The sequence below is a fragment of the Moschus berezovskii genome, chromosome 10 (genome assembly GCF_049115385.1).
Source record: "Moschus berezovskii isolate FMDL1 chromosome 10, NW_MosBer_1.0, whole genome shotgun sequence".
NCBI classification, from domain to species: domain Eukaryota; kingdom Metazoa; phylum Chordata; class Mammalia; order Artiodactyla; family Moschidae; genus Moschus; species Moschus berezovskii.
In genome coordinates, this window is record NC_142469.1 from 77,618,060 (window position 1) to 77,753,305 (window position 135,246).

General features: G+C 40.2%; 4 protein-coding genes and 1 pseudogene across 4 annotated transcripts; 3 read left to right on the plus strand and 2 right to left on the minus strand.

The window, feature by feature from the left end:
- Positions 1 to 8,765: 8,765 nt before the first annotated feature.
- Positions 8,766 to 69,344, minus strand: STX7 (syntaxin 7). The gene is made up of 10 exons (XM_055433073.2): positions 69,226 to 69,344; positions 59,965 to 60,115; positions 27,607 to 27,676; positions 20,518 to 20,611; positions 19,692 to 19,829; positions 18,863 to 18,915; positions 18,222 to 18,318; positions 16,480 to 16,552; positions 12,719 to 12,801; positions 8,766 to 10,123 (listed from the first exon to the last, which is right to left on the minus strand). The coding sequence occupies exons 2-10, from the start codon at positions 60,047 to 60,049 to the stop codon at positions 10,031 to 10,033; spliced, it is 786 nt and encodes a 261-aa protein (XP_055289048.1). The 5' UTR covers positions 60,050 to 60,115; positions 69,226 to 69,344; the 3' UTR covers positions 8,766 to 10,030.
- On the minus strand, positions 47,884 to 47,997 carry LOC129561373 (U6 spliceosomal RNA; annotated as a pseudogene).
- A 27,528-nt stretch (positions 69,345 to 96,872) lies between the features above and the next one.
- On the plus strand, positions 96,873 to 97,919 carry TAAR9 (trace amine associated receptor 9). The gene has a single exon (XM_055433317.2). The coding sequence runs from the start codon at positions 96,873 to 96,875 to the stop codon at positions 97,917 to 97,919; it is 1,047 nt and encodes a 348-aa protein (XP_055289292.2).
- A 15,367-nt stretch (positions 97,920 to 113,286) lies between these two features.
- On the plus strand, positions 113,287 to 114,333 carry LOC129561108 (trace amine-associated receptor 9-like). Its single transcript, XM_055433509.2, has one exon. The coding sequence runs from the start codon at positions 113,287 to 113,289 to the stop codon at positions 114,331 to 114,333; it is 1,047 nt and encodes a 348-aa protein (XP_055289484.2).
- Positions 114,334 to 125,693: 11,360 nt separating this feature from the next.
- Positions 125,694 to 126,719, plus strand: LOC129561111 (trace amine-associated receptor 6-like). Its single transcript, XM_055433511.2, has one exon. The coding sequence runs from the start codon at positions 125,694 to 125,696 to the stop codon at positions 126,717 to 126,719; it is 1,026 nt and encodes a 341-aa protein (XP_055289486.2).
- Positions 126,720 to 135,246: the final 8,527 nt, after the last annotated feature.

Below are 135,246 nucleotides of genomic sequence, written 5' to 3' on the forward strand. Positions count from 1 at the left end.
CCTTCTAGCACGCTGTGACAGAGACACTTTGAGTATCTGTTTGGAAATGTACAAACACACTCTCCAGAGAGATGTCAGCTGTGGTCAGAGGTAGATTTATAGATTTACCAAGTTGTTAATGAATCTTAATGTTAGGGCCTCCCATTGGATCGGTTCTAAGGCCTCCTGTGTTCTCTGGTTAACTGGAGAAGGAGTGGCCCTAGCTAGCCATGAGCAGGAAGCAGGGAGTAGTGCCCAGCTTGGTAGTCACCCTCTGCAACCTGATGGTGGTACTGGGACTCCAAATATAACCTCAGGCCTCCAGATCATATCTGTGAGACGTATTAAGGAGATGTCTCCCTGCTTATGGGCAACTATGACCAGCATTCAGGAATATTTTCTGTCGATCACCTCGGCTCCCACCCACTCAGAAGAGGGAGCAGAAAAGACCTAATCAAAGTGGACCATTCGCTGTGGCAGGAGGTTATCAGGGTCCATACCCAGTGACATCAACAGGCTGGAGTTTTCTTATCATTTTCCTGACCACTGCTTGAGAAAGAAATTCTGATGAGACATTACCAATAATGAAAGAAGAAATTGCAAGAAAGCTTTCTGATCACACAATTTCCATCAATCATGAGAGATGAAAGACTGAATTTCCATTCTTTCTAGAGAAAACACTGCAAGAAGCTTTCATATGAAGAGACACAGTGTATGCAGCCCAAAAATGTCGGAAGAAAATTGTTACAGAACTGTTAGACATATTATCATCTTTTAAAAAAAATTTTGTGGTATTGGTGCTATTCGTCTGTTTTAAATATAGTATTTCTGTGATTCATTTTCTCATTCTAAATACTTCATAGCTTATTTTTGTATTCATGTGTTCTTGTTCTTAAAGAAGGCCCACCCACCTGGCACTAGTCTGTCCAACACAAACTGTTGTCTGGTTCCCATTTGGGCTGTGACTTAGCAAGGACTAACCATGCAGGGACAGATGCAAAAGAAAGAAGTGTTTTTAATTTTGATGCAGTTTAATTAAATCAATTAACCACAGGTGTAATAATTTATATTAGGACTCTCCAAGTTTCTTCCACTGATCTATATGTTCCTTCTTGTGCCAATATCTCATTGTCTTGATTACTCATTTATAGTAAGCTTTGAGGGAAATATTTATTCTTGCTTTAAGATCCTGATATGACAAATGTTTTCCAGTGCACGATTCATACCCCCGCCCCCAAAAAAGGAATCAATTTCTCTTTGCTCTCTTTCATAGAGCTTGAGGAGGTTTTTAGATGAAAAATAAGAATACAAATGTCATACTGAAATTATTAAATGGGAGATTTGGTCTCTTCATTTTCTCTTAATACAATGATTCTTTTTAAAAAAGGTTAAAACATACTACTTTACAAATCATAAATTGCTGTGGGGAATTAGGAAAAAAGTAGACCTTTGAGCATTCTTTAGTTAAAAATTACTGGCTAACCTTACCCTAGTTCTCTGAGATACATTACCACCAAGTCCTAGAAAAGCAAATCAGCAAAAAGCCTGACCTATTAATCTCAGTGACCCTTACACACCTAAGTGTCTCCTCCAATCATGTTTAATTTAAACCAAACTTTGCACAGCACCAAAATAAGACCTGCTTTATCTTAAAAAAAAAAAAAAAGAAAGGATTTTTGTTTTGTCAGTGTGTGATATATTTGGAATTAAAGGTTGTTTCTTACTAGAACTGGAGAAGGCAATGGCAAGCCACTCCAGTACTCGTGCCTAGAAAATCCCATGGATGGAGGAGCCTGGTAGGCTGCAGTCCGTGGGGTCGCTAAGGGTCGGACACGACTGAGCGACTTCACTTACTAGAACTATTTAGGAAAAAAGTAAGTCTAGAGTACCCCAAGGGCTTTCCCTGGTGGCTCAGTGGTAAAGAATCTGACTGCAATGTAGCAGACCCAGGTTCAATCCTCAGGTAGGGAAGATCCCCTGAAGATGTAAATGACACTCCAGTATTCTTGCCTGGGAAATCCCATGGACAGGAAAGCCAGGCAGCAGTCCATGGGATTACAAAATAGTCGGATACAACTTAGCAACTAAAACAACAGAGTACCCCAAATCAAAGCATATTGTTTGCCGTGAGTGATCAAATCCCTATCTGAAATAACTCTTCCCCTTTGTCTATATTTTTAAAATTACAGAAAAATTATGACATTTATAATGTAATTGATGGTGAACTATTACCCAACAGGCTAAGTAGGTGCTTTCCGTTCCGTTCGTTCTGTCGCTCAGTCGTGTACGACTCTATGCGACCCCGTGGACTGTAGCCTACCAGGGTTCTCCGTCCATGGGATTCTCCAGGCAAGAATACTGGAGTGGGTTACCGGTTCCTTCTCCAGGGGATCTTCCCGACCCAGGGATCGAACCCGGGTCTCCCGCATTGGAGGCAGACGCTTTTAACCTCTGAGCCACCAGGGAAGCTTCAGATGCCAAAAAAGCAGATGAACCAGAAAATTACTAACAATGAAATTACTAAAAATGAAATTACTAACAAAGTTTAACTGTGATGAACTTATGCAGCATTTCAAAGTAAGGAAATCTAGAAAAAGCCATTTTAATTTCATTATTTAGGTGAGCTTTATAATCTTTTGAAAAAATAAAATAAAAAAAAATTACATCTGGGGTTGCCATCACAGTCTTTTTGTATCTGGAGCTTCTAAAATTCTCGTTTCAGGCCCGGATTTAAAAAAAAAAACAAAAAACAAAACTCTAAACACAGAGGGTTAAGGCATCAAAGATGAAAGCTAGTACACTCACAACTATTTATATTGCAAAAGCTTTGCCCTTCTGCAAGAACATGCAGTTTCCCAAACACTAACCTCTCTTTACAAGGTTATGCTTATTAGCTGGGATTTGAAGCTCAATAGCAACACTGTTCATCCTTGGTTCAATTCAGATTGTAATTTCTTTTTAAACTACCTGACCCTTATAATCATATGGTGAGTAGGTCTGATCATTCATCTTCCTGAAGCCAAAGTACTTGGTCTGAACACAGAGTCACTTGTGTTTCTGAAGTCTCTCAGCATCATGATGACTGGGGTAAAAACTGTTGATTGAGGAAAGTTTGAAAGAAACCTTTCATAAAACATTTTCATTGTCTTTTTTTTTTTCTTTCTTTCTGGAACTAAAATTCCTGATTGGAAAAGCGAAAGTCTTCCTAGATACAAGGATGATGTTTTAAGAGATGTTTCTAATGAACTGTGGAAGCTATGAACCATTTCATTGTCCCCAGTGCCAGAATTTGCTAATTAAGATTTTGCTTTTTCTAGAGCCCAGTATTTATTAAGCATTCAGCAAATTCTTACTGAATAAATAAATGAGTGATTCTACCCAACTTATGTCTTTGTCTTGAAACTGTGTCATCCCTCAAAGTATTAAAATGTTGCGTTGCTGTCCAATTTCATGTCTGGTGCACCAGAGCCCACATGTTGCCCAGATATGATTACAGTTTGCAGGAGAGTAATCCTGGAGCTGCTTGTTTGGTTTGTGTTTCTGCTCATCCCTGAACCAATCGCCAAGGCAAAAGGAATGGGACAGGCTGACCAATTTATCTAAAGTAGTGCCCACCATCTCTGAAGTCAGATTGGAGTCAATTCCACCCAAAGCATGTGGCTGCTACCCAGGAGAGGAAAAAGAATATTCCAAAGGAAAGTCTGAGATCATTCAGAATGGGCAAGAGTTGCATGGATTCTGGGTAGGCAACCAAGGATTACTGACAATGTAATTTCTACTTTTAGTATGACTCAATGAAAAACTGATAAATATAACTTATGTGTTAGAAATCATTCTTTCTCTCTTAAGAGTTAAGGAAAACCTGCTTTAGATTGGTTGGGAAAATTTTTTTTAGTTCTATTGGACACTATGGTCTTTTTCTTAGGGAAGGGATGCTAAGATAGTGATGCCACACATTGTATAGAGGACTTTTAGACTTTTTAACTAGACATTGTTTAGGTGACTGGTCTTAGGGATTTCTTAAACAGTTAACAGTGCTATTTACAAAGAGGTTCTAAATAAAAAGTGGTTTCTAAGAAAAAGTTCCCTAATTAGAGGTCATAGAAACATTCTTTAATATTTTCCTTCTTAGTATATCACTTCTTTCTGCATCTCAGACCTTTCTTCTAGTCATTTTTCCCTATTCTAAATTCATCCTTATTCTTTAAATGAATATTTATTGGTCATAAATCCTCCTTTTTGAAAAAAAAAAAAAACAAAAACCGTCTTTATTTAACCCTTGTTCTTGAAAGATAATTTCATTGGGCATTCATTTTAGATTGACAGTTATTTTCACTTTGTACCTGGAAGATGTTATTCTACTGTCTTTTGGCTTCAATTGTTGGCACTGAAAAGTTGGCTGTCAATTTATCATTCCTTTGTGATGTTTATTTATTCTGGCTGCTTTTAAGATCGCTTTGTCTTTTTAAGTTTCCATGTAAGGAAACTACATTGGTTTCCTTTTATATATCCTGTTTGATACATTTTTTTTCTTGTATTTGTGGAGTCATGTTTTTGATTAATTCTGGCAATTTCTCAACAGTCATCTCTTCCATGTTTTTCTGTTCTCTTTCAGATTCTGACTAGACACATATTAAATCTTCTCATTCAGTCCTTCAGGTCTCATCACCTGTCATTCATATTTTCAATCTCCTTGTCTGTCCTTGCTGCAGTTATGCCTTACTTTCCAATTAGCTACTCAGGAAAGCTTTTCACGATTAGGACTTCAGCTATGCAAGTTACCCTTACTCTTGGGCTAAATCTCTAGTTTGTGAAGATGTAAATTTGGTTCCTTTTATCCTGGTCTGATTTCAGTATTTCAGATGTACCATTCAACATTGATATGAAACTTTCCAGAAGGCACTAGAAACTGAAACTAGTATCAGTAAATCTTTGTTGAGGCTAAATACTGCATTTCTAAGTTTCCACCAATGCTAAGAGATATTGGAATCAGTAACTACTGTCTAACGGTACTTACAGTAAACACTTAAAAATTTGTACTTTGGGTTTGCCAAAGTGGGAATTAATGCCCTTTCAAGTTTATTTAAAGACTCAGTTGAGTTCTAGCAGACTCTCTCTAAAACAAGTAAGGGTGTTGTGCATGTAACGACTGCACAGGAAATCTGGTTTTGCCTTCTACCACTTACATTTTAAGCAGGAATGCCATCGCTACACAAAACCTACAGGAATCCCACTCCGAGTAATTAAGTGACCAACCTCTTAAAAACCTGCCAGAAGCAACAGGGTCTATAAAAATCTATTTAGTGTGTCAGTTATTTAGCTCTATTTCTGCATTTAAAATTAGATTTGGAGAAAAATAAAATTTCATAATTTTGTTGTTCAGTTGCCAAGTTGTGTCCAACATTCATGATTTTACTGTTAACCAAAGGAATGCCAAGACAAAGGATTAAAACTGACAAATTGAAACTGTTTAATTTAGGAGAAAATGGGTAAATGGGTTAAACATGAGCCACTGAGGCTGTTCTTTATTCCCATTCCCCTCCCACCACCACCCCCCCCCCCCAACCAAAATGCCAAGGGATAGGGCAGGGTTAAATTAAAAATACTTTAAGGGACATTTTACAAGGAGCACGCATAATGCATTGGCTTTGAGTGTATTCTGAAGAAACATAGATTTCAAAATCCCTTTCATTTTCCTTCCTTTCCAATATTGGGAGCAATAATTTTACAGAATTCCTATAAATGTCAGTCCTAACTATCAGGACTCACTAGCTTTAAATTCAGATGCTGCCATCAAAAGATGGAAGTTTCTTCAATAGAGACATTACATACAGATCAATTTTCAAACTAGTAGTTACTCTACAGACACTTTTCTAGTAGTCTGTTAACTAAGAAAAATGAATGAAATTCAGTTACTTGGTAATGAAGGAACATGAAACAATGGAAGGCAGTCCTCAAGAATGAGTGGTCCCCAAGTATAGGTGGTCCAAAGCATGACAAAACCATTCTCATTCCCTTAACTCTTCCCTCTCCCACCCACCATTTTCCCACTAACATCAAGTGCTAAATGTAAGCTCCTTAAAGGCAAGGGCCACATTCTTTTGGTTCACTCTAATAGCCTCTGTGCTCAGGCATGTAGCAGCCTGACACAAAACAAATGCCAAATTAAGTACTCAAATATTTATTGAGCAATGAGACAGCAAGGGAGGGAGGAAACTGCTCAGTGCTCTGGCTCCCAGACCGCTTCAGTAACACCATAAGATTTGAACAGCTTGACCTTATTTCTCAGGAGAAAGTGTACTTAACAAGATTGGCACCCAGTGCCAATCAGTGAAGATTAAACCATTTTCTCCACCTTTTTTTTTAGGAATCTGTGTTTTCAAAAGTACTGTCACATGAGAAATAAAGAAATTGCCTGGATATAAACCTGCAGGTTCATCTTTCTTCGTTTCAGTTGGATTTAACCAAGTCAATAGGCTCAGTGAAGCAGCATGAAGCACTATGACAAGACATGTAGAAAACCTGAATTAAGCTGTTTCAACCCCTACACCTTGGTTCAGTTAGAACCACCACATGATGACGTAAGCCTAAAGGGTTTCAGTGTGGTGAGCTAGAAACATCAGAAGGGCGGGTAGGGAAGGTGTGTCTGCGGCTCCGTCCCGAGCGGGTCTCAGGAGCTCATCCCTGAGACCCTGTGAATCTGGAAGCCTTCCCGAGACTGCTGTCACCGCAGCCTGCACCACTGACGCCAGCTGAGTCCCAAGGGGCTGTCAGTGGCTGTTGACAGCACCAGAGCAGGTGACCTGTGAGACGTCTCGAAGATGCTGTGACACCTGTGTCCGCAGCCTGTACATACTTCTGCCTGGATGGCGTCTGAGGGAGGGTGTCTGAGGGCAGGTGAACTTGCCCTTCTCTGCCTCTCATTGGACCACTCTTAGAACCAGAAAACAAAGGGGGTTCTGGTTCTAGAAAAATGTACCTTCTGGCTTCCCTGCATTGCAAAGGACACGACACAGGAGGAGACGGTGATACTGCGGTGACAGACAACCCAGCGCAATGGTGAAACGCTGACAGATGGAAAGAGTCAACTATGTGGAGGAGAAAGCCTTGGATTTTTCTTCTCTTCTACGAGAGTTGGTGGGAAAAAAAATAAGCAGTTCTGTTTATGGTAAACAAGTCCATTTTCCTAACCAGAACAAAGTGCAGAATGAGAAGCCTTCAAAATAAAAAAAGTCTTTTTTCATTGTAAATCTGTCTAAATCAGTACTCAAAACAAATTTTTTTTTGTGTATAAGACTTTATTTTTTTTAATTTTAATTTTTTTTAATTGAAGCATGTAATTACTTTACAGAATTGGGCTGGTTTCTGCCAACATCCAACACGAATCAGCCATAGGTATACATAGAATCCCCTCCCTCTTGAATTTACTATTTTTTTTACAAAAGCAGTGACGACACCGAAGAAGACCCTGTTTCAAGCCTCTTCAAGGTGCAGTGCTCTCAGTGAACGACACAAAAACAACTGCTGGGCACCCAGTGTGCGCAGGGGGCCTGACTCCAGAGGCTGTCTCTACGGTTTGCTGTCTGAGATCAAGCTCCATCTGTGTCCACATTTGTACTTTTTAGGGTTGATCCCATGCCTACTAAAAACAAGCTGCATTGTGTTGGAACGGCACCAGATAGTCTTCTACCACTAATCACTGTGCAAAACCAAAACATTTCCATAATATTTAATGACTGATACAGTGATCAAACCCTTCCTGCGACACTGTCATTCAATTTAAGAAAAGAGGCTGGTTAATTATAGTCGGCGTCATGCAAGTATGTCTTCAAAGCACACTAAAAGGAATGATGTGTCATTTGATAAGGGCACTTCTTCAGCTTGAGACTCGGTTCGACTCAAACAGATTCAGATATGTTGACAGTCATGAAAGTAAGCATCGCCTTTTAAAGAGATTCTAAAATTCACCCAAAGAAAAACGTTTTTAAGAATTTAAAAAATTTGAATACTGTACCATTTTTCACTTTATTTTTTTTTTTCTCTTTTGTATTCCAAATATTTTGTGTAAAATTTTCTCTTAAGTTAATAAATTTCTCAAAAAGAGTACAAACTACTCGGGTTCCTGTTTTCAATGACCTGTGTCCCAGTCAAAATAATTTATAAAATATTATATTTTAAATTAAGGTGCTTAAACTCATGTCTCCCAAAGTAAGTGCTTTTGCTGTTATTGGGAACTCAGCATGAAATAAACAGAAGTAGATGCATTTGCCTGTATGAGAATAAACACTTCATCCAGTATAATCATGGCAGAAAATTGAGCTGATTTGTGGCAGTCATAAATAGTCCTAAGAGACTGGCTTATCACACTTCTCTGTGCACTTACGGAGAAGGATCACATTCCAGCAGGCCTGATGGGCTTGCACTGCCTTCAGAATAGGCAGAATTTGTAAGAATTTTCCTGTCTGCATCACCCATCCTGTTCAATAAAGCAATCTCATGCAGGTGAACACAGTCCTGACGTTTCTAATCATTCGCTGACACAACAGTTTTCTACAGGCTCTTCTTGTGTTCTGGTAACAAGCAAAAACAGCGTCTACCTATTAGCAGCAAAACATTTTAAGAGGGCTAAAATAAAAACTCTAAGTGAGTTGGTACTCCAGCAAGATGCAAAATGGTAGCCATGTGGTTATACTTCTGCTGAGATTTCAGGTAGTACAGTGGCTAAAGTGTGAGGTAAGTATCAAGTTCCACAGAATTGGAATTCTCTTGAAATAAAACTCTCCAGGCACTTTTAAAATCATCTTTATTTTGGTTGCAAAGATACAATTTACTTAGTTACTTAATATTTTATTTGTTCCCATCTGAAGTCTCATAGCTTGCCATGTAAAACATTGCCTTCACTATCAAACTGCTATGTAAGAACGTTATAAAATACAAACTATAAAGATGATCTTCTTTATAATATTCAGATTAGTGCATTAAAACAACATTGATTTAAAAAGGCAAGTGAGTTAATTGGCAAACATCCAATTCATTTGCGAATGCAGGATCATACAAAATGATATGCAAAGGAAACCCAGAATTTTAAGTGTTAGGTGCCCAAAAACAATAACTGTGGGAAAGTTACTTCCCCAAAGTAATCTTGACCCAAGGACACAAATGTAATCATTATTCTATAGGACAAAAGGGAAGGTAATTAATTTTCCATCATAGCAGCTGTGGAGATCCACAGCAGAATAAGTTTGGGATCTTTAGAATTCTAACCCAATAGGTACTGATTTGTCATACTCTTCCTCCAGATCACATTAAACATTTATACTGACAACACAGTTCCTTGTAAAGGAATGTCAGGCTCAACAGAACCTATAAAAAAAACAACCTATCCTTAGCATTTTACTAGGCAATCTACAACAAATGCTTACTATCTACACATCAGGAGTGAAAGATACGCTAGGAAGTTATTCACTGACTTCACTGAGAATCAACAAGGGTCTTAAGAGAAAAACAAAGATAAAGTTAAATAGACAATTTATGCTACTGTGAACCACAAAAAAAAAAAAACACAAAATACCAAACAAAAACATATATGTTACTTTTTAAAGTTATTGACAATGTTTCCTCTGCTGGCACAAATCAAAATTAAATTGAAGATCTGTAATCAAAGTAACACAAACATGGGTGCATGTTACATTGTGATGGGAAGATGCACACAGGAAACACACACACACCTTTAAATTTACTAATTTCCAAAAGCTAAGTCAACAGGATAAATAAATTATAAATGAAAGGCAAATACAATGTGGGCAGAACAGTTTTTAGATTGAAAAGCATGAATGTTATGCCAGCAGTGATACATAGTAAAACTTTCAGCATTAGAAAATATAAGATTTAATCCAAAGAAAACTTTCTTCCAAATAAAAATAACAGAGTACAAGAACCATCCTTTAGGCAACTGCTTTAAAATAATATAATAAAAAAAACCCACCATGATTAAAGGAATCTTCCTACATAATTTACATAATGTAGTGCAGTAGTGTGCTCCTTTATCATCTTAGCCTTTCACTCCCCATATGATGAGACCAATAATTACAACTCCAATAACAAGGATAAAAATGATGATGCAGAGGGTTTTTCTGGATTTGCGCTGCAGATGCAAAAAAAAAAAACATGTTTATAGATAGAGTGGAGCATCTCGATGGCAAGTGAAAATCATTTGGTTTATTTCTAGAGTAAAATCAATGGTAATTTCTTGCCCTCAAATTTGGGGCTATATTTTTTTGCTTTTCAATACATATAGTACTATGCTTTCAAAATATATTCTTGAATTAATGGTACTAGTCCAGGGGGTAATTATTCAACTTTTGTTGGTGCTTTTTCTAGATGTGTGGTTGGGAAAGATACAGAGAAATAAAAATTAAGTGATAGAGTTTACCTATATGTGAAAAAACAACTTAAAGACATCAATTTTTAAACTTTTATCAAAAAACTGCTCTTCAAAATGAGTTCTCTGACCATATCAGCAAATATTTGACAATGCTTCTTCCTAAAGTTTACTTAAGGTTCCCAAATCATTCTCATCCCTAAAGATGAATGGAAACTGCATTCAGAATTTCAACATACAAATTAATTTTTAAAAAGAGCTAAAAAAAATTAAAAAACATTCATTTAAATTATAAAGGTTGAGCTTTGCTCCATTCTTCATTCCTGGCCCAGCTGTTGATTTCTATGTTTCTCTAATGGTTATCTATCTCACGACAACATCCAGGAATCTTTTTTCTTACAAAGTAGAAAAGTCTGTATATTTGCTTTGGGTCAACCAGAAGTAACGTAAAATTTACGAAAAAGATATGTTTCTAACTCAATTTTTCTCAAAAACTATTAATACTGTTTAGTATTTCACCTGGCCATCTAACTTTTCAACAAAATACTACTCTTCATATATTAAACACAGTTCATTTCAATTTCATCATGCCCACGTATCTTCCCCAACTACCTGGTTACTGCAGACCCATGTGTAATGTGCCTTCATCAACAATGACAACTGTTCCACTAGAGAATTTTATTTTCCCTGGGGCACCATCTCCAGGGGTGGCAAGACTCTGGGGTGCTATGGTGATGAGAGCACCTTGTTTTATGTTCTTAATCCATCCAAACTATTTAGAAGCACCACACTGCATTTTGCAGAGGCATCATTTAATGTCAAGGCTGCCAAGTGGGACTACTGGGAAACTGCTCTCTTCCCAGTCCCTGTGCTGCATGGCTCTTTTCTCATCCCTCCAGGTCCTGTGAGAGCCCCTTAGACAGCAAGAAGATCAAACCAGTGAATCCTAAAGGGAATCAACCCTGAATATTCACTGGGACTGGTGCTGAAGATCCAATACTTTGGCCACCTGATACAAAGAGCCAACTTACTGCAAAAGACCCTGATGCTGGAAAAGATTGAAGGCAGGAGAAAGGGGCGACAGAGGATGACATGGTTGGATGGCATCATTGATTCAAGCAAACTCTGGGAGATGATGAAAGATAGGGAAGCTTGGTGTGCTGCAGTCCATGGGCTTGCAAAGAGTCGGATATGACTGAGCGACTGAACGACATTAACAACCAGGTCCTGTGGGATTAAGGTTTAGCTTGGGAAGATGTGCTCCTTTTTCCCCAGAGCAGCTGTAGGTTTTCCTTCCACAAGGAAGAGGCAAAGAAAAATCTGGGGATATATCTACATCTCCCTAAAATTCAAAAGCAAAATGAAATGACATGGATCCTAGTCACTGATGAAACTTGCTGAACACTCTGTCTGAGCAGATTTAACAGCTGGCGGTTACAGATTACTCTAGGGGTGTGTGTGTGTGCTCAACTATTCATGAATGATACGTTCAGTCTATGATGCGGTGACATTAACTCTGCTGAGCTGCAGGTCTGAATCTCGTGCATGAAGACAGTAAACATGAGTTACTCTGCTGGTGAGCAGAACTGGCTGGATAACTCAGCATCCTCTATCCAGCTTCATTGTTCCTGACATGCTACTGAATGTGTACTGATTCGTCCAGTGAGAAAACGGCAGTAAAACTAAAGGGAACTTCTAAGATCAGTGAGAAAAGTGAAAAGCGATTATTGCCTCTGTTAAACATCAAAGATTTACATACTAAATGATATAGTTCATGGTACTAATATTTGTAGTCTTCTGTATATATTTATATTTGACTCATATGTATGGATTTCCTATACTAACCTGATTCACTTTAGGGATCACTTCTTTCCTGGTGAAGAGTCTGCTGAATGCTGACCAAATACCCATTGGTCAAGGACACTCCAAGCTAATAACATTTCCACAGAACTTGAGACATCTTTCTGGGACAAGGATCTTAGCCTCTTTAGTCCAAAGTATCACAGATCAAAAAGAAAGGTGGAAAGGAACTACAAGAAATGGAGGGAAATCGCTATCAAACAGGTTTCTGGTTTGAAATGTGAAAATGACATTGGAGACCAGAAGCTGCCAGAAAAGACTGGAGTTGTCTACTGCTCCCCTCAAGACACAATGCTAAACTGCCCGTTCCTGTGGGCACAACACTTGTTCAATCCTGAGAACAGACAGGCTAAACCCAGTTTTAATGGACTGGCATATTTCTGGCCTGTCTTCCATGGGATTTTAAATTTTAATATCTCCAGCCACATGATTACACTCACACACACACACACATTTAAGAGTCCAAGTTATAGGACAGTTTAGCACAGTTGATATTACCTGATAGTCTGCTGCCCTTGACAGCTGCTGGTTTGCTTGCTGGACGTGCACCTCAGCATTTTCCACATTGGCTTCTATGCTATCTTTAAAATAAAACACACACACAAAACTGTTAAACAGGTGCTGATGTGCTAGTAATAGAGCTGCACAAATCACCTAATTTTATTCATGGTTAAGATTAAATATTCATTATTCAAAGGTTTATATGCGTATGGCTGAATTTTCTTTTAGCAACTATATTTCTCAGGTGCCTCAAACAATACAGAAACAATGTGAAGAAAATGAACTTGATTATCTTCATTACAGCGTACTCCAATTCTACTTGGTAAACCCCAAAAGTACTGTCACCGAGTTTGCATTCTGTGATGGCCAACTCAGTACCAAGCAAAGCATTCTGAACTTTGGTTCAGGGGAAATAGGGAGACCTGAAAACCGTCATCTGCTCAGTGGCCAGCATCAACCTCCTTCTGTGCTGAAACCTAGGCTCCCTGAGAGTCCCCATAGCCTTCTCAAGTGGTGACAGGTTTCCTTCCTCCTCTCCTCCGAACTGGGGGTAGTTCATCCTACATTTGTAGGATGGATGACCGCTGTCTCCTCCTCCTCCCTGCAGACTTTTAGAGCTCACGCCTACCTCTTTCACTCTGCAGTGCAGCAGGCATCCCGAGATGTCTTTTCTTCTTTTTCCTTGAATGTTTTAGTCCCTGCTCCACTGATGTTCTCTTCAATGCTTCTACTATTATCCATATTGGTGATCTCAATGTCCAACTGCTGACCCTCAAATACCCAGGCCTCTCAATTCTTTGAACACATATTTTTTTCATTGACTTTGCCTGTGACTCTTTCTGAGCCATTTCCATGGTCACATTCCAAACCTGTCATTACCAGCAACTGCAGCTTCTCTATAATTTCCATTCCAGGTCTCACTCTCTGATCACTCCCTGCTGCCGTGAGAGTTCTCTCCTGAGACCCCAACTTTAGTGATCCTACCCATTTTTCATGTCCCCTTACAAACTTCATATCCTCACTTCCTTCTTCCTTACCTTTGACTCCATGGACAGTCATTTGCCACTGCTTTCCTGCACTCATCGTCAGCCGTCTTCCCCCCTACTGCAGTCACACTTAGGTGACAACCCCAACCTATCCTGTGCAGCTGCGTGTGGGTACAAAAAGTCATCGGGGCCGACTTATTTCACTTTAAATTCTTGACTACAGAGCACTCCTGCCCCATCTCCCCAACTCCCGGAAGATAAGTCACACTTTCTCCTCTAACGTCCCATGCCTCCTCACTCACTGTCATTCTCCACCAGGGGCCTTATTTCCAGATCACTGAGACAACTTCCATAATCTCCTCTGACCCTACCCACTACCACCTGCAACCATCTCTGTGCTCAGACTTCTCTCCTATGGTTGTGGGGGACCCATCTGTGCTCAGCGAGAGCCAACCCCTCCGTGCGTGCATTTTATCCCAATTGCTGCTGCCTAGCTCAATGACCTCAGGCCAGCAATTGCTTCCCTCTCACTATCAATACTTCTTTCTCATCAATCCTACTGCTACCATCTTAAACACAAATCAACCCTCAAATCTCTCACTGATGCAACATCCACTGGCAGTTAGGACCACACGTGACTCCTAGAAAAAGCTATCTCCATTTGCTATCTCCGGTCACTCTCCTTCCGGCCTCTCTGGAACATACTTTATCGTGCTTTTACCTGCACTATTTCACCAGCACAGCTCTCATCTGAGGTCATCTATGTCCTACATGTTGTTGAATTCAGCAGTCAGCTCTTAATCCTCAGCTTATCTAACCCAACAGGAGCATCAGAGAGAGTAGATGTGTCATCACGCTGAAATGCTTCCTCCACACTATCCTAAAACTGTACACTTGTGTGGTTTTCTTCTGCATCACTGGCTATTCTTTCTTGGTCATTTTTGTTGGTTCCTCCTTGAATCTCTAGCCTCTAAATCAGAGACTGACAAACCTTTTCTTTGTGTCAGATAATAAATACTTTAAGCTTTGCAGTTCATTCTTACGGTTACTGTCATAAATGCTCAACTATACCTCTGTTGCACAAAACCTGCTGTAGATAACACGTAAATGAATGGATGCAGTTTGCTGACTGTGCTTTAAATATTTACAAGTCCTTAGAACCTCCTCTTGCTCAGTCGTGTCACACTCTTTGTGCTCCCACAGACTGTAGCCCGCCAGGCTCCTCTGTCCATGGAATTCTCTAGGCAAGAATACTGGAGTGGGTTGTCATTCCCTTCTCCAGGGGATCTTCCCAACCCAGGGATCAAACCCAGGTCTCCTACATTGCAGGCAGACTCTTTACTGAGCCACCAGGGAAGCCCCTCTTCTCTATCTAAACTTATTTCCCAGGTGATCTTACCTAATCTCATGGCTTTGATGTGCACATGATACCCAGATTTAAGACCCCAGTCCAGACACTTCCCCTTTACGTCACGTTTGAAACCTCTGTTCTCAACCCAACAGTCCAAGTGTGTCTCTTAAAACCTAAGTCAGATGGTTACGCCCTTCTGTTCACATCTTCCTGTGGCTTCTCCTCTATTAATACAAAAACTGTTCTTATGATGGCTCAGGGGCCTATGTGATCTGGTCCCTTGTGACTTCGGACACTGTCTCCATCCTCCTTGTGTTCACTCCATTCACTTAAAATGTCAGGTATGCTTCTGCCCAAAGGCCAGGGCACCTGCTATTCCCTCTGACTGGAACCTCTTTTCCTGCTGGCTTCCTTACTTCCATGAAGTCCTCACTAAAATGTCACCTGTCCTTACTGACTCCACACTGAAAAGCAGCACCTTCCCCAGTACCTGCAGTCCCACCCCAATCTGGCCTTATTTTCCCCATAAACACTTATCACCACTTACTTTTCTTTCTGTTGTAATTTTCTCTCTCCTCCAATTAGATTATAATATCTTTTATTTGTTGTTTAATTTCAGCTGAATCCTCAATGCCTAGATTTATGCCTGAATGTAGTCGGCACTCAATAAATATTTATTGGATGAATGAATGGTTTCTTAAATTTTACCCTGTGATCTACTGGGACTACAGAAGAGGGTAAGAATAGAAAAATAATAATTAAACTATAGGTCCAAGTATTTAAACTACACCAAATTCAGAAAACATATTAAATGTATCTTTAGTATACTCACAAATATCTTCATACTTAAAAATGATAAAGAAGATCAGAATCTTGATCAACGCTGATAGTTATATCCTATATGAATTATGATTACATTTAAAATTTAAAGGAAGTCTTACAGAGTTTTTAAAAAAGAAAAAAAATTCTCAGTAACTAAGTAATACGACTAAATTAATATGCTAAAAAAGTTATGAGAATGAATGTTTAGGCAAATAGCTACTTATTCCCTCTACTTGAGAAGAGAAGACAGTGTGCACATTACAAAAAGACATTTTCTCCAAAATCTTGGTGTGATGAGAATTAAACTGGGATAAGACAGAAACCAGAGGTCCTGGGAATGAGCTAGGATGATGTTACATGGAACCTTCCATGATCTCAGTAGCAGCAGACCCTGATTAAATCTGGGACATGTAATTGGTCATTTCAACCAGTAGAAGCCAAAAATGAGATCTGTTTTAGATAATGCCAAGGGTGGTGCTTTGTCTGTTGTAGACATGGTAGTTTTGACCCAAAGACAGAAAAGGAGGTTTGAGAAGTTATCACAGGGAAACTGCATGTGGCCTGCTTCCACCTCATGAAATTTCACCTGTAGGGCTTACCTATTACATCTCCTTGCTCATGAATCATCATTCCCAAATCTTTAAATATTTCATTAATATCCATAATATCAGCCTAAGAGAAAAAGAGTACACATTATTGTAATCCGAAATTCAGTCCCCAATCCACAAAGGGGGAAAATTTTTTAAAAACCCAAACCACTACTCATACCTAGGTGAGCATGCATGTGGACTTAACATACATTTTGGGCATATGAGAAAACTACTTGACTATAGGCAACCCCAAGTAAGTAGACTCTGAATAACAGGAACCATTTCTCTAAAACAAGTTTGTAATGTTAAAAATATCAAGTGATTTTTAATGGAAATGAACGATCTATGTAATAGAGAAGGGTGGTGTGTTATTGAATTTACACCATGCAATTTGATTAGTCTTATTATCACAAGCAGTATTTCCTCAAAATTACTGAAAATATTCTAGTAAAAATTTATATGTCAATTTGACACTTAAGACTGTGCTGGGTCTTTGTTGTGGCAAGTGGGCTTAATTTCCTCACAGTATGTGAGATCTTAGTTCTCTGATGAGAGACTGAATGAACCACTTAGTTCTCTGATGAGAGACTGAATCCACTGGAAGGTGGATTTTTAACCAACGGACTACCAGGGAAGTCCCTCAATTTGACATTTTAAAAGAATAAAACATGAGGTGTAAATTCAAATTCTCAAATTAATAAACTTGAATATGCAATGTAATAGTGATGGATAAATAAGTTATAATTTTAATTTTCTTTAATATATAACTATTATTTTGCCTGATTAAAGAGTAATATGTAAATACTTTATTCAGGAAGAGTAGGGCGATTTACACATTCATCCTAGAACTTAGTTTTCTCATCTGTAAAATGGGGAGTGAGAAGTTACTTTTATGAAAACTAAATAAGACAACACAAACAATTTATCACATAGTGCTTGGTGGATGGAATCCATCAATAAATGGTAGCTATTGTTAGCTATTATCAGGCCACTTTCCAGGGAACAGGTAGGTTCCCTATGAACTAAGGCTATAAACCTTTTAGCCCTTTTTGATATCCTACATGTACTAAAGGGAAATGAAATACATTTAAAGCCCTTGCTGCTGCTGCTGCTAAGTCACTTCAGTCGTGTCCAACTCTGTGCAAACCCATAGATGGCAGCCCACCAAGCTCCCCTGTCCCTGGGATTCTCCAGGCAAGAACACTGGAGTGGGTTGCCATTTCCTTATCCAACGCATGAAAGTGAAAAAGTGAAAGTGAAGGCGCTCAGTCGTGTCCAACTCTTAGCAACCCCATGGACTGCAGCCTACCAGGCTCCTCCGTCCATGGGATTTTCCAGGCAAGAGTACTGGAGTGGGGTGCCATTGCCTTCTCCTTAAAGCCCTTGGAAGAAATCTTATTTAAGCAGGTGTGATATGTATTATGTGCCATGGAAGCCATCCAGACTCTCTGAACAGAACTTTATCACTAGACTGATATTTTTCTCAATGCTCAGGTGCCTTGAGATGACTTAACAGAATTTTTAAAAAAAAGGAAAGAAAATTTGGAGTGAAGGGAAGTATATTTTCTCATCCTAGCACAATTTCTAAGGAGATTACTCTTTTTAAAAGCAATGATTCTAACTTATATGAGAAATGCCACCGAATTGATATTTATTCAGTTTTCTTTCTTGACCCTTCTCCCAGTATCACCTAAGCATCTTGAGAACAAGCTCACTAAGTGAGGCAGTTCAGTTCACAATGCAAAGCTTACTTCGAGTTGCCTGATAGAAGACTCTCTCTCCTGAATAAGGCGCAGGTCGTCCTCTGTAATTTCTTCATCCTGCAACTGAGCTTGAGGCTGAGTTTGGCTATTAAAAAGAAAGGAATGTGTAAAAAAAAGAAAAACCGGTATGGAAACAAGGGGGCTTCCTTCTTATCACAGAAATACTTATTGAATAGAACATTTTTGCTTCAAAGTCACAGAATTGCTCACTTAAATTCTAAAAGTATAACAGAAATGTTAACCAAATTTTATTCATTTTCATTTCAATGATTTTTTTTTAGAGTTATTATTTAATTATTGGAAGCTATTACATCTGGCAAGTGAGTATTTCTTCTTGGTTGACTTAAACCTCACACACGGGAATAATCTCTATCAAAAAAGAATCTTCATCAAAAATTAAGTCAATAATATATATTTGGATAAATAACTAAAGAGTATTATTACTACACTGGACTATTTTTATATATTTTATAATAATTATTTAAAAATTTTTTCAAATGGATTGTTTTCTATTTTTAAATAACTTAGGAATCATGATATATTGAAAACTAATTTTGCCCAAGACCATGATATAAAAAACAAATATGAAAAATTATCTTTTACTCTGTATACTGTTTTATACTTCTTACCTTTCCCAGGATACAAGATTCCTTTCTTTTGAGCTCTCCTCAGGAAAACCACCCTGAATAATTTAGTAACAGAATGGATTGAGAAGGCACAAAGGAAAAGCACACAACACTCATATTTTCCTTTATAATAATTTAAACTGAGTATAGGTGTATACTTACACTGGAGTACAGGTGTAAGAAAAAAGAAAGGTTCTTGTTCTAATATTTTAAGTCAATTACTTCAAGTAATAATAAAATTATACCCTAAACTGACATGGAAGGAATTCATTAAATATTCTCAAGAGCCAAATAATGAATATTATTTGATTAAAACAGAATGTAGCCTTGGAACCTCTACATTAAGGAACAAGGAAACACGATAGTTTCCAGGGAAATTTAAAATTAGATTAAATCAAAATTCCACTCTTAACTTATCCTTCCATAGATCTTCTCCAGGTCTACGTTCATTTTCAATATTCACATAATATATTCACTCTGTTCATTTCAAATCACCTTCACATAACCCAGGAGTAAAGAGTCTTCTACTCCAGTAGGAATACAAAGTAACAGCCTCAGGTGCAAATCAGGATTCCTAATCTTCTCTGACAGAATGTTTCCATATTTTTACATAATCTATAATCTTTTGTTCCATGACATGGACAGAATAACCACAATAATACGCAATTATCATCCTTTTTAAAACTGAGCAGAAATTCCTGAAAATAAATATTCAACACCGATTTCCAAGATGTTCACAGGTCTTTAAGACTCAAAAAACATGCCATGTAGTTTTTTATAGGATCCCTGGGGAATACTGTGTTCATTTTTACAAGCTGTTTTAAATACTTACAGATACTCTGGAGCTGGCTCTTACTCGAGCAACAAATTCTTTCTCTCTCTCAGCAGCCTGCCTCTGTACCTTCTGAAAGTTTGTCAGTGATGTTGTGAATTCAGCCACTAAGCGATCCTTCTGTATTTTCCTTTGACGCTAGAGGAGAGGCAGAGAAAAGAAATCTGCTAGAATCAAGCTGTGAAGTTCTATAGAATTTGCAAAAGATGTTTTGCTAGTAGCTGGCTCTTTATTTAATTTTGAAAATTTCACTCATTCTATTACAGAGCCTTACTGATTAACACTCAATAACATTTTGCTCAATTTGATAATATGTTCAAACACTGTGCATATTATCTTGAGGTAAAGGTCCATAATGTTGGATTTTTCACCTCAAGTTTTAATCCTAAAAACTAGGCCACGCTTTTAAAGTAATTCCTCTTCTTCTTTATTTTAATGGAAATAAAACCTTTGATTCACCTAAGTAATAACTTCCACTAAGTAAGCAGGGTAATAAAAATGTGTGCCCCTAGGAAACCTCACATCTTGAATGAGCATGCATGTTGCATGAAGTCAGTCCTGGAAGGCCAGGAAATAATTAGTCAGGAAGCATTTTCTGAGCACTTACTTAATTATGGGTCAGGACAACAGCATGGAAATAATTTTTGCTTTACTAAACCACAGGATACTACCTGCGCAATTAAATACAGTTTTGTGTTCTCTGAACTAATCTCAAATAGATTCTTCCCCCCTGATTTCCTTTCTAGTACAACAGTTCAAAGATCCTGCAATGCATTTGATCCCTTTCAAATTCAGTGAATCAACAGTGTGTCTTAAAGCTTCATACCTGGTCACTGGGGGTGGTGGGCAGAGATCCAAACTCTTTAATGTACTTATCTGTTTCTTTGGCAAGCTGGTTCGTATACTGCTGCTTCTGCTGGCTAAAGTGAGAAAACACACATCACAGTCAAAGAACTAAGGTATTACTTGAAGCTATAACTCTGCCACTTGATTCAATCCTAATGAACAGTTTTAGAAAAATCACTTTTTTCAGAGACTGGCTCAAATTTTCTCTATGAAAACAAACTTCTCAGGTTCTATAAATATTGAGTAAATACTATGTGGAAAGTGCTTTACTCACATATGGAGATAGCCAAGCTTTGAGAAATAAATATCAGCAGCTATTTAGAAAAGAAGACGAGTAAAGCCAACACGAGATTACAAAATGTCTGATGTTTGAGATCTGGGGGATGGGGGAGCCTTAAACTCTGTCCAGTTCTCAGGGTACAGCCAGCCTCTCTTATTTCTCTACCTGAGTATTTATATCCTATAGATACTTTAGTTAAAAAAAAAAAAGAGAAGTCACAATGAATAATAGTACAAATTTACTATTATTTATGTTAAGCATAGGAAAAAAAATGATAGCACTTCTCTGGAAAAAAACCGAACACAGTGAAAGAGGTAAAGTATATAGTTATCTGTTTCTATCTTGCTAACTAGCTTATAAAGTAAAGAGTAAGATCTATAACTAAAGAAGTTGACATTAAAAAAAAGCTTGTATTCATGTGATGTTTTACAGGTCACAACATAAGTGCCTCTCATATATATTCAGTTCAGTTCAGTTCAGTTGCTCAGTCGTGTCCGACTCTTTGCGACCCCATGAATCCCAGCATGCCAGGCCTCCCTGTCCATCACCAACTCCCGGAATTCACTCAAACTCATGTCCATCGAGTCGGTGATGCCATCCAGCCATACATTCTCTGTTGTCCCCGTCTCCTTCCACCCCCAATCCTTCCCAGCATCAGAGTCTTTTCCAGTGAGTCAACTTGTCGCATGAGGTGGCCAAAGTATTGCAGTTTCAGCTTCAGCATCAGTCCTTCCAATGAACACCCAGGACTGATCTCCTTTAGAATGGACTGGTTGGATCTCCTTGCAGTCCAAGGCACTCTCAAGAGTCTTCTCCAGCACCACAGTTCAAAAGCATCAATTCTTCAGCAATCAGCTTTCCTCACAGTCCAACTCTCACATCCATACATGACCACGGGAAAAACCGTAGCCTTGACTAGACAGACCTTTGTTGGCAAAGTAATGTCTCTGCTTTTTAATATGCTATCTAGGTTGGTCAAAACTTTCCTTCCAAGGAGTATGCGTCTTTTAATTTCCTGGCTGCAATCAGCATCTGCAGTGATTTCTCTCATTTATTTTTGCCTTTTGCTATTTTTGTTGTTTTAAAAAAATTAATTTATTTTATAATGAAGAACAATTGCTTTACAGAATTTTGCTGTTTTCTGTCAAACGTCAACATGAATCAGCCATAGGTATACATATATCCCCTGCCTTTTGAAACCCCCTTCCATCTCCCTCCCCATCGCATCCCTCTAGGTTGATACAGAGCCCCTGTTTGAGTTTCCTGTGTATTGGTCACACTTCAGTTCAGTCAGTTCAGTCACTCAGTCGTGTCCGACTCTTTGTGACCCCATGAATCACAGCACGCTAGGCCTCCCTGTCCATCACCAACTCCCGGGGTTCACTCAAACTATATCCATCGAGTCGGTGATGCCATCCAGCCATCTCATTCTCTGTCGTCCCCGTCTCCTCCTGCCCCCAATCCCTCCTAGCATCAGAGTCTTTTCCAGTGAATCAAACTCGCCGCATGAGGTGGCCAAAGTATTGCAGTTTCAGCTTTAGCATCAGTCCTTCCAATGAACACCCAGGATTGATCTCCTTTAGTATGGACCAGTTGGATCTCCATGCAGTTCAAAGGACTCTCAAGAGTCTTCTCCAACACCACAGTTCAAAAGCATCAATTCTTCGGCGATCAGCTTTCTTCACAGTCCAACTCTCACATCCACACATGACCACGGGAAAAACCATAGCCTTGACTAGACGGACCTTGGTTGGCAAAGTAACGTCTCTGCTTTTTAATATACTAACTAGGTTGGTCATAACTTTCCTTCCAAGGAGTAAGCGTCTTTTAATTTCATGGCTGCAATCAGCATCCGCAGTGATTTTGGAGCCCCAAAAATAAAGTCTGACACTGTTTCCACTGTTTCCCCATCTATTTCCCATGAAGTGACGGGACCAGATGCCATGATCTTTGTTTTCTGAATGTTGAGGTTCAAGCCAACCTTTTCACTCTCCTCTTTCACTTTCATCAAGAGGCTTTTGAGTTCCTCTTCACTTTCTGCCATAAGGGTGGTGTCATCTGCATATCTGAGGTGACTGATATTTCTACCCGCAATCTTGATTCCAGCTTGTGCTTCTTCCAGCCCAGTGTTCCTCATGATGTACTCTGCATATAAGTTAAATAAGCAGGGTGACAATATACAACCTTGACGTACTCCTTTTCCTATTTGGAACCAGTCTGTTGTTCCATGTCCAGTTCAAACTCTTGCTTTCTGACCTGCATACAGGTTTCTCAAGAGGCAGGTCAGGTGGTCTGGTATTCCCATCTCTTTCAGAATTTTCCACAGTTTATTGTGATCCACACAGTCAAAGGCTTTGGCATAGAAGCAAGGTCCGATGCTGTAAAGAGTAATATTGCATAGGAACCTGGAATGTTAGGTCCATGAAGCAAGGCAAATTAGAAGTCGTCAAGCAGGAGATGAAAAGAGTGAACGTAGACATTCTAGTAGGAATCAGTGAACTAAAATGGACTGGACTGGGTGAATTTAACTCAGATGACCATTATATCTACTACTGTGGGCAGGAATCCCTTAGAAGAAATGGAGTAGCCATCATGGTCAACAAGAGTCCGAAATGCAGTACTTGGATGCAATCTTAAAAACGACAGAATGATTTCTGTTCGTTTCCAAGGCAAACCATTCAATATTACAGTAATCCAAGCCTATGCCCCAACCAGTAATGCTGAAGAAGCCGAAGTAGAATGGTTCTACGAAAACCTACAAGACCTTTTAGAAGTAATACCCAAAAAAGATGTCCTTTTCGTTACAGGGGACTGGAATGCAACAGTAGGAAGTCAAGAAACACCTGGAGTCACAGGCAAATTTGGCCTTGGAGCACGAAATGAAGCAGGGCAAAGGCTAATAGAGTTTTGCCAAGAGAACACACCGGTCATAGCAAACACCCTCTTCCAACAACACAAGAGAAGACTCTACACATGGACATCACCAGATGGTCAACACCGAAATCAGACTGATTATACTCCTTGCAGCCAAAGATGGAGAAGCTGTATACAGTTAGCAAAAACAAGACCAGGATCTGACTGTGGCTCAGATCATGAACTCCTTATTGCCAAATTCAGACTTAAATTGAAGAAAGTAGGAAAAACCACTAGACCATTCAGATATGACCTAAATCAAATCCCTTATGATTATACAGTGGAAGTAAGAAATAGATTTAAGGGACTAGATCTGATAGATAGAGTGCCTGATGAACTCTGGACGGAGGTTCGTGACATTGTACAGGAACCAGGGACCAAGACCATTCCCATGGAAAAGAAATGCAAAAAAGCAAAATGGCTGTCTGAGGAGGCCTTACAAATAGCTGTGAAAAGAAGAGAAGTGAAAAGCAAAGGAGAAAAGGAAAGATATAAGCATCTGAATGCAGAGTTCCAAAGATTAGCAAGGAGAGATAAATAAGAAAGCCTTCCTCAGCGATCAATGCAAAGAAATAGAGGAAAACAACAGAATAGGAAAAACAAGAGATCTCTTCAAGAAAATTAGAGATATCAAGGGAATATTTCATGCAAAGATGGGCTTGATAAAGGACAGAAATGGTATGGACCTAACAGAAGCAGAAGATATTAAGAAGAGGTGGCAAGAATACACAGAACTGTACAAAAAAGAGCTTCATGACTAAGATAATCACGATGGCGTGATCACTCACCTGGAGCCAGACATCTTGGAATGTGAAGTCAAGTGGGCCTTAGGAAGCATCACTACGAACAAAGCTAGTGGAGGTGATGGAATTCCAGTTGAGCTATTTCAAATCCTGAAAGATGATGCTGTGAAAGTGCTGCACTCAATACGCCAGCAAATTGGGAAAACTCAGCAGTGGCCACAGGACTGGAAAAGGTCAGTTTTCATTCCAATCCCAAAGAAAAGCAATGCCAAAGAATGCTCAAACTACCGCACAATTGCACTCATCTCACACGCTAGTAAAGTCATGCTCAAAATTCTCCAAGCTAGGCTTCAGCAGTATGTGAACCGTGAACTTCCAGATGTTCAAGCAAGTTTTAGAAAAGGCCGAGGAACCAGAGATCATATTGCCAACATCCGCTGGATCATGGAGAAAGCGAGTTCCAGAAAACCATCTATTTCTGCTTCATTGACTATGCCAAAGCCTTTGACTGTGTGGATCACAATAAACTGTGGAAACTGGTCACACTTAGGGTCTTTTAAAATAATGAGAAACTATATGATAATATTCGGAGAAGGCAATGGCAAGCCACTCCAGTACTCTTGCCTAGAAAATCCCATGGATGGAGGAGCCTGGTAGGCTGCAGTCCGTGGGGTCGCTAAGGGTCGGACACGACTGAGCGACTTCACTTTCACTTTTCACTTTCCACTTTCACACATTGGAGAAGGAAATGGCAACCCACTCCAGTGTTCTTGCCTGGAGAATCCCAGGGACGGGGGAGCCTGGTGGGCTTCCGTCTATGGGGTCACACAGAGTCGGACACGACTGAAGTGACTTAGCAGCATATGATAATATTGGAGAAGGAAATGGCCCCCACTCCAGTACTCTTGCCTGGAAAATCCCATGGATGGAGGAGCCTGGTAGGCTGCAGTTCATGGGGTCGCTAAGAGTAGGGCACCACTGAGTGACTTCACTTTCAGTTTCATGCACTGGAGAAGAAAATGGCAACCCACTCCAGTGTACTTGCTGGAGAATCCCAGGGATGGGGGAGCCTGGTGGGCTGCCGTCTATTTGGGTCGCACAGAATCAGACACAACTGAAGTGACTTAGCGGCAGCAGTAGCATATGATAATATCTTTTAGTATATATTTGACTGATGAGGAATTATACCGCACTTATATTTGTTTACCAAATGCCCTATATTTATATGCCTTTTATAAATCTTTATGAAAAGCAATATAATTAATTATAAAAAGAAGACTTTAATGATGTCTATATTAAAAAGCAGAGACATTACTTTGCCAACAAAGGTCCATCTAGTCAAGGCTATGGTTTTTCCCGTGATCATGTATGGATGTGAGAGTTGGACTGTGAAGAAAGCTGATCGCCGAAGAATTGATGCTTTTAAACTGTGGTGTTGGAGAAGACTCTTGAGAGTCCCTTGTACCGCAAGGAGATCCAACCAGTCCATTCTAAGGGAGATCGATCCTGGGTTTCATTGGAAGGACTGATGCTGAAGCTGAAACTGCAATACTTTGGCCACCTTATGCGACAAGTTGACTCACTGGAAAAGACTCTGATGCTGGGAAGGGTTGGGGGCGGGAGGAGAAGGGGACGACCGAGAATGAGATGGCTGGATGGCATCACTGACTCTGTGGACATGAGTTTGAGTGAACTCCGGGAGTTGGTGATGGACAGGGAGGCCTGGTGTGCTGTGATTCATGGGGTCGCGGAGAGTTGGACACGACTGAGCGAATGAACTGAACTGAACTGAACTGAACATATTCAGAATCTCCACTCTTAACCTTAGCAAAATATTGTTAACTATTAAGGACTATGGCTTCTATTCTGTTTTACTTTATTTTAATAAATGATGGTTTATTATGTATATTTGGGACATGTTTATCCCCCTGGTTTCTTCCACTGCAGAAAAATACAATAAAAGACTATATAAATTCCTCAAACTGTACTTCACAAAAAATACGAATTATTATTACCTATCTTTTAATTTCTTCTTTTTTGCAACTTTTCCTTCTGCAGCTAATGTTTGGCATTTCATTTATTACATATATACTACTTGAAATTTGTAGCTGTCAATAGTGCTAAATTAACATTTAAAAATGATTCAGGTTTAGAATATTGTTGGGCAAACCATCAATCCCCAAACAGAAATGTTTTCCTTATAAGTAAAATGGAAATAGTTCTTTTGATCTATCTAGCTCACTATGATTTTATAAGGTTCAGATGAGAAAAGGTGTAAAAACACACTGTAAAATCTGTAAAACCACAAAGTATTGTTGCTGTTGTTCTATAGCATATTCATTTACTCAACTATGTAAGTACATTACTTGATTATATCTTTTATTTTTTAAACAGAGGCTTATAAAGGAGATCAATCCTGGGTGTACATTGGAAGGACTGATGCTAAAGCTGAAACTGCAATACTTTGGCCACCTCATGCGAAGAGTAGACTCACTGGAAAAGACTCTGATGCTGGGAAGGATTGGGGGTGGGAGGAGAAGGGGACGACAGAGAATGAGATGGCTGGATGGCATCACCGACTCGATGGACATGAGTTTGAGTGAACTCTGGGAGTTGGTGATGGACAGGGAGGCCTGGCGTTCTGTGATTCAAGGGGTCACAAAGAGTCGGACAGGACTGAGCGACTGAACTGAACTGAACGCTTTCTGAAATTCAAGGATGTAAAGATAAACTTTTGGGGGGCATAGTTTATACTGGATGTACAATGAAATCTAAGCGAAATAAATAAAAATCATCACAGGATTGTTAGCTATGAGAATTGACTCACACAGGGGGAAGCTTAGAGTACTGTTTTTCTAAAGCCATCAAAAACAACCTATTAAAAAATATTAGGTAACCAAAGAAGTTCTGCTTTGATAGAGAAAGCCAGATCTTTAAAATAAAGAAAAAGAGCTGCCCACTTTGGACAGGGAAAAACTTACACAAAATCTGAGTACAAAAGAGGCAGCAGAAAAACCTCATTAATTTTTCATTGTTTTCTCCAATAAATATAACACTACACACTATCAAATGAACATAACAATAAGTGGTTTTCCCTCTTTATTTACTTTTTGATATTTAACTAAATACTTACAGCTGTTGCCTCAATTCAGGTGAATCTTGAGGTGTTCCAAGTTGACTCAGAGTCCTCTGTATTTCCGCAGCTATTATGATAGAAAGTAAATGGATAGTAATTATTACAAATGTTAGGCCATTAGAAATTAAGTTAGAAATTAACACAATCAATAGGACAGTTAGAAAAATACAGGAAAAACAAAGAGACAAATATAGAAAATATTAGTTGAGAAAAAAATCAATGGTTTATTCAAATCTAATTACTGACAATGTATTGTGTGGGTGCCTTAATATGTGAAACTAACTACGATCTAAAAATATCTTCTTCCCTATTCCATCAGCACATTTGGTACAATGGAACATGGACTGTCATGTAAATTCTACTGGCACAAAAACTGTGAGGAAAATATGATTCACTGGGATATAAAGTGAATGAATTACAGTTAATAAACGAAGGAGGAATAACAAAATTAGAATAACCATTTTTCAACTGTCTATGTAATAAACAATTCAAGCAAGAATCAAAGGATGTTAAAACCATGGGAATACTCGCACAACCTCAAATTATCATCACATACATGTCATTATCTTGGGCTAACTTTATAGAAGATTAATCTGTTGCTTAAAACAAATGACCAAATTTAGGATCACCAATCGTACAAACTAGAATTATCAGCCTCCTGACACGATCCAACAAGAAAGTCACAAAACGACCTATATATTTTTCTTGCCAAAATATTTAACTGGAATCTATGAGCAACTGAGCACACACCACACACAATCATGAGAAAGAAATCACACCAATCTAGATTATGTGAAAATCTACAAAACAACTGATCTGTACTTCTTAAAATATCAATGTCACAAAAGAAAAAAAATATGTAAAAGCAGGAAAGCTTTCTAAATTAAAAACACAAAATACTTTCTAAATTAAAAACATAAAATACTAAAACACCCAGCTGACAATTTTTGACTGGCTTCTGATTCAGGGAAAAAAAAAATACCTACAAAAACTATTTTTAAAAAGTTGTAGAGACAACTAGAGAAACTTGAATTGAATCTGGAGAGAGAAAGACTGAACAAAAATTGAAAAATGTCAACAATTGGTGAACCCAGGTAAAGTGTATATAAAAAGATCACTGTACTATACTTCTATTCTTCTGTAGGTTTTAAATATTTCATGCTAAGTTCACCATTCAGAAGTCTACCACTGTAATAACAGTAATTAAAAAAAAAGCTCTTTACAAAGGGGAAGGTTCTAGTTTTATGCATTTATGTACACAAATAAAATGGCAAGCAGAGGTAAGTTGAAAATCCATCTCAAAGTAAAGAACTTTCACATTTCCAAGAACTAGGGAAAAATGATCCAACCCACCCATTCTTTTTCATTTAAAAGAAGTCGTTTATTTATATAGCTTAAATGCTTTTAAAAAGTCATTGTTTATTTATGGGATCAAGGGAATGACTGTATTCCAAAACACAGGATTACTTTTGTTCACTCAGGATGATGTAATGAATATTGCTTTCAAGTCAAAGATGGAAAATATAAATACTGGAGAGGAAACATATAGCAACTGTTAACCATTCAGCTAGCTACAAAGGAATTTCTTTTTGCTTTTTTTTTTGGTAATAGATGTTTTCTTTTGTGAGGTGAGAAACTTTGTTTGCTGTTTTAAACTTATGGCTGCTTTGTACAATAAGTTATATATTTCCTTCTCAACCTCAGCAGATTCTCCTAGGCTACCTTATAGGGGTTTAAAGCTTTCACTTTAGAAAAAAGTACGCCGGTAAGACAAACTGATGCAGGCATTTGTCATTATTTCAAGAGGATTCTTGTCTTTTAAAAAGGCCATAGTAAGTGAAAAAAAAGACTGCTCAATCAATGACATGAGGAAAACTGACCAACCATTTGGGGGTTAAAGCAGCGAGCTCAATGTTACCTCATGAAGCAAAATAAATCTGTAAAAAATTAATAATTTAAACATTAAAAGTGGAAACTATTAAACTGCTACATAAAAATATAAAAATGTACTTATTACACAATTGGCACAGGTACAAAATATTATCCACGTATAATACAAAACTAAGAACTATGAAGGAAAATATTATAAAACTGGCAACAAATACACAAAAATTTTAAATGCTCTGTGAAAAATATGTATCTTTATTAGAAATCCACACAATAACATGTGTGTGTGTACATGGGAGAAAATGCCTTCCACATATGATGAGTAAAGGGGTTAATATTCTTAATATAGAAAAAAACTGTAAGTTGGAAATATAAAAATAGTCCCATGAAAAAAAGGTAAAAGGTATCATCTTAAAATAATGACAAGCAAATAAACATATGAGAAGTTCAACTTCACTGGCAATCAACTTTTCATATATCAGATTGGAAAAAGTCAAGAAAAATAAGCAGATGATAACATAATCATAAGCAAAAGTCTTCATAAAGGTAAAGACATAGGGAGGAGTACTGCCCATCATGTAGAAAGAATCAGAAGTAACAGGAAAGGTCAGACAAGCCAATGCAAAACTAGGCCAGGACCAGGACCTTTAATAATATTCACTGAAAACATGAATAGCAAAAAACAAAAAAGAAAAAAAGACTGAAAAGTGTCAATCCTAGAAAGGATAAATAATTTTAACGCATGAACGCTATATATAATCGTTTGGCCATTAAAAAGAAATTAAGCAGACATGCTTCTGATAGACCCAGTGGGAGGGAGCCTAAGTCCACCAAATGGTTATTTCCCTGGTTTTTGTAAACAGATACACTCAGCAACCCCAGTTTTCATTCTTTCTCCCTGAGAAAGGACTCATATGCAAAGGAGGACATAACTGGGAGCTCCAGGGCTCTACATTTCAACAAAACGGAAGACTATCAGCCATACCTCTTCTTGTGCACTGCCCAGAAATGTCAGGAAGACCTGACAATCTGAGAGCTGTGAAGCCTCTCCTACTCCGATTTGACTGGCCTGTCCAGAGGATGGGGAAGGCAAACATTAACAGTAATGGTGGCTAGCAGAGGCTTCTTTAAATGGTGACTCCAAATGCGATGCTGCTCAAAATGTGATCTATTTGCTAGAACACATCATTGGCACCTTGTACAAACCTTTTGATACCATAAACACTTTTTGCTCTATTCTAAAAAATAGAAAACAAGAGGAGTATGCTTTCAGCTGGATGGGGTGGGTGGCAAGCCTTCAATGTCTTATCTTAGGGTTATACACCCTCTTTATCACTATACAAGTCAAGTGTCAAGATTATTGATCCTTTCCTCCTACAGGACACTACACAAGTCCAATACACTGCTTACACGTGCTTTTAAAATCTGCAAAATGAGAAGCCACATGTTCTCTTAGGTGCCTTGGAAGGATGGAAGTATGCCAGCAGAAAAGATAAATTAATGTAGAGACCTGTCTCCTTAGTGAAGAATCTTGGCCCATTGATCCATTATGGATCACTGATATACTCCTGCAGAGTAAATGAAAATTTGCTTTTCTTTGCAGTCTCAAATACAAACGGGAAAATACGGCTTAGTCAGACTTTTTATGTGGCTCCAATCGATTTTACTGAATGCCCTAAAAGGTTGCTGGCTTTGGCTTCAACTCCCCAACAGAAAAGACTATCCTGCTAGTTCAAGTGGTGGCACAAGCAGTTCTACAACTTGGCTTCAATGGCCTGCTTGATCCAATGGTAACTCCAGAACCTATGGAATTTCAGGGTTCTGTATAAAACTAGTGGCAAGGTCAACGAGGAAAACAACAACAGAAGTCCCTCAGATTCATTGAGCAAAATGATGCTCTTTGTCAAGCCAATATTACCTTTTGAGGAATAGTTCTAGTCTTACTACTGATTCTTGGATAAAAAGTAAACAGTGATATACTAGGTGACCCAGTGACTTGAGTTGCTGCTACATATTAGGTGTTCTGTTATCTTGTTGACAGGTTCTTCCTTGGTGGCTCAGACAGTAAAGAATCTGCCTGCAATGCAGGACACCTGGGTTCAACTCCTGGGTCGGGAAGATCCCTTGGAGGAAGACATGGCCACCCACTCCCGTATTCTCGCCTAGAGAATTCCAAGGACAGAAGAGCCTGATGGTGGGTTACCGTCTGTGGGGTTGCAAAGAGTCAGGCACGACTGAGTGACAAACACTTTCACTGTCTTGTTGATGTACCTCCTTCTAGATTTTGTATGTTAGGCAACCTGCCTCTCACTCCAACTTCTGCAGTACTTGTTCAATGGAATAAACAACCAGGAATGGTTTAAGAATTAAAAACTACATATAGGCTTGCCAACACAGACTTCCCCTTCCTCAGATTAACATGATTACTGACAATGCCATGCACCAGTTGGCAGCCAACAGCAATCAAAAGTAAATACACAATATGGCACCATTCTTGGGGCTTATGAGCCAGTCACTCAGCGGCAAGACAATTAGAGCCCTTCCATCTTGGCAGAGGTAGAATTTTATATTGACTGAAATAGCAGCATTATGGATTTTGCACTGCTTCTTCTACTGTCCTCCCCCCATGATCCCACCGGCTTCTGAATCCATTTATCAATCACAATCATCCTACCCACCAGTGCTTCTGATCAAGATACTCAATTTAACAGAGAAAAAAAAAATATACATATATATATTAAACAGAGCTTCCAAAGACCAAGAATTCCTTGGTCTGCCAGTACTCCTTTATCTGAAGAGACAATATCTTGGGAAGCTGAAGTGTGATCCCATAGAACCTTTATGCTCGCAAAGACCCACCACTCTCTGGGGCTGCTTCACTCATATCCACGAAGAAAACTCAGATTTAGGACCTAGGGTGCGAAAGTGAAGAGAAATAGTTCACATTTACATCTAATTACCCATTTGCAAACTTTCTTCCATCCCTTGAGATGATTTAGAAACAACATTCAAGTAAGGAGTGTAACCGTGGCTCCACCTGAGTGGAAGCCGAGACTCCATGGGGCCACTTGGGGCCAGGGTAGCACAATGTCCACTGAGGTCATTATCAAGGTGAAGTAAAAGTGTGCCCAGGGCAAAGTCAGAGGGAGAAGTGTAAACAAACCTTGGGAAATGAGCTGGAGGGAACTAGCTAATACTGCCGTCTTCGATCAGAAAAGTTAGTATGATATAACATGTGAGCAGAAGCAACAAGGACCCGGGTTTGAAAGTCCGGGTTACCCCACAGCCGAGGTACAATGAGAAGGTAAAAGGAACACAGGATAGCTATCCAGGAAAAAAGGATTAATGGAAACGACAGTCTTGTTTCCAGGCATTAAGCGGCAGACTACAGTACCTGTCAATATCCTGTTCCTTGCTCTGTAATGTAGATACTTAGATATTTCAACTATTTTTTTCCGTCCCTATCTCTATTCTCCACTGTTTTATAGGTGCACGTTGTTAGCAGTTATACTTAAACTCTGGTCCACAGACTAAGAAAACACTGTAATCTCCCATCTTGCTGAATCAGAGGAGGCATAGATTGGAAATCACCAAACAGACTGGAAGCAGGAAATAAACATGTCTTGGTTCTACCTGTCAGTGGAGATGGGAGAGGAGTTTGGGTTGTATGAGCAAGAGCAGCACCATGCTAAATGGGGCTTTTTAATTTTTTCAAACTTAAATGTGAAAACAAGGAGAAATAAGTTCACTATAGAAAACAAAAAAGAAGAATTATCATGGGTATTATTGGCCATCTGATACCCCAAATTCTTGTGACATTGGATCTTTTTGGTTTATAATATCACCACTGGGAAGTATCATTACAGAACCAGTCCTTAGGGGAAATAAACTGGACAGTATAGTCACAAAACCATTCTGAGTCCTTGAGCTTTGCTGACCTCCATTATGAGTAATGCAGGTGATTAATAATGACAGAGTCCCAGCAACAATCACACACACACAAAAAAAGACCAGATTCATAAAACTAGCTTCAGTTCAGTTCAGTTCAGTCGCTCAGTCGTGTCCGACTCTCTGCAACCCCATGAATCACAGCACGCCAGGCCTCCCTGTCTATCACCAACTCCCGGAGTTCACTCAAACTCATGTGCATCGAGTCGGTGATGCCATCCAGCCATCTCATTCTCTGTCGTCCCCTTCTCCTCCCGCCCTCAACCTTTCCCAGCATCAGAATCTTTTCCAGTGAGTCAACTCGTCGCATGAGGTGGCCAAAGTATTGCAGTTTCAGCTTTAGCATCAGTCCTTCCAATGAACACCCAGGACTGATCTCCTTTAGAATGGACTGGTTGGATCTCCTTGCAGTCCAAGGCACTCTCAAGAGTCTTCTCCAGCACCACAGTTCAAAAGCATCAATTCTTCAGTGATCAGCTTTCTTCACAGTCCAACTCTCAGATCCATACACGACCACGGGAAAAACCATAGCCTTGACTAGACAGATCTTTGTTGGCAAAGTAATGTCTCTGCTTTTTAATATACTATCTAGGTTGGTCATAACTTTCCTTCCAAGGAGTAAGCGTCTTTTAATTTCATGGCTGCAATCAGCATCTGCAGTGATTTTGGAGCCCAAAAAACCAAAGTCTAACACCATCTCCACTGGTTTTCCATCTACTTCCCATGAAGTGATGGGACCAGATGCCATGATTTTTGTTTTCTGAAATTTGAGCTTCAAGCCAACCTTTTCACTCTCCTCTTTCACTTTCATCAAGAGGCTTTTGAGTTCCTCTTCACTTTCTGCCATAAGGGTAGTGTCATCTGCATATCTGAGGTTATTGATATTTCTCCCAGCAATCTTGATTCCAGCTTGTGCTTCTTCCAGCCCAGCATTCCTCATGATGTACTCTGCATATAAGTTAAATAAGGAGGGTGACAATATACAGCCTTGACGTACTCCTTTTCCTATTTGGAACCAGTCTGTTGTCCCATGTACAGTTCTGACTGTTGCTTCCTGACCTGCATACAGGTTTCTCAAGAGGCAGGTCAGGTGGTCTGGGATTCCCATCTCTTTCAGAATTTTCCACAGTTTATTGTGATCCACACAGTCAAAGGCTTTGGCATAGTCAACGAAGCAGAAATAGATGTTCTTCTGGAACTCTCTTGCTTTCTCCATGATCCAGCGGATGTTGGCGATTTGATCTCTGGTTCCTTGGCCTTTTCTAAAACCTGCTTGAACATCTGGGAGTTCACGGTTTACATATTGCTGAAGCCTAGCTTCGAGAATTTTGAGCATGACTTTACTAGCGTGTGAGATGAGTGCAACTGTGTGGTAGTTTGAGCATTCTTTGGCATTGCCTTTCTTTGGGATTGAGATGAAAACTGACCTTTTCCAGTCCTGTGGCCACTGCTGAGTTTTCCAAATTTGCTGGCATATTGAGTGCAGCACTTTCACAGCATCATCTTTCAAGATTTGAAATAGCTCAATTGGAACTGGAATTCCATCACCTCCACTAGCTTTGTTCGTAGTGATGCTTTCTAAGGCCCACTTGACTTCACATTCCAAGATGTCTGGCTCTAGGTCAGTGATCACGTTATCGTGACTATCTTGGTCATGAAGATCTTTTTTGTACAGTTCTTCTGTGTATTCTTGCCACCTCTTCTTAATATCTTCTGCTTCTGTTAGGTCCATACCATTTCTGTCCTTTATCGAGCCCATCTTTGCATGAAATGTTCCCTTGGAATCTCTAATTTTCTTGAAGAGATCTCTTGTTTTTCCTATTCTGTTGTTTTCCTCTATTTCTTTGCATTGATCACTGAGGAAGGCTTTCTTATCTCTGCTTGCTATTCTTTGGAACTCGGCATTCAGATGCTTATATCTTTCCTTATCTCCTTTGCTTTTCGCTTCTCTTCTTTTCACAGCTATTTGTAAGGCCTCCTCAGACAGCCATTTTGCTTTTTTGCATTTCTTTTCCATGGGGATGGTTTTGGTCCCTGTCTCCTCTACAATGTCACGAACCTCCGTCCAGAGTTCATCAGGCACTCTATCTATCAGATCTAGTCCCTTAAATCTATTTCTCACTTCCACTGTATAATCATAAGGGATTTGATTTAGGTCATATCTGAATTGTCTAGTGGTTTTCCCTACTCTCTTCAATTTCAGTCTAGCTTAGCTTAGCTGCTGCTGCTGCTGCTAAGTCACTTCAGTCGTGTCCGACTCTGTGTGATCCCATAGACGGAAGCCCACCAGGCTCCCCCTTCCCTGGGATTCTCCAGGCAAGAACACTGGAGTGGGTTGCCATTTCCTTCTCCTTAGCTTAGCTACTTGTAATCAAATCTAGACTGACTTAATGCTATTGAGGTTCCACAAATACCAAAGTTGCTTACAAGTCAAATGCTTTAGCTGACAACTTTTTTTTCACTCTAAAACAATAATTTGAATAACACAGTATCTCATAAAATGAAGTTTCTTAGAAAGGCAACCATTCAGCTTTGCCTAATAGAGTGCATTTAATTAACAGAGTGCTATATGTTTTTCATGAATGCAAATGTAAAACAAGGCCTCTTACACTCAAGCAGTATGCAATCTAGAAAAGGAGGGAAAAAAGTATCAATACATAGTATAAATGCTCTCATAATGTTTCAAACATGGACTTATGTATAGGCATTCTACTGAAGGACAATCCAAAAAGCCTTAATGGAGGAGGCATTTGTATTATTTTTGAAGTGCAAGATACCAGACACTTTACTTTAGAGATTCAAACCTTGATATCATACTTAAGACATAACTTGAAATGTTCAGATTACCAACTGGTTCCCCCAACCACAAGGGTAAATAAACTCCTTAGAGAAAAGAACTAAGCATTGACTGTTCATTATCAGATCTCTTGTATCTACCATATTGACACTCAATGAATATTTTTAAACTGGGCCACAAAACAGCACCAGAAAGACTGAATCTTATATAAGTCTTATGTATTTCTAAAACACAAGGCAGGTATAAGAAGAAAGTTAAGAGAGGTAGGTATGCTCCTTTATTATTCATTCATTCAACATGGTCTGGGTACCTATTATCCACCAGGATTCCTGGACATCAACAGTCATTCCTGTTTCTTTAATTTGTACAGCTCTAAACTTGAGGAGCAGGCCTCCTAGGTGCCACAGTGGTGAAGAATCCACCTGCCAATGCGGGAGACGCATGAAATGCGGGTTTCATCCCTGGGTGGGGAAGATCCCCTGGAGGAGAAAATGGCAACAGGCTCCACTATTCTTGTCCGGAAAATTCCATGGACAGAGGAGCCTGGCAAGCTACAGTCTATGGGGTTGCAAAAAGTAAGACACAACTGAGTGACTAAGCACCCAAACTTGACGAACAAGTGAAGGCATCATCTGATCAGGTGATGAAGAGCCTATGGAAACACACATCTGAGATTACGGAATCAAATTTAGGAGAAATATTATACAGTATTAGTTCAATTTTATTATACACATGAAGTTGAATACGAGACAGAATAACTGATTTGTTCAAGAAACTATGGCTACTTTTAAATAGAAGAGCTGGGATTAGAATGTTGACTTCTTAGTTTCTAAAACAGTATTTTTCAGAGCGCTAAAAGGGTTAAGAGTAAAAGACTTTTAAAAAGATTATTTCATAATCCAGGTATGATCGCTGCCAAAGCAAAGAAAGGAAAAATAAGTGTGCAAAATGGAAGGAGTTGAGCTGAGACGCTCGGGTGTTTCAAGTGGTATTCAAAGTACATTTCAAGGCCTACCATGGACCACAAGGAGCCTTCTGCCCTGCTGAAGCTGATGAGGAAATAAACACCTTTCTTCAGGCCGTATGAGCAATTCCACAGACATCACATTGCCTATGACCAGCATCACCCTCTTACATCAGTGTCAGCCACACATGGCTTGTGGGGGCTTTCAGCCTCGTTTTATACAGCCCTCCAGCTAAGAATGGTTGTTACATTTTGAAAAGGTTAACAAAAACCAAAACAATGATGATGAATATACAAGAGACTGTATGTGTGTTGCAAAGCCTAAACTGTTTACTCTTTGGCCATTTACAGTAAAAATGGGCTGATCCTTGTCCTAAATTAGTAAAATCTACTAAAACTTTGTAATCATAACTGAGTTCAGTATGGTACTTGAGTGTACTAAGTACACACTACGTTAGTAAGTCTATTTCACACTTGAGCAGTGCTGCAAGTTTTCCACTGAGCACGCATGTATAAGAAGTTGGACTTCTGCAATTTTCAGAAAGAATATGCCACCCTTACGGCAGAAAGTGAAGAGGAACTAAAGAGCCTCTTGATAAAGTTGAAAGAGGAGAGTGAAAAAGCCAGCTTAAAATTCAACATTCAAAAAACTAACATCATGGCATCTGGTCCCATCACTTCATGCAAATAGATGGGGAAACAGTGGAAAAAGTGACAGATTTTTTCTTCTTGGGCTCCAAAATCACTGCAGATGGTGACTGCAGCCATGAAATTAAAAGACGCTTGGTCCTTGGAAGAAAAGCTATGACAAACCTGGACAGCATATTAAAGAGCTGACACATTACTTTGCCAACAAAGGTCCGTATAGTCAAAGCTATGGTTTTTCCAGTAATCGTGTACGGATGTGAGAGTTGGACCATAATGAAAATTAAATGCTGAAGAACTGATGCTTTTGAACTGCGGTGTTGGAGAAGACTCTTGAGAGTCCCTTGGACTGCAAGGAAATCCAACCAGTCAATCCTAAAGGAAATCAGTCCTGAATATTCACTGGAAGGACTGATGCTGAAGCTGAAACTCCAATATTTTGGCCACCTGAGGCAAACAACTGACTCATTAGAAAGACCCTGATGCTGGGAAAGATTGAAGGCAGGAGGAGAAGGGGACAGCAGAGGACGAGATGGTTGGATGGCATCACCGACTCAATGGACATGAGTTTGAGCAAGTTCCAGGAGATGATGAAGGACAGGGAAACCTGGCAACCTGCAGTCCTTGGGTTGCAAAAAGTTGGACATGACTGAGAGACTGAACAACAACAAAATGATACCGGTGCATCAAAGGTGCTGGTTTGTGTCAGCTATTATTTTTAACTGCTGCTGTCCTCACATTAATTTAGAAACAATTATGGTTACTTATTCATTTTATTGGACGAACATTTTTGCGGAGTAACTGATGTATCGTTACCAATCTATTTTATTACTCTCCAGTTTCTGACTATTTCCTAGTTTTAGGATCTTTTGCCTTACTCATGTTGACATGTTCAAAAATGTTTACAAAAAACTGGTTTAGAGACACAGAGACAAAAAAGAGGTTTCTAGGTAGGTAACAAACAGGACAGTGATCTAAAATAACTGATAATCATTCCTAACTTCTCCCAAGTCGTGTCTAGTAGATTTCGTTTCATTATCTTGCCTGGGGTATTGTGAATTTTTGAAGTAGTCATATTCATTTTTACTGGCAAATGTCTAATTTGAAAGGGAAAAAAAAACCCTTGTAAAACATGAAAATTAACGAATTTGTTCTTTCCATAACCATAAACAGTTACTTGAAGAAAAACTTACCTAATACACTGAGATAGGATTAAATCAAGATGCACCACTACTAGAATACAATGAACAAATTATTTTTGATTTATTCACAATCTACAACTATTTGCACTATTACTACTAGAAAGGTAACATTAAAGTATATTACATTTTTCATAACGTAAGGAGAACACCATTTCTGACACATCCAGGAAAAGTGCATTATTATTTATACAAAACTCAAAACTCAAACCATGCCCTTTCTGCCTCTTCATTCTTTTCTGTACCAAACACCCACTGTGTTCCGTAAGAGTCTGCTGCCATCTAGCTGATGACCTAAGGAAAAAACTGCTTCATAGCAAAGGTTTTTTTTTTTTTTTTTCTGTCAGTACAACCATAGGCAGCAGTTGCTATCAGAGGCTGTGTACTGTTACCACCTGTCAGGATTCCCAGGGGACCAGGGAGTACACTGTCTGACCAGTGAAAGTGGCCAGGCTTTGGGGACACCCTGAGTTAGCCCTGAAAGGCACACAGACCACCTTCAAAGAAATGTCTCCAAATAACGGAGAACAGAATACAACCACCTGCTCTTTCAGCACAAAATAGCTCTGCTGCTCAATCCAAAATAACGCAGTTGAAACTGTCAATCGTGGAAAAAATATAACGGTTATTAAAACACATGGGCAAGTGGTTTAGAGATTCTGACTCAAGTCTCACCCACATCACACAGAGGAAGTCGAGTTTAACACTGACCAGCCAGCAGTCTGAGAGCCAGACAGCTTGATTTGGAAACCTGTCCTCACTCCTTCCTGGCTGCTGACCTTGGGCAACTGATCTCATCTCTCCAAGCTACAACTACCTCACAGTTGAGTGGAGGGAAAATCACCTCTTCCTCAGTCATCATGAACTTCAACTCGAGGCAATGTGTGTAAGGGCTCTGTACTGAAGCTTACTAAATGAGAGAGAATAGTATGAAGAGACTTAATGTGTTTCTTTTGGAAGTCACAGATGAGCACAGTGGCCAGCCAACGGAAGTTGACAATGACCAATAAGGAGCAATCATTGAAGGTGATGTTCTTACAACAAAATGAAGAATAAGAATATTCTTATCAACATATATTAACTAATGTGAAACATGCTGTAGGAGGGTATTGAAATCTAATAAACTCTGATAAAGTTATGAGAATTGCAGAGATAACAATAAATATAAATCAAGACAAGATAGTTATAACCCCCAATTAGGAAGGAAGTCAGCTATTACCTGACAGTGACCATGTTTAGCAACTACATACAAGTGAGAAACTGAACTTTTAATAGGAAAAAACCCAACCAAATATTAAACAAACTCTAAACAAAAACAAGCTCTGTTTTAGCCTCCAGGTTTTGCTCATCTATCAAACCATCTATTTTAAAGGGTGGTTTTAAGCATCAATATTATAGAAGATGGTATATATAAAAACACTGCAAAATGGCATAGATTTCTATTAGGTTGGTGCAAAGTAACTGTGGTTTTGCTTTGTTGAACTTTGCTGTTTGAGAGTGGAATACATCCTTAAATAAATGTGGTTGTGTTATACATCATTTTAATGGACACTTCTTGCTTTGTGCTTTTTTTGCTAATGCATTATTTGCTGTTTACTTTATTTTTCAGTTCAGTTCAGTCACGTCTGACTCTTTAAGACCCCATGGACTGCAGCACACCAGGTCTCCCTGTCCATCAGCAACTCCCAGAGTTTATTCAAACTCATGTCCATTGAGTTGGTGATGTCATTCAATCATCTCAAAGACTAAGAGCAAATTCAAGCAATTTTTTTATTCAAGTTCAAAATGGGTCATAAAGCAGTGGAGACAACTTGCAACACCAACAATCTGGCCCATGAACTGCTAATGAACATACAGTGCAGTGGTGGTTAGGGAAGTTTTGCAAAGGAGATGAAAGATTTGAAGATGAGCACGGTGGCCAGCCATCGGAAGATGACAATACCAATTAAGAGCAATTATCAAAGGTGATGCTCTTACAACCACATGAGAAATTGCAGAAGAACTCAGCATCTACATTCTACAGTCATTCGGCATTCAAAGCAAACTGAAAAGGTGAAAAAGCTCTATAAGTGGGTTCCTCATAAGCTGACTGCAAATCAAAGAAATCATCATTTTGAAGTGTTGTCTTCTCTTATTCTACTCAACAACAATGAAGCATTTCTCAATTTGATTGTGAGGTGTGGCAAACGGATTTTATATAACAGCTAGCAATGACCAGCTAAGTAGCTGGACTGAGAAGAAGCTCCAAAAAACTTCCCAAAGCCAAACTTCACCAAAAAAAGGTCACGGTCATTGTTTGGTGGTCTGCTGCCCGGCTGATCCACTATGGCTTTCTGAATCCTGGTGAAACCATTACCTCTGAGAAGTGTTCTCAGCAAATGGATGAGATGCACCGAAAAATGCAATGCCTTCAGCCAGTACTGGTCCACAGAAAAGGCCCAATTCTTCTCCACAACAATGTCTGACCATACATTGCACAACCAACACTTCAAAAGTTGAACAAATCAGGCTATGAGGTTTTGCCTCATCCACCACATTCACCTGATCTCTCTCGTCAACCGACTACCAATTCTTCAGGCATCTCAACAACTTTTTGCAGGGAAAACGCCCACAACCAGCAGGACGCAGAAAATGCTTTCCAACAGTTTGTTCAATCCTGAAGCACAAATTTTTATGCTACAGGAATACACAAACTTATTTCTCAAATAAGCAAGAATGGGTTGATTGTAATGGTTCCTACTCTGATTAATACAGATGTGTTTGAGCCTAGTTATAACTGCAAGGCGATCCAACCAGTCAATCCTAAAGGAAATCAGTCCTGAATATTCATTGGAAGGACTGATGCTGAGGCTGAAACTCCAATACTTTGGCCACCTGATGCAAAGAACTGACTCACTAGAAAAGACCCTGATGCTGGGAAAGATTGAAGACGGGAGGAGAAGAGGATAATAGAGGATGAGATGGTTGGATGGCATCAGTGACTCGATGGACATGAGTTTGAGTAAGCTTCGGGAGTTGGTGATGGCCAGGGAAGCCTGGCGTGCTGTAGTCTATGGGGTCGCAAAGAGTTGGACATGACTAAGTGACTTAACTGAACAGATAACGATTTAAAATTCATGGTCTGAAACTGCATTACTTTTGTACGGGTCGCAGAGAGTCGGACACGACTAAGCGACTGAACTGAACTGAATAAAAGAAAACAAGATGCTATTACTGGTAACTTTACGATAATCAGAGTTAGAATCATTAGGTTGGGCTAATCATTACACAGTACAAGGTGCATAAGATATAATGTACCATGAGAAAATACCTGCATCAGCTGGTTGAAAATAAGTCTGAAGACAAAAAGGTTTGAAGAAAAAAAAAATCAAGTGACCTAGGTTTATTTTCCTATATCAGGAAAAAACAAGAAAAGTATACTGTAATTGTTAAAAGCACATGGTAAGTAGAAAAACTCGTTAGAAAATCTGACAGAAAACTACTGAAATAATTATAGGCTTTCTTTCCCAATATGTTGTCTTGTGACCTGAACAGGGAGCTTATCTTCTTCATGAGTGAAAGAACCGATGTGCATGGCGGGGAGGAAAATGAAGGATCTTCTGAAGAACGAGTCTTGAGCTGAGAAGCTGAAGGTGAAGCAGGTGCGGCCGGGGCCGAGCACTCTGGTTTACTGTGCTCTCCCTCCTGGCACTCCAACACCCGCAGGCAAGTCCTGCTTCCATGAAGCAGTCTCTCATCTAGAACACATGTAATTTTAAATTCCTCATTGGTTTTCTTCCCAGATATTTCAAGAAAGGCACACAGTGAAACAAAGTTGCAATTTCGGGCATTTTAAAGCTTCGGTAGACTAACAAAAAGTTAAATCTGAAGTCATCGTTCTTAAAAATGAACAAAGTACAAAAGCGAGTCATTTGCAAACTGTATGTAAACAGTACTTTGGAATTCCAAGGTGGCCAGAACACTGCAAGCTCCGATTTACCAAGACGTTCAGACCTAACATCTTGTCACATGGGCCTGCCCAGCTGACCTACTCGGAGGGAGTCTAGAATCAGGAGTTGACAGAGGCCCAGAGTAGGACACGGCCCCTTGAGAGGGTGGTTTGTGTACACAGCTATCACAGGGGGCTTGCCAGTGGGCAAGCCTTACTCCTTCTGGTTTTCCAGCCTTCCTGCCCCTCCTCCGCTCACCTCACCTCTTGGATCAGCTTCCTTCCTGTCATCCGCTGATGGCCTCCCCCTGCTCCAAAAGCAGCTGCAGTATTAGCCATGTGAGAAATCCCCCTCCAGCTTATATGACAGTGCTTCCTCAACTGTTAATCTCAGTCTGAATTCCTGATCAGTTTTAGTTGCAACACCCTGCTATTCACATGTTATTGCCTCTTCTTCCCTCCCCAAGGCATAAAGAACAGTGGGGGTGAGAGAAGAAAACCTACACAAGTTATATTTTCAGAGAAACCAAGACAACAAAAAAATTCTCAAAAATATGTACATGTGGCCAAAAGGAACAGAAAAGAGCAGATCCTGGGTGAGAAGCCATGTGTGTGGATAGGGAGTGAGGGGGTGTTGCAGATGAGAACAGGGGAGGCAGAGCTCCAAAATGTCACAAGCAAGTATCCACCAGCAGAAGATGATGACTGCACCCAGGATCCAGCAGCAGCGCTGAGAAGGAACGGGGCCGGCCCTCTGCTGGGGGAGGGGGAAACGGGAGGCTGGGACCACCCTCAGGCCCCCAGGCTACCCATCTCTTAAAGTGTCACCTTTCTCTAAGAGGAAAGGGGCGCCTTAGAAAGAAGCAGCTGAACACTGGGGAGTCAATGGAGTGATGGGGGACAGCACGACTGGAGGGGAAAGCCCTCCTACACCAGGCTGGGTTCTGAGAGGCAGAGGGGGGAAAAACAGTGCCTCAGGGCAGTGCAAGAGAGGAAGGGGCCCAGGAGTAGAGTCTGGGCTCCTCCCTCTCCCTTCACAGCCAGGAAAAGCACACTCACCCCACTGAATAACAACAGAAAGAACAGATAGAGCAACCATGCAGAAGACTATAAAAAACTGTGGAAAAGAACAGCAAAACTCCCTATGAAGAAAACGCAGCAGGAAAAAAAAAATGTAACCACAGAAGTGGATAAGGTGAAAATTATAACCCAAAATAGCACTGAATTTTTTTTTTTTAAACTCAGTGAAGCAATTGCAGTTTTAAAGGAAGATCACAAAAGAGCTCCTAGGCGAGAGGGCTGGATAATAGGCACCAATGAAGCAGAAACTAGAGGTACTTGGGGAAGAAAAAGAATCTAGAATTCTTTTCTGCAATGAAGAAGAAATGACAGGTCAGGATAGATGCGCAGAAAGGAAGAGCCCCAGGAACAGTGGGTGTCATTCTGGGTGGTTCAGGTCACACTCCCAACTTTCTGACGGTTTTAGCTATAGGCTCCCTGTCGCGCTCGACTCCTCTCTCTCAGCTCCTGGTGATCTCAGTACCCATGCTGATAACCCTGCCACCATCCTGGCCTGGCAAGCTGCAGTCCATGGGGCCGCTAACAGTCAGACACGGCTGAGGGACTGAACAACAATCCTGGCCTCAGTTCTTTGTATGAAAGTGAAAGTTGCTCGGTCATGTCCGACTCTACAATCCCATGGACTATACAGTCCATGAAATTCTCTAGGCCAGAATACTGGAGTGGGTAGCCTTTCCCAGGGGATCTTCCCAACCCAGGCATCGAACCCAGGTCTCCTGCATTGCAGGCAGATTCTTTACCAGCTGAGCCACGGGGAAGCCCCAGTTCTTTGCACGCTTCTTTCCAAATGAGCTTATCCTCCGTCCTCTCAAAATTACACACTCCAAGATCTAACCGAATGCCTTCTTATTACCAACAACCGTTAACTCTTCCATAACCTTAGTTTCATAGACACTACTTACAAATCACCATCTCCGTATGTCTAGCTCTCTCTGACTGGTACCCTGGTCTCAACAAGCCCCTGACAACTCCCAGGACCTAGAACCCTTCGGTCCTGCCTCTTTGCCACTTTCCCTCACACAACCTCCCCCTCCCCTAGGTTCACTGGCCTCCTGACCCAACTTGCACCCCACAGCCAGCCTAAATATCATCATCTTCTACTCCCCTGCTTATGTCCTTGAGTCCCTCCCTCCACTCATCTTAACTGCTCGACAAACCCAAAACTCTAGTTGAGCCCAATACTGTGCGTCCTCTAGTACATGACTGTGCCATACAGAACTTACCAAACCTCTGTTCATGGAGACTTTATCCTAAGATTATAAATTTAACACTGGGGGAACTTACTATTCATGCTGTTTTTACAGATGAACCCTCCCGAGTTCTATATAGAGAAGATACCTAGTGTAATTATACCTCGATGAGAACATTCTCTTATCTGCGTATCCAAGTTCCACTTATTTACATGCTCAAAAGCCTGGTTCTACCCAGAGTAAAAGCCTGAGTTAGGGATTTTGGAAGATAAGAGCTGAAAAATCAACTAATGTCACACTGTCAGTCTTGGCTTATCACTATGGCTATCATCAGTAATCACGTCAAACAGAAGAAATCTTATAACAAAGGACTATTTAATAAAGGTATTTCTATATTATCCATGAATTACTCTTCCTAATGTGCTATTCAATGAAAACATCTTTCAGAATCTTGAGTTTTTCATAAAAGTCAAAGAAGTTAATATAAATATCTCTTATCTCATGCTTTATCAATACCTGCCTAAAGCACACTAACCCACATTATTTTTGAAATACAGTACATTACAACAAAGTGTAGAATCTTGGGATTCAAAAGCCAACTTCAGCATTATCTGGGTTTCCTGTCACTTTAAATCCCAGTGCAACATGCCAAGGAATGCAGGGCTGTGTTTAGTTTGCGAGGGCTGCCATAACAAAATACCATAGACTGGCAGCTTAAACAACAGAATTTTATTTTCTCGCAGTTCTGGATGGAGGCTGGAAGCCTAAGGCCAAGGTGCCAGTGGGGATGGCTTTTCCTGAGGCTTCTTCTTGGCTTGCACATGACCTTCTTCATGCTATATCCTCATGTGGCCTTTTCTCTGTGCCTGGGCATCCCTGGTGTTTCTCCCCTTCGCATATGGACACCAGTCACACTGGATTAGGACACCAAACTTATGATGTATTTCAACCTTAATTACCTTTCTAAAGGCCCTATTTTCAAATTCAGTCACACTGTGGATTAGAACTTCAACAAATGAATAGGGGAACACAATTCAGTTCATAACAAGGAACTTGACAGAGCTTACAAGAGAGGAAGGTAAAAAATAAGATACTTGTCAAGTATCTTTGATGTACACTCAAACTCCTGGATGAATGAATAACTTGTACCAGTCCACAGCAACCTCAGAAAACCTTGCCTGAAGGACCACGCATAATCACTGCGATTCCTTCTGCTCTTAATTACTCTCCTTAATATCATACAAAAGGAAAGGAGATCCTCTTCCACTTGACACTTCAGTTCAGTTCAGTCACTCAGTCCTGTCCAACTCTTTGCAACCCCATGAATGGCAAGCATGCCAGGCTTCCCTGTTCATCACTAACTCCCAGAGCTTACTCAAACTCATGTGCATCGAGTCGGTGATGCCATCCAACCATCTCATCCTCTGTCATCCCCTTCTTCTCCCACCTTCAATTGTTTCCAGCATCTAATGAGTCAGTTCTTCGCATCAGGTGGCCACAATGTTGGAGTTTTAGCATTAGCATCAGTCCTTCCAATGAATATTCAGGATTGATTTCCTTTAGGATTGACTGGTTGGATCTCCTTGTTGTCCAAGGGACTCTCAACAGTCTTCTCCAACACCACAGGTCAAAAGCATCAATTCTTCGGTGCTCAGCTTTCTTTATAGTCCAACTCTCACATCCATACATGACCACTGGAAAAACCATAGCTTTGACTAGATGGACCTTTGTTGGCAAAGTAATGTCTCTGCTTTTTAATATACTGTATAGGTTGGTCATAGCTTTTCTTCCAAGGAGAAGCGTCTTTTAATTTCATGGCTGCAGTCACCATCTGCAGTGATTTTGGAGCCCCAAAAAGACTCTCAATGTTTCCACTGTTTCCCCATCTATTTGCCATGAAGTGATGGGACCAGATGCCATGATCTTAGTTTTCTGAATGTTAAGTTTCAAGCCAACTTTTTCACTCTCCTCTTTCACTTTCATCAAGAGGCTTTTTAGTTCTTTGCTTTCTGCCGTAGGGTGGTGTCATCTGCATATCTGAGGTGATTGATATTTCTCCTGGCAATCTTGATTCCAGCTTGTGCTTCATCCAGACTGCCATTTCACATGATGTACTCTGCATATAAGTTAAATAAGCAGGGTGATAATATACAGCCTCGACGCACTCCTTTCCCGATTGGGAACCAGTCTGTTGTTCCATGTCCAGTTCTAACTGTTGCTTCTTGACCTGCGTATCGATTGCCCAGGTGGCAGGTCAGGTGGTCTGCTTTTCCCATCTCTTGAAGAATTTTCCATAGTTTGTTGTGATCTACACAGTCAAAGGGTTTGGTGTAATAAAGCAGAAGTAGATTTTTTTCTGGAACTTTCTTGCGTTTTCCATGATTTCCAATGGATGTTGGCAATTTGATCTCTGGTTCCTCTTGACACCCCTTCAACTATTTGAAGCAGCAATCCAATCCCCCTTTAGATGAAATGTTCCTAGTATTTCCAAATGCTGTATGGATCCATGCATCACAGAGTGATTTCTGTACCCTCATTCCCCTCTCCCTTTCCATTATTCCCATTAACGACTGGTTCCCCACACCCCCACCCCGCCCCAGAACCAGGCTCACAGAAAGGTACTGTGCCTTTCCTTTAAGATTTCTAAGATACCCTTTTCCCCCCCATGTCATCCTTACACAGGAGCCATGCTAATCTTCTTTGTATTATTCCATTTTAAGTACTAATATATGTGCTGCCAATGTGAGCACTAAGATTTCTTTATAAAACTTGCTTTGTTCTCATTCAGTTGATTTTACACTGTAGCATTGTAATCAGGATTGCTGAGCACTTCCCGTCTTATCAAACTGTGTTCCTTCCCTCCAGGGTCACATCTTCAAATCATAACATTCTCTTCTTTGAAGTTTTCTATTCTTGCCTTTCTGTCCTAACCTTTGTCAGCAAATGAATTCTTAATAGCTTCTGTATGCAAAGTTCTTGAGGGATATAATTCTGCATAAAAGTATGATCCCCTGACACAGAAGAGATTAGAGACTCTGGTAGAAAAGGAAAAAATGTTGGCACCTAGAAAAAAATCATAAAGATGAAATACAGAAGAATTCACAAGCCAGCATCTCATTACCAAATGAGTGAGAAGAGATTCCTGCCATAAGGTCAAAGGTAAGAAAAGAAATAAACATTTATAATGACTAGTACATGACAGGCATACTTATACAGATAAAAGGGTAACCTACTTGAGATTATTCATTTGTTCTTATAGGACAGAGCTATAAACAGGGCACATGAAGTCCTTTCTCTTTAGGAGCTGGCATTCTAGTAGGGAATTCAGAAAATAACTGGACAATTATAGTAGTTTAATATACCAATCAAATAGAATAGAGTTTGACCATAAAGATGGCTGAGTGCTGAAGAATTGATGCTTTTGAACTGTGGTGTTGGAGAAGACTCTTGAGAGTCCCTTGGACTGCAAGGAGATCCAACCAGTCAATCTAAAGGAAATCAGCCCTGAATATTCATTGGAAGGACTGATGCTGAAGCTGAAATTCCAATACTTTGGCCACCTGATGCAAAGAACTGACTCACTGGAAAAGACCCTGATGCTGGCAAAGATTGAAGGCAGGTGGAAAAGGGGAAGACAGAAGATGAGATGGTTGGATGGCATCACTGACTCAGTGGACATGAGTCTGAGTAAGCTCCAGGAGTTGGTGATGGACAGGGAGGCCTGGTATGCTGCCGTCCACAGGGTTGCAGAGAGTCAGACATGCCTGAGTGAGTGAACAACAGACTTACTGATGAAAGGCATCACAGAAAGAAAACTGTTTAATGAGAAAGAACGAGCGGAGGAAGCATAACGATAGGTCAGGGAAGATACGGCTAATGACACAACCTTTGGGCTGAGACCTGAATGCCAAGGAGGAGCCAACTGTGCGAAGATTTGAGAAAATGTCTGAGGCAGAGGAAAAGCAAGTGCAACTACTCTGAGTTAAGAAGGAGCTCAACTGTTCAGTCAGGGGAAAGGCAGCTACTGTGGCTGAAATCTACAAGTGGGGAGAGTGGTATAGGAGTTGGAGAGTGGGAGCAGGATCAGACTTGGAGGGTATGGTGGGGCATGGCAGGCTGACATGGTCTGACATCCTTCACCTCGGCTACAGCATGGAGAAGAGACTGCAGGCGGGCAGGAATGGAAGCCGCGGGGACAATTCAGAGGCTGCTGTCACCCAGAGAAGAAAGAGCAGCAGCTGGGACCTGCGTGGCGACAGCAGAGGCAGAGGGGAAAGGACAAATTTGGCAGGTAGGAGCAACAGGACATTTAGGTTGCAAACGGGGAGCAAAGACTACACAGAACTAGGGACTGAGGCTGGGACCAAGGGTAAGAAAGTTCATGTTCAGGACAGATGGTTTACATACAGGGGCAGGGAGGGACAGAACTCCCTGGAGCTGTATCTTTATTTTAGCTCAAAAAATAAACTTTAGTTCCTAAAACAAACGGAAAGCGTTCACTCACATTCAGTTGTAAACCACACTCGCGTGCGGTCACGTAGGCAAAATCACCAGAGAGAAGAAAGGGTGGCTGCTCTTTGTTCAGATTCCCTTGGATTAAGACATGAATTTTTACCCCTACCTCTGTTCCAAGTCAACACCTTAGGCAAAGAAAATCACAACAGTGAATTCAAAGCTACTGAAGCTTTTCTCCTCAAGAGGAAAAATGTTCAACCAGGTATTTTCAGACAGGTGACGTCAGAAGTAGATATATCGCATTTTAAGGAAGGGAGGGAGGGAGGGGGAGAGAGAGAGAGAACATGTTTTCTACTCCTTTCCTTCTATAAACTGCCTTCCCTTCCACCAACACCCACCAACCAATCACCCTAGGAAAAGGAAGGAAACACCTCCAATTCCTAGGTAAATACACCGTTTCAATCAATTTATTAACTTCTCAGGACTGGTGATCCGTTTTAAAGAAAAGTCTGCTCTGGCAACCAAAAAGGAGAAGTTGATGATACCAGCTTCCCTTTTTTGCAGTCATGTGTTAAGGTGCAAAAAGACTGTCCTCCACCAGACTGCAGTTAAAACGACTGCATTCATTATCAAAAGAAACAAAAGGGCTCACACCATTATAGAGATTTTTATGTTTCATCTCAAAGTCCTAAGGACCTTCCGAGAATAAGAGCCAGGCTCTGATCCTTCTCAATAAACAAGGAAGAAATCACAGCAGAGAAACTGATAATATTTACTTCAAATCTAAACAAATCTGTGTTGGATCAACAGCTTTAATCTATAGGAGATATATGATTTAAAAAAAAACAATGAATATTCAACACAAATTTTTTTTCAGTCACCTTCCCTTAACCTTTATAATATGGGCTTCAGTTCACACATTTTACGCCCCCCCCCCCACAAAAGTCCTGACTTCTCAAATCTTCTGGAACACATATGACATAACACCCATATTTTTTCTGCTAAGAAAACTTCAACACGTACACATTCATATTTTATAAAGTTACCAATGGATCTTTTTTTTGTTCATTTTCCGAAGGCAAAGTTTAGCCACTCTCCAACTTCCTCTTTTAGATTATTCTTTAAACCAATACTCAAATGCCAAAATTCTTATTAGCACTGGTAAGACTTACTGTAATATATATGTATGGTAAACTTTTACCTCAATGAATGTGTTTCGTGGTCAGCTGTGGTTATTTCTATCAATTTCCTTCAACTCATAACTTAGTTATTTCTGACATGATTCACTCCAGAATCCCTTGTAACTGCAATTCTCCCACCTCTTAATATTTAGAAATAATACATAGCTCTTAGTGGAATTCTACTTGTAACTTAAGGATGACTGTTTCCATTATGGGAATTTAAAAGCATGCATGAAGGGTCCAGATATGGCAACTGGTTTCTTAATACCAAAGAGAATAATCTCACATATGTTAGAAGAGCTCTCAGGACTTTTATTTTTTTACTTGGTTTAAAAAATTTCACTTGGTTAAAATCATAGCCTGTTAAAGTTAGAAGAGACCTAATCCAGCCCACAGAAAAAATATATAAGAAAATTATGCCCGGGAAGACTAGACAGCTTACTCAGGTCACACTGCTCTCTGGATCTGATTTCAGGAAATGTGCATGCATGCACACAGAGCTTGCCTAATTAGAGACTTTTCCTATTGTCTCATTGATTTTCCCCACTCACAGAAATTCTGGTCTGGTTCTAATCAGGGAACTGCAACATAAATCGCAATGGGACACAACCGTGGCTAAAATGGGTAAAATTTAAAAGACTGCAGATGTCAAATATTGGCAAGAATTTGGAGCAACATAAACTGATACAAGTGGCTGGTGGGGCCACTACTTGGGTAACCGGTTTGCTCTATCTTCTACAGTTGAACATACACATTATCCTATGACACTGCAACCCAATTCCCAGACACACACATGAAACAAAGCAATGTGCAAGAGTGCTCAGCATTGTTCATAAAAGGAAAAAAAACAAAACCAAACAAAGCAAAAACACAGAAACACTCCAAACATCCAGCAACAGTAGAGAGAAAAACTAGATACGGTATGTCTGAATACAGTAACGAAAACAAAGGACTGCCAGCTACCTGCAACAACACAGATGCAACAATACTTAGAAAGTGCATAAACCTAATGGGAGAAAGAAATTTAACAGAAATTACCTGATTCCACTAGATAAAGTTAAGAATTAGGAAGGTTAATCAGTGACGTTAGAAGTCAGGGCGCTGGTGATCTCTGGACAGTATGGATGGGATCTAAGCATGAGAAGGTCTACAAGAGGCTGGCAATGTTCTACTTTCTGACGTGTGGTATTGTAACATAATTCACTGAGCTACACTAATAATTTCTACACAACTCTCTCTATATATGTATGTATATAAATATATATAATACTTATATTTTTTACAATTAAAAAGTCTTTAATTATGCAATGGGATGTCAATACATTTATCTGTTTCTTTCAAAAACATGCATTCTTTCTGTGTGTTCCATGTGTCCCGAATCCTTCTCTGAATTGTGTGTGTTTGCACCAGGGTGAAGGGGCCCTGTGAAACACCCTCTTCTGGTTCACCTCATATAGTAGCTTCAAGCCTTTTCAACCTATAGAGACTTGCTTATCCTTGTCCTGGATGTCACAGGTAGGATGTCTCAAACAAAATACAGATGTTAAAGGGTAAACGAGTGTCTATTCCTTTCCTCATACTGCTAATGAAAATGGTACTGTTTAAAGAAATAACTTGAGAACTAAATCTAAAGTTTGAGAACTAAATCTAAGCATGTCTTTGACGCACTATGATCTTCTGATCTTTGGATAACAATCGGTTTTATTTGTACGTCAACTTTAGTCTACTGGGAATGGTTGCCTACAACACTGCACTAAGAAAGATTTAAATCCGTGTTATGGCCAGCAATAGAGAATACTGGCAAAATGGAGCACAAACACTTTGCTGACTCACAGTCAACACTTTCTCCCTTAGGATAAAAACAGGTTCTTAATCATTTTAAATGCTCCACAGAGAAATCTCTAATAAAGTTCTAGTTTATTATATCCATTTACTACATATACTTAGAAAGTGATATTATTTTAATATAATTTTATATCTAATATACTTTACATTTATATATTTAGAATATTTAAATATTTTATGCTTAATATAAATTATATTATTGTAATGTGGTTTAAATACATCATGAGCAAAGCAAATCAATAAGACTAGAGATCATTTGTAATAAAAAGTAGCTTAACAGGGAGGAAAAGAAAACCCACTTAAGTTTAAAAACATTTTGTTTCATCTATCCTACATTTTGCAAATCAGAACTGCCAGAATACTGTTTTGAAAACTCACAAAATTCCAATTTTACTAAATGCTATTTTGGGGTTCCTCCAAGAATCAAGTCTTTTGACTGCTATTTTTGGTATAAATTAAACCATACAATTTAGTATTTTACACATTTCATTGATCTTAATCAAAACTAACATGAAATAAATTTTCCCACTGCAATAACTCAGGAAGACTTTAGCTTCAGTTGAATAGATGTACATGTTCTAAATATGAGGATATTTCCTTACAGCATCTTCTCTTTTGATTTCTTCTGTAAAATTAGATAATTTGTACTGACACAAATTCAAAAGATGCAAATGTAGTGTGAAGAGAAGCACCTAAATGGGGTGCAAAGTATCATCTTATTCAATCACATTCAATATTATTAGCATTACCAGATGGGGAAAAAAGTGAACTGAAATTTCACACTTCTCCCTTTCACTTCCATGTGATTTCTGCAGAGCCCTTATCAGTAATGCACACTTGATGGTAGGTTAGATTTTTAGCAGGAACTTGCTCTACCGAAATCTGAACTTCCCATCATTTAAACATTTAATCTTAGAATTTAAAAAAGACAACCTCCCTCTGCTTCCCTGGTACACCCATTCTCTCAACTGTCAAAACTTCAAGTAGTTTACTTTCTCTTCTTTCCATAAACTTCTAACAGCTTTCTCTCCCACTATCTACCTGAGGCCTGTGCCTCCTATTTTGTTCAGAACTCAGAAATTTTCCATCTTTACCCATCAAATTTCGAGTCCACACCACACTTTGCAACAAATCTGTACAGTGGATAAAAAGGACTTATCAGTGGTCCATTCCCCACAGCCTCTCACCTTCAAAGACAATTCTTTCACAAGGATACTCTCACCAGAATCTCCCTTGTGTGGTGGGGGGAAAAATGCACCTTTTCTTTGATCATCTCTGTATTTCTATGGTAGAATCTACTAGTTGCCTCTTAAATAACTGATTTCTCCCTTCTCTCTCAAATGGAGCAATCCCCGTTTTTAGTGAGCACACTGCAATCCAGCTAAGAGATGCTTTAGGCCTTCCCGGCAGTAGCCATGTGACTAAATTCTGGTCAGTGTTATTTGCAGAGGTGAGAGGGTGCTGGGAAGTCCCTTTAAGTGGAACAGGTCAGTCCTTCTGCCTCCTTTTCTCCATCTACACAACGAACATGGACAGGACACCGCCTTTCTTTCTTCTTTTTTTTGAATTTTCCAAACCTATGAACCATCTTCTTTATAGTTAAAAAAAATATATATTTTTTTTACCTTTTGACCCCCTTGACTCATTTCTCCCACCCCTCACCCCTGACAACCATCAATCTGTTCACCATATGCAGAAGTTTAGGGGTTTTTTGGTGTTTTTTTTTTTTAAGATTTCACATTCAAGAAAGATCATACGGTAACCGCCTCCTTCTCTGACTTAACACAGTGCACTCGAGGTCTATCCATGTGATCACAAATGGCAAGATTTCTGGTTTTTTTAAATGGCTGAATAATATTCCACTGTGTATATCTATGTATCCACCACATCATCTTTATCCATTCAGCCATCAATAGACACAGGTTGCTTCCGTATCTTGGCTATTGTAAATAAAGCTGTAATGAACATGGGAGTGAGATACAGTTTCAAGCTAGCATTTCTGTTTTCTTTGGATAAAAATCCAGATGTAGAACTGCTGGATCATATGGGAATCCCTGGTGGATCAAACGGTAAAGAATTTGCCTGCTATATGGGAGGCAGGGGTTCGATCTCTGGGTTGGGAAAATCCCATGGAGGAGGAAATGGCAACCCACTCCAATATTATAGCCTGGAGAATCCCATGGACAGAGGAGCCTGGCAGGCTACAGTCCATGGGGTCGCAAAGAATTGGATATGATGAGTGACTAACACAACAGCACAATGGTCATTTTACTTTTCATTTTTTGAGGAACCTCCAATACAGTTTTCCATAGTGGCTTACATTCCCACAGACAGTGAATAAGGGTTCCCTTTTCTCCACATCCTCACCAGCACCTGTTATTTCTTGTCTTTTTGGTTTCCTTTGCTATGCGGTTTAGTTTGATGTAGTCCCACTTATGTTTGCTTTTGCAGGTTTCACTTTTGTTGTCATATTTTAAAAATCATTGCTGAGACCTATATGAAGGAGCTTACCACCTGTGTTTTCTTCTAGGAGTTGTATAGTTCAGGCCTTATGTTCAAGTCTATACCATTCTGAGTTAATTTTTGTGTATTAGTGTAAGATAGCAGTCCTGTTTCATTCTTTTCCATCTGTCTGTGCAGTTTTCCCAACACAATTTATTGAAGAGACTCCTTTTTCTACTGTATATTTTTGGCTTTATTGTAAATTAATTGATAATATATACTTGGGTTTATTTCTGGACACTCCATTCTTTTTCATTGACCTATGTGTCTGTTTTTAATGCCAATACCATACTGTTCTAATTGCTATAGCTCTGTAATAGTTTGAAATCAGAGAACGTGATTACTCCAGCTTTTTTTTTCCCGAAGATTGTTTTGGTTATTCAGGATGCTTTGCAATTCCATATAAATGTTAAGACTGTTTATTCTATGAAAAATACCACTGTAATTTTGATAGGGATTACACTGAACTTGTAGATTACAGTGGGTAATATGGACATAATATTAATTCTTCTGATCCAAAAGCATGGAATATCTCTCCATTTACATGTGTCTCCTTCAATTTCTTTTCTTAATGTCTGGTATTTTTCAATATATATCCCTGGTTAAATTTATTCCTTTCTGATATAACTGTAAATGGGATTTTCTTAATCTCTCTGATTGTTCTTAGTGTATAGAAACATAACGGATTTTGAGTATTGATTTTGTAACCTGCAACATTACTAAATTTGTTTACATTAGTTCTATATTTTATTAGTTATACTAGTTTTTTGATGGAGTCTTCAGGGTTTTCTAAATATATTTCATGTAATCTGCAAATAGTGAGTTTTACTTCTTCCTTTCCAATTTGGATGCCTTCTATTTATTTTTCTTGCCTAATGCTCTGTCTAGGACTTCCAATATTTTTGAATGAAAGTGGTAATAATGGGTATCCTTATGCTTGCTCCTGATCTTGGAGGAAAAGCTTTTAGCTTTTTACCATTGAGTATGATGCTAGCTGCAGGCTTGTTACTATGGATGTTACTATGTTGAAGAAAGTTCCCTCCATACCCATCTTTGTTGAGAGTTTTTATCATAAATGGATGCTAAATTCTGTCAAATGTTTTTTCTCTATTTACTGAAATGATCATATGATTTTTATCCTTCATTTTGCTAAAGCATTGTATGCATCCCATGGTCTGGTGGAGGCTGAACCAGCTTTTCATCCCTGGAATATATCTAGGGCTTTATTCTTTCAAAGTCACCAGTTTGCCAGACTCAATTCTCTGCTTTCATCTTATTCAGTGTCTAATGGCAACATTAGACACATGATGCCTCACCCATTCTTAAAACACTCTTTTTAATTTCTGGAACCGCAGCAGAGATTGATTTTCTTCTTACCTTAATGGTCGTTCCTTCCCTGACTATGCTGTTTTCTCCCTGCTTTCCCAACTTCTACATTTTTTTTTTTTTTAATGCTCCAGCCCTCTGAATTCTACTCCCTTCTATGTGATTATTTTAGATTTATAGTTTTACATATCATTTGTATTCTGACGCCACTCTGGTCTCCAAACTCATATACCTAACTAAACTAGATGTTTGACATCTCCACTTAGATGTTTAAAAGACGTCTTAAAATTTACTTGGCCAAAACAAAACTCTCCCACATCTCCCGAACCGTCGTTCTTCCCATCTTAGTACATACTCACCACCATCCACTTGGTTGCTCAATGCAAAAACCATGGCCTCATCCAGGTCTCCTCTCTCCCTCTCGCCCCCGCCCCACCCCAAGCACTGCAAGTTCTGCTGGCTGTGCCTCCACAGTACATCCAGCGCTTCTCTCCACCTCCCCAGCTACCACTCTGGGGCAAGGCAACATCTCCCTCTTCAAAACCCTGCCACAGCCGGGGTGTCCTCCTTCTATTTCCTCAAAGTTTATTTTCTGAGCAGCAGCCAAAGTAATCTTTTCAAAGCGCAGGTCTGCTTGTGTCTCTTCCCTGCCTCTTGGAATGAAATCTAAGCTCCACAGGGCCTCACATGGCCTCCAAAGCTCTAGGTGACCTGACTGGCCTTGTCGCCTAGTTCTGCCTCTTGCCACTCTTGCCTCAAGTGCTGTGCATCAGCCACACTGGATTTTTCTTTTTTTCCTGTTTTCTGAACACCCTAAGCTCTGGACTGCTTTTTAAAACTACCAGCTGTGGCTTCCAACTAATTGCTCTTCCCCAGTATCTTCTCACTATCAGCCCCCCCTCTTCTGCATTCAGAGGATTCTCTAAGCTAAGGCAGCTTCTCCCTAATCACCTGCTCTCACATCATTCTCATTATTTTTTTTCTTCATGGGAAATTAAGTTGCTCATTAATTAAAAAAAAAACCAAACAAACACTGGTTTCTCCTCACACTGGAAACTACAGAACAGGACCTTTTGGATCTTGTTTACTGCTGGATATCCAGGGTCTTAAATAGGGACAAGCAAGCAGTTGGTGCTCAATGCTGAATGAATAAAGACTTGATATCAAAATTTTAAAGTCACTCAGTCTGAACCATTATTCAGGAATCTAAAACTCTGAGTAACAGACCAGAGAAATATCTTACTACCATATGCTGCTCAGAACTGCACTGCTTCTGAGGTAGACAATTCTATCTCTAAACAATTAGGACTGTTCAAATGCCCTTACTCCTTGGTAAGCTGAAGACTGACTACCGTGGCTCTCTTCGTCTGTGGAGGGCTCTATGATCAAGCAGAGTATATTCCTTGTGTTTCAGACAAGATAGTGCTTCAAATATCTGAAGGCGGTGACTGTACCCTCCCAGGGTTGAACAGTCCCAGTCTCTAACGGCTCTTCACAAGGCTATTAAAAACAAGAGTTTCCGGTCTTCTCTTCACCCTCCCACATACTCCAAGACTGCCCCAGACCACAATGTCATATATTTAGCCATCAACCACGCCATGAGTATGCAACTCTGGTCCAATTCACCTCATATCATCTGGCTGGCCTTGTGAACCGATCTCTTTCCGAGGGAGCGTGACCTAACTGAGGTTAACTCTACCTTCCTTCCAGTTCAAGCTCACACACCATTTCCAGTCTATGCATCCTTCATACCACTTACAGAAGTGCACACTGCTTCTGTAGTCTCTGGGCACTATAGTCATTCCCATCTTCTTCCCAGAATTCCTGATGCCACTTAGCTTTCCCAACGTTAGATACCAATCCTATCCTATGGAAAAAGACCTCCTGGCCTCCTTTCTTGGATAAAGGTCCTGATTTTCCACATATGCAAATTAAAGTTATAAACTCTCTTTATCTACCCACAGGTAGCCTGAGGCAGACTAGCGTTATTTCTAATCAGCAGTGAGGGAGCCACAGAAAGGAGAGGCCCTTTTAGTTAATTACGAGAACAGATCTGAAGCCAGAAGAGCAAGGTGGAGCCAACACTGGTGTCCCGGCACAAACTGGAACAATCATCAGTGCACCAATCCTATGGACTCTTCAAGGAATAAGGTGGGACCTCCACGTTATTCCCTTCCTTGCTCCTCCAAGAATAGCCAAAGAAAACTAGAGCTAGCCCAAATCGGAATATGAGTTACCTTACACTGCTGAGCACAGCAGCACTTTTTCAGAATCATCTGTAATCTAATTTACTCCCTTTGACTCCAAAACACACTGATATCTCACTTCAATCTTTCAGGTAGAGTAATAACTGTTGGGAAGTTAATAATTACAGAAACACAGTTGGTCATCTGAAAACATTTCAGATGTTCCAGTGTGTCAGCACTCTGGTAAACAGAGTAGCCTTGACAAAGTAGGCTGAAAAATAAAACTATGTAGATTAACATATCCTGAAAGGGTTTAGGTAAGTCCGGACGACCAAAATACTGATTGCAAAATGACTAGAATCCAGGTATAGGATTAGCTGTGATTCAGAAACAAAAAGTCAAATAAACCTACAGCTCAGATCTGTGATTTTAAAAAAATTCTTATTATATATACTCTGAGGAGTAATAATTCCTAAAAATATGCCACATTAAACTAGTTTTCTAGTATTCTGTCTTTGACAAGTACAGCAAAGGATAATCTGTGGGAAATCGAGATGGTTATCTTCTACATTTGCTTCAGGAGACAACAATACCCCCGCTTTAGTTCATCCCTGTCCTTAATAATGTACTACACATTTACCCTGACAAAATTAACCTAAATCATATCCAGTCATATTTTATATTTAATAAACAAAAGTTCCTAAAACTTGAAAGTGCTTCCAAGTTCCAAAGCTATGAGATTTCATCAGATCATCCAGAATCAGTTTTAAAGCAAACCTTGGAATCTACATTTGTAAATCTTTCATTAATGAACGTTTATTAGCTGCCTAACACACTACAGAAAAATGTGTTATCTCTTCTAAGGCAATTATTTCTTTAGTTCAGTTCAATCGCTCAGTCGTGTCCGACTCTTTGCGACCCCATGAACTGCAGCACGCCAGGCCTCCCTGTCCATCACCAACTCCCGGAGTTCACCCAAACTCATGTGCATCGAGTCGGTGATGCCATCCAGCCATGTCATTCTCTGTCGTCCCCTTCTCCTCCTGCCCCCAATCCCTCCCAGCATCAGGGTCTTTTCCAAGATTATTTCTTACATTCATTCTAAAAAGGTCTAGCCTTTTAAAATCTCTTCTTGGAGGAACACTAGTTGTCCATTTCGGAATCTCCACCAAGTTCCCACAAAGAATTGAAAACAGTGAAGTCAATTTAAAACTCAACTCACAGCACTGTGTGATCTTCTGGATGTTGGAAGAGATACGCTGGGCCAGCTGGGCGGGGTCACCACCAATGCCCGGAGTGTAAGACATGGCTGGTCTGCTTGTTCGCTAATTTCATCAGCTGTTGGCGAGCAGAGCAGTTTTCTTGGCAGTTACCTAAATAACATAAAAGAAAACTCACATAATTATACCCATTTTAAAGTTACTCCTTACATTTTACAAATTCGATGAACCTAATAGGGTTGAAATTCAGCAAAGGACCCCGTCAAAGAGTAAAACTCACATGTTGATATTTTTAAATATGGACTTATAGGACAGAACTGAATTAAACACGTTAAAGAAAATAAGGTTCAAATTGTCCACTCCCTTTGGAAACATGTTTGATCTCGCAAAGGATGACTTAGTAAGTGCCTTTTCTGTGTATCATTTTAACCATTTGTGTATTTTCTCCTTAACTAAACTGTGAGCAACGATAGGCCAGGGTCCACATACTATTTATCTTTCTTTCTCCAACATTTAAATAATTCCTGGCAGAGAAGAGGAATTCAATTATGAATTATATGGTACACAGATTTCAGGCTTTCCCCAGTAATTTCATTTTATCTCATTTAACTTAACACAGGAACAGCTCACTAATGGGTCTCTAATTTTAATGGGAAAAAAGGTTCAATTTGAAAGAGCAGAGCCAACAAGTTAAGAAAAAGGGAAATACCCTGTAAAAGGCCCATTACATGCACACTCCCCTGACAGAGCAAGAGGAATTCTGCTGTGGAAGTCAGTATCTTAGAACAGGAAGCCAAGCGGGGCAGCTGCCACAGGAAGGAGGTAAAACGAAGACCTGTTCTTTAGTTCATACCACACATCAGTCATAATTAGGGAAAAAGGATAAAAAGCGGTGTCCCTGTGGACAGGACTGTGCACAGCAAAGAATTTCAACTACTCCTCTACCATCTTTTCACCGGGTGTGCTCAGAACACTGTAAAGGTGTGGGCAGTCAGCACTCTAACTGACTCTGCTACACACCCTACATTACATTAGGCCCTGGGGAGCTGCGAACAAGCAAACAAAATTAAGAGAAAGCAAAGGCTCGAACCAGTTCAGTTCAGTCGCTCAGTCGTGTCCGACTCTTTGGACCCCATGGATGGCAGCAGGCCAGTCCTCCCTGTCCATCACCAACTCCTGGAATTTACTCAAACTCATGTCTGCTGAGATGGTGAAGCCATCCAACCATCTCATCCTCTGTCAATCCCTTTTCCTCCTGCCTTCAATCTTTTCCAGCATCAGGGTCTTTTCAAATGAGTCAGTTCTTTGCATCATATGACCAAAATACTGGAGTTTCAGCTTCAGCATCAGTCCTTCGAATGAATACCCAGGACAGATCTCCTTTTGGATGGACTGGCTGGATCTCCTTGCAGTCCAAGGGACCCTCAAGAATCTTCTCCAGCACCACAGTTCAAAAGCATCAATTCTTTGGTGCTCAGCTTTCTTTATAGTCCAACTCTCATATCCATACATGACTACTGGAAAAACCACAGCTTTGACTAGACAAAGCTTAGCTGGCAAAGTAATATCTCCGCTTTTTAATATGCTGTCGAGGTTGGTCATAACTTTTGTTCCAAGGAGCAAGCGTCTTTTAATTCATGGCTGTAGTCACCATCTGCAGTGATTTTGGAGCCCCCCCAAAATAAAGTCAGCCACTGTTTCCACTGTTTCCCCATCTATTTGCCATGAAGTGATGGGACTGGATGCCATGATCTTAGTTTTCTGAATGTCGAGCTTTAAGCCAACTTTTTCACTCTCCTCTTCTACTTTCATCGAGAGGCTCTTTAGTTCTTCTTCACTTTCTGCCATAAAAGTGGTGTCATCTGCATATCTGCGGTGACTGATATTTCTCCTGGCAATCTTGATTCCAGCTTGTGCTTCAGCCAGTCCAACGTTTCTCATGATGGACTCAGAATTTAAGTTAAATAAGCAGGGTGACAATACACAGCCTTGACGTACTCTTTTTCCTATTTGGAACCAGTCTGTTGTTCCATGTCCAGTTCTAACTGTTGCTTCCTGACCTGCACGCAGGTTTCTCAAGAGGCAGGTCAGGTGGTCTGGTATTCCCATCTCTTTCAGTATTTTCCACAGTTTATTATGATCCACACAGTCAAAGGCTTTGGCATAGTCAATGAAGCAGAAGTAGATGTTTTTCTGGAATTCTCTTGCTTTTTCGATGATCCAGCGAATGTTGGCAATTTGATCTCTGGTTCCTCTCCCTTTTCTAAATCCAGCTTGAACATCTGGAAGCCCACAGTTCACGTACTGTTGAAGCCTGGCTTGGAGAATTTTGAGCATTACTTTACTAGTGTGTGAGTGAAGTGAAAGTCACTCAGTCGTGTCCCACACTTTGTGACCCCATATATTATACAGTCTGTGGAATTCTCTAGGCCAGAATACTGGAGTGGGTAGCCTATCCCTTCTCCAGGACCAGCATGTGAGATGAATGCAACTGTGCAGTAGTTTGAGCATTCTTTGGCATTGCCTTTCTTTGGGATTGGAATTAAGATGGTAAGAACACACAGAAGAACTATACAAAAGAGATCTTCACGACCCAGATAATCACAATGGTGTGATCACTCACCTAGAGCCAGACATCCTAGAATGTGAAGTCAAATGGGCCTTATGAAGCATCACTACAAACAAAGCTAGTGGAGGTGATGGAATTCCAGTTCAGCTATTTCAAATTCTAAAAAATGATGCTGTGAAAGTGCTGCACTCAATATGCCAGCAAATCTGGAAAACTCAGCAGTGGCCACAGAATTTGTAAAGGTCAGTTTTCATTCCAATCCCAAAGAAAGGCAATGCCAAAGAATGCTCAAATCAAGCCTTCCATTTAGGAGAATGAAAAAGTTAATAATATAAAACAATAAAAGCAATACAAGCCTGCCCTCTTCTGTGACTTAGTTTTATGGGGCAGCAAGGATGGGTAGCTTTAGAACCAGAATCTTGGAACTGAATCCCATCTCTGCTGGTGGGTGGGCTGGATCAGTGGAGAGTCATGTGCTGGGCAAAAGTGATAGGGATGGGGAAAAGGAAACATGACTATCACTCTTCCCTATAATTTGTGAAACTCAGGTGTAAGACTTGGATACCTGAGTATGACTATATGAAAAACAATAAAAGCAAAGATATGAAGCTGAGGCAGACATACCCAGACCACGTGGACAGTATGAAGGCAGTGTGTCAGTTACCAAAAGAAGGGGAAATCTATGGTCAGCCCTGGATCAGATGCCTCATGGTCGGGTAAGCAGGAGATGACACACAGAAGGAAAAAGTGCAATGGCCTAACATTTACTGCACATCTGTGAAATGAAAAGCATTTCACATAGACTGTCCAATTGAATTTTCAAGTTCTCCCCTTCAAAGTAGGCAGTGGCAAATAAACCTGGCTTTACCAATGAGCAAAGTGTGGCTTAGGAAGATTAAGTAACTGGAAAGGTACCCCAAACAACCCACTAGGCAGAGGTGGGATTCAATTCCAGGGTTCTGGTTCTAAAACTACCTGTCCCTGCTGCCCCATAAAACTGATGTCACAGAAGAGGGTGGGCTCTGGATGCTAGGTTTGGTTTGAATATGTTGCAAGAAGAACCCACTGGAGATTTCTGGTAATCAGGAGTGAAGAGACCACAAGGAAATATGTGTCTTTGATCTAATGACTGGTGCTGGTAGGAAGTACAACAGTGGAACGGCTGAGACAGAAAAAACAGAACTGGGAAAATGCCTGTGCTCTGCTGTATCAAGGCCACCCTGGAATCCCTGGGAGGTTTTAGATGCTCTCCATTCTCTCTCCCTGATCGACAGGTCCAGTTCATCTTTTCTGAGCCCTTTGGACTTCACTAAGTAATTGACAGAGACCCAAAACCAATTTCATAAAAAGGTAAATCAAACTTCTACTCAAACAGTAGAACCACTGCAGCAGGGCAGCAGGAATAAGATTACTCCCAGGTAGCCTTGGCCTTGGGCTTGCATCCACCTGAAGAGCTGAGGACCCAAACTACACTGGACCTGGGATTCAGCAAGATCAATACTATCCCAAACTGCCTTCAAAACACCAACCAGATCTTTAGATTTTGCATCTTTTTTCCCCCAGTAAGAGCTTGGGGGTTGAAAAGGGCTTCCCTGATGGATCCGTGGGTAAAGATTCTGCCTGCCAATGCAAGAGACACAGGAGATGTGGGTTTAATCCCTGGGTCAGGAAGGTCACCTGGAGAAGGAAATGGTGACCCACTCCAGTATTCTTGCCTGAATAATCCCATGAACAGAGGAGCCTGGTGGGCTGCAGTCCAAAGAGCTGGATGAAACTGAGCACAACAGCTTTACTTAGATGAAATTCACACAGCATACACTCACTCATTCAACGTGCACTATCCAATGGTGTTTTTAAATACTCATGATAAAAAGTTGTGCAACCTCAACACTGCTAGAACGTTTCCTTACCCCCCAAATAAAGCTGATACCCATTAGCAGTGACTCCCCATTTCTCAACAAGCTCCTAAGCTGCAGGCCACCACTCATCTATTTTATGTCTTTACAGGCTTGCTGGTTCTGTACATTTCATATTAAAGGCATCATACAATGTGTTCTTTTTGTGACTAATTTCTTTTTCTCAGCATGTTTTCAAGGCCCATTCATGTTGCAGCATGTATCGATTCTTCCTTCCTGTTTACTGCTGCTGCTAAGTTGTTTCAGTCCTGTCCGACTGTGAGACCCCATAGAAGGCAGCCCACCAGGCTCCCCTGTCCCTGGGATTCTCCAGGCAAGAACACGGGAGTGGGTTGCCATTTCCTTCTCCAGTGCATGAAAGTGAAAAGTGAAAGTGAAGTCGCTCAGTCATGTCTGACCCCTCGAGACCCCACAGACTGCAGCCCAACAGGCTCCTCCCTGCATGTGATTTTCCAGGCAAGAGTACTAGAGTGGACTGCCATTGCTTTCTCCCTTCCTGTTCACTGCCAAATAATATTTTACTGTACAGACAGGGGCAACGTCCTCCTGGCTCACTGATCTTTCTTTCTCCTTTCCCTCTATCAACTAGGCTCACAGCTTACACGAACACACTAGATGAGGACGTGTTCCTCTTTCTTTTTTATGTACTCTCTTGGGGGTGCTCTTCCGTCCACACACACACACAAGTGAGTCTCACATCCACGTCTCCAAGTCACACTCTTCATTCTCTGTAGTGTCTGTCTCTGAAGCTGCAGGAACTCACCAACTGCCTTTGCAACTGCCAGTGGAACTGGCAAAAATGGGAGGTCTTGACTTTGAGGAAGACACTTAGCATTTGGGCCTGCTGCCAGGATCCAAATGAGATAATGAACATCCAGGGACCAAGAGCTTTCCTACTCTACACAGAAGAAAGGAAAGCTCCGCTCTCGCATCTTCAGGAGCAACATCAACAGATCATAACAGCAACATCACCTTCCCTGCCTCAGGACCAGCCGACCACAGGATTAGCCGAGGCCCGCTTTCTCCCCCAGAGGGGAGTGTGATCACTGAGTCCTGTGGACTGCCACTCCGTATTGTAGCATTAACCTTAACCCTCAAGACTCAACAAGCCTAAAATAAGCCTTCCCACTGTTTTCATTTATGGTCTCCCTTTCTGCTCTTCAGAGAATCAACCAAATAGCTATAAACTACCGGTTTTCCTCATCCCTTTACTCAAGCGCCGACATTCGAGGAAGTTCCTGCTGGTGAGACAACTAAGCGTCATTCATCCAAAAGGGCTACCACTGTTGGACTGGTTGGCATTTCCTTAGAGGAAGGGTGCAGTGGTGAGTCTCTTGGCTCAGCTAAGAATGAAAAGAAACTGTGATCGATGGAAGGGAAAGGAAAACTTAACAAGATTATTGCTAGCATTATCTCCTAAGCATTGTGTTTAGGACTTCCATGTTTATTTTCTAAGTTGATTCTTCCACCAAGCCTACGGAGATTGGTACAACAATAATTATGATTTTTCACACAAAGAAACAGGCATAATGAGAATAAGCAACATGCTTAATGTAAGAAAAAGAGCTAAAATTTGAAACTAAATCTTAGAGCCTACTATATCTTAAAACACAAAACCATGCTGTTGCTGCCCTGTACAACAAAATTAAGGACAGGTAAGCCCACTCAATTCAGAAACACCAAATTTACCACCTTTCTGCAGACCCTGTGTGAAATCTGGCTAAACTCAAGGAAGATGGGGAAATAGGCCTGGGGTGACTTCATGATGAATCATGCTAACACAGCTGCATAGCTTCCTCATCTTCTCTTATTCTGCTCATAGTGGTATCTAAAAGACAACAGTGATTGGCTCTCATTGATGAGCTATGAGAAATAAAGGGTCCAAACAACCAACTATTCTGTAAAATACATAGAAACAGATAGACAGCTAACTATAAACTGATTGAAAAGCATATGATCTTTGCACACAGGTTATATCAACCAAGTTACTCTGATGTCTGCTTTGCACGTCACTCTCCATCCAGCATGTAGCCCAGAGCTAAAATGCACAAAAGCAATCATGCTGTATACTTCTAAAAGCCCATTCAGAATTCCAAGTTTTATGGCTCAGAATAACTATACCTCATTATCTAAACTTCCACTATCAAGTGTCTGCACATGTGTGGCCACTGGCTTGGACAGCTCACGGATGGAACATTTCCATTTCAGCAAAGTTCTACTGAACAGTGTTCACCAAACATCTCAAAAATTAGCATTCAATGAGGAAATATAAACATTACAAAGGGAAAGATGGGAAGAGGGGATCAAAGTGCAATACTTGTACTGAGAATCTTCAGACTGTTTCTAAACAGCACAAATAAAAGAACAAAGGGGATTTTTCAAAGGAATCTGGAGCATCAAACATTATTCCTAGTTACTACAGGGCGCAGTGCAGAATCCTTAAGACTCCCATTAACATAAAGGTTATGCTCTGTAAATTCAGTGTGGATAAACCAATAGAAATAGTTTATAGTCAGTTTCACTTTCTTAATGGTGAGCATCAGCAGTACTTCCCTCCAACCTGTGCTCCAAAAATGATAAGTTCATTTTTGAAGGGCAGGTTTATTTTGTTTGTTTTTGGTGGTTTTTTTTTTTTGGTCTATTGCGTAGATTGCTCTATTTTCAGTATCTGCATATGTAATAAGTGCTTAATAAATATTTGCAAAATAAATGTACCTATTTCCTAAGAACACACACTCGGTATGAGGATTAACATAACCACTGCTAAGACAGTGAACTCGAGGGCTTTCTTTCAGATCCAGGATGTCCCAGACTTATCGCTGCCTTGGGTCACTGCTCCATGCTATTTCCTCTCCCTGGAGGGCTCGTCCCATGACCCCTGCCCCCTCCCTCGGTGACTTGCTTTTTCTCCCAGAAAGGCGGGTCACATGGCTGGAGAAGTATTCTACAGCCACTTTGATTTGAAGTGAGAAGTCACCATTCTGCCCCTCTGCTGATTTAACCTACTGCATCATCATTTAAAATGATCTAGTCAGTACATCATTTATTATCTATTCCTACCTCCCGAATATAAAAATGAGAGAGACAAGTCTGCTAGTCTTGTGGAATTCACAAGTGCTGGGGCCATAGAGGATGTTCCACAGATGTGAGGGTGATCACTCTACTACAAGCATGAGCACTGTCAACATAAGTTGCATTAACTGCATTTGTTGGCTCAGCTCTTCCATCCACTAAATTATCATACTATCTCGGTTTGGTCCACAACACCAAGAATTATTTTTCACCCTTTCATGCACTAAGCTTTCAAATTAAATGGAATTACAGCAAAATTTACTCAGACTTACTGCAGGTGTTCCATACGATTTATTTTTTATCCAGCAGCCCCTGGCTAAAGTTTGAGATCATAATCAAAATGCAGACTGATTTTGAGATCAGGAACAGCAGAAGTAAGATATCTGAAGAAAAATGTAGATGTTACTGCTTCTTCAGAAAATCTGAACTAGAGCATAATTCTTAACCAGTCAAAAGTCTGGGACAGGGACAAACTTCTCAAAGCAGCCTGCAAAGCAGAGGCCTGTCCACATCACAACACACAGTTTAACACTGCTATAAGTCTCTGCCCTGGGGGGTTAGGGGCGGTGATCAGAACAACTCCAGAAGACAGGTACACCTCCAATATCACTGAACAGCACAGCATTTCATAACCATTTCCTTTTCTTCCAGATGCTGTGCAAGCTTTAATGATATATAATTATGGTCAGAATATGTTGATCTGAATTAAACAAAAATTAACGTATGTCTATAAGAGCCAAGCAAATGTAAGAAACTTGAGAGGAAAAAAAATATACACCATTTGACTGGAAGGGCATTTTTTCCTTTTTTGTCTGAATTTAAGGAAAGTAACAACTTAAAAAACAAGAGGGGCGGGGTAGGGAGGCATCCTGGAATATTTTATGTACCTGCAAAGGGCTTTGTGAAAGCCAATTAAGGGCAGGTACTCAGATGGTAGAAGAATCATTCTACAATGCAGGAGACGTGGGTCGGGTAGATCCCCCGGGGAAGGGAATGGCAACCCACTTCAGTATTCCTGCCTGGAAAATTCCACGGACAGAGAAGCCTGGCGGGCTTGAGTCCATGGGGTCGCTTAAGAGTCGGACACGAAAGAGCGACTATCACTTTCCTGCACTGAAAAGATCAAAGAAAGGCTGCATGTCAAACTCCCCTTGCCAAACCGAAAAGCAACCACGATGAGCTTTCGAATAAAAAGACGGCTCCTTTACTACAGAAATATATGTCTTCAGTTGTTCCGTATTCGAGAGGAGAACTTCAAACCGCGTTTTCTAAATCCGTGCGTTAAAAAGAGGAAGAGGTCAACTGGTGTCCAGCCCGAGGCAGAAGCTGGATTCCAGAGCTGGGCCGGAGCGGCTCGGGCACCAGCCCCGCCCCGGAGCGCGCAGCCCGCCGGTGCGCCTGAGCGAGCGCGGCCGGGGCGGCCGGGGGCGGCGGCGAGGCTGCAGCGCAGCCGGCGCTGGGCGGGCCGGGCTGGCGGGACCCGCCTGATCGGGCAGCGCACCCCCGCCAGCCCGCGGGGCGTGGGGAGCAGCGCGATCGCGGGGCAGGGTTAGCGCCGGCCCTCCGACTCCCGGGAGCCTGCCGCAAAGCGCAGGGGCGGCGGCCACCTGACAACGCGCACAAAAAACAAGGTGGCGCGGCAGCCACGGGGACACCCGCTTTCGGGGCGCCCCGCCAGGGACACCCCCTCCCGAGGCTCCTCTTACCCCGACCTCCTCGGCTTCCTTCTCCTTTGGCCGCGGGGACCCAAGGGCCCCTGAGCCCCCAGCTACGATTCTCAGCTGATGGGTGGTGGCGCTGGAACGCCCACTGCGCATGCCCGCAATACCTCCCAGGGAAGGAGGCGGGGCTTTCTCCCCTCTCATTGGCCAGTGGAGCTGAGTGACCGCTGCCTTCCCCGCCCCCTCTGGTTCTAAGCTAAGGAATAGGGGTTCCTGCAAAATTACACAGTACATAGGAGGTGTTCTTTGAGCTCTGAAGTGCGGATGGCGAACGTCCTAGTTTTCGTGTAAAAAACAAGAGGGAATGGAGAGCTGCTGTTTTCTTTATCGGGTGATTTCGGCCTCCCTAGACTTCAGGCCGCATCATCAACTCATGCCTGTCTTGTTTCCCAACACTTAACTCTACAGTAGACCGGATTCGCAGGTCCATTTAAAAAATGCAAGCGTATAAATATGCAGTTCTTGCAGTTCTAACAGGAACAATGAAGGAATAAACGAAGAGTAATTTCCTTGTGCTCTCTTAGACAAGTTTTCATAGCATCCTTGAAAGGCAGGAAGTAGTTTTCACAGGATTTGAAGTGAGCAGAGAATGTTCTTATGATAAATATTCAAATATAAAGTAATCGTTAGATGAAAAGCATCAGTTGCTTCAGGTGAAAGAAATACCAAATTAATTAATGAGGTCTTTGTATTGGGGCTTCTCAGGTGCTGTAGTAGTAAAGAATCTGCCTGCCAATGTAGGAGACCCAAGAGATGAAGGTTCGATCCCTGGGTTGGGAAGATCCTCTGGACTAGAAAGTGGTAACCCACTCCAGTATTCTTGCCTGGAACAGTCCATGAACAGGGGAGCATGGTGGGCTACAGTCCATGGGGCTGCAAAGAGTTGGACCCGACTGAGCACAAAGCACATATTTGTCTTTATTAAGTCAACAGCATTTTCTGAAAGGATCATCAGTTCAGTTCAGTCGCTCAGTGGTGTCCGACTTTTTGCGACCCCATGAATCACAGCACGCCAAGCCTCCCTGTCCATCACCAACTCCCGGAGTTCACTCAAACTCACGTCCATCGAGTTGGTGATGCCATCCAGCCATCTCATTCTCTGTCGTCCCCTTCTCCTCCCTCCCCCAACCTTTCCCAGCATCAGAGTCTTTTCCAGTGAGTCAACTCGTCGCATGAGGTGGCCAAAGTATTGCAGTTTCGGCTTTAGCATCAGCCCCTCCAATGAACATCCAGGATTGATCTTTAGAATGAACTGGTTGGATCTCCTTGCAGTCCAAGGGACTCTCAAGTCTTCTCCAACACCACAGTTCAAAAGCATCAATTCTTTGGCGATCAGCATCAGCTTTCTTCACAGTCCAACTCTCACATCCATACGTGACCACTGGAAAGGATCATCAGGACATCAAAATCTAGATGAACTAAGATGGAAAAGAAAACTAAAGCCAGAATACTTTGAATTGGTACCACCCACGCAAATTTTTGGAGAAGGAAATGGCGACCTACTCCCGTATTCTTGTCTTGAGAATTCCAAGGACAGAGGAGCCTGGCAGTCCATGGAATGCAGGGAGCTGGACATGACTGAGGGACTAATACTTTCACTTTCACTTTTCAAGCAAATTTTAGGTTGTTTGTAATTATGCATACAAATGTACTTAAGTGAGTGAGGTCACCCAAGGATAAGAAACAAGCGGCTCTCCATTTATTTTTCATTTTTCTCCTTTAAACAGAGAAATGGGAACAAGTAATATTTTATTTTTTTAAAAAAAATTTTGGTTATATTGCATCTTTGTTGCAGCACTCAGGCTTTCTCTCATTGCCCCATGGCATGTGGGATTCTTGTTCCCTGACCAGGTATCGAGCCCACATCCCCTGCAATGAAAGGCAGATTCTCAACCACTGGACCACCAGGAAAGTCCCCAAGAAATATTTTCTACTTCTTATTTTTCCTGAAGAATACTGTGGTATAAGTATGACAATAGGCAGCAACTTATACTTTCCCTCTGTTAAGAGGGGACAATAGAAAAAGATGGGCAGGATTGTCAGACAAAATGCACACACCTGCATCTAAAGGGGCAGCATGATTCAGCTAGAGCCGATTGTAGACTTTTAGGAATATTGGCCCAATATAATCAAATTATCACCTTTGTTGAGATATAGTGGAAATTCTGATTTTTATGTGACATTTTTTTTCCCAGTATTCTTACCCTTTTATAAAACATTCTGTAATCAAATAAAATATGTATTTCAGCCTTTGAAATAGATGATAATTTCAGCCATCAAGTATAAAACTGGAGAAAGCCTAACAGAAAAGCTAGCTCTATTTCCCCATTTGGCAGATGAAAAAATTCTGAAACCCAAAGAAGCATCATCAAAATCACACAAATAATTATGAGAAGCACAGGTTCAGGTGATCTAATTCATCATCTTGATTTCTTCCTTTATTTCATTCAGCAAATACTCACTGATGCTCTGCCCTGTGCTAGGTTCTGTGTGAGTCACTGCAAATCTCCAAATGAGGAGGATACAGTGTTTTCCCTCAAGGAGTGAGATCTTTCCCAGAACACTGCAAGAGATGCTGTGATAAAGATTTGTACACAGCACTGAGGGAGCCCCGAGATGAGGATCACTTACGGGGACAGGGACCATTCCAAAAAAGGAAGAGTTACTAGAATCTTGAAAAATGTGTAAGAGTTTACTGGGGAGACAAAATGAGAAAGGACATTCCAGTCAAAAGAAAGAACACATAAAACATAAAATCATAGACAAGAGCAAACTCTCAGGGGTCTCTTATGACTTTAATTAGATAAAGCAAACTGGGTGGAATGGAGGGGCATGAGACTAGAAAGTGAAATGGAATTTACATAATGAAAACCTGCATAGCATGTTGCGTGAATACCTAATAGGAGTTAAAGTATGAGAGCAAAAGTGTGATGTGCTCATAATTCCATCGTATGGAGAAGACTTTGGAGAATGGGGGAAAATAAAGAGAAATAAGAGTGAGAGGAGCTTCCCAGATGGTGCAGTGGTAAAGTATCCACCTATCTAATAGAGTTTTGCCAAGAGAATGCACCGGTCATAGCAAACACCCTCTTCCAACAACACAAGAGAAGACTCTACACATGGACATCACCAGATGGTCAACACCGAAATCAGACTGATTATACTCTTTGCAGCCAAAGATGGAGAAGCTGTATACAGTTAGCAAAAACAAGACCAGGAGCTGACTGTGGCTTAGATCATGAACTCCTTATTGCCAAATTCAGACTTATATTGAAGAAAGTGGGGAAAACCACTAGACCATTCAGGCATGACCTAAATTAAATCCCTCATGATTATACAGTGGAAGTGAGGAATAGATTTAAGGGAATAGATCTGATTGACAGAGTGCCTGATGAACTATGGATGGAGGTTCGTGACACTGTACAGGAGACAGGGATCAAGACCATCCCCAAGAAAAGGAAATGTAAAAAAGCAAAATGGCTGTCTGAGGAGGGCTTACAAATAGCTGTGAAAAGAAGAAAGCATTAAGCAAAGGAGAAAAGGAAAGATATACACGTTTGAATGCAGAGTTCCAAATAACAGCAAGGAGAGATAAGAAAGCCTTCCTCAGTGATCAGTGCAAAGAAATAGAGGAAAACAACAGAATAGGAAAAGCAAGAGATCTCTTCAAGAAAATTAGAGATACCAAGGGAACATTTCATGCAAAGATGGGCTCAATAAAGGACAGAAAGGGTATGGACCTGACAGAAATGGTATGGACCGTTAGGAAGCAGAAGATATTAAGAAGAGGTAGCAAGAATACACAGAAGAACTGTACAAAAAAGATCTTCACGACCAAGATAATCATGATGGTGGGATCACTCACTTAGAGCCCGACATCCTCGAATATGAAATCAAGTGGGCCATAGGAAGCATCACTATGAACAAAACTACTGGAGGTGATGGAATTCCAGTTGAGCTATTGCAAATCCTAAAAGATGATGCTGTGAAAGTGCTGCACTCAATATGCCAGCAAATTTGGAAAACTCAGCAGTGGCCACAGGACTGGAAAAGATCAGTTTTCATTCCAATCCCAAAGAAAGGCAATGCCAAAGAATGCTCAAAGTACTGCACAATTGCACTCATCTCACATGCTAGTAAAGTAATACTGAAGATTCTCCAAGCCGGGCTTCAACAGTATGTGACCCGTGAACTTCCAGATGTTCAAGCTGGTTTAGAAAAGTCAAAGGAACCAGAGATCAAATTGCCAACATCTGTTGGATCATAGAAAAAGCAAGAAAATTCTAGAAAAACATCTGTTTCTGCTTTATTGACTACACCAAAGCCTTTGCGTGGATCACAGTAAACTGTGGAAAATTCTGAAAGTGATGGGAACACCAGACCACCGGACATGCCTCTTGAGAAATCTGTATGCAGGTCAGGAAGCAACAGTTAGAACTGGACATGGAACAACAGACTGGTTCCAAATAGGAAAAGGAGTACGTCAAGGCTGTGTATTGTCACCCTGCTTATTTTACTTATATGCAGAGTACATCATGAGAAATGCTGGGCTGGCTGAAACACAAGCTGGAATCAAGATTGCCGAGAGAAATATCAATAACCTCAGATATGCAGAGGCTGCTGCTGCTAAGTCGCTTCGGTCGTGTCCGACTCTGTATGACCCCATTGACGGCAGTCCACCAGGCTCCCCTGTCCCTGGGATTCTCCAGGCAAGAACACGAGTGTGTTGCCATTTCCTTCTCCAGTGAATGAAAGTGAAAAGTGAAAGTGAAGTTGCTCAGTCGTGTCCGACTCTTTGAGACCCCATGGACTGCAGCCTACCAGGCTCCTCCGTCCATGGGATTTTCCAGGCAAGAGTGCTGGAGTGGGGTGCCATTGCCTTCTCTGGATATGCAAATGACAACCACCCTTATGGCAGAAATTGAGGAAGAACTAAAGAACCTCTTGATGAAGGTGAAAGAGGACAGTGAAAAACTTGGCCTAAAGCTCAACATTCACTAAGATCATGGCATCCAGTCCCATCAGTTCATGGCAAATACATGGGAAACAGTGAAAACAGGGGCAGACATTGCTTTTTTGGGCTCCGAGATCACTAGAGATGGTGACTGCAGCCATGAAATTAAAAGACTTACTCCTTGGAAGGAAAGTTATGACCAACCTAGACAGCATATTAAAAAGCAGAGACATTACTTTGTCAATAGAGGTCTGTCTAGTCAAGGCTATCGTTTTTCCAGTGGTCATGTGTGGATGTGAGAGTTGGACTATAAAGAAAGCTGAGTGCCGAAGAATTGATGCTTTTGAACTGTGGTGTTGGAGAAGACTCTTGAGAGTCCCTTGAACTGCAAGGAGATCCAACCAGTCCATCCTAAAGGAGACCAGTTCTGTGTGTTCATTGGAAGGACTGATGCTGAGGCTGAAACTCCAATACTTTGGCCACCTCATGCGAAGAGTTGACTCATTGGAAAAGACTCTGATGCTGGGAGGGATTGAGGGCAGGAGGAGAAGGGGACAACAGAGGATGAGATGTTTGGATGGCATCACCAACTCAGCGGCATGAGTTTGAGTAAACTCTGGGAGTTGGTGACAGACAGGGAGGCCTGGCCTGCTGCAGTCCATGGGGTTGCAAAGAGTCAGACATGACCGAGTGACTGAACTGAACCAATGCAGGAGATTCAGGAGGTCTGGCTTTGATCCCTGGGTCAGGAAGATCCCCTGGAGAAGGAAATGATAACCCCCTCCAATATTCTTGCTTGGAAAATCCCATGGACAGTGGAGCCTGGCAGCCTGCTCTCCATGGGGCCATGACTTATGCATACGTGGAAGAGTGAGAGAGAGAGAGGTTTGACTACCTAGGAGGCTGCTGAGATAGTAGTATCCCCCCATTTATGAATCTCCCCAATATCAGAGATATTGAAGGACTTTCGTAAGGCAAATACACTGGAGAAGAGGAGGTGAGGACTGCTTTGAGAAATATTTAAGAAGACTTGAAAATCCATTAGGTATGGAGAATGAAAGAGATGACTCCTTTTTTTAAGACACGTAACTGTTAAGCAGAATATGATGTAGCTGAGATCTAAGACTGCTGATAAAGCAATTGCAGTTTGAGCAGGGAGGTGGACAAACGAGGGTGCAAAGTGACAATATGTTTAGCTTGGGACGTTTTGCATTGAAGATTCTGGGGATCTGAGACGTGTGGTATCTTTCAGGTACTTGAGAATGTGAGCTGGTGTTCTAGATGGGAGCTCTGGTTGGAGCTATGGGAAGAGATGAGGTCACTAACTATAAAGATGTGGTGTTGTGAATTTTCTGTGTCTAAGTAATCACAGCACGCCAGGCCTCCCTGTCCATCACCGACTCCCGGAGTTCACTCAAACTCATGTCCACCGAGTCAGTGATGCCATCCAGCCATCTCATTCTCTGTCGTCCCCGTCTCCTCCCACCCCCAATCCCTCCTAGCATCAGACTCTTTTCCAGTGAGTCAACTCATCGCATGAGGTGGCCAAAGTATTGGAGTTTCAGCTTTAGCATCAGTCCTTCCAATGAACACCCAGGATTGATCTCCTTTAGAATGGACTGGTTGGATCTCCTTGCAGTCCAAGGGACTCTCAAGAGTCTTCTCCAGCACCAGGGTCGCAAAGAGTCGGACACGACTGAGCGACTGAACTGAACTGAACTGAACTGAAGGAAGGGGCAGAGAAAGAAAACCCTTGAAAAGGAGTAATCCGAGAGATAGGAAGTAAACCAGGAAAAGTTGTAGTAAAGAATGAAGGAAAACATTTCTGAAAAGGAGGGAATGACAGCACATGTCACAGGAAGTTCAAGTAAATTAAGAACCAAAAGTTGTGCATTGGACTTTGGGTTTAGGAAGTGACTGGACTTGGGAATTTAGGAAGAGGCATTTCAATAATTCAACAATCTATCATTGCTGAGAATTTATATCTGTGTGATATCTGCTGTACTTTCCACATCCTATCATGTTTGATAGAATCCTGGGCTATGGGAGGGGCAGGCACAAAGTACTGCAGAAGAAGTGGAGGCTTGGTGGTCTCTTCAGGTCCCCTATTAGTTATTGACTGAATCAGAATCAAAACTCAACTGTCTGAATCCTGGGCTCCTTCCAACTTCCCATATTTTAAAATATCTTATAAATGGATTTCTTCCAGCTCTTTTGAAAACTATGAATAAGGTTTCACACCTTTGTATATCCTTTGCATTCAAGTGAAAAAATAGTTATACTTTAGGTAGCCTTGCAAAATTTAGAGATACAGAAGATAAATGAAAGAGTTCCTGATATTTATGGTATCCCATCTGAGCATGACTTAGCGACTAAACAAAAGCAATAACAACAAATCTGAACATCAGCCTGCTTCTTAGTGGATTCTTAACCTGCTGAGCCACCTGGGAAGACCCTAGTAAAATTCAGCCAGGTACCTAGAATCTGGTAGCACTCAAAAATTCTGTTGATTTTACAGGTTATCATTTCACTTCTCGCAAAACAAATCCTTTTTATTTGCAGAAATTACCTGTGTTTGAAGGCTTGTGACTTGGATTTTTCAGGACTAGCAATTTTGGAGATTTGGTCTACTTGGAAAGATTTTGAAGGGCAATCAGAAATAAGTTTTTGAGTGGGAATTGCTATTTGCATACTAGAGTCCTTATTAATATAAATACTGCCTAAATAACCTTTGCCATGTAGGCTAGGGAACTCTTCACTGCTGTATCTCCAGCGTTTAGAATAGTAATTCTAGTGAATAGAAGGAGATAATTGCCCATTCACGTGACAGCCCCTGAACTAAAAAATTTTTAAAGGACCACCATGTGATCTTGTGGGACAGCTAGAGAAATAAAAGACACAAAAAGAAAAATATAGCAAGGCAAGGAATTTATTGATAAATGAGAGGTACAAGAGTACTTGTGAAAGTTTGGTTTTGATTATTAGTGGGAAAACCACAGCTGTTTTAAGAAATCTGGCCTAGATTAAGAGGCAGCTGAAATTAATATCTAATAAACAAGTTTGTTTCATTGTGCCTTGTTTTTAGGCACCCCGGAGGAGGCAATGGCAAGCCACTCCAGTACTCTTGCCTGGAAAATCCCATGGATGGAGGAGCCTGGTGGGCTGCAGTCCGTGGGGTTGCTAAGGTTTGGACACGACTGAGCGACTTCACTTTCACTTTTCACTTTCACACATTGGAGAAGGAAATGGCAACCCACTCCAGTGTTCTTGCCTGGAGAATCCCAGGGATGGGGGAGCCTGGTGGGCTTCCGTCTATGGGGTCACACAGAGTCGGATACGACTGAAGTGACTTAGCAGCAGCAGCAGCAGCAGCTTCCTTTGCAGTCTCTTTGTTTTCTAAGACCACCCTGTACCTAGTTAAATGCCAAGCACAGAGCAGATTTTGCTTTCACTTTTAAACATAGAGCTAATAGACATCCCACAGAAACCTTACATGGACAATTACAGCATGACAAGTGGTATGTTCATTTCTAATTTTACCTCCTAAATATTGTCAATATATGGCCTCTTATCTCTGTCTCTCATGGTCTGTGTTCCAGTTCACTGGCATCTGTACCTCCATTCCACTCAGTGTCATTATTCTCAAAGCCAGCACTGAATATTTGAAGCACAAATCTGAAAATGTTACTTCAGGCTTCATGTCATCACCATGATTGCCACATGCCCTCAAATGTACTTCTTAGAAATAAAAGTGCATGGAATGGGCAGGAGTGAGGGATTGTGTAAGGTTGGGAGAAAGAATCATAGAAGGGGTCTGCCTTCTTGCATTTAGCAACATGCATTTAAGATACATGCACACTATTGTATGAATCAATAGTTCTTTTCTATGGCTAAGTAGTACTCCATTGTCATTATGTAATACTATTCTGTCACCTATTGGTTGTTTCCAATTTGGGGCAGTTACAAATAAAACTTACGTATGTGTGCAGGTTTAGATAAAAGTACTCATTTTCAATTCACTTAGGTAAATATCTAGAAGTGAGATTGTTGGGTTGTATACATTTAATTTTATAAGAAACTGCTGAATTGTTTTCTGAGGTGGTCATATAATTTTGCATTCCCACCAGCAATGAATGAAATTTTTTTTGCTCTAATTCCTTGTCAACCTTTGATATTGTTAGATTTTCTTTTTTAATTTTGTCTATTATAATAGATGTATAGGCTTCCCTGGTTGCTCAGCAGTGAAGAATCTGCCCACAATACAGGAAATACAGCTTTGATCCCTAGGTCAAGAAGATCCCCTGGAGAAGGAAATGGCAACCCACTCCAGTATTCTTGCCTGGGAAATCCCATGGACAGAGGAGTCTGGCAAACTAAAGCCCATGGGATCACAAGAGTTAGACATGACTTAGCAACTAAACCACCAAACCAATAAGTGTGTAGTGGCATCTCACTGTGGCTTTAATTTCATTTTCTTAATGATATTGAACATTTTTACATGCTTATTTAAAATCCATATGTCTTCTTTACTGAAGTATCTGTTCAAATCGTTTGCCCATTTTTTTTTTTTTTTTGGTCAGCTTGTCTCCCTATTGTAGGGTTTTAAGAGTTCTTCATATTTTCTGGGGTTGTAACAAATGTGTCATTTGCAAATATTTCTATTTTTTAGCTTGTCTTTTTTATTTTCCTTCCACTGTCTTTCACAGAGCAAAAAATTTTAATTTCTATAAAATCCAATTTGCCAAATTTTCCTTTTTATAAATCAAGCTATTGTTGAATCTTTTCATTACCAAATCCAGAATTACAGATTTTCTTTTAAATTGTTTTCTTAAAGTTTTATAGTTTTACCTTTTACATTTAGATCTACACTACATATTAATTTTTATTTTTGTATGAGGTGTATATCAAAGTTTTGGTTTCTTTTTCTTTTTTAATATGGATGTCTTAATTGTTTCAGGATGAGTTGTAGAAAAGACTTTTTTCTTCATTGAGTTGCCTTTGCACTGTCAGCTAGAAATTGGCGTGTGCTATGGGTCCTTGCATCTACCTCTACAAAGACTAAATCATGTCCTGCTGTAGCTGCTGAGCTTCAACATCCCTCTGAAAGGAATTCAGGGTAGTGGAGAAATGAGGCACTCTGTGCTTCGGGAAAAACTGGCAGGACAGGTTTTCAGATAGATGTTCTCAGGAGGTGATTTTATGAGCCCAATGCTTGTACCTCCTCATATCTAGAAAAGCATTAAAATCCTTCATGGTGATGACTGCTTCTCATGACTAGCAGCTGCTGCTAAGTCACTTCAGTCGTGTCCGACTCTGTGTGACCCCATAGACGGCAGCCCACCAGGCTCCCTGGTCCCTGGGATTCTCCAGGCAAGAACACTGGAGTGGGTTGCCATTTCCTTCTCCAATGTGTAAAAGTGAAAAGTGAAAGTGAAGTCGCTCAGTCGTGTCCAACCCTTAGTGACCCCATGGACTGCAGCCCACCAGGCTCCTCCATCCATGGGATTTTCTAGGCAAGAGTACTGGAGTGGCTTGCCATTGCCTTCTCCATGACTAGCAGAAAGCTTCGTAAGACTAGCAAAAGCCTTCTGGAAAAACATGTGCCTGATTGCATGTACTCTCCTTTCAACAAAATTATATACATTCTATCCTCCCCCACTGCCTCTTTGGAGCAGTTTCTCGGAGTTATCTGAGGTGCTGTCTCCCAGTCAGCAGTCCTCATTTTGACCCATATAAAACTCATCTTGCAACTCTCATGTTGTGAATCTTAAGTAGACAACACTCTTGTCAAAAGTCAATTGAAGAGGAAAGTGAAAGTAAAGAATTAGTTGCTCAGTCATGTCCAACTCTTTGCAATTCTGTGGACTGTAGCCTGCCAGGCTCCTCTGTCCATGGGATTCTCCAGGCAAGAATGCTGGAGTCAGTCTCCATCTCCTACTCCAGGAGATATTCCTCACCCAGGAATCGAACCCAGGTTTTCTGCATTGCAAGCAGATTCTATACCATCTGAGTCACCAGGGAAACTTTCTCAGTTGAAGAGAATTAACACCTTAACAAAACCGAAATTTTCAATTCATGAATACAGTATATTTCTACATTTATATAGCTTTTCTTTTATTTATTTTTAATAAGTGTTTTATCACTTTCAGTATACAAATCCTGAACATATTTTGTAAGTCATATGTAATGTATTGATTTGTTTGGATGATGTTATAAATGTATTTTTTATTTCAAATTCCTCTTAATCTTAACCAACATGTATGGATCTTTCACATTTAAAGTATGTTTGAATTAAATCTATGATATGTTTCAATTAAAGTCTACCATCCTGTTAATTGCTTATTTGTTCCTTTTATTCTTTTTTTGTTCACCTTTTTCTTTCTTCCCCTGGGTTTAATTAAGAATTTTTAATAATTTTATTTCCTTTATTGACATATATTTCTTTTAGAAATATTTTGTCCCATTTTTAAAATTTGAGCCTTGGTAAATGTCACATTGTACTTGAAAATATGTGGGTTATTTTCAGATATCTTTTTATGTTGATTTCTAACATAATTCCACAGTGACAAGAGAACAGACTCTGTGTGATTTCAAGAACAGACTCTGTGTGATTTCAATGCCTTTAGACCATGACATTTTTGCACCTTATTTTATGTCCCTGGATATGTTCCAGTGTCTCCTAGATTATAGTCTACGGGAAATTGAATAGAATTTATATCCTACTTTTGTGTGAAAATTGTATAAGTCTTATTTATATTGAATTGGTTCATAGTGCTTTTAAGGTCTACTAATATGCTTCTACTTTTCTGTCTATTCATTCTAGTACTTTTTGAGAGTTTGATATTGAAACTCCAACTAAAAATACTAATTTATCTACTTAAAAAATTATAATATACAGTGAAACTATATGTAACTTTCTTCTGTATTTTCCAAGTCTCCTGTAAATGTGTTATCATACTTTCATCATTTAAAAAAATAAAAAAGAGAAACAAATTAATTTGAGCCTACCCTCAAGCAATATTTCTAAGGACATTACAGGAGTGTCTTCCTCAGTCTTCCCTCTCCTTCCCTGTGCTGTTACTGTCATACATTTCACTTTTACATATGCTATAAAAACATAATGTATTTTATGGTTTTAATATAGTCATCCATATTTTAGAGCAATTTAAAATGAGAAAAACATTTATTTTACCTTCATATATTCCATTCCTGAATCTCTTCATTTCTTTGAGTAGATCTAAGTTAATGGTTTATGTCATATTCTGTATATCTTAATGACTTTTTATCTTGGGGTAAAAGAGGCAAGGAAAACAGAACTGGATGATTTGCATTTATGACACATGTAGCAGTAGAGAAAAAAACTTTCTGTTTACTCTCTTGGCTTTCCTGGTGGCTCAGTTGATAAAGAATCTGCCTACAATGCAGGAGACTGGGGTTCAATACCTGGGTCAGGAAGATCCCCTGGAGAAGAGAATGGCTACTCACTCCAGTATTCTTGCCTGGAGAATTCCATGGACAGAGGAGCCTGGTGGGCTATACAGTCCATGGGATCCCAAAGAGTTGGACAGGACTGAGAGACTAACACTTTAGGTTCAGCAGCTGGGCCTTGTAAATTAAATTAACAGAAGACTGATTAACAGGACAAAACGTTTAGTTTTCATGAATATTGGGGCAAACAAAGGAAGTCACTGGTTTGTTACATGTTAACAAACAAAGATAGAAACAAAGGTTTATACGCTTAACTCCACAGGGGAAAGGTAAGGAGGAGAAAAAACTTCTTAGAAAAACAAATAGATTTCTTTCAGTTCAGTTGCTCAGTTGTGTCTGACTCTTTGTGACCCCATGAATCACAGCATGCCAGGCCTCCCTGTCCATCACCAACTCCCAGAGTTCACTCAAACTTGTGTCCATCGAGTCGGTGATGCCATCCAGCCATCTCATTCTCTGTCGTCCCCGTCTCCTCCCACCCCCAATCCCGCCCAGCATCAGAGTCTTTTCCAGTGAGTCAACTCTTCGCATGAGGTGGCCAAAGTATTGGAGTTTCAGCTTTAGCATTAGTCCTTTCAATGAACACCCAGGACTGATCTCCTTTAGAATGGACTGGTTGGATCTCCTTGCAGTCCAAGGGACTCTCAAGAGTCTTCTCCAGCAAATAGGTTTTTAGGAGAACAGACTGGTGGTAGAAAAGTTTGGGTTAATATTTGTTTGTATAGGCGTGCTGCTGCTGCTGCTAAGTCACTTCAGTCGTTTCCAACTCTGTGCAACCCCATAGATGGCAGCCCACCAGGCTCCCCTGTCCCTGGGATTCTCCAGGCAAGAACACTGGAGTGGGTTGCCATTTCCTTCTCCACTATAAAGGCCTGCTGCTGCTAAGTCGCTTCAGTCGTGTCCGACTCTGTGCGACCCCATAGACGGCAGCCCACCAGGTTCCGCCATCCCTGGGATTCTCCAGGCAAGCACACTGGAGTGGGTTGCCATTTCCTTCTCCAATGTGTGAAAGTGAAAAGTGAAAGTGAAGTCGCTCAATCGTGTCCGACTAGTAGAGACCCCATAGACTGTAGCCCACCAGGCTCTTCTGTCCATGGGATTTTCTAGGCAAGAGTACTGGAGTGGCTTGCCATTGCCTTCTCCATATAGGCATAAATGGTCTTAAAACTAAAACTCCTTTGAGGAAGGGACTTGGGTAAGTTTAGAGCCCATAAAGCTTCCCAGTTGGCTCAGTGGGTAAAGAACTCACCTGCCAATGCAGGAGATATGAGAGATGCGGGTTCAATCCCTGGGTTGGGAAGATCCCCTGGAGAAGGGAATGGCAACTCCAGTATTCTTGCTTGGGAAATCCCATGGACAGAGGACTGGCAGGCTACAGTCCATGGGGTCACAGAAGACTCAGACATGACTTAATGATTAAACAATAACAGTACAGTCCGTAAGGTCGCACAGCGCGGGACACTACTGAAGTGCCTTAGCACGCACAGCATGTAGGCACATAGCTGAGTTCTCCATTCTTGGAGTAGATGTGCCCTGAAGAGGAATTTTGCAACAGCCTAATTTCCCAGAATTTACTACTTTTAAACAGATAAGAGAAGCTTTGAGAAAGCTTTCTTTATCTTCTTCTTTCTTTGCATCTGCTGAATCTCAAATGCTTTCAGCTTAAAATATTCTTTATACCAAAGTAGTCTCTATTTTGGAGAAGGCAATGGCACCCCACTATAGTACTCTTGCCTGGAAAATCCCATGGACGGCGGAGCTTGGTGGGCTACAGTCCATGGGGTCTCTAAATTTGGACACGATTGAACAACTTCACTTTCACTTTTCACTTTCATGCATTGGAGAAGGAAATGGCAACCCACTCCAGTGTTCTTGCCTGGAGAATCCCAGAGACGGGGAGCCTGATGAGCTGCTGTCTATGGGGTCGCACAGAGTCGGACACGACTGAAGCGACTTAGCAGCAGTAAGGAGCAGCAGTCTCTATTTTGGGGTGCTGATTATCTTCACAGAAAAATTTATAAGTTCTTTATTAAAATCATGAACACAATTAAAGAGAATGACAAATGAGCTGAAAATATGTGCAAATTCTGGCACAAATGGTTCACAGCCTCATCACTTATAAGAAAGACAAATCTCACATGGAGGAGGCTATTGATTCTCCAATCAAATTCCCTTTACCTGTACTGGAACCAAACCAGTAGCTGTATTGGCTAAGAACAAATCACAACTGCCTTCTCTGTAGAGTTACCCTTGACTCAAGTTGAGCTGTTCCGTTCAGAAGCTCGCATGCCCTGACCCCATAGACTCAGTCAATAACTGACTGAACTGAACTCCTGGAGTTGTGGTAAAACTGATTCTCTGGTGCAACCTGTGCTCCTATGGGGTGGACTGAAGCTAGTTTCTAGCTGAGACCACATTCCTAGCTTTTCCCCTGGCTCATCCTCCTTTCCTTATTCCCTTTCTCTTCTACACTTTCTTCTCATCTTCTCTTGTACCCCACTTCAGTTTCTGCATCTAGAGACACCAACCTAAGACATCACACTAGAAAAAGTAGCAAAAGCTCAGAATAGACAACTCACAGGAGAGTCTTAGTCCAAGCTTCCCAAAAAGGAGAGCCTAAGGCAAAATTTTATATACTAAAGCTTTTTTGATAACTGAAATATGTTTGATACATAATGTGTAAGTTTAAGGTGTACAGCATGTTGACTTGATACATTTTTGTATGGCACTATGATTGCCACTGTGACATTAGCTAAGACCTCCATCACTTCATGCGATCACCATTTCTTTTTATGGTGGGAATAATTAAGGTCCAGTCTCTTAGCAGTGTTGAGATGCATTTCTAAGTCCAAGATAGAGACATTCCTGCCCAGGAAGCCACGTCAGCAAACCAAAATTTGGGTAAATTTACATGTAGAAACTAAAAGTTCTGCAGAAACCTAGACTCATGGTTGGGAAGCAGACAGACACAGCTGTGTTGAACTGTTTTGGTGGTTGGATCTCCTGGAAACAAATGACTGAAATTACCTGGGACTGAGCATATCTGGAAACGTTTTTAAACTGCAGGAGAAGAAATCAAAGTGGCCAAAAATCATACTTGAAAAGCCAACAAAAGTACAAAAGGAAAAGCAAAATAAAACAAGCTGTTTTGTGGTTGTTGTTTTGACCTGTTAAAAAAACAGATCTGGACTTAGTGAAAACGGAATTTCCTTGAAAGTTATTGCAGTGGAGAGAAAGGAGCTGTTGCACTGAGGAGAGCCTTTAGATCACAAGATCTCTAAGGTCTCGGGAGTCAGGTAATAGGCTGTTTCTTTACTAGAGAGGAGGAAACCAGGCTAAGAAGAACTAGGTATCAGGACTTGGAATGAAAGGGAGTGACAAGATTAGAAAGTGTTTTCTCCTGAGGCCAGTCCTTTCTCAGGAGAGGCTGTTAGGGCGGGGCTGACCATTTGTAGGGAGGGGCTGGCCGTTTGTTGGAAGGCTGAGGATAGACCAAAGTTCAGGCACCTGGGGGAAAGATGGAATCTTAACGGATGTTTGAACAAAACAAGCATTTTGTTCTGATTGATTTGCAGAGACTAAAAGTTCAGCCAATCATTTATGAGGGTAAGAGTGGGAATTTGACCTAGTCTGTCCCACCTTGTCATACATAAACAAGGAGGGCATCTATGAGTCTTAGCTGTGTAAAAAAGGGCTCAACACTCACGTGTGAGAGACTGGGAGTATAGGAATGATACTACACAGTGCTAACGGGGTAGATATATGGGGGAAATGGACACTCTCTCACAGTGACACAGCCTTTCTGCAAACTTTTAAATGCGATGTACTAACTCTTCAGCCCATCAACAGTACCTTTAGAAACCTATACTGAGGAAATGCCTGGACAAGTGTGCTGAAATGACATATCACAATATGATTTTAATATCAAGCATTTGGGAACAAAATAAGTATCTGTCAATGGAATTTCTTAAGGATATTTGCACGCAGGCAACAGTGTGGCTTTAATAAAGACAATGGAAAGGCAGACCATCATGTGGTGATTAACAGTATGCTCTTTGGAATCAGGCTGCCTGGGTTCAACCCCAGCTCTAGCACTTACAGAAGTGTAATCTTGGGCAACTCACTTACCTTCTCTGTGTCTGTTTTCTTACCTGTCAAATGGTACAAACATCCAATTATAAAATAAAGTCCTGGAAATGGAATGTACAATATGGTGACTATAGTTAAAAATAGTGTAATGTATATTTGGAAGTTCCTAAGAGAACAGAGTCTTTTCCAGTGAGTCAACTCTTTGCATGAGGTGGCCAAAGTATGGAGTTGGTGATGGACAGGGAGGCCTGGCGTGCTGTGGTTCATGGGGTCGCAAAGAGTTGGACACGACTGAGCGACTGAACTGAACTGAACAGATCTTAAAAGTTCACATCACAGGAAAAAAAGTTATAGCTATTCAATAAGTGTGGTGATGGTTGTTCAATGGTTGTTAACTAAACTTATTCTAGCAGTTACCTCACAGTATGTACTTATATCAAATCATTATGTTGCACACTTTAATAAAATGGTATGTCAATTATACCATTATACCAATTATATCTCAATTAAAAAATCTGGTGTTAATTAGAATGGAAGGTTATTGAAGACTGTTAAAGAAAAAGTGTACATGTTAAAAACACTGAAGAAATTCTTAGAACAGTTAGTTTACAGTTTAGGAAATAATCCAGCTGAGCTGTGGCTTTGACTATTCCTAGTTCTGACCTTCAATGGGTATTCTCCTCAAAACTTGCTAAGGCATTTCCCCTCCAAGTTCTTTTTTCCTTGTTGAAGTCATCGATATAATTTCAGTGTCTCATTTTTTCGTAAGCCACTGAATTAAGGAGGTAGAGAAAGGGACTAAAAACCTGTCTTCAGATAGTTACAGAAAGAGTTGAAGACGAAGACACAGGTTGTTGAAATTCTAGTTTTGCCACCTATTTCCCTAAATATGCATAAATTACTCAAATTTTGTGTACTTCTATTTTCACATGTCAAGTAGAAATCATATTACCTCATACAGGTGTTTTAATGATTAAATGAATTAGCAATGTTAAACATTTGTGAGAGCACCTACCAAGCATAGGGTACGTACTCTGTAAGTGTTAGTTCTTGCTACTGTGGGAGTCATGGCCAGGATTAAAACAGTGTGCAGCGATGTTGACCTTGCTTCAGGAAAGACCTCGGGAGGAGGAGGTTTTTGTGATGCTGGGATGTGAAAGAGGAAGAGATACTGAAATGTGCAGTGGGGACGGGGAATCACTTCTCTTTCCGTTTCCTTCATCTTTTCTTTTGTTTATCTGTCATTTGCCTTTTGCCGTCTGTTCATCTCACCTCCCCTCATCTCACGTTATCTCATTTTATTTTCCATTTGGACCTTTCTTGGGATTCACTGAAGTGCCATGATCAATGATCTGCTGCTGCTAAGTCACTTCAGTCGTGTCCGACTCTGTGCGACCCCATAGACGGAAGCCCACCAGGCTCCCCCGTCCCTAGGATTCTCCAGGCAAGAACACTGGAGTGGGTTGCCATTTCCTTCTCCAATGTGTGAAAGTGAAAAGTGAAAGTGAAGTCGCTCAGTCATGTCCGACCCTTAGCGACCCCACGGACTGCAGCCCACCAGGCTCCTCCATCCATGGGATTTTCTAGGCAAGAGTACTGGAGTGGCTTGCCATTGCCTTCTCGATCAATGATCAGATTAAACAAAAATGCATTATAGATTTCTATGTGACAGATTATTATGAATTAATAATGAAACACAATGAGCCATTAGGACCTTGGGCTTCCCTGGTGGTTCTGTCGTAAAGAGTCTGCCTGCAATGCACAAGATGCCTGCAAGAGGTGCAGGTTCAATCCCTGAATCAGGAAGATCCTCTGGAGAAGGAAATGGCAACTCACTCCAGTACTCTTGCCCTGGAAACCCCATGGAGAGAGGAGCCTGGTGGGCTACAGTCCATGGGGTTGCAAAAGAGTCAGACACAACTTAACGACAAAATAATTAGGACCTTGGTTTAGTTGAAATAATAGCCAACTGTTCTTCCTAAGGCATCTGGATCACATACATAAGTTGGATCGTAAAACGTTGGGTGGGAGGTATTTGGAGACAGTGAATAGCATCTTGGGGTCATCGTACCTGTTAGTAACACTGTCACTAGTGTAAATTATGAGCACACTGTCAAGTAAAAGTGAAAAGTGCCAGAAACAGCTAAACGTGTGTAAAACCACATGTGTAAATCGACATGTGTATAATCTGTCTTTTTCTTGTCAAACAACTCATTGAAACCCAGAGAGTTTGAAGATGGGTTCAGGGTGAGAAAAATTAGAAACTTGAATACAATCTGCCCTTACTCACTTCTCTGACTGGAGAGCATTCTACAATAAAAACATCAACCTGGCTTTCCCAGGGACCTCGCCTCACCCCATCCTTGTTCCCTGGAATGCTCCTCCTCCCTCTTTGGAGTTCTTATCTCAGAGCTCTGTAATTGTTTACTTGGTTGGTGGTTTAGTCACTAAGTCATGTCCGACTCTTTGCAACCCGTGGACTATAGCCTGCCAGGCTCCTCTGTCCATGGGATTCTCCAGGCAAGAATACTGGAGTGGGTTTCCATTTCCTTCTCCAGCGGATCTTCCCAACCTAGGAATCTGACCCGGGTCTCCTGCATTGCAGGCAGATTCTTCTCCCAGACTAGACCATGAGCAGGTTAGGGTTGTGACTTTTATCTGCATTCTTAGCACCAAACATGGATGCCTGGCTCTAGAAAGTGCTTAGCAAGTGTGAGAGGAAAAAATGCACCTGATTTTTCTGATTGAGTTGAGAGCACTTTCCTTTCTACCAGGGCTACTTCCCCTGGGGCAGTGTTTCTCAAAAAATGTTCTGTGGAATGCCAGAATCATTTGTGGTGCTTGACTTAAAAAGCAAACTTCACTACAGTCCTAGGACTTCTGGGTGCAAGGCCTGAAATCTTAAGCACCTCATGTGATTCTAATGAAGACAAATTCAAAAATCTTTCTTTGACTTGTTTGTATGGAGGGATAGTTTGGAAGGGAGAAAGTGGGTAGTCTCTAGCTGTCATGCTTTCAAAGTGTTTGTTGTTCAGTGCTATATCGTGTGTGACTCTTTGCAGCACCATGGACCGCAGGCAGCCAGGTTCCTCTGTCCCTGGAATTCTCCAGGCAAGAATACTGGGGTAGATTGCCATTCCCTTCTCGGGGGGATCTTCCCAACCCAGGGATCAAATCTGGGTCTCCTGCACTGCAGGTGGATTCTTTGCCATCTGAGTCACCATAGAGACTCTTTTCAAAGTGTTTGGTGTGGAGCTTATTTTGGGGAGGGGTTGGGTGGTAATGTTTTTGAACAAACACTTACTTTCTGGGCTTTAACTTAATCTTCTGTTTGGTTAGCCCAGTATTGCTTAGAGTGACCACTAAGAGGCAGCAGAGTAAAGGGAAAAATGAAAGTGTCAAAGAATGGAGACATTCTTACCCTTGAAATAGATGAGTAAGAAAGATCTGCCAAGAAATAATGAGGTAAGATGCCTCAATCCGCTTATACTTTTACTTACTATTTCAGGGATTTAGATTTCAAGCATCATAATTTATACTTTTGTTAAATAAACAATTTCTTGATTATGTGGCAGAAGAAGGAAACATGGAAGTGTCAAATGGTCATTTTATTGGGTAAACTGGCTTATGAGTACTAGCATGCACCTACCATGGGAATCCAAGAAGTAACTATGAGATCTGTTCTAAGGAGGAGACTTAAATTTATGCCATTAAACCAGTGAGGACTTAAAGAAGGATAAACTTGAGAAATAAAAAGTAAAAACAAATTGATTTAAAACTCATGGACTAGTAAGGCCTGAAAAATGCCACAGACATATACACACACATACCACATATATACATTTATAATTCACAGAATAGCAAAGTTTATTAACTACAGAGTATGCAGGTCACAAGAGAAGACTCTACACATGGACATCACCAGATGGTCAACACCGAAATCAGATTGATTATATTCTTTGCAACCAAAGATGGAGAAGCTGTATACAGTTAGCGAAAACAAGACCAGGAGCTGACTGTGGCTCAGATCATGAACTCCTTATTGCGAAGTTCAGACTTAAATTGAAGAAAGTAGGGAAAACCACTAGACCATTCAGATATGACCTCAATCAAATCCCTTATGATTATGCAGTGGAAGTGAGAAATAGATTTAAGGGACTAGATCTGATTGATAGAGTGCCTGATGAACTCTGGACGGAGGTTCGTGACATTGTACAGGAGACAGGGACCAAGACCATCCCCATGGAAAAGAAATGCAAAAGAGCGAAATGGCTGTCTGAGGAGGCCTTACAAATAGCTGTAAAAAGAAGAGAGGCGAAAAGCAAAGGAGAAAAGGAAAGATATAAGCATCTGAATGCAGAGTTCCAAAGAATAGCAAGGAGAGATAAGAAAGCCTTCCTCAGTGATCAATGCAAAGAAATAGAGGAAAACAACAGAATAGGAAAAACAAGAGACCTCTTCAAGAAAATTAGAGATTCCAAGGGAACATTTCATGCAAAGATGGGCTCGATAAAGGACAGAAATGGTATGGACCTAACAGAAGCAGAAGATATTAAGAAGAGGTGGCAGGAATACACAGAAGAACTGTACAAAAAAGATCTTCCCGACCAAGATAGTCACGATAATGTGATCACTGACCTAGAGCCAGACATCTTGGAATGTGAAGTCAAGTGGGCCTTAGAAAGCATCACTACGAACAAAGCTAGTGGAGGTGATGGAATTCCAGTTGAGCTATTTCAAGTCTTGAAAGATGATGCTGTGAAAGTGCTGCACTCAATATGCCAGCAGATTTGGAAAACTCAGCAGTGGCCACAGGACTGGAAGAGGTCAGTCTTCATTCCAATCCCAAAGAAAGACAATGCCAAAGAATGCTCAAACTACCGCACAATTGCACTCATCTCACACGCTAGTAAAGTCATGCTCAAAATTCTCCAAGCCAGGCTTCAGCAGTATGTAAACCGTGAACTCCCAGATGTTCAAGCAGGTTTTAGAAAAGGCAGAGGCACCAGAGATCAAATTGCCAACATCCGCTGGATCATGGAGAAAGCAAGAGAGTTCCAGAAAAACATCTATTTCTGCTTCATTGACTATGCCAAAGCCTTTGACTGTGTGGATCACAATAAACTGTGGAACATTCTGAAAGAGATGGGAATCCCAGACCACCTGACCTGCCTCTTGAGAAACCTGTATGCAGGTCAGGAGGCAACAGTTAGAACCGGTCATGGAACAACAGACTGGTTCCAAATAGGAAAAGGTGTACGTCAAGGTTGTATATTGTCACCTTGCTTATTTAACTTATATGCAGAGTACATCATGAGGAACGCTGGGCTGGAAGAAGCACAAGCTGGAATCAAGATTGCTGGGAGAAATATCAATAACCTTAGATATGCAGATGACACTACCCTTATGGCAGAAAGTGAAGAGGAACTCAAAAGCCTCTTGATGAAAGTGAAAGAGGAGAGTGAAAAGGTTGGCTTGAAGCTCAACATTCAGAAAACAAAGATCATGGCATCTGGTCCCATCACTTCATGGGAAATAGATGGAAAAACAATGGAAACAGTGTCAGACTTTGTTTTTTTGGGCTCCAAAATCACTGCAGATGCTGATTGCAGCCATGAAATTAAAAGACGCTTGCTCCTTGGCAGGAAAGTTATGACCAACCTTGATAGTATATTAAAAAGCAGAGACATTACTTTGCCGACCAAGGTCCGTCTAGTCAAGGCAATGGTTTTTCCCGTGGTCATGTATGGATGTGAGAGTTGGACTGTGAAGAAAGCTGATCGCCGAAGAATCGATGCTTTTGAACTGTGGTGTTGGAGAAGACTCTTGAGAGTCCCTTATACTGCAAGGAGATCCAACCAGTCCATTCTAAAGGAGATCAATCCTGGATGTTCATTGGAGGGACTGATGCTAAAGCTGAAACTGCAATACTTTGGCCACCTCATGCGACGAGTTGACTCACTGGAAAAGACTCTGATGCTGGGAAAGGTTGGGGGCGGGAGGAGAAGCGGACGACGGAGAATGAGATGGCTGGATGGCATCACCGACTCTGTGGACATGAGTTTGAGTGTACTCCGGGAGTTGGTGATGGACAGGGAGGCCTGGCGTGCTGTGATTCATGGGGTCGCGGAGAGTCGGACACGACTGAGCGACTGAACTGAACTGATGCAGGTCAGGAAGCAACAGTCAGAACTGTACATGGAACAACAGACTGGTCCCAAATAGGAAAAGGAGTACGTCAAGGCTGTATATTGTCACCTTGCTTATTTAACTTATATGCAGAGTACATCATGAGGAACGCTGGGCTGGAAGAAACACAAGCTGGAATCAAGATTGCTGGGAAAAATATCAATAACCTCAGATACGCTACCCTTATGGCAGAAAGTGAAGAGGAACTCAAAAGCCTCTTGATGAAAGTGAAAGAGGAGAGTGAAAAGGTTGGCTTGAAGCTCAACATTCAGAAAACAAAGATCATGGCATCTGGTCCCATCACTTCATGGGAAATAGATGGAAAAACAGTGGAAACAGTGTCAGACTTTATTTTTTTGGGCTCCAAAATCACTGCAGATGCTGATTGCAGCCATGAAATTAAAAGACACTTACTCTTTGGAAGGAAAGTTATGACCAACCTAGATAGTATATTAAAAAGCAGAGACATTACTTTGCCAACCAAGGTCCATCTAGTCAAGGCTATGGTTTTTCCTGTGATCATGTATGGATGTGAGAGTTGGACTGTGAAGAAAGCTGATCGCCGAAGAATTGATGCTTTTGAATTGTGCTGCTGGAGAAGACTCTTGAGAGTCCCTTGTACTGCAAGGAGATCCAACCAGTCCATTCTAGAGGAGATCAATCCTGGGTGTTCATTGGAAGGACTGATGCTAAAGCTGAAACTGCAATACTTTGGCCACCTCATGCGACGAGTTGACTCACTGGAAAAGACTCTGATGCTGGGAAAGGTTGGGGGCGGGAGGAGAAGGGGACGACAGAGAATGAGATTGCTGGATGGCATCACCGACTCTGTAGACATGAGTTTGAGTGTACTCCGGGAGTTGGTGATGGACAGGGAGGCCTGGCGTGCTGTAATTCATGGGGTCGCAGAGTCGGACACGACTGAGCGACTGAACTGAACTGAACTGATAGACATATAGATAAAAGATACACATACACACAAGTGTGTTCACCCAGCTTTTTTTAAGAACCTGCACTTTCAACAGAGGCCGAATCTATGTTATGAGATACGTGTGCTGTGTGTGCTCCTTCGCTCAGTCGTGTCCAATTCCTTCTGGTCCCATGAACTGTATCATGCCAGGCTACCCTGTCCATGGAGTTTTCCAGGCAAGAATACTGGAGTGCGTTGCCATTTCCTTCTCAAGGGAATCTTCCAAACCCAGGGATCGAACCCACACGTGTGTCTCCTGTACTGGCAGGCAGATTCGTTACCACTGAGCCACCTGGAAAGCCGATGGTATGATGGGAGTAAAGTAAGTAAGTAATCTAGTCTCTAGTTCAATTAAGATTCAGATTCAAGGTTGTAACTTTACCTGGTTAAATGAAGTTAAAAATGGTTACTGTTGTTTGGTGCTATTCATGGGGTTCTTAAGGTAGTAACTCAAGTCTACGTCCCAACAACTAATGCAGAAGAAGCTGAAGCTGAATGGTTCTATGAAGACCTACAAGACCTTCTAGAACTAACACCAAAATAAAAAAAAGATGTCCTTTTCATCATAGGTGACTAGAATGCAAAAGTAGGTAGTCAAGAGATACCTGGAGTAACAGGCAAGTTTGGCCTTGGAGTACAAAATGAAGCATGGCAAAGGATAAAAGACTTTTGTCAAGAGAATGCACTGGTCATAGCAAACACCCTCTTCCAACAACACAAGGAATGACTCTACACATGGACATCACCAGACGGTCAATACAGAAATCAGATTGATTATATCCTTTGCCACCGAAGATGGAGCAGCTCTATACAGTCAGCAAAAGCAAGACCAGGAGCTGACTGTGGCTCAGATCATGAACTCCTTATTGCCAAATTCAGACTGAAATTGAACAACATAGGGAAAACCACTACACCATTCAGGTATGACCTAAATCAAATCCCTTATGATTATACAGTGGAAGTGATAAATAGATTCAAAGGATTAGATCTGATAGAGTGCTTGACGAACTATGGATGGAGGTTCATAACATTGTACAGGACATGGTGATCAAAACCATCTCTAAGAAGAAGAAATGCAAAAAGGCAAAATGGTTGTCTCAGGAAGCCTTACAAATAGTTGAGGAAAGAAGAGAAGTGAAAGGCAAAAGAGAAAAGGAAAGATATATATATCTGAATGCAAAGTTCCAAAGAATAGTAAGGAGAGATAAGAAAGCCTTCTAAAATGATCAATGCAAAGAAATAGAGGAAAACAATATAATGGGAAAGACTAGAGCTCTCAAGAAAATTAGACATACCAAAGTAACATTTCATGCAAAGATGGGCACAATAAAGGACAGAAATGGTAGGGACTTAACAGAAGCAGAAGATATTAAGACGAGGGGGCAAGAATACACAGAACTGTACAAAAAAGATCTTCACAACCAAGATAATCACGATGGCATGATCACTCACCTGGAGCCAGACATCTTGGAATGTGAAGTCAAGTGGGCCTTAGAAAGCATCACTAGGAACAAAGCTAGTGGAGGTGATGGAATTCCAGTTGAGCTATTTGAAATCCTGAAAGATGATGCTGTGAAAGTGCTGCACTCAATATGCCAGCAAATTTGGAAAACTCAGCAGTGGCCACAGGACTGGAAAAGGTCAGTTTTCATTCCAATCCCAAAGAAAGGCAATGTTAAAGAATGCTCAAACAACTGCACTCATCTCACATGCTAGCAAAGTAATGCACAAAATTCTCCAAGCTAGGCTTCAACAGTTCGTGAACTGTGAATTCCAGATGTTCAAGCTGGATTTTGAAAAGGCAGAGGAATCAGAGATCAAATTGCCAACATCCATTGTATAATAGAAAAAGCAACAGAATTCCAGAAAAACATCTACTTCTACTTTGAGTATGCTGAAGGGTTTGACTGTGTGGATCACAATAAACTGTGGAAAATTCTTCAAGAGATGGGAATGCCAGACCACCTGATCTGCCTCATGAGAAATCTGCATGTAGGTTAAGAAGCAACAGTTAGAACTGGACATGGAACAATGGACAGGTTCCAAATTGAGAAAGGAGTACATCAAGGCTATATACAATCACCCTGCTTATTTAACTTATGTCCAGAGTACATTCTGCAAAATGCTGGACTGGATGAAGCATGAGCTGGAATCAATATTGCTGGGAGAAATATCAGTAACCTCAGATATGCAGATGACACCATCCTTATGGCAGAAAGCAAAGAGGAACTAAAGAGTCTCGATGAGAGTAAGAGAGGAGAGTGAAAAACTGGTTTAAACTCAACATTCAAAAAACGAAGATCATGGCATCTGGTCCCATTACTTCATGGCAAATAGATGGGGAGACAATGGAAGCAGGGACAGACTGTATTTGCTTGGTCTCCTAAATCACTGCAGATGGTGACTGCAGCCTTGAAATTAAAAGACGCTTGCTCCCTGGAAGAAAAACTATGACAAACCTAGATAGCATATTGAAAAAGCAGAGACATTATGGACAAATGTCCATCTAGTTATGGCTATGGTTTTTCAAGTAGTCATGTATGGATGTGAGAGTTGGACCATAAAGAAGGCTGAGCGATGAAGAACTGATGCTTTTGAACTGTGGTGTTGGAGAAGACTCTTGAGAGTTCCTTGAACTGCAAGGAGATCCAACCAGTCCATCCTAAAAGAAATCAGTCCTGAATCTTCATTGGAAGGACTGATGCTGAAGCGCCAAAACTTAGGCCGCCTGATGCAAAGAACTGACTCATTCGAAAAGACCTTGATGCTGGTAAAGATTAAGGCAGGAGGAAGAGGGGAAGACAAAGGATGAAATGGCTGGATGGCATCACCAACTCAATGGACTTGAGTTTGAGGAAGCTCTGGGAGTTGGTGATGGACAGGGAAACCTGGCATGCTGCAGTCCATGGGGTTGCAAAGAGTCAAACATGACTGAGAGAATGAACTGAAGTAAATTGTTTGGTGACTTTTGTAAAGTGTCTGAAGACTGTATTCTTCAGTATAGAAACAAGCAAATTAAAACAAACACTGGGAGAAACCTCCTTGAATTTTGGATGTCTTTGAATGAATCCATTCCCACCAGAGAGGTAGCTCATCTAACCACCTCCCCAAGCCAACCCAGACCATTCCAGGTGTTACATAGGCCTCTGTTTTTTTAAGGATGAAAGGTGAGGGGCTGGGTGATTTGTTGCTTATTTTAATCAATCTTACTTATTTTAGACTTCTAAAACTGGTTGTTAATACTTTTACATTGATTATATGTTAGTATCAATTTGGGAAGAATAGTTCTCCAAATCATCTCAAGCAGTCCAAACCATGGAGGATTACAAAATTATAAAAACACCCCACAAACTCTGATAATACAAGCGGTGGAGGAAATACATTCTCCAAATAAGTTTAGCAACTTATTGTGAGTAAATATTTCCTTAGTCTTTACACTCTATACTACAGGGATTTTTGAGGCTATAATTTGAAGGACATGTAATTTACTTCTTCCTTCTTGAAAAAATGAAGTACAGTTTATCATTACTGGTGGACTACTCAGGGGAGATGACTTAGTAGATAAAATTCAGCTTTTCATAGCCTAATTAGTTCTCAGCTCAGGAGGTTACAGGTAAGATTTCAAAGGGTAAAGTAACACACAAAAAAGGGACTTTCTAACGATTAGCTAATTACATGGACTAAGAATGCTGACTGTATTTTGATGACTCTCTGCAACAAATTCCCACTCTAAATGTTGAAAACTTGGGAATAGTTTTTGAAAAGACCAAGGGGTTAGAGTTCATGTGCTCCCCCAAATGGGAGAAAAGTTACTAACTTTCATTTATTTTAACTAGAAAATTTTTTTTCTTCCAGAAGCTTTTAAAATTGCCATCTCCTTCTTGTTTTAAATCGCTGAAATAAGGAATTGGAGAATCCAAAACTCTTTCAAACAAGAAGGCAATGGTGAACAATTTCTCCCAAGCCGAAGCTGTGGAACTCTGCTACCAGAACGTGAACGGGTCCTGTGTTAAGACTCCTTACTCACCAGGTCCTCGGGCAATTCTATATGCAGTCCTTGGTTTGGGGGCTGTGCTGGCCGTGTTTGGAAACTTACTGGTCATTATTGCTATTCTTCACTTCAAACAGCTGCACACACCCACTAACTTTCTGATCGCCTCCCTGGCCTGTGCGGACTTCTTGGTGGGAGTGACCGTGATGCCCTTCAGCACAGTGAGGTCGGTGGAGAGCTGCTGGTACTTTGGGGAGAGCTACTGTAAATTTCACACTTGTTTCGATACTTCCTTCTGTTTTGCTTCTTTATTTCATTTATGCTGTATCTCGATCGATAGATATATTGCTGTGACTGACCCTCTGACCTATCCAACCAAGTTTACGGTCTCTGTTTCAGGACTATGCATTGTTCTCTCTTGGTTCTTTTCTGTCTCGTACAGTTTTTCTATCTTCTACACAGGGGCCAATGAGGAAGGGATTGAGGACCTAGTAGTTGCTCTCACCTGTGTAGGAGGCTGCCAGGCTCCATTGAATCAAAATTGGGTTCTACTCTGTTTTCTCCTGTTCTTTATCCCCACTGTTGTCATGGTGTTTATATATGGTAAGATATTTTTGGTGGCTAAATATCAGGCCAGGAAAATAGAAAGTACAGCCAGCCAAGCTCAGTGCTCCTCAGAGAGTTACAAGGAAAGAGTAGCAAAGAGAGAGAGAAAAGCTGCTAAAACCCTGGGTATTGCCGTGGCAGCTTTTCTAGTCTCCTGGCTTCCATACATCATTGATGCCGTGATTGATGCTTATATGAATTTTATAACGCCTCCTTATGTTTATGAGATTTTAGTGTGGTGTGTTTATTATAATTCGGCTATGAACCCCTTGATTTATGCTTTCTTTTATCCATGGTTTCGGAAGGCAATAAAGCTTATCATAAGTGGCCAAGTCTTAAAAGTTGATTCATCCACAATTAATTTATTTTCTGAGGAAGCAGACATAGATTGACAAGATTGCTTCAGGAACTGAAAAACTAACATGGTAGTAAGGTCAAGGGCAAAATTAAGTACTTTGGATCTAGAGAGGTAAGTGTAATCATTTGCCAACCAGGAGGGTATTAATGTTTAAAAGTTTATTGTTCTAAAATATTGTTGTGTTCATGTATTGATATTTTGGCATTTATTTTAGAATTTAGTGATGAATAATGTTGCCTCTCATTTCGTATTTTCTGCTTTTCTGATTTTCCACCTTTTCCTCTGAAATTTCTCATTGTTTGTTCAAATAATTTGAATTTTGTAGATTCTTTTATACTTGTTACCAATGTTAAGTTGTCCAAAATATATAGAGGCTAAAAAAAATCCTGCCTAACTTGAAGTTAGATTTTGTGGAACAAAAAAGTCTTCTTTAAAGTATATTTTATTTGAAAGTTAATGTAAGATAACAAACTCTTGAAACTTGTTAATCTAAAAGGGACTTTAGAAAAGGTACAATGGAATTTCCTAGTGAATTAAAGTTTGAATTTTTGTGTTTTCTAAATCCTGGTCATACTTTCTCTCCATTTTATAGACACTGGGTTCACAGAAAACATGTACAGTAAATATGTGATTACAGAATATTTTACACTTGGAGAACATAATTCATTACAGTCAAATGAGCATGTAGACAAAAAGAAGGCACAGCTTTTTTAACAATCTGGATAAGCTATGCTGTGCTTAGTCACTCGGTCATGTCTGACTCTTTGGGACCCTATGGACTGTATTTAGATATACAGCTGAATTACCAAAATATAATCAAGGATTATTTCAAAATAGCAAGTATTGGTATTATAAATTGGTATTATAGACTCTAGGAAGATCTTTAGTTTTCTCATCTGATAACATTTCTTATTCACATGAATTTTCATTTATTTTAATTAAACGTATGTCAACTGTTTGAGATGGAGAAAAATTTGAAAAAACTGATAGGGTGATTTGCCTTCTTAAATCTTTGAATCACAGCCTTAAATCTTTATTTAGGTAACTCATTTTGACAGACTATTCTATAAGAAACTTGTTTTATGAGATGAAAAGAAGAGATAACTAAATAGAGTTACATAAACATTGTATGTTATATGTTTTATAAAAAGAACCAGTTTGGAAATACTTTGTACAAGGTTAAGCTATTTCACATTTATGCATTAATACCTTTCAAAGGTTAATTTATGCATTAATACCTTTCTGAGGTTATTATTATTTTCCCGTCAATCTTGATTCCAGCTTGTGTTTCTTCCAGCCCAGCATTTCTTATGATGTACTTTGCATATAAGTTAAATAAGCAGGGTGATAATATACAGTCTTGACTTACTCCTTTTCCTGTTTGGAACCAGTCTGTTGTTCCATGTCCAGTTCTAACTGTTGCTTCCTGACTTGCATATAGGTTTTTCAAGAGGCAGATCAGGTGGTCTGGTATTCCTATCACTTTCAGAATTTTCCATAGTTTATTGTGATCCACACAGTCAAAGGCTTTGGCATAGTCAATAAAGCAGAAATAGATGTTTTTCTGGAACTCTCTTGCTTTTTTCATGATCCAGCGGATGTTGGCAATTTGATCTCTGGTTCCTCTGCCTTTTCTAAAACCAGCTTGAACAACTGGAAGTTCATGGTTCACGTATTGCTGAAGCCTGGCTTGGAGAATTTTGAGCATTACTTTATTAGCGTGTGAGATGAGTGCAATTGTGCGGTAGTTTGAGCATTCTTTGGCATTGCCTTTCTTTGAGGTTGGAATGAATGACCTTTTCCAGTCCTGTGGCCACTGCTGAGTTTTCCAAATTTGCTGGCATATTGAGTGCAGCACTTTCACAGCATCATCTTTCAGGATTTGAAATAGCTCAACTGGAATTCCATCACCTCCACTAGCTTTGTTCGTAGTGATGCTTTTAAAGGCTCACTTGACTTCACATTCAAGGATGTCTGGCTCTAAGTGAGTGATCACACCATCGTGATTATCTTGGTCATGAAGATCTTTTTTGTACGGTTCTTCTGTGTATTCTTCCCACCTCTTCTTTATATCTTCTGCTTCTGTTAGGTCCATACCATTTCTGTGCTTTATCAAGCCCATCTTTGCATGATTTCCCTTAAGGCAGAAAGTGAGGAGGAACTAAAAAGCCTCTTGATGAAAGTGAAAGAGGAGAGTGAAAAAGTTGGCTTAAAGCTCAACATTCAGAAAACTAAGATCATGGCATCTTGTCCCATCACTTCATGGCATATAGATGGGGAAACAGTGCCAGACTTTATTTTTGGGGGCTCCAAAATCACTGCAGATGGTGATTACAGCCATGAAATTAAAAGAAGCACTCCTTGGAAGGAAAGTTATGACCAACCTAGATAGTATATTAAAAAGCAGAGCTATTACTTTGCCAATAAAGGTCTGTCTATTCAAGGTTATGGTTTTTCCAGTGGTCATGTATGGATGTGAGAGTCGGACTGTGAAGAAGGCTGAGTGCCAAAGAACTGATGTTTTTGAACCGTGGTGTTGAAGACTCTTGAGAGTCCCTTGGACTGCAAGGAGATCCAACCAGTCCATCCTAAAGGAGATCAGTCCTGGGTGTTCATTGGAAGGACTGATGCTGAGGCTGGAACTCCAATACTTTGGCCACCTCATGTGATGAGTTGACTCATCAGAAAAGACCCTGATTCTGGGAGGGATTCGGGGCAGGAGGAGAAGGGGATGACAGAGGATGAGATGGCTGGATGGCATCACCGACTCGATGCACATGAGTTTGGGTGAACTCCGGGAGTTGGTGATGGACAGGGAGGACTGGCGTGCTGCAATTCATGGGGTCACAAAGAGTCGGACATGACTGAGTGACTGAACTGAACTGAACCATTCAAATAGAGCTGACACTATTTAGGAGAAAAAAAAGATAAAGAAGGATGAAGGGAATATGGAATGTTCACAGCAGAACACCTATGTGGTTCACACATGATGACATTAAACAGGTCTACTGGCCACCTTTCAAATGATCATAATTAAGGTCCCTCACACTCCCTCAGAAATCGAGCTGAAAGCTTGTGTCCCTTCAATAGTGAATCAATAATGTTGTCTTCATAGAAATGTGTGTTCCTTCCCTAATTGCAAGTGTAAACTGACATGACACTCATATATAATAAGGAAAACCATCTGGGGGATTTAAAAATATATGTATAAATATACTATTGTATTCACTTGCACTTTGTAGAGTATAATCATTGGATGGACTGATTGCAGAAATAAATACTGTCCAGTGACATTTTTAAGCTCTTATTCACATTAGTAAGTGAAGAATGCACTTCAAATATACTCTTTCTTGTTTACTTTTCTACTCTCCTAGAAGTTCTTCATAAATGTCTTTTGATTGAAAAAAACACAACACTTTGTTATTTACCCCCAAACTATCTCAATGATGACCTCAGCACCATTCCTTCTACATCTAATTTGTTTTATACAAGTAATAGATTTACTTCTTGGTTAGCTGCATACCAAAATGCTGCAGAGATATGGATGTATTTGGAACAAGACACCTCAAAGTTGAAAGGAGGCACTTATTGCAAAGATGTAATTAATACACTTATGCCCCAGGTTATAGATTTCAAAAATATTATGTCTCTCACATATATGTACTATTATTAAAAATGCATGTTTATTTTTACTAATAAAATATGCATTTATGTAAAAGCATTATTGAATTCTTAATTGTTTTTGTCCAACATGTATTTTTTTTTGTTTTTGCTTTTTTTTTATTGGAGGCTAATTACTTTACAATATTATATTGGTTGGTTTTGCCATACATTGACATGAATCTGCCCCAGGTGTGCATGTGTTCCCCTTCTTGAACCCCCTTCCCACCTCCCTCCTCCCCATATCCTCCCTCTGGGTCATCCCCATGCACCAGCCCTGAGCATCCTGTATCATGCGTCGAACCTGGACTGGTGAATCATTTCATATATGATAATATACATGTTTCAATGCCATTCTCCCAAATCATCCCACCATCACCCTCTCCCACAGAGTCCCAAAGACTGTTCTATACACCTGTGTCTCTTTTGCTGTCTCGTTTACAGGGTTATCATTTGCATCTTTCTAAATTCCGTATATATGTGTTAGTATACTGTATTGGTGTTTTTCTTTCTGGCTTACTTCACTCTGTATAATAGACTCCAATTTCATCTACCTCATTAGAACTGATTCAAATGCATTCTTTTTAATGGCTGAATAATACTCCATGGTGTATATGTACCAAAGCTTTCTTATCCATTCGTCTGCAGATGGACATCTAGGTTGCTTCCATGTCCTCGCTATTACAAACAGTGCTGCAATGAACATTGGAGTACATGTGTCTCTTTCAATTCTGGTTTCCTCGGTGTGCATGCCCAGGAGTGCGACTGCTGGATCATATGGCAGTTCTATTTCTAGTATTTTGAGGAATCTCCACACTGTTCTCCATAGTGGCTGTACTAGTTTGCATTCCCACCAACAGTGTAAGAGGGTTCCCTTTTCTCCACACCCTCTCCAGCATTATTGCATGTAGACTTTTGGATAGCAGCCATTCTGACTGGTGTGAAATGGTATCTCATTGTGGTTTTGATTTGCATTTCTCTGATTATGAGGGATGTTGAACATTTTTTCATGTGTTTGTTAGCCATCTTTATGTCTTCTTTGGAGAAATGTCTGTTTAATTCTTTGGCCCATTTTTTGATTGGGTCACTTATTTTTCTGGAATTGAGCTGCAGGAGCTGCTTGTATATTTTGGAGATTAATCCTTTATCAGTTGCTTCACTTGCTATTATTTTCTCCCATTCTGAAGGCTGTCTTTTCACCTTGCTTATAGTTTCCTTTGCTGTGCAGAAGCTTTTAATTTTAATTAGGTCTCATTTATTTATTTTTGCTTTCATTTCCAATATTCTGGGAGGTGGGTCATGGAGGATCCTGCTGTGATTTATGTCTGAGAGTGTTTTGCCTATGTTCTCCTCTAGGAGTTTTATAGTTTCTGGTCTTACATTTAGCTCTCTAATCCATTTTGAGTTTATTTTGGTGTATGGTGTTAGGAAGTGTTCTAGTTTCATTCTTTTACAAGTGGCTGACCAGTTTTCCCAGCACCTCTTGTTAAAGAGACTGTCTTTTCTCCATTTTATATTCTTGCCTCCTTTGTCAAAGATAAGGTGTCCATAGGTGCGTGGATTTATCTCTAGGCTTTCTATTTTGTTCCATTGATCTATATTTCTGTCTTTATGCCAGTACCATACTGTCTTGATGACTGTGGCTTTGTAGTAGAGCCTGAAGTCCGGCAGATTGATTCCCCCAGTTCCATTCTTCTTCAAGATTGCTTTGGCTATTCGAGGTTTTTTGTATTTCCATACAAATTGTGAGATTATTTGTTCTAGCTCTGTGAAAAATATCGTTGGTAGCTTGATAGGGATTGCATTGAATGTATAAATTACTTTGCGTAGTATACTCATTTTCACAATATTTATTCTTCCAATCCATGAACACGGTATATTTCTCCATCTATCAGTGTCCTCTTTGATTACTTTCACCAGTGTTTTATAGTTTTCTATGTACAGGTCTTTTGTTTCCTTAGGTAGATATATTCCTAAGTATTTAATTCTTTTCATTGCAACAGTGAATGGAACAGTTTCCTTAATTTCTCTATTTTCTCATTATTAGTGTATAGGAATGCAAGGGATTTCTGTGTGTTGATTTTATATCCTGCAACTTTACTGTATTCATTGATTAGCTCTAGTAGTTTTCTGGTAGAGTCTTTAGGGTTTTCTGTGTAGAGGATCATGTCATCAGTGAACAGTGAAAGTTTTACTTCTTCTTTTCCAATTTGGATTCCTTTTATGTCTTTTTCTGCTCTGATTGCTGTGGCCAAAACTTCCAGAACTATGTTGAATAGTAGTGGTGAGAGTGGGCACCCTTGTCTTATTCCTGACTTTAGGGGAAATGCTTTCAGTTTTTCACCATTGAGGATAATGTTTGTTGTGGGTTTGTCATATATAGCTTTATTATGTTGAGGTATGTCCCTTCTATTCCCACTTTCTGGAGGGTTTTTATCATAAATGGATGTTGAATTTTGTCAAAGGCTTTCTCTGCTTCTATTGAGATAATCATGATTTTTATTTTTCAGTTTGTTAATGTGATGTATTACATTGATTGATCTGTGGATATTGAAGAATCCTTGCACTCCTGAGATAAAGCCCACTTGGTCATGATGTATGATCTTCTTAATGTGTCGTTGGATTCATATTGCTAGAATTTTGTTAAGGATTTTTGCATCTATGTTCATCAGTGATATTGGCCTGTAGTTTTCTTTTTTTGTGGGATCTTTACCAGGTTTTGGGATTAGGGTGATGGTGGCCTCATAGAATGAGTTTGGAAGTTTCCCTTCCTCAGCAATTTTCTGGAAGAGTTTGAGTAGAATAGGTGCTAGCTCTTCTCTAAATTTTTGGTAGAATTCAGCTGTGAAGCCGTCTGGACCTGGGCTTTTGTTTGCTGGAAGATTTCTGATTACAGCTTCTATTTCCATGCTTGTGATGGGTCTGTTCAGATTTTCTATTTCTTCCTGGCTCAGTTTTGGAAAGTTGTACTTTTCTGAGAATTTGTCCATTTCTTCTAAGTTATCCATTTTATTGCCAAATAATTGCTGAAAGTATTCTCTAATAATCCTTTGTATTTCTGTGTTGTCGGTTGTGATCTCTCCATTTTCATTTCTAATTTTATTGATTTGGTTCTTCTCCCTCTGTTTCTTGATGAGTCTGGCTAGTGGTTTGTCGATTTTATTTACCTTCTCAAAGAACCAGCTTTTGGCCTTGTTGATTTTTGCTATGGTCTCTTTTGTTTCTTTAGCATTTATTTCTGCCCTGATATTTATGATTTCTTTCCTTCTACTAACCCTGGGGTTCTTCATTTCTTCCTTTTCTAGTTTCTTTAGATGTAGAGTTAGATTTTTTAGTTGACTTTTTTCTTGTTTCTTGAGGTGTGCCTGTATTGCTATGAACCTTCCCCTTAGCACTGCTTTTACAGTGTCCCAGAGGTTTTGGGTTGTTGTGTTTTCATTTTCATTCATTTCTATGCATATTTTAATTTCTCTTTTGATTTCTTCTATGATTTGTTCATTATTCAGCAGCATGTTGTTCAGCCTCCATGTGTTGGAATTTTTAATAGTTTTTCTCTTGTAATTGAAATCTAATCTTACTGCATTGTGGTCAGAAAAGATGCTTGGAATGATTTCAATTTTTTTTGAATTTACCAAGGCTAGATTTATGGCCCAGGATGTGGTCTATCCTGGAAAATGTTCCGTGTGTGCTTGAGAAAAAGGTGAAATTCATTGTTTTGGGGTGAAATGTCCTATAGAGATCTATTAGGGCTAACTGGTCTATTGTATCATTTAAAGTTTGTGTTTTCTTGTTAATTTTCTGTTTAGTTGATCTATCCATAGGTGTGAGTGGGGTATTAAAGTCTCCCACTATTATTGCATTGTTGTTAATTTCCCCTTTCATACTTGTTAGTAATTGTCTTACATATTGTGGTGCTCCTATGTTGCTGCTGCTAAGTCACTTCAGTCATGTCCGACTCTGTGTGATCCCGTAGACGGCAGCCCACCAGGCTCCCCTGTCCCTGGGATTCTCCAGGCAAGAACACTGGAGTGGGTTGCCATTTCCTTCTCCTATGTTGGGTGCATAAAAATTTATAATTGTTATATCTTCTTCTTGGATTGATCCTTTGATCATTATGTAGTTTCCTTCTTTGTGTCTTTTCACAGGCTTTGTTTTAAAGTCTATTTTATCTGATATGAGTATTGCTACTCCTGCTTTCTTTTGTTCTCTATTTGCGTGGAATATCTTTTTCTAGCCCTTCACTTTCAGTCTTTATGTGTCCCTCGTTTTGAGGTGGGTCTCTTGTAGACAACATATATGGGGGTCTTGTTTTTGTATCCAGTCAGCCAGCCTTTGTCTTTTGGTTGGGGCATTCAACCCATTTACGTTTAAGGTGATTATTGATAAGTATGATCCCGTTGCCATTTTCTTTATTGTTGTGGGTTAGAGTTTATATACCCTTTCTGTGTTTCCTGTCTAGAGAAGATCCTTTAGTATTTGTTGGAGAGCTGGTGTGGTGATGCTGAATTCTCTCAGCTTTTGCCTGTCTGTAAAGCTTTTGGTTTCTCCTTCATATTTGAATGAGATTCTTGCTGGGTATAGTAATCTGGGCTGTAGGTTACTTTCTTTCATCACTTTAAGTATGTCTTGCCATTCCCTCCTGGCCTGAAGAGTTTCTGTTGAAAGATCAGCTGTTATCCTTATGGGAGTCCCCTTGTGTGTTATTTGCTGCTTTTCCTTTGCTGCTTTTAATATTTGTTCTTTGTGTTTGATCTTTGTTAATTTGATTAATATGTGTCTTGGAGTATTTCGCCTTGGGTTTATCCTGTTAGGGACTCTCTGGGTTTCTTGGACTTGGGTGATTATTTCCTTCCCCATTTTAGGGAAGTTTTCAACTATTATCTCCTCAAGTATTCTCTCATGGTCTTTCTTTTTGTCTTCTTCTTCTGGGACTCCTATGATTTGAATGTTGGGGCATTTAACATTGTCCCAGAGGTCTCTAATATTGTCCTCATTTCTTTTAATTCGTTTTTCTTTTTCCATCTCTGTTTCATTTATTTCTACAATTCTATCTTCTAGCTCGCTTATCCTGTCTTCTGCCTCCGTTATTCCACTGTTTGTTCCCTCCAGAGTGTTTCTGATCTCATCTATTGCATTTTTCATTGTATATTGACTCTTTTTTATTTCCTCTAAATCCTTATTAAACCTTTCTTCCATCTTCTCAATCCTTTTCTCCAGGTTATTTATCCATAACTCCATTTTGCTTTCCAGATTTTGAATCATTTTCACAATTAAAATTCAAAATTCTTTATCAGGTAGGTTCTCTATATCTTCCTCTTTAGTTTGTGTTGGTGGGCATTTATCCTGTTCCTTTACTTGCTGGGTATTTCTCTGCCTCTTCATCTTGCTTATATTGCTGTGCTTGGGGTGGCCTTTCCGTCTTCTGACAGTTTGTGGAGTTCTCTTTATTATGTAGTTTCCTCACTGTGTGTGGGGTTGGACGGGTGGCTTGTCAAGGTTCCCTGCTTATGTTGGTGTTCTGGTGGGTGGAGCTGGATTTCTTCTCTCTGGAGTGCAATCAAGTGTCCAGTAATGTGTTTGAGATGTCAGTGGGTTTGGAGTGGCTTTGGGCAGCCTGTATATTGAAGTTCAGGGCTATTCTCCTGTGTTGCTGGCGAATTTGTGTGGTATGTCTTTCACTGAAACTTGTTGACCTTTGGGTGGTGCCTGGTTTCAGTGTATGTATGGAGGCATTTGATGAACTCCTATCAATTAATATTCCCTGGAACAGGAGATCTCTGGTGTTCTCAGGATTTGGACTTAAGCCTCTGCCTCTGGTTTTTAGTCTTATTCTTGCAGTAGGCTCAAGACTTCTCCATCTGTCACTTCCAAGGCAGTTCCTTCTGTTTAAGCTCTTCTGTTTGCTGGTCTCTTCAGTGTCTGATTCCCGTCCTGACACAAAGGGGCGGTGGTGGACACTTTTATAGGCTCACCTGTTCAGACGTGCTGTGGGGAGGGAGGGACGCTGCTAGCAAATATCACTGGCGTCTGTGGGGAGTGCTTGTAGTGTCTCAGCTACACTGGGATTGCCCCTGCTTGCAGCGTGTGTGTTTTCCCTGTTTATGCTGCTCAGGCTCCAGGTTGCTCTGCTGGGAGCTGTCCGCGGCTGGCACTGGGTTGCATGCACTTCCCAGGTCTGAGCGGCTCAGGTTCAGGTACTCGGGTATTCTGCAAAGGCGCAGACTCGGTCGGGCCTGCGTTTTGTGCCTTCCCTGGTCTGAGCAGCTCAGGTGACCAGGCTCTGACTTATTGTGTCCCCGGTCCCTGCTGCTCGGTTTTCTGGGTGTACAACCGGTGCAGCTTCTCAGGCAGATATCGACCAGCCTGAACCCGAGAAGTCTTGGTTAGCAAGGAAGCCTGCCTGCAGCTTGGTATGGGAAGCCTCTCTGGGGCCGTGGTTGCCCCTTCCTGCTCTGGCTGCCCTCCCCTGCCTGTCACGGTGGGGGCTGGGGGTTGGGCAGACCACAGCAGGCTCGCTCTGCTCAGTCCTTTGTTCTGTGAGCGGGGCTGGTGGAGTCTTAGGTTGGGGCTTTTTGCAGCCTTTTTGCCTTTTCGCGGGGGTCGCTATCCCACCGTCTGCTTAGCTGTCTCCCATTAGCGCCCTCAGCTTGCCCTCGGGGCATTCAGGCCCGGTCCTCTCTCTAAGCACTGCCGCCTGCGCCTCTCTGCCCGGCCCCCGCATGCTAGTTGGGGGTGCGGGCGTCTGCGCTGCTTCTCCACTGGGAGTTTCCTCTGGGCTCTTAGTCTGTGGGTTTTAATTATTTCTTTCTTTTTTCTCCCGGTTGTGTTGCCCTTCGAGTTTCCAAGGCTCGCCACAGACTCGCCTGTGAGTGTTTCCAGGTGTTTGGAAACTTCTCTCTCTCTCTTTTTTTTTTAAGCCTCCCTTCATGGGATGGAGCTCTGCCCCTCCCTCTTTTGTCTCTCTTTTTATCTTTTATACTATTTCCTACCTCCTTTTGAAGACAATGGGCTGCTTTTCTGGGTGCCTGATGTCCTCTGCCGGCATTCAGAAGTTGTTTTGTGGGATTTACTCAGTGTTCAAATGTTCTTTTGCTGAATTTCTGGGGGAGAAAGTGGTCGCTCCCTCCTATTCCTCCCCCATCTTCCTGTCCTCTAGAACATGTATTTTTCTTAATCACTTGATACTAAAAGTACAGCTGCTACTTTAAAAAAATATTGTATATTAAAAGAATATTGAAATGGAGTGTTCAGAAATAGAGAGTTATAGAACAATTGATGTCATTTGCCTCAGTGTTGGTTGGAATTAGTGCAAATTTATCAATTGGCATCAAGGCTGTGAATAATCCATCAATAACACATTGCAAAGACAAAATAGACCATCATTAATACATAGGTTCTCTTGGAGAACTGTCAGTGTCACTCATTGGTCACTCCTGTAATATTTCTTTTGTTACTGATGTAATTGATGCTTACCTGAATTTCACACATCTCTATGTTTACAACCTTTGAAGCTGCTGTTTATTTTTCTAGAGCTCTAATGCTCTTCATTTATGTTTTCACTCTTCATTTTTGACACATTCCAACCTACTGAAGTATCAATCTTCAGTATTACATTTGCACTTGAATAAACAGCAGAAACACACTAGTAATAGTAATTAAAAAGTCAAAAGTGAGTTTTAAAGACAACTGTCCTTTGACATGCAAGAAATTTATTTTGATCACTATATTTTAAAACTAAGTTTATCACAGAAACTTAGCCATAATTCTTAGATATTTTCAGGCTTTACACAGATTTATTATACTTTGTATATCAAGTAATTTGATGTTTACTAACAACACTAAATAGCTGTGTACTTTTTACTTTTTTATTTTTTCACCTTATTTCAATATCTAGTACAGTTTCTTGCTCTTTGTAAGCCCCTAAGGCTATTTTTAAGCAAATGAATGACTGTTTATTTTCATCCATCAAATAATTGTGTACTGCTTTTTTGCAATAAAAATCTGCCTCCTTTTGAAACAAACATAGAGCATATAGAATTATGGACATGGGGAGAGGGGATGAGAGGGTAAGATGTATGGAAAGAGTAACATGGAAACTTACATTACCATATGCAAAATAGATAGCCAATGGGAATTTGCTGTATGGCTCAGGAAACTTAAACAGGGGCTCTGTATCAATCTAGAGGGGTAGGGTGGGGTGGGAGAAGGGAGCGGGGTTCAAAAGGGTATACCTATGGCTGATTCATGTTGAGGTTTGACAGAAAGCAACAAAATCCTGTAAAGCAATTATCCTTCAATAAAAAAATAAATTAAAAAATCTGCCTCCTTTTATATTTGGTTTTCTAAAGTAGAAAATTGGTAGTAATCAATGTTTAGGAAAAATCCAGATTTGGCTATTGATAGTGTTTGTCTAATCCCCAAATCTTACATCTAGTGAAAAAAATGCTAGAACACATAAATTTCCATAATACAGAGTGGAAATGGAAATTCTTGGGCTGATAGCTCAGAGTTATTGTCTGAATTACGAATGTCCAGTTGTTTTTGGAAACATTTGCCTTCTTTTATCTGTAAAATCTACATATACTGCAGAGTCCAGAGTAAGATTTTAAAGCCAGGCTGTCTGGGTTTGAAACCCATCCCTACCATTTCCTAACTTCAACCTTGGTTAAGTCATTACCCTTTTGTATATCTTAGTTGCTTATCTATAAAACAAAAATAATGATAGGTGTTCTCATTGCGGTCTTGTGTAAAAACCAGGATGATTTAAAACACATCTGTAGGTTTTGGAGATCAAAGAGTCAATAAACAAACTACTATTGCATAGGAATTGTTTCTTTCAATTTTATAAATTTTATCAGTGGAAAGAATTTTATTAGGATGCTTTATCTGAGACACTTTCAGAACATGCCTTTATAAGATTGATTAGCTAAAGTCATAGAATCAAGCATTTTAACCAAAAAGACTTCTTGGCTATTGTACCCAGTGATGGGAAATAATATAACATCTTATATTAAATTTCAAAAAACCAATAGCATTTCTCAGAAATAAAAAAGTGTAGACTCTATTCCCAGGTATTACATAGCAACTGACATTTATATTTTATTCTGTCCACAGACACACCAGTTTAAAGGTATGTACTCAATTATATCTAATGACAAAGGGTGATCTTTGGTCAGCTTCTAAGGACAATACAAGGCTAAGCAGAATAGACCATTTTAAAAAGAAGGGTAGATCAGGTTTCTGCTATGACCCATCTTTGTTAAATTTATGAGGCAGGTAAAATCCACTTTAGAGTCTCCCATTTGCCCTGTCTTTACTTCCTACCATCTCCTAGGAACTCCTTCCTACGAGCTGCTAACCAGTAACTACTGACTGAATGAAAGCACGAACAATGAAACATACCATTCTCACACAGCTTCCCCTTTGAGTTGGCAGTGGTTGAAGGCACAAGAGAAATTTTAGTGGACGTCCTGAGACAAATACTTTGTAAAAAGGATAAAGTGCCAAGAGTGACATTGCAAGAAGGGAAGGTTTATTCATTTGGGAAAACTTCCTGGTGTCCCTCCACTAGTCCAAATTAAAGGTCCTCTTCTTGAGAAGAGTTCCTTCTCCATTCCCATGCAAAATCAATGCTGAGCAAGTCTTATAATGAACCTGCTGTCCAGCTTTTGTGTCTATCCACATACTAGCCTGAGTCTGCTGGCTAAATATTGTTGCCCCCCTGGGCCTGGATTGATTTTCCCAAGTATTAAATGGTTTTTCCAGTAGTCACATGTGGATGTGAGAGTTGGACTATAAAGAAAGCTGAGCATCAAAAAATTGATGCTTTAAAAAAATTAATTTATCTTGAAGGATAGTGAAGTCGCTCAACCGTGTCCAACTCTTTGCAACCCAATGGACTGTAGCCCACCAGGCTCCTCTATCCATGTAATTTTCTAGGCAAGAGTACTGGAGTGGGTTGCCATTTCCTTCTGCAGAGGATCTTCCTGACCTGGGGATCGTAGCTGGGTCTCCCACATTCCAGGCAGACGCTTTACCGTCTGAGCCACCAGGGAATCCCATATATTGAAAGATAATTGCTTTACAGAATTTTGCAGTTTTCTGTCAAACCTCAACATGAACTTGATGTTGGAGAAGACTCTTGAGAGGATCCAACCAGTCCATCCTAAAGGAAATCAGTCCTGAATCTACATTGGAAGAACTGATGCTGAAGCTGAAGCACCAAAACTTTGGCCACCTGATGTGAAGAAATAACTCGTTGAAAAAGACCCTGATGTTGGGGAAGATTGAAGGCGGGAGGAGAAGGGGATGACAGAGGATGAGATGGTTGGATGGCATCATCGACTCAATGGACATGAGTTTGAGCTAGCTCTGGGAGCAGGTTATGGACAGGGAAGCTTGGCATGCTGCAGTCCATGGGGTCGCAAAGAGTTGGACATGATTGAGAGAATGAACTGAACTAAATTGTTGGTGACTTTTGTAAAGTGTCTGAAGACTGTATTCTTCAGTATAGAAACAAGCAAATTAAAACAAACACTGGGAGAAACCTCCTTGAATTTTGGAGGTCTTTGAATGAATCCATTCCCACCAGAGAGGTAGCTCATCTAACCACCTCCCCACCCCAGCCCAGACCATTCCAGGTGTTACATAGGCCTCTGTTTTTTTAAGCATGGAAGGTAAGGGGCTGGGTGACTTATTGCTTATTTTAATCAATCTTACTGATTTTAGACTTCTAAAACTGGTTTTTAGCCAGAAAAGTACTTATACACGGATTATATATTAGTATCAATTTGGGAAGAATAATTCTCCAAATCATCTCAAGCAGTCCAAACCATGGAGGAATACAAAAACACCCCACAAACTCTGATAATATAAGCAGTGGAGGAAATACACTCTCCAAATAAGTTTAGCAAGTTTTTGTGAATAAATATTTCCTTAGTTTTTACACTCTATACTATAGGGATTTTTGAGACTATAATTTGAAGGTGATGTAATTTACCTCTTCCTTCTTGAAAAAATGAAGTACAGTTTATGATTACTGGTGGACTACTCAGGGGAGATGACTTAGTAGGTTAAATTCAGTTTTTCATAGCCTAATTAGTTCTCAGCTCAGGAGGTTACAGGCAAGATTTCAAAAGGTGAAGTAACACACAGAAAAGGGACTTTCTGCTGCTGCTGCTAAGTCACTTCAGTCGTGTCCGACTCTGTGCGACCCCATAGACGGAAGCCCACCAGGCTCCCCCTTCCCTGGGATTCTCCAGGCAAGAACACTGGAGTGGGTTGCTATTTCCTTCTCCAATGTGTGAAAGTGAAAAGTGAAAGTGAAGTCGCTCAGTCGTGTCCAACCCTTAGCGACCCCATGGACTGCAGCCTACCAGGTTCTCCATCCGTGGGATTTTCTAGGCAAGAGTACTGGAGTGGCTTGCCATTTCCTTCTCCACGATTAGCTAATTACATGCTACAAAATATATCATTGGACTAAGAATGCTGACTGTATTTTAATGACATTTTGCAACAAATTCCCACTCTAAATGTATTAAAAACTTGGGAATAGTTTTTGAAAAGACCAAGGGGTTAGAGTTCATGTGCTCCCCCAAATGGGAGAAAAGTTACTAACTTTCATTTATTTTAACTAGAAATGTTTTTTCTTCCAGAAGCTTTTAAAATTGCCATCTCCTTCTTGTTTTAAATCGCTGAAATAGCGAATTGAAGAACCCAAAACTCTTTCAAACAAGAAGGCAATGGTGAACAATTTCTCCCAAGCCGAAGCTGTGGAACTCTGCTACCAGAATGTGAACGGGTCCTGTGTTAAGACTCCTTACTCACCAGGTCCTCGGGCAATTCTATATGCAGTCTTTGGTTTGGGGGCTGTGCTGGCCGTGTTTGGAAACTTACTGGTCATTATTGCTATTCTTCACTTCAAACAGCTGCACACACCCACTAACTTTCTGATCGCCTCCCTGGCCTGTGCGGACTTCTTGGTGGGAGTGACCGTGATGCCCTTCAGCACAGTGAGGTCGGTGGAGAGCTGCTGGTACTTTGGGGAGAGCTACTGTAAATTTCACACTTGTTTCGATACTTCCTTCTGTTTTGCTTCTTTATTTCATTTATGCTGTATCTCGATCGATAGATATATTGCTGTGACTGACCCTCTGACCTATCCAACCAAGTTTACGGTCTCTGTTTCAGGACTATGCATTGTTCTCTCTTGGTTCTTTTCTGTCACGTACAGTTTTTCTATCTTCTACACGGGGGTCAATGAGGAAGGGATTGAGGACCTAGTAGTTGCTCTCACCTGTGTAGGAGGCTGCCAGGCTCCATTGAATCAAAATTGGGTTCTACTCTGTTTTCTCCTGTTCTTTATCCCCACTGTTGTCATGGTGTTTATATATGGTAAGATATTTTTGGTGGCTAAGTATCAGGCCAGGAAAATAGAAAGTACAGCCAGCCAAGCTCAGTGCTCCTCAGAGAGTTACAAGGAAAGAGTAGCAAAGAGAGAGAGACTAGCTGCTAAAACCCTGGGTATTGCCGTGGCAGCTTTTCTGGTCTCTTGGCTTCCATACATCATTGATGCCGTGATCGATGCTTATCTGAATTTTATAACTCCTCCTTATGTTTATGAGATTTTAGTGTGGTGTGTTTATTATAATTCGGTTATGAATCCCTTGATTTATGCTTTCTTTTATCCATGGTTTCGGAAGGCAATAAAGCTTATCATAAGTGGCCAAGTCTTAAAAGTTGATTCATCCACAATTAATTTATTTTCTGAGGAAGCAGACATAGATTGACAAGATTGCTTCAGGAACTGAAAAACTAACATGGTAGTAAGGTCAAGAGCAAAATTAAGTACTTGGATCTAGAGAGGCAAGTGTAATCATTTTCCAACCAGGAGGATATTAGTGTTTAAAAGTTAGTTTCTCCAAAATTTTGTTTGTGTGTTTGTGTGTTTATATTTTGGCATTTATTTTAGAATTTAGTGATAAATGAGTAATGTTGCCTCTCATTTCATATTCTTTTATGCTTTTCTGATTCTCTACCTTTTCCTCTGAAATTTCTCATTGTTTGTTCAAATAATTTGAATTTTGTAGATCCTTTTATACTTGTTACCAATGTTAAGTTGTCCAAAATATATAGAGGCTAAAAAAAATCCTACATTGAAGTTAGATTTTGGGGAACAAAAATAATCTTCTTTGAAGTATATTTTATTTGAAAGTTAATGTAAGATTACAAACTCTTGAAACTTGTTCATCTAAAAAGGACTTTAGAAAAAGGGAAAAAGCAAAAGGTGCAATGGAAATTTCTACTGAATTAAAGACTAAATTTTTGTGTTTTCTAAAGACTCTACACATGGACATCACCAGATGGTCAACACCGAAATCAGATTGATTATATTCTTTGCAACCAAAGATGGAGAAGCTGTATACAGTTAGCGAAAACAAGACCAGGAGCTGACTGTGGCTCAGATCATGAACTCCTTATTGCGAAGTTCAGACTTAAATTGAAGAAAGTAGGGAAAACCACTAGACCATTCAGATATGACCTCAATCAAATCCCTTATGATTATGCAGTGGAAGTGAGAAATAGATTTAAGGGACTAGATCTGATTGATAGAGTGCCTGATGAACTCTGGACGGAGGTTCGTGACATTGTACAGGAGACAGGGACCAAGACCATCCCCATGGAAAAGAAATGCAGAAGAGCGAAATGGCTGTCTGAGGAGGCCTTACAAATAGCTGTAAAAAGAAGAGAGGCGAAAAGCAAAGGAGAAAAGGAAAGATATAAGCATCTGAATGCAGAGTTCCAAAGAATAGCAAGGAGAGATAAGAAAGCCTTCCTCAGTGATCAATGCAAAGAAATAGAGGAAAACAACAGAATAGGAAAAACAAGAGACCTCTTCAAGAAAATTAGAGATTCCAAGGGAACTTTTCATGCAAAGATGGGCTCGATAAAGGACAGAAATGGTATGGACCTAACAGAAGCAGAAGATATTAAGAAGAGGTGGCAGGAATACACAGAAGAACTGTACAAAAAGGATCTTCACGACCAAGATAGTCACGATAATGTGATCACCGACCTAGAGCCAGACATCTTGGAATGTGAAGTCAAGTGGGCCTTAGAAAGCATCACTACGAACAAAGCTAGTGGTGGTGATGGAATTCCAGTTGAGCTATTTCAAGTCTTGAAAGATGATGCTGTGAAAGTGCTGCACTCAATATGCCAGCAGATTTGGAAAACTCAGCAGTGGCCACAGGACTGGAAGAGGTCAGTCTTCATTCCAATCCCAAAGAAAGGCAATGCCAAAGAATGCTCAAACTACCGCACAATTGCACTCATCTCACACGCTAGTAAAGTCATGCTCAAAATTCTCCAAGCCAGGCTTCAGCAGTATGTAAACCGTGAACCCCCAGATGTTCAAGCAGGTTTTAGAAAAGGCAGAGGCACCAGAGATCAAATTGCCAACATCCGCTGGATCATGGAGAAAGCAAGAGAGTTTCAGAAAAACATCTATTTCTGCTTCATTGACTATGCCAAAGCCTTTGACTGTGTGGATCACAATAAACTGTGGAACATTCTGAAAGAGATGGGAATCCCAGACCACCTGACCTGCCTCTTGAGAAACCTGTATGCAGGTCAGGAAGCAACAGTTAGAACCGGTCATGGAACAACAGACTGGTTCCAAATAGGAAAAGGAGTGCGTCAAGGTTGTATATTGTCACCTTGCTTATTTAACTTATATGCAGAGTACATCATGAGGAACGCTGGGCTGGAAGAAGCACAAGCTGGAATCAAGATTGCTGGGAGAAATATCAATAACCTCAGATATGCAGATGACACTACCCTTATGGCAGAAAGTGAAGAGGAACTCAAAAGCCTCTTGATGAAAGTGAAAGAGGAGAGTGAAAAGGTTGGCTTGAAGCTCAACATTCAGAAAACAAAGATCATGGCATCTGGTCCCATCACTTCATGGGAAATAGATGGAAAAACAGTGGAAACAGTGTCAGACTTTGTTTTTTTGGGCTCCAAAATCACTGCAGATGCTGATTGCAGCCATGAAATTAAAAGACGCTTGCTCCTTGGAAGGAAAGTTATGACCAACCTTGATAGTATATTAAAAAGCAGAGACATTGCTTTGCCGACCAAGGTCCGTCTAGTCAAGGCAATGGTTTTTCCCGTGGTCATGTATGGATGTGAGAGTTGGACTGTGAAGAAAGCTGATCGCCGAAGAATCGATGCTTTTGAACTGTGGTGTTGGAGAAGACTCTTGAGAGTCCCTTATACTGCAAGGAGATCCAACCAGTCCATTCTAAAGGAGATCAATCCTGGATGTTCATTGGAGGGACTGATGCTAAAGCTGAAACTTCAATACTTTGGCCACCTCATGAGACGAGTTGACTCACTGGAAAAGACTCTGATGCTGGGAAAGGTTGGGGGCGGGAGGAGAAGGGGACGACGGAGAATGAGATGGCTGGATGGCATCACCGACTCTGTGGACATGAGTTTGAGTGTACTCCGGGAGTTGGTGATGGACAGGGAGGCCTGGCGTGCTGTGATTCATGGGGTCGCGGAGAGTCGGACACGACTGAGCGACTGAACTGAACTGAAATCTTGGTCATACTTTCTCTTCATTTTATAGACACTGAGTTCACAGAAAACATGTACAGTAATTACATGATTACAGAACATTTTACTATTGGAGAACATAATTTATGACAGTCAAATGAGCATGTAGACAAAAAGATGGTACTGATTTTTTCACAATCTGTATAACCTGTGATGTGCTTAGTCACTCAGTCATGTCTGACTCTTTGCTACTCTGTGGCTCACCAGGCTCCTCTGTCCATGGGGATTCTCCAGGCAAGAATATTGGAGTGAATTGCCATGCCCTTCTCCAGGGGATCTTCCCAAATCGGGGATTGAACTGAGGTCTCCCACATTGCAGGCGGATTTTTACTGTTTGAGCCACCAAACGCTAATTCAAATGAGCATTTTGTTCCACTTTTGAGTTCATTCTTTGTATTAGACACTGTATTTGGAGATATACATTACCTGAATTATAATAGCAACTGAATTACCCAAATATAAACAAGAATTATTTCAAAATAGCAAGTACCAAAGTTGGTATTATAGACTCTAGGAAGATCTTTAGTTTTCTCACCTGATAACATCTCTTATTCACATGAATTTTAATTCATTTTAATTAAACATGTATGTCAAGTGTTTGAGATGGAGAAAAATTTGAAAAAACCAAGGATAGGGTGATTTGCTTTCTTAAATCTTTGAATCACAGCCTTAAATCTTTATTTAGGTAACTAATTTTCACATACTATTCTATAACAAAGTTGTTTTATGAGATGAAAAGAAGAGATAACTAAACAGAGTTACATAAACTTCGTATGTTATATGTTTTATAAAAAAACTTTGTGAAATACTTTATACAGAGTTAAGCTAGTTCACATTTATGCATTAATACCTTTCAAATAGAGCTGACAGTATTTAGGGGGAAAAAAAAAAGATAAAAGAGAATGAAGGGGATACGGAGTCTTCATGGCAGAACACCTATGTGCTTCAGACATGAGGTCACCGAACATGTCTACTGGTAACCTTTCAAATGATCATAATTAAGGTCCCTCACACTCTCTCCGGAGAAGAGCTCAAAGCTGTGGCCCTTCAATAGTGAATCAATAATGTTGTCTTCATAGAAATGTGTGTTCCTTTCCTAATTGCAAGTGTAAACTGACAGTGACACTCATATATAATAAGGAAAACGATTATTATTATTATATATTAAAATATATATATAAATATACTGTTGTATTCACTTGCACTTTGTAGAGTGTAATCATTGGATGATCTGATTGCAGAAATAAGTACTGTCTAGTAATGTTTTTAAGCTCTTATTCACATTTATGAATGAAGAATACACTTCAAATGTACTCTTCATTGTTTATTTTTCTACTCTTCTAAAAGTCTTTTGATTGAAAAAAACATAACACTTGGTTATTTAGCCCCAGACTATCTCAGTGATGACCTCAGCACCACTCCTTTCTTCTACATCTAATTTATTTATACAAGTAATAGATTAACTTCTTGGCTAGCTGCATACAAAATTGCTACAGAGTCTTGGATGTATTTGGAACAAGACACACTGAAGATGGAAGTAGGCAGTTATTGCAAAGATATAATTAATCCACTTAGGCCTAAGGTTGTAGATTTCATAATTACTACGTCTCTCACATATATGTACTATTATTAAAATGCATGCTTATTTTTATTAATAAAATATGCATTTATGTAAAAGCATTATTGAATTCATAATTGTTTTTGTCCAACATGTATTTTTCTTTTAATTGGTTTTTACTAAAAGTACAGCTCTACTTTAAAAAAAATTGTTTATTAAAAAAATATTGAAGTGGGGTGTTCAGAAATTGAAAGTTACAGAACAAAAACCACTACAATATTGCAAAGTAATTAGCCTCCTAAAATAAATAGGTAAAAAAAAAGAAAGTTATAGAACAATTGCTGTCATTTGCCTCAGTGTTGCTTGGAATTAGAGCAAATTTATCAATTGGCATCAAGGCTGTGAATAATCCATCAATAACACATTGCAAAGACAAAACAGACCATCATTAATATATAGGTTCTCTTGGAGAACTGTCAGTGTCACTCGTTGGTCACTGCTGTAACATATCTTCTTTTCTTACTGATGTAACTGATGCATCAACCTTTGAAGCTGCTGTTTATTTTTCTAGAGCTCTAATGCTCTTCACTTATGTTTTCACTCTTCATTTTTGACACATTCCAACCTATTTAAGTATCAATCTTGAAGAATGACTCTTCAGTATTATATTTGCACTTGAAAAAAAAGCAGAAACACACCAGTAATAGTAATTAAAAAGTCAAAAGTGAGTTTTAAAGACAACTGTCCTTTGACATGCAAGAAATTTATTTTGATCACTATATTTTAAACTAAGTTTTTCATAGAACCTTAGCAATAATTTTTAGATATTTTCAGGCTTTAAACAGATTTATTATACTTTGTATATCGAGTAATCTGATGTTTAATAACAATACTAAATAGTTGTGTACTTTTTACCTGTTATTTTTTCACCTTATTTCAATACCTAGTACAGTTCCTTGCTCTTTGTAAGCATCTAAGGCTATTTTTGGAGAAGGAAATGACAACCCACTCCAGTACTCTTGCCTGGAAAATCCCATGGATGGAGGAGCCTGGTGGACTGCAGTCCATGGGGTCGCTAAGAGTCGGACACGACTGAGTGACTTCACTTTCACTTTTCACTTTCATGCATTGAGGAAGGAAACGGCAACCCACTCCAGTGTTCTTGCCTGGAGAATCCCAGGGACGGGGGAGCCTGGTGGGCTGCCATCTATGGGGCTGCACAGAGTTGGATATGACTGAAGCGACTTAGCAGCAGCAGCAAGGCTATTTTTAAGCAAATAATGACTTTATTTTCATCCATCAAATAATTGTGTACTGCTTTTTTGCATTAAAAATCTGCCTCCTTTTGAAACAGACATAGAGAATAAACTTATGGACATGGGGAGAGGGGATGAGAGGGTAATATGAATGGAAAGAGTAACATGGAAACTTACATTACCATATGCAAAATAGATAACCAATGGGAATTGGCTGTATGGCTCAGGAAACTTAAACAGGGGCTCTGTATCAATCTAGAGGGGTGGGATCGGGTGGGAGAAGGGAGGGAGGTTTAAAAGGGTATACCTATGGCTGATTCATGTTGAGGTTTGACAGAAAGCAACAAAATCCTGTAAAGCAATTATCCTTCAATAAAAAAATAAATTAAAAAATCTGCCTCCTTTTATATTTGGTTTTCTAAAGTAGAAAATTGTTAGTAATCAATGTTTAGGAAAAATCCAGATTTGGCTATTGATAGTGTTTGTCTAATCCCCAAATCTTATATCTAGTGAAAAAAATGCTAGAACACATAAACTTCCATAATACAGAGTGGAAATGGAAATTTGTGGGGTGATAGCTCAGAGGTTTATTATCTGGATTATGAATGTCTAGTTGTTTTTGGAAACATGTGCCTTCTCTTATCTGTAAAATCTACATATACTGCAGAGTCCAGAGTAAGATTTTAAAGCCAGGCTGTCTGGGTTTGAAACCCATCCCTACCATTTCCTAACTTCAACCTTGGTTAAGTCATTACCCTTTTGTATATCTTAGTTGCTTATCTATAAAACAAAAATAATGATAGGTGTTCTCATTGCGGTCTTGTGTAAAAACCAGGATGATTTAAAACACATCTGTAGGTTTGGAGATCAAAGAGTCAATAAACAAACTACCATTGCATAGGAATTGTTTCTTTCAATTTTATAAATTTTATCAGTGGAAAGAATTTTATTAGGATGCTTTATTTGAGACACTTTCAGAACATGCCTTTATAAGATTGATTAGCTAAAGTCATAGAATCAAGCATTTTAACCAAAAAGACTTCTTGGCTATTGTACCCAGTGATGGGAAATAATATAACATCTTATATTAAATTTCAAAAAACCAATAGCATTTCTCAGAAATAAAAAAGTGTAGACTCTATTCCCAGGTATTACATAGCAACTGACATTTATATTTTATTCTGTCCACAGACACACCAGTTTAAAGGTATGTACTCAATTATATCTAATGACAAAGGGTGATCTTTGGTCAGCTTCTAAGGACAATACAAGGCTAAGCAGAATAGACCATTTTAAAAAGAAGAGTAGATCAGGTTTCTGCTATGACCCATCTTTGTTAAATTTATGAGGCAGGTAAAATCCACTTTAGAGTCTCCCATTTGCCCTGTCTTTACTTCCTACCATCTCCTAGGAACTCTGTCTCCTTCCTACGAGCTGCTAACCAGTAACTACTGACTGAATGAAAGCACGAACAATGAAACATACCATTCTCACACAGCTTCCCCTTTGAGTTGGCAGTGGTTGAAGGCACAAGAGAAATTTTAGTGGACGTCCTGAGACAAGTACTTTGTAAAAAGGATAAAGTGCCAAGAGTGACATTGCAAGAAGGGAAGGTTTATTCATTTGGGAAAACTTCCTGGTGTCCCTCCACTAGTCCAAATTAAAGGTCCTCTTCTTGAGAAGAGTTCCTTCTCCATTCCCATGCAAAATCAATGCTGAGCAAGTCTTATAATGAACCTGCTGTCCAGCTTTTGTGTCTATCCACATACTAGCCTGAGTCTGCTGGCTAAATATTGTTGCCCCCCTGGGCCTGGATTGATTTTCCCAAGTATTAAATGGTTTTTCCAGTAGTCATGTATGGATTTGAGAGTTGGACTATAAAGAAAGCTGAGTGTCAAAAAATTGATGCTTTTTTTAAAAAAAAATTAATTTATCTTATTTTTATTTTATTTTTTGATTGATTCTCCTGACTTGGAGACTTTTGAGCATTACTTCACTAGTGTGTGACATGAGTGCAATTGCGTGATAGTTAGAGCATTCTTTGGCATTGCTTTTCTTTGGGACTGGAATGAAACCTGACCTTTTCCAGTCCTGTGGCCACAGCTGAGTTTTCCCAATTTGTTGGCATATTGAATGAAGCACTTGAACAACATCATCTTTTAGGATTTGAAGTAGCTCAACTGGAATTCCACCATCTCCACTAGCTTTGTTTGTAGTGATGCTTTATAAAGCCCACTTGACTTTGCATTCCAGGATGTCTGGCTTAGGTGAATGATCATACCATCGTGGTTATCTGGATCATGAAGATCTTTTTTGTATGCTTACTGAGTATCAGATATATCCTAAGCTTTATGGCAGTTGTATAGCAGGCAATCACATATACTCCTATGCTCATAAAAACACCAGTATGCTGGGGAATCCCACATGATCATACCAGGCACAATTTTTTTCCTGAGCTAAAAGTATGCAGGCTAACCTATTCACTGAAGAAACTCTGTTTTATGTTCCTCTACCCAATCCCAACTTAATCCATCATCATTCCCCTCAAATGTACTTTTTGTCCTACATACTGTACCTTTCTTTATGGCAAGCTGAAAACCTGGGAATCATCCTTGATTCCTGCTTCCATTATGCACCCCAAATCTTTACATCCTCTCAGTCTTTAAATTCTATATGTTATATTGTCAGAAAATAGGGAGGCAAGGTTACTGAAAAAGAGCGGGTTGAAAACAAGTTAGGTTTGAGAATTGAGAGTGAAGAAAACGTAGCACTACCCAGAAGAATTCTGTTGACAATTAACTGTTTTCATGCACATCTTTAATATCTGTTTCATTTTTATTCAAGCTATTTTCACTATTTTTATCCTTAATGGCAGATTATACTTTAATTTTTACGTATTAAGCATAATGTAAAGGAAAAAATTCTTCATCACTTATTTGTTTTGTTGGGTTGCTTCCTATTTGCTTTAAAGGATCAAAGGTAGCTTTTTACCTCAGACTTGAAATACTTTAATGGGGTGGCTCAGAATGGTACTCAGAATGGTACCACTCAGGTGGTAAAGACTTTGCCTGCAATGCAAGAGACTGGGGTTCAATTCCTGGGTCAGGAAGATCCCCTAGAAAAGGGAATGGTCACCCATTCCAGTATTCTTTTTTTTTTTTCTTTCTGTAGACAAACACAGCATTTTTCCTTTTTTTTTAGATGAGGGATACAATTACAATAAATCTCCTACATAGAAACAAGTTCTGTTCTAAGAGTATATTCGTAAGTCCAATTTGTTTAAGTCCAATGAAGTCCTAGGTACTCAACTAACATAATCGGTTATATAGTTCTGTAATGTAATAGGTTTATAATACTTTCCACAGAAATAATACATAAAAGTCAAACAAACACAAGCACAAAAAATAAAGAAAATATTTTTAATCTTACAGTACAGAACCTTAAAAAGTACATTAATACAGTACCACAGCCACTCCAGTATTCTTACCTGGAGAATTCCATGGACAGAGGAGCCTGGTGGGCTACAGTCCATGGGGTCCCAAAAAGTTGGACAAGACTGAGTGATTAACACTTTATAGTCTTTAGTCTGCCTCTGTAATTCTCTGATTTCTTGTTGATACCCAAAGGGTAAAATTCTGTGTCCAGAAAGGATATTACCATCAGAACTGCCTGGCCCTCAGCTCCCAATTGTCCCATCAGATAGTTTGGCGGTTGCCTCCGCTTGACATTCTTTGCTTCATTTAGTTGCTCTTCAGTTCAGTTCAGTTCAGTTCAGTCGCTCAGTCGTGTCCAACTCTCCGCGACCCCATGAATCACAGCACGCCAGGCCTCCCTGTCCATCACCAACTCCCGGAGTACACTCAAACTCATGTCCACAGAGTCAGTGATGCCATCCAGCCATCTCATTCTCTGTCGTCCCCTTTTCCTCCCACCCCCAACCTTTCCCAGCATCAGAGTCTTTTCCAGTGAGTCAACTCGTCGCATGAGGTGGCCAAAGTATTGGAGTTTCAGCTTTAGCATCAGTCCCTCCAATGAACACCCAGGATTGATCTCCTTTAGAATGGACTGGTTGGATCTCCTTGCAGTATAAGGGACTCTCAAAGAAATAATTTAGTTTCAGAAGCGAATCAGACAGGGCCCTTCCATGGGTTGCCACTAGTCCAGCAGCACTGAACCCTGCTATCGGGCTTTGAGGTCTGTTGCTGCAGTTTTGGAATTTGTTATAAGTTTATCTTTGAATAGTATTTTGTATGTGGGACCGTGGAGCATGTGAAGGGGCTCAGAACCTGGAATCACATTACCTATGATTGTCTCCCATTATACCCCTTTATCCCTGGGAGGGGTTTTAATCCACCTGCTCCTCACTGCCTGGCTCTTTGGGCCCAGTCCAGTGTCTCCTTCCTTACTCTGACCTACTAGCACTGCCATTCCTTTTCCACCCTGTGCGAGAACTGGACGTGATGTTGGGAAGGCTGTGGTCAGGTGTGCACTCCAGAAGTCTCACTGTAGGCTCGGCAGGTGTTATCCCATCTCAGGTTGGTAGGGCCACAGCACGTTCCAATAGAGACTCAGCAGGTCAAGCCCCTCACCTACCCCCAATTCATGCACTGTGTGGGCCCTGTGTAGAGGCTGCAGTCCCAGGGGGCTGTCTATCTGTCTTTGGTTGAGGTGGCAGGCCCAGGAGAAGGGCAGATGCCTGGTTCAGCTTCCTCACCCCAAACAGAGCCTGGACTATTGTTTCAGTGGTTGGTGGGAGGGGGAGCCTGGCAGAGGGTGGGCCACTAAGTTGCAGAACAGGGTCTCTAGGCACCTATGAGGACCTGCACTTGACCTGCTAATATCTCCATGTCCAAGGGAGTGAGGCATTCCACAGCAATAATCAAATATCTTGGGAAGTCGAGAGAAACTGCTGAGAAGGGGAAAAAACTTGTGAATGTGAGGGCACTATTTTTCATATTTTTGAACCAAGACTCCAGATTGTTATTTTGTCCCAGATCCTGCAAATTATGCAGCCAGTCTTATAAATAGGGAATAGGTAACATTATTGCCAAATACAGAATGAGGCTATTTTGGAACATTTGAATTAAAATAGATCTCTTGGATGTGAAAATCATGTTTTGATAAAGTAAAAGGGCAGAGAGAAATATGTTTTGCAGAAAAACTTTTTAATTGTAATCAACAAAAGTAAGTTTCTTTTCGTCAGTCACACCTCACACTACAGGGATTGCTTGTGAGGAATTTATAATGGGCAAAGTTTATTGGCTGGCTTTCTAAAGCACCCTAGGTGTTAACTTTTCAGACAACATGAAGACGGAGGTCCATTAAGAGGTGAATTTTAAAATGTGCAATTGTTGCATGTGATTATCCTTTGCAAGGAAGAAGTTCACAGGTGTAAAGGGCCAGGTATTTAAATTAAATTTCTTCAATTATTCATATAATGTGATTTCTGAATAATTATAGTAGATTTGCTTAAAGTTGGCTACCTATGAGATTTAGACACAGAGAAATAACTATATAAACACAGAAGGAATGAATTTCAGAATTTAAAAAATTCTTTTAATTTCTTTACATAACAAAATGGAAAATAGATGTAACATGAGGAAATTTTAAAAAGCACTATTCAAGTATGCAGGTTTATTTTATTTATTTAATTTTCAGAATTGAACCATTTTTCTGAAGGGCAGAAACAAAGCAAGCATCCAATTGCAGAACCATGACCAGCAATCTTTCCCAACCTGATACCGTGCAGCTCTGCTATGAGAATGTGAACAGATCTTGTGTTAAATCTCCCTACTCACCTGCATCTCGGGTGATTCTGTTCACAGTGTTTGGCTTTGGGTCTTTATTGGCTGTCTTTGAAAACTTCTTGGTGATGATTTCAGTTCTTCACTTCAAGCAGCTGCATTCACCAGCAAGTTTCTTGATCGCCTCTCTGGCCTGCGCGGACTTTCTGGTGGGAGTGACCGTGATGCCCTTCAGCATGGTCAGGTCCGTGGAGAGCTGCTGGTACTTTGGAGCCAGACTTTGTGCCCTTCACAGCTCCTGTGATGTGGCGTTTTGTTTCTCTTCTCTCTTCCACCTGTCCTTCATCTCCATCGACAGGTACGTTGCTGTTACTGACCCCCTGGTCTATCCCGCCAAGTTCATGGTGTCTGTGTCAGGGGTATGCGTCAGCATCTCCTGGATTCTGCCTATTGTGTACAGCGGAACTGTGTTCTACACAGGTGTCAGTGACGATGGGATGGAGGAATTAGGAAGTGCCCTCAACTGTATAGGTGGTTGTCAAATTGTTGTAAATCAAGAATGGGTTTTGGTAAGTGTTCTGATATTTTTTATACCTTCCCTTATTATGGTAATTCTTTATGGTAAGATTTTTATTGTAGCTAAACAACAAGCTCTAAAAATTGAAAATACTGGCAGCAAAGCAGAATCAGAGAGCTACAAATCCAGAGTGGCCAAGAGAGAGAGAAAAGCAGCTAAAACCCTGGGGGTCACAGTAGTAGCATTTATGATTTCATGGTTACTATATACAACTGATACATTAATTGATGCCTTTATGGGTTTCATAACCCCTGCCTATATTTATGAGATTTGCTGTTGGGGTGCCTATTATAATTCAGCCATGAACCCTTTGATTTATGCTTTATTTTACCCTTGGTTTAGGAAAGCCATGAAAGTTGTTTTAACTGGGGGACTTTTTAAGGATAGTTCATCAACCATTAGTTTATTTTCAGAATGAATGAGAGCAAAAGTTGAAAATTTAGGACTATTTTTAAAATTATGAATTTATGATGAAATTAGATACAAAAAATGAATAAAGCCTTTCAAAATTGGGAAAATATTTATTTTTTTCAAGTTAGCCAGGAACAAAGTTTCAGGCAGGTATTTTAATTATAAGATGTAAAGATATTTACATTGTAAAGATATTTATTGCACTAAATAATAAATGATAAAGTGCTTTACCTGTGTCGCCTGTCTCAATACTCTGCACATGCTCTTACCACATGCACTTGTCTCTTTCCATTTCATTGAATCCTGAATCTCATTTTTCATTGTCACATCTCTAATAATTTTCTCATTTATACTCAACTTTCATATAGCTTTCAATGGTCCTTCTTTCTCAGTCTTTTGCAACATTGTATTATGTTCCTAGGGTTGTCATGACAAAGTATCAACAGATGGGGTGGTTTAATAAACAGAAATTATTTTCTCCTAGTTTTAGAGGTTAGAATTCCAAGATCAATGTGTCAGCAGTTTGTTTCTTATGAGGACCCCTCTCCTTGGATTGCAGATGGCTGTCTTCTCTCTCTGTTCTGTCTTGGTCCTTGCTACATGATATAGTCTGCATCCTAATCTCCTTTATAAGAATACCAGTCATGTTGGATAAGGGCTCATCCTTAATAACTCATTTTAACTTAATTACCTTTTCAAAGATCTTGTCTCCAAATACAGTTATACTGCTTAATACTGGGAATTAGGACTTCAACATGTGAATTAGGGGTGAGGGGACCTGATTCAGCCCATATCAGACAGTCCAGGCTCAATAACATTACATAAGGCGTCCTAGGTGGCGCTAGTGATAAAGAACCCACCTGCCAGTGCAGGAGATGTAAGACGCAGGTTCAGTTCCTTGGTTTGGAAGATCCCCTGGAGAAGGGCATGACAGCTCACTCCAGTATTCTTGCTGGAAAATCCCATGGACAGTGGAGCCCTGCAGGCAGGCTATAATTCATAGCGTAGCAAAGAGTCGGACACAACTGAAGGGACTTAACACACACATAAGGGTCTGTAACTCTATCTCCTCTGTACCTTCCTGGAGCTTTTGGAGGAGCAGGTATGCCTCTCCTGCTTAATAGCTGGGCAGAATCTTGGAATGTTCACTTGCAGTATTGTGGAAGCAGTAATTCTGCTTTGGAATCAGATATTAGTTACAGACATTACGCAGTAGAAATTTGTGGAAAAATTGTACCACAAAAAGACTGGCATAATGATCATTAGCTAATGTAAAATCTGCACGTGAAAGCAATTATCACTAACAGTGACCATTTCTGCACCAATTTTTCTCACTTGAAGGTAAAGTGTAATTCACATCCCCATTTATTCTCAGCAGTTTTCTCACCTAAATGTAGTCTGTATTTACTTCTCTGGGATATTGTAGGGTCAAGAATTTTATGCTTTTTACAAATATTTTTAGATTAATGAGAGTACAAACAATGTGTGCTGTAAGTTTACATGTTGATCTCTGGAATACTTTACACTATTGATTCAATAAGGGTTTTTGGAATGCATTTCTGGAATATTTTGTATAATGAAACTAAGTTGTAATAAATTACTGGTATGTAAGCCTTTTTCTTTTGGATTGTTCTGTGGTGTCATTTCAGTTAAAACGGTTGAAGTAATTTTTCTCATTGGTTTTCACTGAGTCTTTTCATTGTTATCAAACAAATACTGAACATTCAGTTCAGTTCAATTCAGTCGCTCAGTCGTGTCCAACTCTCTGCGACCCCATGAATCACAGCACGCCAGGCCTCCCTGTCCATCACCAACTCCCGGAGTTCACGTAAACTCATGTCCATCGAGTCGGTGATGCCATCCAGCTATCTCATTCTCTGTCGTCCCCGTCTCCTCCCACCCCCAATCCTGCCCAGCATCAGTCTTTTCCAGTGAGTCAACTCGTCGCATGAGGTGGCCAAAGTATTGGAGTTTCAGCTTTAGCATCAGTCCTTCCAATGAAGACCCAGGATTGATCTCCTCTAGAATGGACTTGTTGGATCTCCTTGCAGGCCAAGGGGCTCTCAAGAGTCTTCTCCAGCACCACAGTTCAAAAGCATCAATTCTTCGGCGATCAGCTTTCTTCACAGTCCAACTCTCACATCCATACATGACCATAGGAAAAACCATAGCCTTGACTAGACGGACCTTTGTTGGCAAAGTAATGTCTCTGCTTTTTAATATGCTATACTGAACATTAATTATATGCAAATACATGTGTCAAGGATGGATAAGGATTAAAAAAATGTATTTTGTCTAGTATTTTCCTCAAGGGAAATAATTTTTGTAGGTAATATGGACAATGCATTTTCAATTATATTTTTGAGGCTTTGAAGAGTGCCATAGATGTTAAATCCTGTAAGCAGAGGACTAGTTGCCATTACCAGACTGGCACTTGGTATTGATCTTTCCTATAACATTGTCTTATCACCCACATATGGTCCCATGGCTTTGATTTGTTAAAAATTGTTAATGAGGACTTAAAATATTGTTAAAGAGGCCTTATTTTTGAGTAGAAAGAACTTTTGAGGTGTCTTCAAGCATGTTTCAACTTGTATAGGCAGATCGGAGTGTAAAATCTATTTTGGATTGTGGGATTAATCTCCTTAAGTGGAAGACTGGGCTTGGGAAAACAGAAAGACAATCTACAAAGAATAAATGAGTGGCCTGGTAACAATAAATACATTTTCATGCTATCACTTTCTATCCTTAATAAATTAGATTAGCAGCAGCAGATTTTTAAGAAAAGACATAATGTTCCCTATTTTTAGAGTATAGAGGACAATAGAAAAAAATTAAGTGAAAGAGTTGGATCATATTATAGTTCAGAGGAGAAGGGGACGATGGAGGATGAGATCGTTGGATGGCATCACCAACTCAATGGACATGGGTTTGGGTGGACTCCGGGAGTTGGTGATGGACCGGGAGACCTGGTGTGCTGCGGTTCATGGCGTCGCAAAGAGTCAGACACGACTGAGTGACTGAACTGAACTGATAGTTCCATTTAATAAATGTCACAGAGAATTGCACTGTTCCTAAATTATAGATAATGTATATGACAAGGCCGAAGGAAAATTAAACTTTTTAAAATTTATCCTATGGGTAAGCAAAATATTATATTGTTAAAAATGGCACCAAAATCTCAATGTAATTCTAAATATGAAATTCACTTGAACATGAAATGGGTATATGGAACATAACAAAAGAAAATAAGAGATAAGATTCTGTCATACACATCGTGACAGTCTTTTCTCAATACGACTATTCCAGATATGCCTATCATGGCTTTCTAATAAAAACTTACAATGCCTTGATGGTATTAACACCACACTATAACCTCCTTGGTCTTCAGTTCAGCTCAGTTCAGTTCAGTTCAGTTGCTCAGTCGTGTCCAACTCTCCGCGACCCCATGAATCACAGCACGCCAGGCCTCCCTGTCCATCACCAACTCCCGGAGTTCTCTCAAACTCATGTCTGTCGAGTCGGTGATGCCATCCAGCCATCTCATTCTCTGTCGTCCCCTTCTCCTCCTGCCCCCAATCCCTCCCAGCATCAGAGCCTTTTCCAGTGAGTCAACTCTTTGCGTGAGATGGCCAAAGTATTGGTTTCAGCTTTCGCATCAGTCCTTCCAATGAACACCCAGGACTGATTTCCTTGAGAATGGACTGGTTGGATCTCCTTGCAGTCCAAGCTTAGATGACTAAATTAGAGTTGGCAACATGATTCCAGAAAAATTCATCAGTAGGTAGGGATGAATCTATTAAATTGTCTATTATATTATACCCAAGAGAGAAAGAACAAAGACACAGGCCATGTTAATACTGAGCATTTGAATGAAGTTCCTGGATCTTCCCTAAGTTCTGTGGAAAGTTTTGATTGTTCATTGTTTCCTTCATTAACATGATAAAATATATCTATCACTGAAATTCAACACATACTCAGAGGTAAAATTTTAAGAGCACTCTTTTTAAGTTTCAGAAAAAGACAAAATGGTCCAATGTTATCACATTTTATAAATGCTATTTTATAAGTACTAGTTAGTACAATTAGACAAGCTATATAAATAGATAAAGAAATTCAAACATGAAAAATTAGTGTATCATCATTTGCAGATGATATAACTAAAAAAAAATTTAAGTCTGCCTTGATATTATTGAGAAACTAGTTCTGGACACCAAATGCTTTTGCCTGCCATACAAATAGAGATTATAGACATGTATTTCCCACAATTGTTTAATTTACTTGAGGTGGAAAAGCACGCCGTGACTTTGAATTATAACATATATATCCCCTAAGAAAACTTTCCTGTTATGTTTTTAAAAAATCCTACACAAGGGCTTCAGTGGCAGTCCAGTGGTTAAAGTTCTGAGTTTCCACTGCAGGGAGCATGGGTCTGATCCCTGATAGGGGGAAATCTTTCATGGGAAGTGGCACAGCCAAAAGAAAAAAAAATTCTATAAGAAAGATGTCTGCTTCCAGCTCACCTCATATAAAATGACTGACAACTTTGAATTCTGGAGGTAGTAGCAGATACACTTTTCAAAGCTGAAGGCAACATAAAATGAAAATATTTTTTAGTTGAAAAAAAGTGAGTGTTCATTGCCAGCACATGATCACACACAAAGAAACTAAAGCAAGTTCTCCATGGAGAATAAAACCGATTCCAGAGGAAACACTGAAAGGTAGGAAATAATGAAGAATATCACAAAGTATAAAGAAGAGAAAACTTAATACATGCTAAACTAAAATAAATGTCTTTTGAGATTTAAATTAAATCTTTTGGGATTTAATTAAATTTAAATTAAATTATTCAAATAAAATAGATGACAACAGTTATCAAAAGAGGTGGGGGAGATAATAAATTTAAATATTTAGCTGTGATTCCTGGCAACTTTTTGCACTGCTTGGAATTCATAAAATTACGAATTTATGGAAGAATTTAATTAATCAACAATACATATTGAAACTCTTGGGTACCTGCCAACAGAATGATAAAAGTGATATTTATAATTTCATAGTAGGGAATGATTGAATAATAAAAAAATTAATTAAAATAGGTCAAGAAGGCTTAAGAGAACAAAGAACAAAATTTGATGATTAGAAAAAACAGTGATACAATCCACTTAAACCCAAACACATCAACAATCATATATATATACACAGTAATCATTCAAATTTGCAATAAACTTATTGGATTTGATTTTAAAAATTCAGCTTTAAATTCCTTTCTTTACCCTTGGTTTAGGGGAGAATTAAAACTTAATATAACTGGTCAAGATTAACAATTTATCAATATAAAATTGTTTTCTGTATAAGAAATCAAAATGAAGAAATTTAATTTTAAAAATTTCCATTTTAATGGCATAGAATATAGTGTTGGGTATAATTTCAAATTTGGGAAAAATTGTTCCTCAAATTCAATGACACAAACATTTTTTAAAGTGAGTTTCTTCAACCATCTCCTAGAAATGTGTTTCCAAAGTCATGTTGGTCATCTTTCCTTACTGCTAAGATTTTTCACTTTTCCATTTCCCAGTCTTCTGGTGAATAAATTTTTTGGCATTTTCACCCTTCATGCTCACCTCCCTATTATTTTCAATGCTCATTTTTTTCTTCCTATTTTTCTCTTAACATTATGTTTCAAAATTTAAAATTTCTATACAATAAAAAATCAAGTTGTGAGTAAGAGAAACCTGAAAAACCTCTTCAGAACATCTAGTCTATTTTGATTGCTTTAGTTGAAGTGGGGAATAAGTAGGATTATTTTCCTAACACTTCAGATTTGCAAAGCCAGACTCTGTTGGGACAGGAAGAAATGATGTTCAATAGATTTGAAGTAGTTTTGGACAATAGCAAAACTTCCTTGCATCTAGGAATAAGAGTAGGAAGGATAATTGGAGAACAAAAATAAGAAAATAGTGAAGGTTTATTAGGAAGGGAATCCCATCTCTCTGAATAGGTCTGAGTTGAGAGTGACAATAAATGATAAGCTCATGTAATTGGTTGTAGAAGCCCTATATGGAGATCCACATCCTAAACCCTCAGTTCAGTTCAGTCGCTCAGTCGTGTCTGACTCTCCGCGACCCCATGAATCACAGCACGCCAGGCCTCCCTGTCCATCACCAACTCCCGGAGTTCACTCAAACTCATGTGCACAGAGTCGGTGATGCCATCCAGCCATCTCATTCTCGGTCGTCCCCTTCTCCTCCCACCCCCAACCTTTCCCAGCATCAGAGTCTTTTCCAGTGAGTCAACTCTTCGCATGAGGTGGCCAAAGTATTGCAGTTTCAGCTTCAGCATCATTCCTTCCAATGATCGATCCAAGGGATCGATCTCCCTTAGAATGGACTGGTTGGATCTCCTTGCGGTACAAGGGACTCTCAAGAGTCTTCTCCAACACCACAGTTCAAAAGCATCGATTCTTCGGCGATCAGCTTTCTTTACAGTCCAACTCTCACATCCATACATGACCATGGGAAAAACCATAGCCTTGACTAGACGGACCTTTGTTGGCAAAGTAATGTCTCTGCTTTTTAATATATTATCAAGGTTGGTCATAACTTTCCTTCCAAGGAGTAAGCATCTTTTAATTTCATGGCTGCAATCAGCATCCACAGTGATTTTGGAGCCCAAAAAAATAAAGTCTGACACTGTTTCCACTGTTTTTCCATCTATTTGCCATGAAGTGATGGGACCAGATGCCATGATCTTTGTTTTCTGAATGTTGAGCTTCAAGCCAACCTTTTCACTCTCCTCTTTCACTTTCATCAAGAGGCTTTTGAGTTCCTCTTCACTTTCTGCCATAAGGGTAGTGTCATCTGCATATCTGAGGTTATTGATATTTCTCCCAGCAATCTTGATTCCAGCTTGTGCTTCTTCCAGCCCAGCGTTCCTCATGATGTACTCTGCATAAAAGTTAAATAAGCAAGGTGACAATATACAGCCTTGACGTACTCCTTTTACTATTTGGAACCAGTCTGTTGTTCTATGTACAGTTCTGACTGTTGCTTCCTGACCTGCATATAGGTTTCTCAAGAGGCAGGTCAGGTGGTCCGGTATTCCCATCTCTTTCAGAATGTTCCACAGTTTATTGTGATCCACACAGTCAAAGGCTTTGGCATAGTCAATGAAGCAGAAATAGATGCTCTTATGGAATTCTCTTGCTTTCTCCATGATCCAGCGGATGTTGGCAATTTGATCTCTGGTTCCTTGGCCTTTTCTAAAACCTGTTTGAACATCTGGGAGTTCAGGGTTCACATAATGCTGAAGCCTGGCTTGGAGAATTTTGAGCATCACTTTACCAGCGTGTGAGATGAGTGCAATTGTGCAGTAGTTTGAGCATTCTTGGGCATTGCCTTTCTTTGGGATTGGGATGAAGACTGACCTCTTCCAGTCCTGTGGCCACTGCTGAGTTTTCCAAATTTGCTGGCATATTGAGTGCAGCACTTTCACAGCATCATCTTTCAAGATTTGAAATAGCTCAATTGGAATTCCATCACCACCACTAGCTTTGTTCGTAGTGATGCTTTCTAAGGCCCACTTGACTTCACATTCCAAGATGTCTGGCTCTAGGTCAGTGATCACGTTATCGTGACTATCTTGGTCGTGAAGATCTTTTTTGTACAGTTCTTCTGTGTATTCTTGCCACCTCTTCTTAATATCTTCTGCTTCTGTTAGGTCCATACCATTCCTGTCCTTTATCGAGCCCATCTTTGCATGAAATGTTCCCTTGGAATCTCTAATTTTCTTGAAGAGATCTCTTGTTTTTCCTATTCAGTTGTTTTCCTCTATTTCTTTGCATTGATCACTGAGGAAGGCTTTCTTATCTCTCCTTGCTATTCTTTGGAACTCTGCATTCAGATGCTTATATCTTTCCTTTTCTCCTTTGCTTTTTGCTTCTCTTCACAGCTATTTGTAAGGCCTCCTCAGACAGCCATTTTGCTTTTTTGCATTTCTTTTCCATGGGGATGGTCTTGGTCCCTGTCTCCTGTACAATGTCACGAACCTCCATCCAGAGTTCATCAGGCACTCTATCAGATCTAGTGCCTTAAATCTATTCCTCACTTCCACTGTATAATCATAAGGGATTTGATTTAGGTCATATCTGAATGGTCTAGTGGTTTTCCCTACTTTCTTCAATTTAAGTCTGAATTTGGCAATAAGGAGTTCATGATCTGAGCCACAGTCAGCTCCTGATCTTGTTTTTGCTAACTGTATACAGCTTCTCCATCTTTGGCTGCAAAGAATATAATCAATCTGATTTCGGTGTTGACCATCTGGTGATGTCCATGTGTAGAGTCTTCTCTTGTGTTGTTGGAAGAGGGTGTTTGCTATGACCATTGCGTTCTCTTGACAAAACTCTATTAGCCTTTGCCCTGCTTCATTCCGTGCTCCAAGGCCAAATTTGCCTGTGACTCCAGGTGTTTCTTGACTTCCTACTTTTGCATTCCAGTCCCCTATAATGAAAATAACATCTTTTTTGGGTGTTAGTTCCA

Coding starts and splice junctions, on each gene's coding strand:
- STX7 (XM_055433073.2), bottom strand. CDS start 60,049: ATGTCTTACACTCCGGGCATTGGTGGTGACCCCGCCCAGCTGGCCCAG. Junction 16,553..18,221: donor CTTCTATCAGGCAACTCGAA/GTAAGCTTTGCA, acceptor TTTTTCTCTTAG/GCTGATATTATGGATATTAA. Junction 10,124..12,718: donor CAAGGGCAGCAGACTATCAG/GTAATATCAACT, acceptor TTGCATCTGCAG/CGCAAATCCAGAAAAACCCT.
- TAAR9 (XM_055433317.2), top strand. CDS start 96,873: ATGGTGAACAATTTCTCCCAAGCCGAAGCTGTGGAACTCTGCTACCAG.
- LOC129561108 (XM_055433509.2), top strand. CDS start 113,287: ATGGTGAACAATTTCTCCCAAGCCGAAGCTGTGGAACTCTGCTACCAG.
- LOC129561111 (XM_055433511.2), top strand. CDS start 125,694: ATGACCAGCAATCTTTCCCAACCTGATACCGTGCAGCTCTGCTATGAG.